The sequence below is a fragment of the Oncorhynchus nerka genome, linkage group LG27 (genome assembly GCF_034236695.1).
Source record: "Oncorhynchus nerka isolate Pitt River linkage group LG27, Oner_Uvic_2.0, whole genome shotgun sequence".
Taxonomy (NCBI): domain Eukaryota; kingdom Metazoa; phylum Chordata; class Actinopteri; order Salmoniformes; family Salmonidae; genus Oncorhynchus; species Oncorhynchus nerka.
In genome coordinates, this window is record NC_088422.1 from 23,030,339 (window position 1) to 23,153,330 (window position 122,992).

General features: G+C 43.7%; 1 protein-coding gene and 1 long non-coding RNA gene across 2 annotated transcripts; both read left to right on the forward strand.

Annotated features, from left to right (window-relative positions):
• Positions 1 to 12,447: 12,447 nt before the first annotated feature.
• Positions 12,448 to 119,156, forward strand: LOC115111379 (transient receptor potential cation channel subfamily M member 3-like). Its single transcript, XM_065011136.1, has 26 exons — positions 12,448 to 12,489; positions 17,430 to 17,509; positions 19,838 to 20,039; positions 20,188 to 20,410; positions 21,214 to 21,338; positions 24,324 to 24,495; positions 48,284 to 48,458; positions 48,677 to 48,800; positions 73,951 to 74,023; positions 76,263 to 76,363; positions 76,657 to 76,791; positions 77,159 to 77,209; positions 83,218 to 83,253; positions 83,420 to 83,560; positions 94,033 to 94,062; positions 98,664 to 98,956; positions 99,855 to 100,083; positions 104,294 to 104,494; positions 106,221 to 106,361; positions 108,785 to 108,913; positions 109,399 to 109,650; positions 110,074 to 110,248; positions 113,402 to 113,552; positions 115,084 to 115,277; positions 115,366 to 115,498; positions 115,651 to 119,156. The coding sequence occupies exons 1-26, from the start codon at positions 12,448 to 12,450 to the stop codon at positions 117,200 to 117,202; spliced, it is 5,160 nt and encodes a 1,719-aa protein (XP_064867208.1). The 3' UTR covers positions 117,203 to 119,156.
• Positions 51,942 to 56,134, forward strand: LOC135565193 (uncharacterized). Its single transcript, XR_010461379.1, has 2 exons — positions 51,942 to 55,548; positions 55,729 to 56,134. It is a non-coding gene; the product is annotated as an uncharacterized LOC135565193 (long non-coding RNA).
• Positions 119,157 to 122,992: the final 3,836 nt, after the last annotated feature.

Below are 122,992 nucleotides of genomic sequence, written 5' to 3' on the forward strand. Positions count from 1 at the left end.
CTTTGATTATGTGATTAGAACAGGTTGAGACATGCATTATTGAGTTAGTGTATGAGTGTGTTCACGGGGCTCTCAGACAGTGTGTGTGAGTGTGTGTGCCTGCGTGTGGGTATCATTGACAGTGTGCCAGAAGAGACCTGTTGGTGTCAGCTGCTCTGCTGTGCCAGAGAGAAGACAGGAAGAGGAATATAGAGGAATACGCATGATAATGAATATCCCAGGGATGTGTACAGTAGGACTGTGTGTGTATGTGTGTGTGTGTGTGTGTGTGTGTGTGTGTGTGTGTGTGTGTGTGTGTGTGTGTGTGTGTGTGTGTGTGTGTGTGTGTGTGTGTGTGTGTGTGTGTATGTGCGCGTGTGTGTATACGTGCTTGTGTGTATATGTGCGTGTGTGTATACGTGTGTGTCTATACGTACGTGTGTATGTGTGTGGTAAATTGATTTAGGCCTAGCTCTTCATCTCTCCTTTTGCTCGGTAACTCCAAATTCTAGTTCCATTAGGTCCACGAAATTGAAACTGCACTTTCACTTTTGTCCCCAAAATGGGACGTGAGATGAAGACCGTTCTGTGTTTTTCCAGGAGAGACCCAGAAATAGAGCTGTTGTTTCAGAAGACAGCGAGTATTTATGATGCACTCTATTTTGTCAGTAATGATTTCCCTATGCTCCAGAAATAGCAATGATTTCCTACATTTTAAATTGACAGATTCTGATTATTCTATTGGACTCAAATGAGTCATAAAGGGCTTTTTGATAAAGGCTATTCCAGTGAGATTCACCTGAGAAATGTGGTGTATAAGGTGTTTGTTTTACCTGTAGCTTCCTGAAGAACATTGGATTTTGTCCCAGTGAGATTTGTGACAGCTGTTCTGCCCAGAGGCTACGGATAATGGCGTCAGATGCGAATCGCTGTGTGTGTCCACGGCTAAATGTGTGATATTTAAAATGAATCACCACCATGTGCAATTGAGCTGCACCAGTACATTCACCACGAGAGAGTGAGAATCAATTTCGCAATTTCGCAGCTCTCACAGCCGTGCCACGTCAACACCTGAAACTAAATTGCACACTGTTCTATAAAGCCATAGAACAGCACATCAGAGCACACAGAGACCCATAACACAGACTGAAGCTACATCAACACACGGCTGTGCAGAATACATGGTGTAGCACAGCCCAGTGGTTAGTGTAGAATCTCTGGTTGTGTGGTGTAATGCTGGGGAACTGTGGTGAACAATTCAATTGAAAGGCCATCAAAGGAGAAAGGAGCATTTATCCAGTGGTGTAAAGTACTTAAGTAAAAATACTTTAAAGTACTACTTAAATTGTTTTTTTAGAGTATCTGTACTTTACTTTACTGTTTATATTTATGGAAACTTTTACTTTTACTTCACTACATTCCCTGACTCCCAAAAGTACATTTTGACAGGAAAATGGTCCAATTCACATACTTGGTCCAATCACTAAACACAAATGCTTTGTTTGTAAATGATGTCTGAGTGTTGGACTCTGCCCCTGGCTATCCATTTTTTTTATTTCAATGGTGATGTCTTGTTTGTTTAATATAAGGAAGTTGAAATTATTTATACTTTTACTTTTTGTACTTGAAGTACATTTGAGCAATTACATTTACTTTTGATACTTAAGTATATTTAAAACAAAATACATGTATACTTTTACTCATGTAGTATTTTACTGGGTGACTTTTACTTTTACTTGAGTCATTTTCTATTGAGATATCTTTACTTTTACTCAGGTATGAAAATGGAGTACTTTTTCCACCACTGCATTTGTCTCATCGACAGGGCTAGTGTTCACAGAGAAAACAGTTTCTCATTGGTAGTCCCTTCCTCTTTCAGTCAGTTTTATTCCATTTGGTACCAAATTAACATGACCCACGGGGAAATATCACTCATGTCATGCTGCAAGGACACTGATTATGCTTTTTTTTGTTAAATGGTGTCTTGGCTATACAGTATAAAGATGCAGGAGTGTGGGTGTGTAGGCTCATGCATTATTATGTTTGATATTACGTTTGATGTGTTCTCTCGTATGTAGGTGTCCACATTGATTCTCTGCATGTCAGTTCAAACACACACACACACACAGCAGGAGGGCTGTTTCCATGGTTATTGCACTGTATTACCTAACAGGATATTCAGCATTTTGATCCTTTTTATCCTTTCCTCTGTTAGCCAACATTGCCTCTCCACCTCCCGCCCCCAAGCTGTTTCATAATGAGGGTTACTTGCACTGACTGGCCGACAGGTGTCCATCAATCTGTTATCACATACACTTTGTGAGGTAATATGATCTTTAGATAAAGAATGATGGGAGTCCAAGGCCCTGTCACTCTCCCTGTCTCTCGATTTCTCTTATATTCACTCAATCATCTCTCTCGTTTTCTTTCTCTCACATCAGCCAGGTCACCCGTGATACAAGTCAGTATTCGACGTCCATCCGTGTCTGAGGACGTCAGGAGATGACGTGCACTAAGGGCAACAGTGAGAACTGTTACCTTCAAGTAGTTTTGGTTTTGCTACAGCATTGGGGATGGCAGATGAGTGGAAGTATCTGCCTCTGATTCCAAAGGTTGCAAGTTTGAATCCAGCAATAGAATGTTTCTGAGACTTTTGTTTTAAGCATATCCCAAACCTTAACCCTTACTTCCGTTCAGAGTTAATGCCTAACCTTAAGATTGAAGAGTTAGTGCCTAAACTTAACACTAACCTTAAACATTTGGAGATCATGCCAAAACTTAACCACTTCTGCATTTTCAGTTTGCAACAACTTAAACATTTGATGTTTGAGAAACATGGATGAACGTCTAATTCTGATGTGAGACTGTGAGAGCTAGTTTATTGCATACTGCACATTGCCTCTTTATCACCACTCCTTTGTTTCTCTCTCGCTCTCTCTATTTCTCCATCTACCCACTCTCTTGTATCTCTCCTTACCTTTTCATTTGTTTCTGGCTCTCTGCCCCACCACCATCTCTCTCTCTCTCCCTCTCTCTCTCTCTTTTTTTCTCTCTCTTTTCTCTCTCTCTGTTTTTCTCTCTGTCTCTCCTGTCTCTCTATTTCCCTCTGTTCTCTGTGAGGGGGTCAGAGTTATCACCTCTCATGTTCTCAGACAGAATGGCCTTGCCACTCCTGATTAGCAGTCGCTCGGGCAAGCGGCTAGGGCGGCTTAGTGAAGGCCTATGGGAAAAAGAGCTGCTTATTCTACCCTCAGGAAATGGATTGGAAACGATGGGGCTAAAACAAGCGCCCTCTATCACACACACACACACACACACACACACACACACACACACACACACACACACACACACACACACACACACACACACACACACACACACACACACACACACACACACACACACACACACACACACACACACAGATGCACACGCACACACACACACACACACCTTCTGCCCTCTTCTTATTTTAAAATGTGATATGGCATGGTACATTCATTGTAAGGGGATTTAAGGGGCTGGCTAATCACACCCTGTTGCCAAGGATTAATGTTTGTTTGTTGTGGTTGGCAAACAGCCTATAGTCAGGGTTTAAGTAAATGCCTTCCCTTCCCCTTTGAAAGACGGGCTTTACGGCCTGTTTGGATTTCTTTATCAAATCAAGCGTTATTTATATAGAAAATGTCAACACAATGTACTTCACAAGAAAATAACAAATAAACAATGAAAATAAAAACTGAAATATTTACTACACAAGAAACAAAAGAGGACAAAAACGATTTAAAACTGAAAGACAAAAGAAAAGCACCCTAAGGAAAAGCAAAGCTAAATAAGTGTGTTTTAAGATCTATTTTAAATATGTCCTCATTTTCGGCCCCTCTCAGGTTCTCTATGACAAGCCAATAAAGTCTGTAACTCAATGTACACTCTAAAGGGGCTGACAAAATGAGCACAGCTCTCTCTCTGTTAGCTCGCCCACTGACAGATGTGTGACTGATTAAAAAGACCCATCCTCCTCTCCTCCATCCATCCCTACCTCAAATCACATTGGATTTGTCACATGCGCCGAATACAACGGGTGACACGAGGAATAAAATACACAAGAACGACGCTACATACAGGGCACAGGAGGACAGGTGATTGGTGAGGACGGGCTGGTGGTAATGGCTGGAGCGGAATGAGTGGAATGGTATCCAATACATCAAACACATGGTTTGATGCCATTCCATTTGCTCAGTTCCAGCCATTGTTATGAGACATCCTCCCCTCAGCAGCCTCCACTGATACAGGGATTACCAGTACCTGATCAATGGGCAGGGGTACGAGCTATTTGAGGTAGATATGTACATGAAAGCAGGTAAAGTGACTAGGTATCACGATAGATAATAAAAGGAGTGAAATAAAGAACAGAGTAGCAGCAGCATATGATGAGTGTAAAGTCAAATCAAATCAAATTGTATTTGTCACACGCCCTGAATACAACAGGTGTAGCCGTGAAATGCTTACTTACAAGCCCTTAAACAAATCAAAATATATCTTAGATTTTAGATTCTTCAAAGTAGCCACCCTTTGCCTTGATGACAGCTTTGCACACTCTTGGTATTCACTCAACCAGCTTCATCAGGAATGCTTTTCCAACAGTCTTGAAGGAGTTCCCACATATGCTAAGCACTTGTTGGCTGCTTTTTCTTCACTCTGCGGTTCATCGCAGCCCAAACCATCTCAATTGGGTTGAGGTCGGGTGATTGTGGAGGCCAGGTCATCTGATGCAGCACTCCATAACTCTCCTTCTTGGTCAAATAGCCCTTAGGTGTGTTGGGACATTGTCCTGTTGAAAATCAAATGATTGTCCCACTAAGCACAAACCAAATGGGATGGGGTATCGCTGCAGAATGCTGTGGTAGTCATGCTGGTTAAGTGTGCCTTGAATTCTAAATAAATTACAGACAGTGTCACCAGCAAAGCACCATCACACCTCCTCCTCCATGCTTCACGGTGGGAACCATACATGTAGAGATCATCCATTCACCTACTCTGCGATTCATAAAGACACGATGGTTGGAACCAAAAATCTCAAATTTGGACTCAAAGGTCAGATTTCCACCGGTCTAATGTCCATTGTTTATGTTTCCTGGCACAATCAAGTCTCTTCTTATTATTGGTGTCCTTCAGTAGTGGCTTCTTTGCAGCAATTTGACCGTGAAGGCCTGATTCAGTCTCCTCTGAACAATTGATGTTGAGATGTGTCTCTTACTTGAAATCTGTGACGCATTTATTTGGCCTGCAATCGTAGGTGCAGTTAATGAACTTATCCTATTCAGCAGAGGTAACTCTGGGTCTTCTTTTCCTGTGGTGGTCCTCATGAGAGCCAGTTTCATCATAGTGCTTGATGGTTTTTGCGACTGCACTTGAAGAAACTTTCAAAGTACTTGAAATTTTCTGCATTGACTGACCTTCTGATATGAGAATTATGTTCTCAAGGTACATAACCCAATTGAATTATATTACTCAGTCTGCAAACCAGAATTTGTAAGATCCTGGTCAAATGAAACAGACGGAGGCCCAGCTAAAATAGTCAAAAAAGGTTTATTCACGGGAACGTTCTAAAGTCAAGAATACAAAGACATCCATTTTATAGCTCCACACAAACAGTAGATATCCTACGCACATACATACACACAAACAGTAGTATCCTACGCACATACTTCCACACAAACAGTAGATATCCTACGCACATACACACACACAAACAGTAGATATCCTACGCACATACATACACACAAACAGAAGATATCCTACGCACATACATACACACAAACAGAAGGTGTCCTACGCACATACATACACACAAACAGAAGATATCCTACGCACATACATACACACAAACAGAAGATATCCTACGCACATACATACACACAAACAGAAGATATCCTACGCACATACTGTCTCACTACCCAGCTGACAGAGATCATGGAGACCTTGACCTTGAGACGTACTCCCCGTTCTCTCCCAAATCTCTAGTCAGGTCGGTGCCGAATTTTGCTCAGACAGTCTATGTTTAAAATACCATAAAGACATAAACATGAGCTATGTTGTTTTACCCTAATTCTGACTAGAACTACACATTTATTGATTATAATTGTATACATTCTAATCAATTCCATACAATTTTATGGTTTCAGGGTGGAATATTCGAATCATTCAATGAACAGATAAATCCCATTAACACCTTCATGTCTTAATGTAATGATGGACTGTTGTTTTATTTAGCTTTATTTTGCATATTTGAAATTCCACAAATGAACTTTTATCAAGGCACACCTGGTAATTGAAATGCATTCCAGGAGACTACCTCATGAAGCTGGTTGAGAGAATGCCAAGAGTGTGCAAAGCTGTCATCAAGGCAAAGGGTGGCTACTTTGAAGAATTTGTTTAACACTTTTTTGGTTACTACATTTACATTTACATTTAAGTCATTTAGCAGACGCTCTTATCCAGAGCGACTTACAAATTGGTGCATTCACCTTATGACATGATTCCAAATGTGTTATTTCTTAGTTTTAATGTCTTCACTACTATTCTACAATATAGAAAATAATAAAACTAAACAAAAAACATGCAATGAGTTGGTGTGTGTCCAAACTTTGGACTGGTACAGTATATATATATATATATATATAAATAATTTAACACAATAAAATAACAATAATGAGGCTATATGCAGGGTTGTACCGGTAGCGAGTCAATGTGCGGGGATTGAGGTAATTGAGGTAATATGTACAGTTGAAGTAGGAAGTTTGCATACACTTAGGTTGGAGTCAATGAAAATAGTTTTTCAACCACTCCACAAACAAACTATAGTTTTGTACTGTATCACAATTCCAGTGGGTCAAAAGTTGACATACACTAAGTTGACTGCCTTTAAACAGTTTGGAAAATTCCAGAAAATGGAGGTCATGGCTTTAGATGCTTCTGATAGGCAAAGAAAAATGTAGACCTCCACAAGTCTGGTTCATCCTTGGGAGCAATTTCCAAATGCCTGAAGGTCCCAAGTTCATCTGTACAAACAATAGTATGCAAGTATAAACACCATGGGACCACGCAGCCGTCATACCGCTCAGGAAGGCATTCAAAAGTATCTATATCCACAGTAAAACGAGTTGTATATCGACATAAAAAAGGTCCGCTCAGCAAGGAAGAATCCACTGCTTCAAAACCGCCGTAAACTGCACATGGGGACAAAGATTGTACTTTTTTGGAGAAATTTCCTCTGGTCTGATGAAACAAAAATATAACTGTTTGGCCATAACTACCATCATTATGTTTGGAGGGAAAAAGAGGGGGGGCTTGCAAGCCGAAGAATACCATCCCAACCGTGAAGCACGGGGGTGGCAGCATCATGTTGTGGGGGTGCTTTGCTGCAGGAGGGACTGGTGCGCTTCACAAAATAGATGGCATCATGGGGTAGGAAAATTATGTGGATATATTGAAGCAACATCTCAAGACATCAGTCAGGAAGTTAAAGCTTGGTTGCAAATGGGTCTTCCAAGTGGACAATGACCCCAAGCATACTTCCAAAGTTGTGGCAAAATAGCTTAAGGACAACAAAGGTATTTTAGTGGCCATCACAAAGCCCTGACCTCAAACCTATAGAAAAGTTGTGGGCAGAAATGGAACAGAATGTGCGAGCAAGTAGGCCCACAAACCTGACTCAGTTACACCAGCTCTGTCAGGAGGAATGGGTCAAAATTCACCCAACTTATTGTGGGAAGCTCGTGGAATGCTACCCGAAACGTTTGACCCAAATTCAACCATTTAAAGGCAATGCTACCAAATACTAATTGAGTGTATGTAAACTTCTGACCCACTGGGAATGTGATGAAAGAAATTAAAGCTGAAATAAATCATTCTCTCTATTATTATTCTGACATTTCACATTCTTAAAATAAAGTGGTGATCCTAACTGACCGAAGACAGGGAATTTTTACTCGGATTAAATGTCAGGAATTGTGAAAAACTGAGTTTAAATGTATTTGGCTAAGGTGTATATAAACTTCCGACTTCAACTGTATATTGATATTTTTCTCATTTGATGGCTCAGCGGAGATCGTAGCAGGACTTCTTGTACTTGTTCTTGTCCTCAACCGTAGCTTCAGGTTTGGCTGAGATAGTGCTGTTCTCTGTGTTAATCCAGGGTTTTGGATTGAGGAAGCAGTGAACCTTCACTGTGGGGACAACGTCGGGGATGCATTTCCTAATGAAGCCGTTGACTGAGGTGGATAGCTCACGAATGCTATCGCCCGAGTCCTGGAACATATTCCAGTCCATGCTAGCAAAGCAGTCCTGCAGCATAGCTTCCAATTCGGATGATGATTTCTCTACGAAGCCTCAGGGTTCTTCCTGTTTTGAGCTTCTGCTTGTAGACAGGAATCAGGACTATAGAGTACCATGATCTGATTTGCCGAACAGGGGATAAGGGAGGGCCTTGTATGCTTGCTTGTGGGTAGAGTAACAGTGGTCTAGGACTTTATCGCCCCTAGTGGAGAAGGAGACATGCTGATGGAAGTTGGGGATCATGTATCTTAATGACGTGGAATTAAAATCACCGGCAACAAGAAAAGCAGGATCTGGGTGCATAAAAGTGCCAGCTTGATGTTTTTCTTGTCCTAAGGTGGAATGTATACAGCAGTCATGATAACAGCTGACAACTCTTGGGAGGTAGAATACTAGGCATTTGAACATTAGGTATTCCAAGAGGAGTGAACAATGGGTCGAGACCTCCACTACGCTAGAGTCACCACACTATTTGCTGTTGATGAAGAGGCATACCCCCCCCCCCCCCCCCTATTGATTTTCCTGAATACATTGTCCTCTCTGCTCGGTGAATGGACAATACATCGAGTTGGATAGCCATGGGGCGTATCTTGTCCAAAACCCATGTTTCAGAAAAGCAGAGAATATTGCAGTTACGATAGTCCCGTTGATAGAAAATCTGCGATCGGAGGTCAACCATCTTATTATCAATTATATTTGCCAATATAATGGAAGGAATAGGTGGCCGGCTTTCCCTTTGCCATTATCTCGCCAGGACTACGCCTCTCCGGCCTCTTTTTTTACTGGCGTTTCCTCGTGGATAGCCCGAAAATTGGGGCAGAATTACACAGAGCCCACGGCAGATGAGTCGAATTTGAAGTTGATGCTGGAATTGAGGTTAGTAACTGACGATTTGATGTTCAAAAGTTGTTGATCATAAGAAATAATAGCGGATACATTTTGAGCAAAAACAAAAAAAGATAAACGTCAAAAGAATCACAGAATAGCAAAGTTGGGTCGGAGCTCGCGAGACAGCAGCCATACTGTATGGCACCATCGTACAGATTGAATAAGCTAGAGGGCCCTCTGAAGTGGCCACGTCCTCTCTAGGCCCAGGGTTGAGGGCAGGTTTAGGTGAAATACATACACATAACTCAGCTCATGAGATGTTGATGACAGGCACCTGGAGGCACGGGTCTAGAACTTTCATTGGGAGAGATGTTTGCAACCCACCCCTCTATTCTATCGCCTTGCAGAGTAACCAGCTTGCATTCTTCCAATGCAATGACCTTGACCAGAGTGGGCCTAGGTTTCCTCAACTCTAATTGGCTCTTTGAAAGTCACTGCTCACAGACTCAGCCTTCCTGACCTCACAAGAGACCTGTCACATTCTGACTGTGGATTCTAACAGGGCCTGTCACAAAATCTGTATAATATTCCCAGTAGAAGTTGTATATAATCTAAATCTGAGTTAACACAGACCATCACACAGAGAACATCTACACTTGTCTCAACTGGACTGGTTCAGATTTGATCAGTTGTGTTCTGATTTTAGAACTTTGAGTATCTCGAAATCTGAGACTAGATAAATTGAACACATTGAATCCTCAAAACTGAGAAAATCTCAACTGGATTTCATTACATGGCAACACTGTTGTTTAACTTGACGGGATCAAGATGCCATCATTACTTTGCAAAATTATACACTAGTAGAATGCTATAAGTATAATACACATTCGATATCTATGGCAAACTCATGATACGTTGCCAAATATACTTTTTTCCCTCCCAGCCATTTCTTTGAGTGGAACGTTTCTCAGAGGGCAGGTCAGTTGGGGGTAGATGCCGAGGTCAAGCTGTAACACTGCTCTTTTGTAGTGCTGGTTTAGAACCTGTCTGTTCTTGGTCTCCTAATCCAGGGATTATACAGATTTAAAGTAATCTGGGCAAGTTTTAATTAGTCTGAACAGTGGGGAGACCAGGAAAATAATACTCTAATCTGCACTAATTTAAATCCTACTCAAACAAACACACGTACACAGGGAATTGAGGGAAATACACCTTTTGTTAGATTTTTTTTACCTAGGCAAGTCAGTTAAGAACAAATTCTTATTTTCAATGACAGCCCAGGAACACTGTGTTAACTGCCTTGTTCAGGGGCAGAACAACAGATGTGTACCTTGTCAAAGAAGCTAGTTAAATAGTTTGTTGTCTTGCAAATCTACCAATATGAAAAACGAATTCAAAAATATCAGTTCCTGAAAACAGCTGGTCAAACTAGAAAAACGTGGGAGGATTTGACAGCTTTAGTGGCAGAGGGGACAGGAGAGGTTTATCACTCACTGTGTTTACAATGTATCCAATTTCATTTTGTGTGGTTGTTGGTTTAGCTTTCTGTAACTTTGTAACAAGTACGGTCTGCGTTTGTAGGCGCATATTATTGGCTCATGATTGCAAGGTGTCCCAAATTATTTTTCAACTGTCCCATTATCTGGTTTTAATGTCCATTCTAGAATGCCCTTCCAGACAATCAGAAATTAGATTTCAACAATGCTGTGGTATAATGTTATAATAATCTGGCTAAACCCAAGAACAATGTCCCCATTACTCAGAAGTGCTTTGTGGTGTCAAGAGCTGTTATATGCTGCTCACACACACCAGGAGCTGCACAGTAGCTGTGGAGGCCGGAGACAGACAGGTGTGATGTGCACTGATAGAGAGGACACACTGCAGTGCATATCTGAGTGACATGGTAGTCGGGCTTAAATGGCCACTCTCCCTGGTGGGCCATCTCCTTGAGGGAAAGATGCCCAACGCCATTACAGGCATACCTAGAAAAAAGACATATTCAAGCATCCATAGTGGAGGGGAGACTTGTAGTGGTTTTACAGTAGAGAAACGTCAGCAGTTGTATTGTTGTTCTACATGTACCAATTGTGCATGTTTGTATGTGACTGTATCTATGTGTGTGTGTGTGTGCACGCATGATGGAAATGAACAGAGTTCCTTCTCTGATACCGTAGTGAGGGATTTGTTTTTTTTGGGGGGGGGGCTTGTGATTGGACATACGGGGGTCTTTCTGATCAGGCTAATCCCCCTACAACACCAGACACACACACACACAGACACACACACACACACACACACACACACACACACACACACACACACACACACACACACACACACACACACACACACACACACACACACACATTCCAGTGGGCTCATAGGGCCACAGTGGCTCTGGTTTAGCCCTAATGTCCTTAGGCTGCGGGGTGGACTGGACAGGCCTGGTGTCAGGATCCAGTGAGGGTGTGAGGTTTAGAGATATAGAGATGCCTTCAGCACTTGCCCTGCTTTTCACAGGATGCTCCCATCAATGCAGCACAGCAACACACTCAGGTAAGTGTCTGGCTCAGGTGTACTGTTTTTGATGTACTTTATTCTAGTCCGACAGAGTCCCTAGTGAAGGTTCTGAAGACAAAACTTACCGTATTCTAATAACAAAGAAATGCTTTTTATTGAATTAAAATTTTCTTTGAAGAGGGTCTGAATAGGCTTATCTCTCACCACTGATGTAGTCTCATAGAGAACAGCACAGAAATAACACATTCTCTGCGCAGAGACATGAGAGGAGAAACTGTTGTGAATTCTCACTGTGGTGCAGATTTTTATTGAATAGTATTTTGAAGTAGCCTAGACTTAACTGCCGCAAGAAACTGAAAATGATTTAAACAGAAGGTTCTATTTGTCTTTGATCCATTGTCTTTGCTCTGTATCCCGGAAATGTTTCTATATTCAGTTCAATTGCTGCAAATTTGTATTCATTGGGAAATTATTATTTATTTTTTTCAAGAGATTCTGTTTGCTAGTTGCCTTCCTTTGAATAATTGATGTACCTTTCTACGAACAGAATTTCGTTTTAAAGACTGTTGTGGACACAGGAGAGTGCATGAATGATTATTATTGTGATTTAAAAAAAAGTGTAGTCCTCTCAAATGAAAAACATACTGTTCTGACTATAACTCAATGTTAAATCATTTAGAAAAAAATATTTTCTCTCAAATAGACAACAGAACATCTTTTTTAATTTAACCCTTTATTTAACTAGGCAAGTCAGTTAAGAACAAATTCTTATTTACAACGATGGCCTACTCCAGCGATGCTGGGCCAATCGTGCGTCGCCCTGTGGGACTCCCAATCACGGCTGGATGTGATACAGCCTGGATTCAAACCAGGGACTTATATGAACCCTGTTGCACTGAGATTCAGTGCCTTAGACCACTGTGCCACTTGGAGCCCACATGTTTACGTGTTTCCCTGTATGCTAAGCTAAAGGGTAAATGTGTGTGGTAAATGGTTCTGATGAGGACATAGCAGTGATGGTGTAAAATATAAAAAGCTCAACACACATCTATTAAGGTTGAAGTTATTTATTTCATAATTTTTTCCCCAATGCTTTTCAAAACACTGAAATGTTTTCGCATGTATCTTCTTCAGTCATGAGTCACCTAACTGGGATAGTCAATTAAAAGAAGACGCTCACCCAAGCAAGCAGTGTGTCTTTTAGTATGGACATCACGAAAGAAGCACAATGGAAATTGTGCTTTGACGTTAATTGGAAACTTCCACTGTTTGCATTTGTTCTAAGATAAAGGAAAAGTCATGGAAAAGACAAAAAAAAGTTTAAAGATACTTTATTTGATATACATGGTAATTAAAAAGTGTGAAGTGCAATTGAGACAAGTAGCTAAGAATCTAATCCTATGGCTCAGTGCTTCCGCCAACGCTCCAATTAGTGTGACAGCAATTCAGTTAGAGAGAATATTTTTGCACAGTAAGAAAACAGATGAAGAGAAATCCATAATTTCAGTGAGATTTCTCCAGAGTTCAGACGTAATTCTATTTTTATTAATATTATTATTTTCATTTTCATGAAGTTAAGTACAAATAGCATTCTATGTCAACCAATGAAGAAAAACATGTTGCATACCTGCTCAATGTATTAATGTTGGTTTATTTTGGAACAGATCAGTTAGACAGTTGGCTGTTCATTTGATGTGGTGTTTGAACAGACTCCCCACTAGTATTAGTAATGAAAAAGAAAGGGAGAAACAAGGAGAGGGAGAGAGAGAGGGGGAGAGGGGGTGGAGAGAGAGATAGAGTCTGTAATGTTGTCTTGACCCATGACAGGTTGTCTGATTTCCCTTACTCACAACCAAGACAACCAAGACACTACCAGCCAGCCAGCCTGACACACACACACAAACAAACACACACACACACACACACACACACACACACACACACACACACACACACACACACACACACACACACACACACACACACACACACACACACACACACACACACACACACACACACACACACACACACACTACATACACACACACACACACACACACACACACACACACACACACACACACACCGTCTTTCCCATGCCTTGGCACTAGTTGGCAGACGTCAGGTGTGCACCCCAGAGACAAATCTTAATTACACAATGGGGTTTGGGCCACCCCATCATACCATGTCAAAACTCATAAACAAAACCAGTGAGACGGAGACAGAGAGAGAAAGCAGGGGGAGACAGAATGTTCAATATACTAGAGAGATACATAGAGAGAGAGACACACACAGAGAGCGAGAGAGAGAGAGAGAGAGAGAGAGAGAGACACAGAGAGAGAGAGAGACACACAGAGAGAGAGAGAGAGAGAGAGACACAAAGAGAGAGCCACAGAGAGAGAACCACAAAGAAGATTGTGGAGGGTCTCCTTTTCTACCCCAGGGGAGGTTTTCTGTTGTTTGAGGCTTTTGCACAGGTTGTGTTGTGTTTTCTGTGTTGTGTGGATTTCTGGTCTTATCTTCTTTTTACTGAGAACACGAGAGCAGCGCCAGTAGGCTCATGCCAGCACTGTCACGCCTAATTTTGTCAAAAACGGGAGGGAGAGATCTACTTTGTGCTTGTGCGCAGCGGCGTATGAATACATTGGTCGCAGCCTGTCGGGGGAGGGGAGGGGGGCTGCTTGCTGAGTCATCGCGGTCAGGTTGACCTGTGTAAAGTGGTCCCCCTACCCCTCCCCTTCCCGTGGCTTGACTTGTTCAGAGTAATGGTTAATCGTGGGAAGTCTGGTGTTAGGGTAAGTGTGCCTGTGTGGAGGGAGGCCTGCCTGGGGGTTGGAGGTCGGTGCCTGAGGGGGTTTTGGCGTGCCGTGGGGGGACAGGGCCAGTCAGGCAGAGAGACAGTGTGTTGTTCTTTTTCTGACGGAGGTTAAAGCCCTGTACAAGCAGAGCAGGCTGGGAACAGGGGACGCAAATTCTCCCGGAATAAAGCAGAGAAAAGTCCTCCTTTTGTTTTGCCTTGTGGTGTTCCTGCCACAGCTGCTGTGGGTTTTGGGAGGCTCGGTTCCCCTCCTCTAGTGTCTTTTAGCTGTCCCGTCCTGCTGTCGGGACGCGACAGAGTGTTCCGGACACTCCTACCATCATACTCATCTCCACAACACCTCATGTCCACTAACACTTCCTGTGTGGATGGGGTCAATGTGCATCTTTGTACAGAAAATGCTTTCACATTATATCCCCCCAGCGGTGTTGTTGGAGTCCAGGCTCTGTTCACCAGGCTCTGTTCACCAGGCTCTAGCAGAGTATAATTGACTCTCTCCTTCAGACCCTGCAGTAGACATGACAGCCGCATGCCCCGACACACACACTTGTTTCCATTGGCTGTCAGTTGTGCTGTAATCCCATGGAAATGAGGAAATATTTCATAGTCATGGACTCCGCAGGGGCAGGATGAAGAACTTCACATTTCTGAGAAACTCAAACAGAATTTACTGCCTGGGTGCACAGACCATCCGCTTACTCTCTGCACTTTATCTCAATGGGGAAGTAAATTATACTGAACAAAAATATAAACGCAACATGTAACAATTTTAACGGTTTTACTCAGTTACAGTACATATAAGGAAATCAGTCAATTGAAATACATTTATTACACCCTAATCTATCATTTCACATGACTGGGAATACAGAGATGCATCTGTTGGTCACAGATACCTTAAAAAAAGGTAGTGGTGTGGATCAGAAAACCAGTCAGTATCTGGTGTTACCACCATTTGCGTCATGCAGTGAAACACATCTCCTAAGTATAGTTGATCAGGCTGTTGATTGTGGCCTGTAGAATGTTGTCCCACTCCTCTTCAATGGCTGTACAAAGTTGCTGGATATTGGCGGGAACTGGAACACGCTGTCGTACAGGTCGATCCAGAGCATCACAACCATTTTCAATGGGTGGTATGTCTGATGAGTATGCAGGCCATGGAAGAACTGGGACATGTTCCAGGAATTGTGTACAGAACCTTGCGTCATGTGGCCGTGCATTATCATGCTGAAACATGAGGGGATGTCGGTGGATGAATGGCATGACAATGGGCTTCAGGATCTCATCACGGTGTCTCCGTGCATTCAAATTGCCATCGATAAAATGCAATTATGTTCGTTGGCCGTAGCTTATGCTTGCTCATACCATAACCTCACCGCCACCACGGGGCACTCAATTCACAATGTTGACATAAGCAAACCACTCGCCCACACGACGCCACATGTCTGCCATCTGCCTGGTACAGTTGAAACCGCTATTCATCTGTGAAGAGCACACTTCTCCAGCATGCCAGTGGCCACCGAAGGTGAGTAAAGACAGATCAAGACCCTGGTGAGGATGACGAGCACGCAGATGAGCTTCCCTGAGACAGTTTCTGACAGTTTTTGCAGAAATTATTTGGTTAATCAAACCCACAGTTTCATCAGCTGTCCGGGTAGCTGGTCTCTGACGATCCCGGAGGTGAATAAGCAGGATGTGGAGGTGGGCTGGTGTGGTTACACGTGGTCTGTGGTTGTGAGGCCAATTGGACGTACTGCCAAAATCTCCAAAATGACGTTGGAGGCGGCTTATAGTAGATGAATGAACATTCAATTATCTGGCAACAGCGCTGATGGACATTCGTGCAGTCAGCATGCCAATTGTACGCTCACTCAAAACTTGAGACATCTGTGGCATTGTGTTTTGTGACAAAACTGTACATTTAAGAGTGGCCTTGTATTGCCCCAGCACAAGGTGCTCCTGTGTAATCAGCATGCTGTTTAATCAGCTTCTTGATATGCCGCACCTTTCAGGTGGATTAATTATCTTGGCAAAAGAGAAATGCTCATTAACAGGGATGTAAACAAATTTGTGCACAACATTTGAGAGAAATGCGCTTTTTGTTCTTATGGAACATTCTGGGATCTTTTATTTCAGCTTATTAAACATGGGACCAACACTTTACATTGCGTTTATGTTTATATTTTTGTTCAATGTATATTAAATATTTGCATTTGAGTGTGTGTTAGTTTGCATGGTTATGATTGCATGCAAATCTTTGATAGTCATTTCCAACACAATTATTTAATTTTTCTTTATTTAACTAGGCAAGTCAGTTAAAAACAAATTCTTACTTACAATGACGGCCTACTGGGACAAAGTGGGTTAACTGCCTTGTTCAGAACAACAGATTTCTACCTTGTCAGCTCGGGGATTCGATCCAGCAACCTTTGGTTACCGAGCTGACAAGGTAAAAATCTGTCGTTCTGCCCCTGAACAAGGCAATTAACCCGCTGTTCCTAGGCCGTCATTGAAAATTATAATTTGTTCTTAACTGACTTGCCTAGTTAAATAAAAGTAAAATTCAACATTTTCAAGACCTCAAATTATGCATCTTAAATAGGCCTAGTCGATATCAGATAGGAAACCTGTGGCTTGTATCTATGCACTTCCAATTCTGCAAGAGCTAACTACCTGGTTCTTGAAGAGAATTGGTCTCTGTAAGAAAAACAAAACCCTTCTTCCCATTCTAATGAATAGTTGTTGTTGTTTGGTAGAGAAAGGCCTCTTATCTTCCCAGGGCCGACTGGGCTCCGACTCAGACTGGGGCTTAGCTGGGTACTAGCTGCCTGCATGCCTCCTGATGTGCCGCCTGTGATTCTCTCGTCTACCTCTCTTAAGTTAAGAGTCCTGTGGTCTGAGTTTGAGTAACTAGCTGACTGAGCATCTTCTCTTCTCTCCGCAGGCACAGAAATCGTGGATTGAGAGAGCCTTCAACAAGAGAGAATGTGTTCATATCATAGTGAGTGCCAAAGACCCCCATAGGTACGTGAAAATACTAATAGACAACTTTGTTGTTCAATGTGAATGGGAAATTCATATTTTTGCTGTCTTACACTATATATACAAAAGTATGTGGTAACCCCTTCAAATTAGTGTATACGGCTATTTCAGCCACTCCCGTTGCTGATGTGTATAAAATTGAGCACACAGCCAGACAAACATTGGCAATAGAGTGGCCTTACTGAAGAGCTCAGTGACATTCAACGTGGCACCGTCATAGGATGCCACTTTCCAACAAGTCAGTTCGTCAAATTTTCGTCAAACTGTAAGTGCTGTTATTGTGAACTGGAAACGTCTAGGAGCAACAATGTCTCAGCCAGAAGTGGTAGGCCACACAAGCTCACAGAACGGGACCGCCGAGTGATGAAGCGCATAGTGCTTAAAAATCATCTGTCCTTTGTTGCAACACTCACTACCGAGTTCCAAACTGCCCCTGGAAGCAATGTCAGCACAAGAACTGTTTGTCGGGGGCATCATGAAATCGGTTTCCATTGCTGAGCAGCCGCACACAAACCTAAGATAACCATGCACAATGCCAAGCGTTGGCTGGAGTGGTGTAAAGCTCATCACCATTGGACGGACAAATCTGGGTTTGGCGTATGCCAGGAGAACGCCACCTGCCCCAATGCATAGTGCCAACTGTAAAGTTTGGTGGTGTAGTAATAATGGTCTGAGGCAGTTTTTCATGGTTCGGGATAGGCCCCCTAGTTCCAGTGAATGGAAATAATAACGCGACAGCATACATCGACATTCTAGATGATTCTGTGCTTCCAACTTTGTGGCAACAGTTTGGCATGACAATGCTCGCGTGCACAAAGCAAGGTCCATACAGAAATGGTTTGTCAAGATCGGTGTGGAAAAACTTGACTGGCCTGCAGAGAGCCCTGACCTCAACCCTTTGGGATGAATTGGAAAGCCGACTGCGAGCCAGGCCATATGGCAAACATCCGTGCCCGACCACACTAATGCTCTTGTGGCTGAATGGAATCAAGTCCCTACAGAAATGTTCCAACATCCAGTGGAAAGCATTCCCAGAAGAGTGGAGGCTGTTATAGCAGCAAAGGAGGGACCAACTCCATATTAATGCTCATGACTTTGGAATGAGATGTTCGACGAGCATTGTATGTTAGTCCCAATCTCCCGGACACCACACAAGGCATAGTGGAAGCAGCATCCAAAGCAGCTGTGTTCAAAATTGACAGCAATGTTAAATATTTCTTAGCCAAATCAACTCAAAGACTTGTTTGAAGTAACATAAAGGTGAATAGCCCCCAAACAATGTACATTACATGGTTGCCCCCAGCTCCCCAATTAATTTGTAGCTAGAGGTGGCTAAAGTTAGCTGTTTAAAGAAATCAGAACTGTGGATTACAGTCTCTCCTGGCCTATATAATACTGCCAGGGTAAGGAACCATATAACTGTAATGTCTAAAACACCAAAAATGCACCACACACACAGTCTCATTCACATTTTATTTTACATTTATTTTAGCAAGGGAGCCCTGCAGATGTTTCATTCTCTAAAAAAAGGAGGTATCTCTAAAGGACCTTATTAAATATATGAATATTTAATGAATCTGCCATATGTTATGCATAAGTGGCCATTCAGAACAAGCATAACAGACGCACAATAAAATGCTGTGAATGACCAAAATCACTCCATTTCTAGGGAGCTACATCACACTGACATAAAGCATGCTATTGGCAGAACGTAACACCTGTCACAGACATATTTCTGCATTAAAGAAACCAAGAATGATGCTTTCAAAAATGACATGTAATGAAGCAGTGAACACAGAATAAGTAAAGCTCTGGAGGGAAAATGAGGGGGCTCCAGGATCAAATAGTTACTCATCTGGAAAAACTGGGTCGACGACATTCAAGTGAAGAGAAATGTGTTTTTTCTTTGATCTCAGGCCGGTGTTTACATCATCTCAGAATAAAGATTCCAGTTGTCTGCCCTCAGGGACTCCTGTCTGGACCTATCGCATTTCAACTCCATTATGTCCAATGTATGTGACTATTGACTACTAGTATGTCTAATGGCTATGATATTATGAGCATAATTCTAGCACATTTACAGAGGCTTTATCAGAGATTTGTACAAATCAGAGAGAGTGGGCTGCATGGGGTTTGTGTGAACGGCCTTTGAACTCCATTCTCTCACAGTAGATGAACGGGAACCTGCCCGACACGTCACTTCCTCCTTCCCAGATCTAGTGCACATCTGGTGTCTGATCAGAAGGATGCAACGTTCAGAATGTTTCACTTCACCTCTGACTACCTGTCCCCTCTCTTGCGCCTCCCCAGGTGCTGCTGTGGCCGTCTGATTGGTCAGCACGTTGGCCTGCCCCCCGGCATCTCCTCCAGTCAGAATGACAAGACGGAGCGTCTGGCTAAGAATGACAGCCTATCAGAGAAATGGTCAATCAGCAAACACACCCAGCTCAGCCCCACCGACGCCTTCGGAACCATTGAGTTCCAGGGAGGTGGCCACTCCAACAAAGCCATGGTGACCACTTTATACCTAGGGTTGAATGATATAACACATAAAGGGTGGATAGACAGATAACAAAATATCTCTCATTGTAATCTATATTACACGTTGATGTTATACCAAACAAATGACAGCTATTGGTTATTTGTATGATCATTTGCAGTATGTGCGTGTGTCCTACGACACCAAGCCAGACCTCCTGCTGCACCTGATGACCAAGGAGTGGCAGCTGGACCTTCCCAAGCTGCTCATCTCGGTGCATGGGGGCCTGCAGAACTTTGAGTTGCAGCCCAAACTCAAACAGGTCTTTGGCAAGGGCCTCATCAAGGCTGCAATGACAACCGGAGCCTGGATCTTCACCGGCGGGGTCAACACAGGTGGGCTGGGTGGGTGGAGGCATGAAAAAGGCCCACTTAGTGGGCTAATAACAACCACGTGCTGTGACGTTGTTACCCATTAACCCTACGCTTCTGTTTATCACTGCTCTTGCGTTGTGTTGTGGATGTGAAAAATCAATACTAGTGTTAGTAAAAAAATAAATAAAAAAATCCTCAGCCTAACCTTGACCCTAGCCACAACATTACATTTGGGTTTAATCTGGTTGGCGGGTGGTAACCTCGAAGGGTTAGGTAACTGTATAGATGTAGGTCATAAACAGAAAGAGAAGAGAGAAACAGAGGGGCAGAGGACAGGAAAAGAGGTGGGGAGATGGGAGGGTGAATAATTGACGGAGAGGAGGATTTCGGGGACAAAAGGAAGTGGACAGTGAGTGTCAGGTAGAGGGATGAAATGAGATTCCCCTCAGGTGTGACTGGGGGAGAGGGAGAGAGATTGAGAGAGGGTGGTGGGGCTGAGATATACCTTTCTGTCGCTCTGTCTCTGGGTGCGGTGTAATTTTTTTAATGTTTTCGTAGTCTGTGTATTATTTATCTAAGATTACTCTATGTATCAATCCTGACAGAATGGCCCTCTTTCTTCATCTCTCTTTCAAACACACGTACAACTCTCACTCACATGCATAATCTATTCTCTCTCTCATCTCACACACACACACACACACACACACACACACACACACACACACACACACACACACACACACACACACACACACACACACACACACACACACACACACACACACACACACACACACACACACACACACACATCACAAACATACACTCAGGGGTGATCCGGCATGTGGGTGATGCGCTAAAGGACCATGCCTCTAAATCTCGGGGGAAGATCTGCACTATTGGCATCGCCCCCTGGGGCATCGTGGAGAACCAGGAGGACCTGGTGGGAAAAGACGTAAGTTACAGTGTGTGTGTGGGCGCGCGTGTGTGTTTGTGAGTTAAATCAAATGTATTTGTCACATGCTTCGTAAACAACAGTGACATGCTTACTTACGGGCCCTTCCCAACAATGCAGAGAGAAATATTTAACACGAGGAATAAATATACAATGAGTAACAATAACTTGGCTATAAACACTTTTAGAAAAAGGGGTTCCAAAAGGGTTCTTCGGCTGTCCCCATAGGAGAACCCTTTTTGGTTCCAAGTAATAATTTAAAAAACAGTTTGGTTCCAGGAGGAACCATCTGTGGAAAGGGTTCTAAACAGACCCCAAAGTGGTTCTACTTGGAACCAAAAGGGTTCTACCTGGAACCAAAAGGGTTCTTCAAAGGGTTCTCCTATGGGTACATCTTGGTGATTTGTATGATTCCCAATTAGAGGCAGCTGGTAATCGTTGTCTCTAATTGGGGATCATATTTAAGGAGCTGTTTTTCCCACCTTTGTTTATGGGATATTGTTTTGAGTTAGTGCATGTAGCAACTCTGTAGTCACGGTTCGTTGTTAGTGTATTGTTTATTTGTTTTTGTCTTTGCTGAGTTTCACTTTCTAATAAAATATGTGGAAATCAACATTCGCTGCGCCTTGGTCCAATATTTATTCCAGCGAACGTGACAGAATATCCCATCAAACCAGGAACAAGCAGCATGTTCACCAGGTGAAGGAGATAATGGAGATGATGGAGGACAGCGACGACGACAGGGTTCGCGGCTACAGAAAGCCCAAGGACAACCCCAAGTTTCCTTGGGGGAGGCACATGGCGCTGGCGACTGAGCAGAGGGAAGAGCCAGAGACTGTTAGGGAGGCAATGGCGAAGTTGGGAGAGAGTGATATGAGAGAGATGTTGTGCAAGTGTGCTCTGCTCAACATCCGACCAGAGGATCCGGTTAGCAGTCTGGTGCAACCTATGCCGGTTGCACGCTTCTGGCCTCAAGTGCGCCTCTCCAGTCCGGTACGTCATGTGTCTCCTCCTCGCACTCTCCCTGAAGTGCGTGTACCCAGTCCGGTATGTCCTGTGTCTGCTCCTCGCACTCTCCCTCAAGTGCGCCTTCCCAGTCCAGTACGTCCTGTGCCTGCTCCTCGCACTCTCCCTGAAGTGCGTGTCCCCAGTCCGGTGCGTCCTGTGCCTGTTCCTCGCACTCTCCCTGTAGTTCGTGTCCCCAGCCCGGTACGTCCTGTGCCTGCTCCTCGCACTCTCCCTGAAGTGCGTGTGCCCAGTCCGGTGCGTCCTGTGCCTGTTCCTCGCACTCTCCCTGAAGTTTGTGTCCCCAGTCCGGTACGTCCTGTGCCTGCTCCTCGTACGATCCCCAGCCCAGAACTTCCAGCGACAGTTCCCAGTCCGGAGTTTCCGGCGACAGTTCCCAGTCCGGAGCTTCCGCCGACAATTCCCAGTCCGGAGCTCCGGCGACAGTTCCCAGTCCGGAGCTGCCGGCGACAGTTCCACGGACCAGAACCTCCGTCGACAGTTCCACGGTCCGGAACCTCCGGCGACAGTCCAGGATCAGCAACCTCCTGAGACGGTCCACGGTCCGGAACCTCCAGCTCCATGGCCGGAGCCTTCCCTTGCGCCGATGCCCAGTCTGAGCAAGGCGTCCAGCTCCAAGGCCAGAGTCTTCTTCTGCACCGATGCCCAGTCCAGACACGGCGTCCAGTCCCTCTCCATTGCAGGAGTCTTCCTCTGCACCGATGTCCAGGCCAGGGCTGGTGTCCAGTCCCGCTCCATGGCAGGAGCCTTCCTCGGCATCGAGATCCAGTCTAGGCACAGTGTTCCGCCTGGGTGGATCCTTGGGATGAGCAGGTTCTTCGGCCTGCACCAGAGCCACCACCAAAGATTGTGGATCTGCGAGTTGAGCGGGTTCTTCGTCCCGCACCAGAGCCGCCCCCGATGCTGGAGGATCCGTGGGATGAGCGGGTATTTTGTCCCGCACCAGAGCCGCCACCGACACCAAATCACCCCCCCTACCCTCCCTATTTGTTTTCAGGTTTTGTGGCCGGAGTGGGGGGGTACTGTCACGCCCTGACCATAGAGAGCCATTGTTTCTCTATGGTGAAGTGGGTCAGGGCGTAACTGGGGGTGATCTAGTTTATTTATTTCTATGTGGTGTTCCAGTTTATTTTCTATGTTGGTGTTTGTATGATTCACAATTAGAGGCAGCTGGTAATCGTTGTCTCTAATTGGGGATCACATTTATTAAGGAGCTGTTTTTCCCACCTGTGTTTATGGGATATTGTTTTGAGTTAGTGCACATAGCAACTCTGTAGTCACGGTTCGTTGTTAGTTTATTGTTTATTTGTTTTTGTCTTTGCTTAGTTTCACTTTCTAATCAAATATGTGGAACTCAACATTCGCTGCGCCTTGGTCCGATATTTATTCCAGCGAACGTGACAATAGGGTACCAGTACCGAGTCGATATGCAGGAGTACGAGGTAATTGAGGTTGATATGTACATATAGGTAGGGGTAAAGTGACTAGGCAACAGGATAGATAGTAAATACTAGCAGCAGACTTGGTGCATCAGTACTGCTTGCCGTTCAGTAGCAGAAAGAACAGTCCAGGACTTTGGTGGCTGGAGTCTTTGACAATCTTTAGGGCCTTCCTCTGACACCGCCTGATATAGAGGTCCTGGATGGCAGGGAGCTCGGCCCCAGTGATGTACTAGGCTGTAAGCACTACCCTCTGTCGCGCCTTGCGGTTGGATGCCAAATCAGTTGCCATATCAAGCGGCGATGCAGCTTTTTGAGGATCTGAGGGCACATGCCAAATCTTTTCAGACTCTTGGGCTGCCTCATCGCTGTCAGTGATCAGGCCAGACACTGTTGTGTCGTCAGCAAACTTAATGATGGTGTTGGAGTCGTGCGCGGCCACGACTCCAACACTAGTTTATTATATTCAACTGCTGAGTAAACAAAATATGTTGATGAAAACTTTGTTGTGGTCCAACAGGTGGTCCGACCGTACCAGACCATGTCCAACCCACTGAGCAAGCTGACCGTGCTCAACAGCCTGCACTCCCACTTCATCCTGGCCGATAATGGGACCACAGGGAAGTACGGTGCTGAGGTCAAACTACGCAGACAGCTGGAGAAACACATCTCCCTGCAGAAGATCAACACACGTAAGTGGGGCTCGCCACTGTCAATCATACCAAAAGCCAATGACTGGCTGTGAAAAGAAAGGGAAATACCTGCACAGTGCACACTGTTCAAATGACAACCTCCCAACATTGCTGTATTTACTTCTGGGAGAGTGGCTAATTAAATAATGTGCAGGTATTTCCCTTCACATCCCTTAAGTCATATACCGGCTGGATGTTGGTCACTGCTAAGAACCAATGACTGTCCAATCCTAGACCTCCATTGCTCTTACAGTGAAATTTGGTCATAGATCTCCAGTGAGATCATGGCATCATGATGAACATAACATTATTTAATGGCCCAATGTAACAGCTAGATTGCAAATGAAGTCAAAACATACTGCGGGTTTACTCTGAATATTTACACTTTATCTGAGGTGTCCAGTGAGCAAGCTGTTCATCGTTGTCATTGTGTATCGACACAAAACCACCCCTGTAAACATGCTGAGTGAACCAACAGTGCCTTTATCTCCAACTGATTGAATTGGGCCCCCGAAGTACTACCATTTTATCAGGTAGGTTAATTGAGTTCACATTTCTGTTTTAACAGAGACAACCTGGCCAATATTCCATGTTCATGGTAGGTAGGCTGTCAGATTTAGCCCAAGGTGATTCTCCTCAAAAGGCTTTGAAACTGTCCCTCTCTCTCTGAGGTTTTTCCCTCAAACAAAGTATTTAACCACCTGACACAGCTCATCATCGCCTCAACTGAAGCCAGTAATCCTCCCCTTCCACTCCCTTGTATGTGTGTGTATGTGTGCATATGTGTGTGCACGTGTGTGCAGGGTGTGTGTGTGTGTGTGTGTGTGTGTGTGTGTGTGTGTGTGTGTGTGTGTGTGTGTGTGTGTGTGTGTGTGAGTGTGTGTGTGTGCACGTTTGTGCAGGTGTGAGTGCGTGTGTGTGCGTGTGTGCGTGTGTGCGTGTGTGTGTGTGTGTGTGTGTGTGTGTGTTTAAGAGAGAAATAGGTCTGAAAGGTTTTTTACTGATGCAGAGCTTATGCATGTAATCAACACAGCCACTGCTGGCGATGAGAGCACAATGAATGATTTCAGATGCTCAGAATATATCTGTGTGTTAGTTATATATTTCACAACGGTATTATTCCTGAAGAAGGATTGTGTGCTCCTCTGTGTGAGGACCTTGTCACATCACATTTATCCTACTTCAATTTCCACTGTATCATGGAGCCTGATAGCCAAATTAATTAGCATAAACATCAAATAAATGATGTGCACATCTCGTTGCCTCCACTCTTGACATAGACTTCTCAATTGTATGATTTCAAATGGAGCAAAGCTAGGAATGAACCTGCATCTGAAAACTGTTTCTTTCAGCTATAATTGATTATATCTGTCTGCTAGTTTTATCAACAAATTGCCTTATTAATTATTTATTTACGGTTTTTTACCCCCTTTTTCGTGGTATACAATTGGTAGTTACAGTCTTGTCTCATCGCTGCAACTCCCTTACGGACTCAGGAGAGGCGAAGGTCGAGAGCCGTGCGTCCTCCGAAACACAACCCAACCAAGCCGCACTGCTTCTTGACATAATGCCCACTTAACCCAGAAGCCAGCTGCACCAATGTGTCAGAGGAAACACAGTACACCTGGCGATCGTGTCAGCATGCACTGCGCCCAGCCTGCCACAGGAGTCGCTAGTGCGCAATGGGACAAGAACATCCCTGACGGCCAAACCCTCCCCTAACCCGGACAATGCTGGGCCAAACCCTCCCCTAACCCGGACAATGCTGGGCCAAACCCTCCCCTAACCCGGACAATGCTGGGCCAAACCCTCCCCTAACCCGGACAATGCTGGGCCAAACCCTCCCCTAACCCGGACAATCCTGGGCCAAACCCTCCCCTAACCCGGACAATGCTGGGGCAATTGTGCACCGCCCCATGGATCTCCCGGTCGCGGCCGGCTGCGACAGAGCCTGGACTCGGAACCAGAATCTCTAGTGGCACAGCTAGTACTGCGATGCAGTGCCTTTGACCACTGCGCCACATGGGAGGCTCTATTCAAGTTTTTAACCTTTATTTAACTAGGCAATTAAGAACAAATTCTTATTTACATTGACGGCCTAAAAGTATTCTATGCTTATGAATAAACTGAAGCAAGAATTTATAGCCAATATTTCCCATTTTGCACAGTATACCTTATGGAAATAGGACTGCTATATCACATTTTATGACTGCATCATCCCCTTTTTTCATGTAATTTCTGTCCATAACAGGGAATTGGTGCCCAGTAGGCCTATCCTGTTTGAGTAAACTGATACAATGGCTGCCTTTTCTAATAATGTTGCACTAACGCTCAGGGCCTGTTTCCCGAAAGTTTCAAAAGGCTAAGTTCATCATGGATCTCACGTTTTTTGGAAACCGGCCCTGTCTGTTTGTACTATCAGTCATCCAAACTCCTTCGTGCCCTCACCTTGCCTAATGACTCCATACATTCCCCTGTGTATAACTTCACATACCATGTCCTGTTACACTACAAACACTTATGCAATGTGATACTGTATTATTGGTATACACATAAATGTCAAAATGTTTCATATGTATATAAAAGAAAATAGAAAATGTTGTGAGCATTCAACCCTGACCTTTTGACTGCATCAGTGTTGTACTTTGTAAATATCCATCAGACACTGTAGAGTTTATATAGCCCCTGTTTTTACCATCCAGTCAAACAGACAAAGCAGTAACCCTAGCCCACAGGCTGAGATTACACTCACAAATGACAACTGTGAAGTCAACAGGAAGCAGGAAGAGATGTGCCTTCTTTGTCCATCCTGTCATGTGACCTATGGGCTTCCCTTTGTCATCCTATGCCTGGGCTCATATAAAGGGGGCTGGGGAGGCAAAGGGACGCCCAGTCGTCATAACAGCATCCCAACCGACCATATATAGCGTAATTAACAACATCCTCAACTAACTCACCATCCCCAAATCAAGCAGTCCACAAACCATTCCAAACCAGAACAGTAACCATCACTACATTAACAGCATCTTTTTCATCCTCATTTAAATCCTGGATGCATTTAATTAATTAAGTTGTTAGAAAAGCTTACTGCTGGTTTGTTGAATGACACTGATAGTGTAGTGCTCAAATCAAATCAACTTATATTTGTCACATGCGCCGGAGCCCTTACCGTGAAATGCTTACTTACATGCCCTTAACCAACAATGCAATTTTAAGATAATATAGTTATGAAAATATTTATTAAATAAACTAAAGTTAAAAAATTATAATAACAATAACGAGGCTAACCACCAGGGTAGTGGTGCGCGGGTCAGCTGTTTGTTCACCCGCACCCACCCGCAATTGCTAATAACCCATCCGCAACCGCCCGACTGTATGTGATAAAGTGAATATCTGAGGCCTGCACACAACCCTAACCTGCAAATATAGAACATGCTCTTTAGGCTACAGTCAAAGACTGCAGAACAAACATTTTGACAGGTTGCACAGAATTTTGTTTTGCCTGATTTTAGATATGTTTCTGCTTGTAATTTCCAACATTTTGGTGGGCTATTTGTTAGCCAGCTTGTTTATAATTAGATACTTGTAGTTTGTCTTTGTTGCCCTCGAAGACAAAAGAAACTCTTGCTCAACAGAATAATGTAATAGATCGATAGAATGAATGCTTCAATCTAGTTGACATCGGTAAAGTTTCTCTGTCATCTTTCGCGGAGCAAAGACGTTTAGGGACTGGGGAGAAAATAAAATAAAGCAAAAATGCCCAAATGACATCAGTTTGACCAGTTGTAAGGAAATAGAAAGTAGTGAAAATGACCCAATGTGTTTCTGACAAGGTTTCAGTTCGGCTTCGATACATATTTTATGTGGTTGAAAAACTTTCAGCTTTTATGATGCTTTTATGATTTTTTATTTTATTTATTTATTTCACCTTTATTTAACCAGGTAGGCTAGTTGAGAACAAGTTCTCATTTTCAACTGCGACCTGGCCAAGATAAAGCGTAGCAATTCGACACATACAACAACACAGAGTTTCACATGGAATAAACAAAACATACAGTCAATAATACAGTAGAACAAAAGAAAACAAAAATTCTATATACAGTGAGTGCAAATGAGGTAAGTTAAGGAAATAAATAGGCCATGGTGGCGAAGTAATTACAATATAGCAATTAAACACTGGAATGGTAGATCGGCAGAAGATGAATGTGCAGGTAGAGATACTGGGGTGCAAAGGAGCAAAATAAATAAATACCAGTATGGGGATGAGGTAGGTAGATAGATGGGCTATTTACAGATAGGCTAAGTACAGGTGCAGTGATCTGTAAACTGCTCTGACAGCTGGTGCTTAAAGCTAGTGAGGGAGATGTGAGTCTCCAGCTTCAGAGATTTTTGCAATTCGTTCCAGTCATGGGCAGCAGAGAACTGGAAGGAAAGACGACCAAAGGAGGAATTGGCTTTGGGGGTGACCAGTGAGAAATACCTGCTGGAGCACGTGCTACGAGTGGGTGCTGCTATGGTGACCAGTGAGCTGAGATAAGGCGGGGCTTTACCTAGCGGAGACTTGTAGATAACCTGTAGCCAGTGGGTTTGGCGACGAGTATGAAGCGAGGGCCAACCAACGAGAGCGTACAGGTCACAATGATGATGATGAAGAAAGCACTTCTGCAGAGGGTATCTAGTTGAGCATTGCATTCTCTCAAGATGCAGAAAGAAATAAACCATATTTCTCTACTTCTGTTCCCAAGTCCAAATTTTGCCTACATTTGGCATATAATTTTACTGCAATAAATGCTTCATTGTACAGGAATTATTATTAAGGCTATGGCCTTAACTTCTTACAAGGCGTGAAGACATTTCAAGAAGTCCAGGCGATAATAGGCAACATTGATAACTCCAGCTTGGTTCCCAAGTTTGTAAACTATACCAAGCTTTCTCTGATATAGTGTCACCATAATATTTGAACTGAGAAACTGTAATCATAATCATTGCGATCTCAGTAGAAGACGTCCTAACAGAAATGCAATGGTTAAATGGATCAGTCTAAAACTTTGCACATACACTGCCTCCATCTAGTGGCCAAAATCTAAATTATGCCTGGGCTGGAATAATACATTATGGCCTTTCTCTTGCATTTCAAAGATGATGGTACAAAAAACGTACAAAAAACGGTTTGTTTTTTCTTTTGTATTTTCTTTTAACAGATCTAATGTGTTATATTCTCCTGCATTAATTTAACATTTCCACAAACGTCAAAGTGTCTCCTTTCAAATGGTATCAAGAATATGCATATCCTTGCTTCAATGCCTGAGCTACAGGCAGTTCGATTTTGGTATGTCATTTTAGGCGAAAATTGGAAAAAAAAGGGGCGGATACTTAAGAGGTTTTTTAGCAAACCTGACGGAACGATTTTCTTGTTATTTTAATATACTGATAGCCAGGGGCACAGTCCAACACTCAGACATCATTTACAAATGAAGCATTTGTGTTTAGTGAGTCTGCCAGATAAGAGGCAGTAGGAATGACCGGGGATGTTCTCTTAATGTGTGTGAATTGGACCATTTTCCACAAGTACTTTTGTGTGCCAGAGAAAATGTAAGGAGTATTAAGTACATTGTTTTGTTTAGGAATGTAGTGAAGTAAAAGTAATAGTTGTCAAAAATATAAATAGTAAAGTAAAGTACAAATACCCCAAAAAATGACTTAAGTAGTACTTTAAAGTATTTTTACTTAAGTACTTTATGCCACTGCACAAAATGTATAAACAAAATGATTCACTGTTGAAGTTGATACATGTAGTCCCTTCATATACTGTATAGGGTATGCGCAGCACTTCATTCAATTTATTGAATCAGTTATTGTTTTCTTGCTCAAACCGCGAGCAACACCTGTCAAACTCAGACGTTTCTCTCAAAACACAAGGATGTCGATTCGTACGGGACTAGGGTTATCAGAGGATTTATTCTGGTTCGTCAATGTCCAGATTTCAGTTTCCATTTAATTCATCTAAACCGGTGGCTTCAGTTCCCTTGACATGCCATAGGCCTATTTGAAGTCCCTTCTTGTGACTGTCAAATTCGTATAGCGCCTCACAATCATCACACATAACATAACACACACTGCTATCATCCTCTTTTACCACCACTTTTATGGCCCTCCATTCTCTTTATTTTCAACTCTTCTTTTGGCATCTTTTATCTTTTTGAATAAACTTCCACAATGTCCTTTTTGCCTTTTTTCTGCCATTCCCAAAAGCATGATTAGATGTGTATGATATTTGGTGTGCATACCTTTAAGCCGTAAAGTTTAGGCTTATGGAGTTATATCAGCCTAAAATAATGAACAAAAAACCTCAATGTAACCTACAGAAATTGCACAATAATTATACATTTATGTTTTTTAAGGTATTATTTTTCTTTATTCAACCCGCCCGCCATCCACCCGCCCTTCAGCCACACAATATTTAATGACCCTAAACCTACCTGCTATGAATCAACCTGCGCATCACTATAGCAGGGTCATATTTATTAGCTCACAACGTAGCAAAACATATTGCGACAGAAAACAAAAATGAGCCTTTATGGGATGGGACAAGCTCCAATGGTACCTCCACGTTTCAGGCAGTTTGCTTCCATTTTGTGCCTAATGAATACCACCCAGGGTTCTATTGACCATTTCTTTATTTGATTATCTGTCCACAGTCAATAAAGATGCACATATTACTGAACAAAAATATAAATGCAACATATGAAGTGTTGGTCCCATGATTCAAAACATGGGTTGGTCCCAGAAAAATCCCAGAACTTTTCCATACTCACAAAAAGCTTATTTCTCTAAAATGTTCTGCACAAATGAGTTTACATCCCTTTTATTCAGCATTTCTCATTTGCCAAGATAGTCCTTCCACCTGACACGTGGGGCATGTCAAGAAGCTGACAACATTATCATTATGAGGTGCACCTTGTGCTGGGGACAATTAAATAAAGGCCACTCTAAAATGTGCAGTTTTGTCACACAACACAATGCCACAGATGTCTCAAGTTTTCATGGAGCATGCAATTGGCATGCTGACTGCAGGAATGTCCACCAGAGCTGTTACCAGAGAATTTAATGTTAATTTCTCTACCATAAATCGCCTCCAACGTCGTTTTAGAGAATTTGGCAGTACGTCCAACTGGCCTCATAGCCGCAGACCACAGATAATAACGCCAGCCCAGGACCTCCACATCTAGCTTCTTCACCTGCGGGATCGTCTGAAACCAGCCACCCGGACAACTGATGAAACTGAAGAGTATTTCCATCTCTAATAAAGCCCCTTTGTGGGGGAAAACTAATTCTGATTGACTGGGCCTGGCTCCCCAGTGGGTGGGCCTATGCCCTCCCAGGCCCACCAATGGTTGCGCTCCTGCCCAGTCATGTGACATCCAAAGATTAGGGCCTAATTTATTTATTTCAATTGACTGATTTCCTTATATGCACTGAAACTCAGTAAAATCGTCCTCTTGGGTTTATATTTTTGTTCAGTATAAATGTCCCTCTCAGTAGGGTCCTCTGGGATGCGTCATGCCCTGAGGATTCTCACAAAAAAAAGAGGATAATGAAATAAGAGGAAAAATCATTTAGTTTGAATGGCCACATGTTGGAATGAAAGTGATACTTAGAAAAATCTGTCCCCAAGGTCCCATTGTATTGTATGTGCAAACCTGTGGTTGGTTACACAATACCTGTCAGGAACATTACTTCAAGACTAATACAATCAATATTTACATTTACATTTAAGTCATTTAGCAGACGCTCTTATCCAGAGCGACTTACAAATTGGTGCATTCACCTTATGACCTCCAGTGGAACAGTAGTGCATCTAAATCTTTTCAGGGGGAGGGGGGGTGAGAGGGATTACTTTATCCTATCCTAGGTATTCCTTAAAGAGGTGGGGTTTCAGGTGTCTCCGGAAGGTGGTGATTGACTCCGCTGTCCTGGCGTCGTGAGGGAGTTTGTTCCACCATTGGGGGGCCAGAGCAGCGAACAGTTTTGACTGGGCTGAGCGGGAACTGTACTTCCTCAGTGGTAGGGAGGCGAGCAGGCCAGAGGTGGATGAACGCAGTGCCCTTGTTTGGGTGTAGGGCCTGATCAGAGCCTGGAGGTACTGAGGTGCCGTTCCCCTCACAGCTCCGTAGGCAAGCACCATGGTCTTGTAGCGGATGCGAGCTTCAACTGGAAGCCAGTGGAGGGAGCGGAGGAGCGGGGTGACGTGAGAGAACTTGGGAAGGTTGAACACCAGACGGGCTGCGGCGTTCTGGATGAGTTGTAGGGGTTTAATGGCACAGGCAGGGAGCCCAGCCAACAGCGAGTTGCAGTAATCCAGACGGGAGATGACAAGTGCCTGGATTAGGACCTGCGCCGCTTCCTGTGTGAGGCAGGGTCGTACTCTGCGGATGTTGTAGAGCATGAACCTACAGGAACGGGCCACCGCCTTGATGTTAGTTGAGAACGACAGGGTGTTGTCCAGGATCACGCCAAGGTTCTTAGCGCTCTGGGAGGAGGACACAATGGAGTTGTCAACCGTGATGGCGAGATCATGGAACGGGCAGTCCTTCCCCGGGAGGAAGAGCAGTTCCGTCTTGCCGAGGTTCAGCTTGAGGTGGTGGTCCGTCATCCACACGGATATGTCTGCCAGACATGCAGAGATGCGATTCGCCACCTGGTCATCAGAAGGGGAAAGGAGAAGATTAATTGTGTGTCGTCTGCATAGCAATGATAGGAGAGACCATGTGAGGTTATGACAGAGCCAAGTGACTTGGTGTATAGCGAGAATAGGAGAGGGCCTAGAACAGAGCCCTGGGGGACACCAGTGGTGAGAGCACGTGGTGTGGAGACGGATTCTCGCCACGCCACCTGGTAGGAGCGACCTGTCAGGTAGGACGCAATCCAAGCGTGGGCCGCGCCGGAGATGCCCAACTCGGAGAGGGTGGAGAGGAGGATCTGATGGTTCACAGTATCGAAGGCAGCCGATAGGTCTAGAAGGATGAGAGCAGAGGAGAGAGAGTTAGCTTTAGCAGTGCGGAGCGCCTCCGTGATACAGAGAAGAGCAGTCTCAGTTGAATGACTAGTCTTGAAACCTGACTGATTTGGATCAAGAAGGTCATTCTGAGAGAGATAGCGGGAGAGCTGGCCAAGGACGGCACGTTCAAGAGTTTTGGAGAGAAAAGAAAGAAGGGATACTGGTCTGTAGTTGTTGACATCGGAGGGATCGAGTGTAGGTTTTTCAGAAGGGGTGCAACTCTCGCTCTCTTGAAGACGGAAGGGACGTAGCCAGCGGTCAGGGATGAGTTGATGAGCGAGGTGAGGTAAGGGAGGAGGTCTCCGGAAATGGTCTGGAGAAGAGAGGAGGGGATAGGGTCAAGCGGGCAGGTTGTAGGGCGGCCGGCCGTCACAAGACGCGAGATTTCATCTGGAGAGAGAGGGGAGAAAGAGGTCAGAGCACAGGGTAGGGCAGTGTGAGCAGAACCAGCGGTGTCGTTTGACTTAGCAAACGAGGATCGGATGTCGTCGACCTTCTTTTCAAAATGGTTGACGAAGTCATCTGCAGAGAGGGAGGAGGGGGGAGGGGAGGAGGATTCAGGAGGGAGGAGAAGGTTGCAAAGAGCTTCCTAGGGTTAGAGGCAGATGCTTGGAATTTAGAGTGGTAGAAAGTGGCTTTAGCAGCAGAGAGAGAAGAGGAAAATGTAGAGAGGAGGGAGTGAAAGGATGTCAGGTCCGCAGGGAGGCGAGTTTTCCTCCATTTCCGCTCGGCTGCCCGGAGCCCTGTTCTGTGAGCTCGCAATGAGTCGTCGAGCCACGGAGCGGGAGGGGAGGACCGAGCCGGCCTGGAGGATAGGGGACATAGAGAGTCAAAGGATGCAGAAAGGGAGGAGAGGAGGGTTGAGGAGGCAGAATCAGGAGATAGGTTGGAGAAGGTTTGAGCAGAGGGAAGAGATGATAGGATGGAAGAGGAGAGAGTAGCGGGGAGAGAGAGCGAAGGTTGGGACGGGCGATACCATCCGAGTAGGGGCAGTGTGGGAAGTGTTGGATGAGAGCGAGAGGGAAAAGGATACAAGGTAGTGGTCGGAGACTTGGAGGGGAGTTGCAACGAGGTTAGTGGAAGAACAGCATCTAGTAAAGATGAGGTCGAGCGTATTTCCTGCCTTGTGAGTAGGGGGAAGGTGAGAGGGTGAGGTCAAAGAGGAGAGGAGTGGAAAGAAGGAGGCAGAGAGGAATGAGTCAAAGGTAGGCGTGGGGAGGTTAAAGTCGCCCAGAACTGTGAGAGGTGAGCCGTCCTCAGGAAAGGAGCTTATCAAGGCATCAAGCTCATTGATGAACTCTCCGAGGGAACCTGGAGGGCGATAAATGATAAGGATGTTAAGCTTGAAAGGGCTGGTAACTGTGACAGCATGGAATTCAAAGGAGGCGATAGACAGATGGGTAAGGGGAGAAAGAGAGAATGACCACTTGGGAGAGATGAGGATCCCGGTGCCACCACCCCGCTGACCAGAAGCTCTCGGGGTGTGCGAGAACACGTGGGCAGACGAAGAGAGAGCAGTAGGAGTAGCAGTGTTGTCTGTGGTGATCCATGTTTCCGTCAGTGCCAAGAAGTCGAGGGACTGGAGGGAGACATAGGCGGAGATGAACTCTGCCTTGTTGGCCGCAGATCGGCAGTTATTGTTCTGGATATTAGTAATTTTTTACATTGTGTTTTGTGGACACAAGCACGAAACTATGTTAGGTCAGATCTAATGAATAAAATATTCTCCTAACATTTCTCCTATAGCTAAAACTAAAAAAGTTATTTTTCAGTGAGTACACCCTCCCACTCCATATTACATGCGGCTGTGTTGCCTCGTGTGCTATTGTGACTGAGGATCGAGGTGACAGCTCGGCTCCAGCTGAGGGTAACAGAATAAATGGATAAAGACAGGGCTTTGGGTGAAGTGCTGTTTATGGTGGCTGTGGCCAACACAGTCACATGCCAGGTTGGATACATTCCTGTCTCCTCCTGGCACGGTCCGGCAGCAGCTGGAGATATGCCTGAGCAGCTTCCTTCAAAACTAACGGTATCCTCCCATCTCAGCCATTGTCCTTCCCTTCTTCCTCTTGTCCTCGGTCTTTGGTCTTTCTCAGTGATAAAGTATGGATTATTCTTTTCAACATTATGTTACGAAACCAACTAGCCAGCCTACGAATAGGTACATGTTGCAGATTGTCCCTTTAAGATTAGAGAAATCCCTGTATAACCATACACAGGAATAGCAGATAGATCTTCTAGCCATAGTCATCCATCCCCCTGTCCTCTAGCCCTCTTAGATCATAGCCATAGTCCTCCATCCCCCTGTCCTCTAGCCCTCTTAGATCATAGCCATGGTCATCCATCCCCCTGTCCTCTAGTCCTCTTAGATCATAGCCATGGTCATCTATCCCCCTGTCCTCTAGTCCTCTTAGATCATAGCCATGGTAATCCATTCCCCTGTCTTCTAGTCCTCTTAGATCATAGCCATGGTCATCCATCTAGTCCTCTAGTCCTCTTAGATCATAGCCATGGTCATCCATGCCCCTGTCCTCTAGTCCTCTTAGATCATAGCCATGGTCATCCATCCCCCTGTCCTCTAGTCCTCTTAGATCATAGCCATGGTCATCCATGCCCCTGTCCTCTAGTCCTCTTAGATCATAGCCATGGTCATCCATCCCCCTGTCCTCTAGTCCTCTTAGATCATAGCCATGGTCATCCATCCCCTTGTCCTCTAGTCCTCTTAGATCATAGCCATGGTCATCCATCCCCCTGTCCTCTAGTCCTCTTAGATCATAGCCATGGTCATCCATCCCCCTGTCCTCTAGTCCTCTTAGATCATAGCCATGGTCATCCATCCCCCTGTCCTCTAGTCCTCTTAGATCATAGCTTGGTCATCCATACCCCTGTCCTATAGTCCTCTTAGATCATAGCCATGGTCATCCATCCCCCTGTCCTCTAGTCCTCTTAGATCATAGCTTGGTCATCCATACCCCTGTCCTATAGTCCTCTTAGATCATAGCTTGGTCATCCATACCCCTGTCCTATATTCCTCTTAGATCATAGCCATGGTCATCCATCCCCCTGTCCTCTAGTCCTCTTAGATCATAGCTTGGTCATCCATACCCCTGTCCTATAGTCCGCTTGTGGACTCATCCCTTATTTGTGCACTTGTCATATCCCCTTGTCCTCCCCTTTAAACCACTCATCCTCACACACCCTCGTTCCCATGTGTCAATGTCAGACGACTACAGGAATCCTTGAAGAACAGTGCTGTCTCTGTTCCCACCAGACTCCCATCTCTCCCCGTGGCAACAATTCAAACAGCCAGGCAGATAGAAGAGTGAGACAGCAGATGGCCTCAGGTGACGGTCATAGCTCTCTGCTGTGTGTGGTAATGCACTAGTCTCAGAGAGGGAAAGGGAATGAGAGACAAAGTGGAAAGAGAGGCGATGAGGTTACCTTGAGAGGTCTCTTCTGAATAGGAGGATGAGAATATACAAGAGGACGGAGAGAGAAAGAGGGATCCTTTTCTCTTCATGTAGCCTTCACCTACTCTCTCGTCAGCACTAAGGTGTGGGTGTGTGTGTGTGTGTGTGTGTGTGGGGGGGGGGGGGGGGGGGTTCTCTGTCTGTTTTTAGGTGTGGGGGGTTATCTATACCATTTTTAATCACAGTCATATGTAAAGGATGAGAAATGGCCCCTGCAGGAATTGGATTCTAATCAAATGCTATGAAGCCCTGACCTCAGCTGGGACCCACAGGACCAGTGTTTCCGCCACACTCATTTTGCTGTGGCGCTGGGCCAAGGGCAAAATCATTGCCACCAGTGAAAAAAATAAGGAAGATTCAAAAATATTTCTGCTGAGACGCACTTTGAAGCTGCTAGAAAAGTCCACAGTTACTTTTCCTCTGCATAATGGCGATTTTAGCATGTAAATCTTGGTGCGGCAACTCAACCAATTTGTTTTAGATGCATGCCAGCAAAAAAACATAACACTAAACTGCCTTTTTAAAAACCACAGCTTATATGGCTGACTTGCTTAAGTAAATGTGGTTTCTACTGACTCTGTCAATTTGTGTAACTTGATAAGAACCACATTCTTCTTCATTAGTAAGGAATGCTGACATAAATTTTGACTTTTGAACCATACACAAACATCATTACATTTATGTTCAGTAAATTCATAATGTTTGTTCTTATATAATCAACACTTAGCTGTAAGTATAAGCAAGTGCAAGCTAACAAGCTGTGATGAGGTGGGACTATTTGTTCAGCACTTTCAAAATGGACACTGACATCAATTCAGATAGATGTTAGTTCAGATCAATTCAGCAAGATGTTGAGGCCATAACTTTACTATTCTTTGAGGAGAGAGAGAGACAGAGACAGGCAGAGAGAGAGAGAGAGTTAGCCTACCATGTGAAGTATTTACTAGGCCGATGTGGTCTAAAAAGGAAGCAAAATTAAATCACGAGGATCCACTTTTATAGACAATATACCGATGCACAGACAGCGCATTGCACAAACAAAACAACTCTCGCAATATCAAGTGGAATTACATGGGTCTATTACCCTACTGCAATTTATAAAATATATCAAAGCGACTGTCACCGGCAAACATGGTTACAGACTCAACAACATTATATAGTATTTCCTCCTCGTGGAGAAAAGCACATGAGCTAACTATAATACACAAAGTAAGCAAAACAATGAAATGCAGAATTCCAACTTTGCCTAAGATGGTGAATAAGATACTAATGAGATAGACCTATATAAGCGATATATTGTAACAATTGAGATTTACAAACTATGGCATAAGGTATCGATGAGCGGATAGAAGGCAAGCCATAATTTTGATTAAGACATTAAGCTACATTTGAAATGTACAGCGACAGACTTACAGCATTCTCCTGTACACCAAGTCAGAACCGTAGGATAAATAACGGGGGCATATAATGAAGTCTCTTACAATATTCAATGATGACATTTCTCTAAAATAGGCTACATGTGCACCTCTAAGTCAGAACAGTAGGCTAAGTTCTGAGGGGGAGAGGGATCAAATTCTTAGGGTGAGACACATGGGCTACTAACAGCTTACTGCACAACATACACTTAGTATTACTTTCTTAGCTAAAGTATACAGTATCTCCCTGGCTTATTACATTTACACTTCCGGCGCCGACATAGATGGCCGCCTCGCTTCAAGTTCATAGGAAACTATGCAGTATTTTTTTTTTTTTATGTGTTATTTCTTACATTGTTACCCCAGGAAATATTAGGTTTCATTACATACAGTCGGGAGGAACTCACCAACATTACGACCAGGAATACGACTTTCCCGAAGCGGATCTCCTGTTTGGTCCACCACCCAAGACAATGGATCGGATCCCAGCCGGCGACCCAAAACCACGGCCGCAGAAGGGGGAAACGGAGCGGTCTTCTGGTCAGGCTCCGTAGACGGGCACATCGAGCAACGCTCCCGAGCATACTACTCGCCAATGTCCAGTCTCTTGACAACAAGGTAGACGAAATCCGAGCAAGGGTTGCCTTCCAGAGAGACATCAGAGATTGTAACGTTCTTTGTTTCACGGAAACATGGCTCACTCGGGATACGTCATCAGACTCGGTACAGCCACCTGGCTTCTTCACGCATCGCGCAGACAGAAACAAACATATTTCTGGTAAGAAGAAGGGCGGGGGTGTATGCCTTATGATTAACGAGACGTGTTGTGATCAGAACAGCATACAGGAACTCAAGTCCTTTTGTTCACCTGACCTAGAATTCCTTAGAATCAAATGCCGACCGCATTATCTACCAAGAGAATTCTCTTTGATCATAATCACAGTCGTGTATACCCCCCCCCAAGCAGACACATCAACGGCCCTGAAAGAACTTCATTTGACTCTATGTAAACTGGAAACTACATATTCTGAGGCTGAATTTATTGTTGCTGGGGATTTTAACAAGGCTAATCTGAAAGCAAAATTTTATCAGCATATCGAATGCACGACCCGGGCTGGCAAAACCCTGCATCATTGTTATTCTAACTTCCGCGAAGCATATAAAGCCCTCACCTGCCCTTCTTTCGGAAAATCTGACCATGACTCCATTATGTTGCTCCCAGCCTATAATCAGAAACTAAAACAGGAAGCGCCCGTGCTCGGGTCTGTTCAACGTGGTCCGACCAATCGAATTCCAACCTTCAAGATTGCTACGATCACGTGGACTGGGATATGTTCGATTAAGCGTTGGACAATAACATTGATGAATACGCTGATTCGGTGAGCGAGTTTATTAGCAAGTTCATCAGTGGTGTTGTACCCACAGCGTCTATTAAAACCTAGCCTAACCAGAAACCATGGATAGATAGCAGCATTCGCGCAAAACTAGTTCAGTTACCTTTGCTTTCTTGGGTACAGGAACAATGGTGGTCATCTTGAAGCATGTGGGGACAGCAGACTTGAATAGGGAGAGATTGAATATGTTGGTAAACAAACCAGCCAGCTGGTCTGCGCATGCTCTGAGGCCGTGGCTAGGGATGTCGTCTGTGCCGGTAGCCTTGCGTGGGTTAACACGTTTAAATGTTTTACTCACGTCGAGAAGGAGAGCCCACAGTTCTTGGTACCGTGTTGCATTCGTGGCACTGTGTTGTCCTCAAAGCAGGCCAATAAGGTGTTTAGCTTCTCTGGAAGCAAGACGTTGGTGTCCGCGACGTGGTTGGTTTTCCTTTTGTAGTCCGTGATTGTCTGTAGACCCTGCCACATACGTCTTGTGTCTGAGCCATTGAATTGTGACTCCACTTTGTCTCTATACTGACATTTTGCCTGTTTGATTGCCTTACAGAGAGAATAACTACACTGCCATATTCCCAGTCACCTTGACATGGTTAAATGCGGTGTTTCGTGCTTTCAGTTTTGCGCGAATGCTGCTATCTATCCACGGTTTCTGGTTAGGGTAGGTTTTAATAGTTATAGTGGGTATAACGTTTCCTATACACTTCCTGATAAACTCAGTCACCGTATCCGTATTTTCGTCAATGTTATTCTCGGAGGCTACCCTGATCAAAACAATCTTGAAGCGTGGATTCCCATTGGTTAGACCAGTATTGAATAGTCCTTAGCACGGGTACTTCCTGTTTGCCTTTCTGCCTATAGGAAGGGAGGAGCAAAATGGAGTCATGAGGGAGGGTGGGCCGAGGAGGGCCATCCCGGAAGTTGGAGTAGCAGTGGTCGAGTGTTTTAGCAGCGCGACTACTGCAGTCAGTATTTGGATAGAACTTTAATAATGTTTTCCTCATTTGCCTTGTTAAAATCCCCAGTTTGCATATAGTCCAGTGAAGTTCTTTGAGGGCCGTCATGGTATCGGCTTGGGGGAATATACACGGCTGTGACTATAACCGAAGAAAATGATCTTGGGAGGTAATACAGTCGGCATTTGATTGTGAGGTATTCTAGGTCGGGGTAACTCGCCCTCAGCTTTTATCCAGAGACGGAACATTAGCGAGTAATATACTCGGAAGCGGTGGGCGGTGTGCAGGTCTCCTGAGTCGGACTAGAAGTCCACTCCGAGTACCTCTTCCCCGCCGGCGATGTTTTGGGTCAGCCTCTGGAATCAGTTCAATTCCCTAGGGGAGTACAAACAAAGGATTCAATTCGGGGAAGTTGTATTCCTGGTTGTAACTAGTCAAAAGATCACATTTGGGATCTGTTTGGTCTCTGGCTAATGATTAGCCCAATAGGGTAAATGTAGATAAGCAACTCCATGCTTCAGCCTATTTATTTGCACTTTGCTGCATCAGTTGGGCTACAGGTGCTAATGTTTATCTGATAATATGGACCATGGCTATGGACCTTGCACAGTCCTTCTACATAAGAAGTCTAGGAGAGACCCCCCATTCAGCCCCCTCCACGACCTTCCCCCCCCCACTGCTACACATTTTTTCCAGAGGAAACACTGCACAGGACTGATTAATTATTAAAAGGGAGGGACAGTAGAGGAAGTGATGATTGGAGTGGTTAGAACAGTGGACTCAAACTCAGTTACTGGAGGGACTGGATATTCAACCCAGCACTAACACAACCCATATAACTAATCAACCAATAATGATCTTTAATAGACAACTTCTTTGATTCGTTCCATGTGGTATGCTAGTGCTGGAACAAAATCATGCGTACTGGCCTGGCAGGTAATTGAGTTTGATAGCACAGGGTTAGTGAGAGGTGAGTGAACTTGAGAGAGAGAGAGAGAGAGAGAGAGAGAGAGAGAGAGAGAGAGAGATACTGTCAACTCTGAGACAGCCAGATAAATCAGTAGGGAAGCTGCTGTGTACCATGTATTGGGGAGTAGTGAACTACATGTAGGTCAACTAGTAATTTAACTGCATTTTGCTTTATCTTGGTGGTAGTTTAAATAAATTCTAATATGGGAAGTATTTTTAGTACTTAATTACTTTTTAAATATGTACAGTAGTTGTGTGGCTAACTATTATAACTTTTTTGCTCAAATAAAACATGGGTGAAGTAGGCAATAATTGGCATCAGACCTGCCTAATTATTACTTCAAACATAGTTTTTGTGTTTAATAGACTAAATACATTTTGCAATTTGTAGTCTATGACATTTCAGATTTACATATGATAATCTTTCACAAAGTAGTTTTTAGTTAAGTACAGTAAACTATATTTTTCTTAAGGGTAGCTTTAGTGAAGTAATTGGTAGCTTGTAAACTATATTTTCAGAGTTGCTTCCCCAATATTTATAATGGGTGTCATTTCCCAGTAGACAATGTCCCACAATCTGGTGTTCTAGCGGTTAGTGCCACCACCTCCACTAACAGCCATACCTGTGTTGGCTTGGGTTCAAATTAATTCTGTAGCCTTTTGACACTCTCACCCATCTTATCCCTATTCCTCTGAAAGTGTCCCCCAACCCAACTAATTATCTTATCTCAACTGCAGCGCCTACCCAACGCAAAAATAGAAACGAATGGATTATATTCAGAAGAGAACAGAAGAACAAGGAAAGTCAAAGTGTGACAGAGACATAACTAATCGAAATGGAGCGGTGGCGTTGTAGAATCGGCCCTTTACATCTGCCTCTGACCTTCTCTTCTCTACCTTTCATGTCTTAATACTTTCACAGCTCCAATTTGCCAGTCCACTCTGGGGAAATAGGTGCTAGCGAGTGCAGTGTGGATGCCGAGGGAAGGCCTAGATGTGTGAAAACGACCCACATAGAGAAACCTCCTCCAGCCTTGCTAATGTTTCTCTGGGTGAGTCAACGGCTCCATAATGAGGTCCGTTTAATCATGTTACATGTGTCCCCCTCACAACCCCCCCCCCCCTCTCTCCCGGACTAAAGATAGATATTGGGGCTGGTGAGGCTCGCACTTTTCCTCTCCTCCTCCCCTCTTCCGGGCTGTCTCTCTCTCTTTCTCTTTCACTCTCTCTCTCTCAAGAGCTGTGAGCAGGGGCCATAGACGTCAGAGAGAGAGAGGGAAGACAGTAGATACATAGAGGTGGGTGTGTGGAGAGTGTTCAAAGAGAGGAAGGGATCGATCTGCTCCAGTTACGAGCTACTCTGACCTATCACTAGTAAAGCCTCCACTAATCTGATACGGAAAACCCCAAAGGGTTTCTCTTATATAAACCGGATGGTAGTGAACATGTGATTTATTATCCATTATTGATGGGGTACTGGCATTTGTAATGGAATCTATTCAATGTCCGGTTCTAAATGCCCTGGTGTTATTTCATCAACATGTCTGTGAGCTGTTGTGGAAACTTGATCAGAGGGGGTAGTGAAATACAGTGTGTGCTGACAATGACTCGTCATGCAAAGCACAACGTTCCACTCCATAGACTCGAGAGTAATCTCGTCCAAAAAATGGATTCCATCTCCCCATACAGCTATGGCAGATTTGTTCTTTTTTGAAATTATTTTGCATTTGGTCCATTTTGTAAGGCTATTTTCAAATATTTTCAACCCTACACAGCAAAGAGCACAAAGCTAACTTTTTATCGGTTTCCAATGTGACGTGAAGAATGAATGCTCAATCTGAGGTCCCCACTCTACCTGAGAGACCATAGATATTCATATAATAACAATATAATATGGTCATTTAGCAGACCGCTTTTATCTAAAACAACTTGCAGAACTGTCAGCATTGCCAGTTACACAAATCTTGCTCTATACCTCAGACATATGAACTGGCTTTAGGACCACACGTACTGTGAGTGCAGTCTACTCCTGCTCTTTGATTGTGTTGTGTAATGTGGCATATGCAGGTACCACGCTCTAGTGATGGGCGGGTTGACTCATATCCCTCAGTCCCCGCAGCTATATCCGCAGTTGGGTTAGGTTCACAAAATATTGTGTGGATGGCGGGTGGGTGTGTTGAATAAAGAGAAAACAATACCTTAAAAAGATCCATAAATGTATAATTCTTGTGCAATTTATATCTATAGGCTACATAGGTTTATCTTTCATTATTTTAGGTTACTTGGCATTGGTGCGTAAGCCTAAGATTCAGGGCCTAAATCTATGTGTGCCAAATAGCCTACACACCAATCACCAAATGCTGGGATCAGGCAGATACGGTTATCGTCGATCCACTGTGGCAGAAAGGACAATGTCGGGGTTTCATTCAAAAAGAGAAAAGCTGTGAAATGGAGAGTTGAAAATAAAGAGAAGGGAGGGCCAGAAAAGTCATTTGGTGAAGTGGTAAAAGAGGATGATGGCTGTGCCGACTATGTTATGTGTGATGATTTGAAGACGGGAACTTCAAATAGGCCTATACCCTCTCACATAGCCTTAAAGTTGCAATATTTTACTTTTAGAGCTACTGACAAAATTCACATAGAAATGGGAGTTATAGATCTATCATTCTCATTGAAAGCAAGTCTAAGATGTGGTAGATCTGTTCTATGTGGCTATTTCTGTGCTTCCCGTTCATACGTTTCGCTTTTGCATCTTTGACTTTTGGTGTTGTACACCAGCATCAAACAGCTGAAATCACAATATTTTGGGTTATTGAAAATATATTTCACAGCGGTTCAGATGGTACAATGATTCTCTACATAAACAGAAATTATGCAAACTATTAGAATGTTAGCAACTAAGAAATGGCATAGCAATTTCTGCATATTGCACCTTCAATATTTACTCCTGCAGAATTTTGCATTTCTTGCTGGTAAATGATACAACAAATTGTAGGCTACTGTACATTTTTGACAGAAGTGGAGAAATATGAGTTATTTCTTTCAGCATCTTGAGGGAATGCGAATGCGCAGTTAGATACCATATGTAGAGGGGCTATATTTATCAGTATCATAAAAGCTGATATTATTTCAACCATATAAATGATGCATCCAAGCCGAACTAAAATTTTATTCGAAACATTTTGGGTCATTTTCTCACTGCTTTCTATTTCCTTACAACTGATGTCATTTGGACATTTTGCACAGAAAATCTTTCCTGTTATCTTTAGAGTTATTGCATTTTCTCCCCGGTCCCTAACATCTTTTCTCCACAAAAGAAGTAGAGATGACAGAAAACTTTCCCGATGTCAACTAGATTGAAGCATTCAATTTTATAACTTGCACTTAATGTGGGAAAAACGAAATATGTTGTTCTGAAATTCTCGCAAAAAAAAAAAAAAATCAGGTGGACTACATATGTATTAATTCAATGGTTGTCCCATCGATCGGGTTCCCGCCGAGAAATATGTGGGCTTTGAGATTGACAAAGATTTAGCATAAATAAAAACATACTGATGAGCTAGTTAAAAGCTATATTAAGATTTAAAATGGGCTTATTATTTTTTTTAAATAGATCTTGCTTCTCCCTAAACAGCAGGAAGCAGATTGTACAGTCAACTTTTCTGCCAGTACTTGACTATGGTGAAACAATTTACCAGAATGCAGCAGCCACTGCTCTTGAACCTTTGGATGCTGTCTACCATAGTGCCCTTCGCTTTATCACATGTGGCAGTTTTAATACTCATCACTGCATCCTGTCTCAAAAGGTTGGCTGGTCCTCATTGAATTCCCGGAGATCACTTCATTATTCCCTTTTTGTTTACAAAGCTCTACTATACAAGCTTCTAACTTCACTTCGTTGTTGAAGTATAAAAACATGATTTACCAAACCCATTCACAGAGTTGGTTAACTCTTGAGGTTCCTTGGGTCTCTACCGAATTAGGTAAATCTGCTTTTAGTTTTAATGCGCCTCACTGCTGGGACAATTTATAGAACTCATTACAATTAGATGTTCTGGTGCCGCTCGGGCAGTTCAGAGTTTTGATTGAGGACCTAGTAGCAGAGGAATGTAACTGTTTTTGTTAAATGTTGTTTTCTATTGATTGCTGTTTTATTTTACATTATATTAGAAGGACACAAGGTGAGACCCAGATGCAGACACAGCAGGCAGATGGTTAGAGTCCAAGATGTTTATTAACAATCCAAAAGGGGTAGCCAAGAGAATGGTCGTGGACAGGCAAAAGTTCAAAACCAGTTCAGAGTTCCAGAGGTACAGAATGGCAGGCAGGCTCGAGGTCAGGGCAGGCAGAATGGTCAGGCAGGCTCGAGGTCAGGGCAGGCAGAATGGTCAGGCAGGCTCGAGGTCAGGGCAGGCAGAATGGTCAGGCAGGCTTGAGGTCAGGGCAGGCAGAATGGTCAGGCAGGCTCGACGTCAGGGCAGGCAGAATGGTCAGGCAGGCTCGAGGTCAGGGCAGGCAGAATGGTCAGGCAGGCGGGAATGGAGTCCAGAAAAACAGGCAAAGGTCAAAACCGGGAGGACTAGTAAAAGAGAATAGAAAAGCAGGAGCATGGGGAAAAACACGCTGGTTGACTTGAACATGCAAGACGAACTGGCACAGAGAGACAGGAAACACAGGGATAAATACACTGGGGAAAATAAGCGACACCTGGAAGGGGTGGAGACAATCAAAAGGACAGGTGAAACAGATCAGGGCATGAAACTATTGGTTGTTGTATTGCTGTGATCAGGGCGCCCTTGGGAATGAGATCCTGGTCTAATTGGGTTTTCCCTAAATAAATAAATAATTATATTGTTTTATGACATTATTCTGGTGAGGAAGGGTTTATTTAGTCTTCTTGGGCCACAAGAACAACAGAAGAGAAGCTGCGTGTATCTAATTATAGACAAGTTGACTTACAAATAGCCTACCAAAAGGTTGGAAATTACAAGCAGAAGCATTCCTAAATCTCTTGACTGTAGCACATCTTCTATATTAGCGGGTTAGGGTCGTGTGCTGGCCTCAGAGTTTCACTTTATCAAGTATATTGGGGTGGTTGCGGATGGGTTATTAGCAATTGCAGACGGGTGCGGGTGAACAAACAGCTGACCCGCACTCACCACTACCATGCGCTCTCTTTCTCTCTGTCTAGCCAATTAGCAACGACACAGCTGTGCTTTCCCTTCCTCATCTGCACGCTGGCGTCTTTCAATTGGAGCGTAATACCTTCAGGTTCTGGAGATGACCGCCAAAGCAAAGCAGCCATTATTGTGACACATGCAGAGGTGAAGACTAACAGAAGAAGTCAAGTAAAACCGATATGAAAAGAGAAGACTATCACTTCTCTGTTCTTATTCTCCTCTGTCTGACAGTGTGCTGGTGTTCTGGGCTTTGAAGTAGACAAGGCCCTAAAATAGGTCATTCTTTATGTAACTGTGCCTGTAGCAAGCGAGACACAATGATGGCACGTGTGTGAGCGGGCCCTGAGTCTTTGGCCCACCTATCCCCAGTGAAATTATGAAGGCTAGGATGGGAGGGAGGATCTGGCAGGACACAGCTTTTAAATTTGAGTCAAAACACTGATGGGTGGCAGCCAAATGAGAGATAGAGAGAGTGAGAGAGAGGGAGAAAGAGAGAGAGGGAGAGAGAGAGAGAGAGTGACAGAGAGCAAGTGAGAGAGAAAGGGGGAGAGAGAGAGAGAGAGAGAGAGAGAGTGAGAGATAGAGAGAGACAGAGGGAGAGAGAGAAGGAAAGAGTGACAGAGAAAGAGAGAGAGAGTAAGAGGGAGTGGGAGAGAGGGAGAGACAGTGACAGAGAGTGGGTTGGAGCGAGAGAAAGAGAGTGGGAGACAGAGACAGAAAGAGAGAAGCAGTGACAAAGGAACTGGGCGTCCTTGTGGGGGTTTGGTACTGTAGGGCTGCATCCTTTCTCTTTCCAGGTCCATTATCCCAGGCAGGCCTGTGTGTGAGCACCAGAACCCACCTGTTAATTACCTCTAATGACTATTAATAGCTTCTGATTAGCCAGCATGAGGCTGTCCCTCTGTGCAGCAGGAGGGTGCTCGCTCCAGGGCTTCTATGCGGCTCAGTGTGGATCTGTGCTTTCGTTAACTTCTCAGAAAAACACAGCGAAATAGGAAACTCTCTCAGAATCAAGACACACCAGTGTGCTGCCGACTGCCGACTATTTTTAACACGTGTGTCCCAGATTTGTCTGTTGGTAGCAGTTCTATTTTAATTGAGAGGTGAGATGTAGGGGCACTTGTTGAATCGGGGAACAGCACGCAACATGGACCCCGTTGAAATGTTGTCAGTCACACCTCTCTCTTCTCCCCTTCCTCCCCTTTCTCTCTCTCTCTTTCTGTCTCTCTCTCTCTCTCTCTCTCTCTCTCTCTCTCTCTCGCTCTCTCTCTCTTGCTCTCTCTCGCTCTCTCTCGCTCTCTCTCTACCTACCCCCCGTCCTCCGCCCTTCCTCTCCCCTCTCTCTGTAGGTATTGGTCAGGGAGTGCCGGTGGTGGCTCTGATAGTGGAGGGGGGTCCTAATGTGATCTCCATCGTGTTGGAGTACCTGAGGGACACTCCGCCTGTCCCCGTGGTGGTGTGTGACGGGAGCGGGCGTGCCTCAGACATCCTGGCATTTGGACACAAGTACTCAGAGGAGGGAGGGTACGTGTCACATATCAGATACACAGGTTTGCTACTGTATTGACGGGGATGCAGAAACCGTTCCAAATATCTGTATAGTAAGATGCATTTTTAGTTTCCCAAATACAGTCCTAATACTTATGCTAAACGTTAATACTTCAATTTTAAAACCTGAATTTAAGTTTTGGCTCCAGGTCTCTTTTACACTTATCCTTCTCCCTATCCCTCCTTCTCATCAGGATCATAAATGAGACTCTGAGGGACCAGTTGCTGGTGACCATACAGAAGACATTCACGTACAGCCGGACCCAAGCCCAACACCTCTTCATCATCCTCATGGAATGCATGAAGAAGAAGGAGTTGGTGAGTGTTCACACTTGCTCACGAGTCACCATGGAAACATACCCCCCCCCCCCCAGTGTGATGGGGATTATTAAGGAGAAAAAAAACTGAGATTTAGAAGTATTAGATGTAAGCAGAAGGAAAACCCATTTAGCTCCTACCCCTTATACCCTACCCCTTACACTGTCCAGAAACAACCCCCTACCCCCTAAACTGTCCAGAAACAACCCCTACCCCTACACTGTGCAGAAACAACCCCCTACACTGTCCAGAAACAACCCCTACCCCCTACACTGTCCAGAAACAACCCCTACCCCTAAACTGTCCAGAAACAACCCCATACTCCCTACACTGTCCAGAAACAACCCCTACCCCTACACTGTCCAGAAACAATCCCCTACACCCTACACTGTCCAGAAACAACCCCTACCCCTACACTGTCTAGAAACAACTCCCTTACCCCCTACACTGTCCAGAAACAACCCCTTACCCCCTACACTGTCCAGAAACAACCCCGTACCCCCTACACTGTCCAGAAACAACCCCCTACCCCTAAGCTGCCCAGAAACCACACCCTACCCCTAAACTGTCCAGAAACAACTCCCTACCCCCTACACTGTCCAGAAACAACCCGCTACCCCTACACTGTCCAGAAACAACCCCCTACACTGTCCATAAACAACCCCTACCCCCTACACTGTCCAGAAACAACCCCTACCCCTACATCCTACCCCTACACTGTCCAGAAACAACCCCCTACACTGTCCAGAAACAACCCCCCTACCCCTACACTGTCCAGAAACAACCCCTACCCCTACACTGTCCAGAAACAACCCCTACCCCCTACACTGTCCAGAAACAACCCCTACACTGTCCAGAAACAACCCCCCTACCCCTACATCCTACCCCCTACACTATCCAGAAACAACCCCTACACTGTCCAGAAACAACCCCCTACCCCTACATCCTACCCCTACACTGTCCAGAAACAACCCCCTACACTGTCCAGAAACAACCCCTACACTGTCCAGAAACAACCCCTACACTGTCCAGAAACAACCCCCCTACCCCTACATCCTACCCCCTACACTGTCCAGAAACAACCCCCTACACTGTCCAGAAACAACCCCTACACTGTCCAGAAACAACCCCTACCCCTACATCCTACCCCCTACACTGTCCAGAAACAACCCCTACACTGTCCAGAAACAACCCCTACCCCTACACTGTCCAGAAACAACCACCTACACTGTCCAGAAACAACCCCTACACTGTCCAGAAACAACCCCTACCCCTACATCCTACCCCCTACACTGTCCAGGTACAACCCCTACCCCTACCCTCTACACTGTCCAGAAACAACCCCTACCCCTACACCCTATACCCTACCCCTACACTGTCCAGAAACAACCCCTTTAACCCCTACCCCTACACTGTCCATGCCCCTACCCCCTACACTTTTCTATTTCTATACCCACCTACAACATTTCCTGTCAAGATAGAACTGCCAAAGGGGGGGGGGGTTGCAATCTACTGCAGAGATAGCTTGCAAAGTTCTGTCATACTTTCCAGGTCTGTTTGCCGTCTGTTATAGACCCCCCTCAGCTCCCAGCTGTGCCCTGGACACCATATGTGAATTGATTGCCCCCAATCTATCTTCAGTGTTCGTTCTGTTAGGTGACCTAAACTGGGATATGCTTAACACCCCAGCAGTCCTACAATCTAAGCTAGATGACCTCAATATCACACAAATTATCAAGAAACCACCAGGTACAACCCTAAAACTGTAAACATGGGCACCCTCATAGATATTATCCTGACCAACTTGCCCTCCGAATACACCTCTGCTGTTTTCAATCAGGATCTCAGCGATCACTGCCTCATTGCCTGCATCCGCTATGGGTCAGCGGTCGAACGACCACCCCTCATCACAAACACTCCCTGAAACACTTCTGTGAGCAGGCCTTTCTAATCGACCTGGCCCGGGTATCCTGGAAGGATATTGACCTCATCCCGTCAGTCGGGGATGCCTGGTCGTTCTTTAAAAGTAATTCCCTCACCATCTTAAATAAGCATGCCCCTTTCAACAAATGTAGAACTAAGAACAGATATAGCCCTTGGTTCACTCCAGACCTGACTGCCCTTGATCAGCACAAAAACATCCTGTGGCGGACTGCAATAGCATCAAATAGTCCCCGCGATATGCAACTGTTCAGGGAAGTCATGAACCAATACACACAGTCTGTCAGGAAAGCAAAGGCTAGATTTTTCAAAGAGACATTTTCATTCTGTATCTCCAAAAAGTTTTGGGACACTGTAAAGTCCATGGAGAATAAGAGCACCTCCTCCCAGCTGCCCACTGCACTGAGGCTAGGTAACACGGTCACCACCGATAAATCCATGATAATTGAACATTTCAATAAGCATTTCTCTACTGCTGGTCATGCTTTCCTCCTGGCTACGCCAACCCCGGCCAACAGCTCCGCAACCCCCGCAGCTACTTGCCCGAGCCTCCCCAGCTTCTCCTTCACCCAAATCCAGATAGTAGATGTTCTGAAAGAGCTGAAAAATCTGGACCCGTACAAATCAGCTGGGCTAGACAATCTGGACCCTCTCTTTCTAAAATTATCCGCCACCATTGTTGCAACCCCTATTACCAGTCTGTTCAACCTCTCCTTCGTATCGTCCGAGATCCCTAAAGATTGGAAAGCTGCCGCGGTCATCCCCTTCTTCAAAGGCGGTGACACTCAAGACCCAAACTGTTATAGACCTGTATCCATCCTGCCCTGCCTTTCTAAAGTCTTTGAGAGCCAAGTTAATAAACAGATCACTGACCATTTCGAATCTCACCGTAACTTCTCCGCTGTGCAATCCGGTTTCCGAGCTGGTCATGGGTGCACCTCGGCCACGCTCAAGGTACTAAACGATATCATAACCTCCATCGATAAAAGACAGTACTGTGCAGCCATCTTCATCGACCTGGCCAAGGCTTTCGACTCTGTCAATCACCGTATTCTTATCGGCACACTCAATAGCCTTGGTTTCTCAAATGACTGCCTCGCCTTGTTCACCAACTACTTCGCAGACAGAGTTCAGTGTGTCAAATCGGTGGGCCTTTTGTCCGGACCTCTGGCAGTCTCTATGGGGTTACCACAGGGTTCAATTCTTGTACCGACTCTTTTCTCTGTATATATCAACAATGTCGCTCTTGCTGCGGATGATTCCCTGATCCACCTCTAGGCAGATGACACCATTCTATATACATCTGGCCCTTATTTGGACACTGTGTTAAATAACCTCCAAACGAGCTATACAACACTCCTTCCGTGGCCTCCAACTGCTCTTAAACACTAACAAAACCAAATGCATGCTTTTCAACCGTTCGCTGCCCGCATCCGCCCAACTAGCATCACTACTCTGGACGGTTCTGACCTAGAATACGTGGACAACTACAAATACCTAGGTGTCTGGCTAGACTGTAAACTCTCCGTTTTGTTAACAAAGCCCCTTAAACCACCCACCACTACGACCTGTATACCCTAGTCGGCTGGCCATCACTACATATTTGTCGCCAGACCCACTGGCTCCAGGTCATCTATAAATCTATGCTAGGTAAAGCTCTGCCTTATCTCAGCTCACTGGTCACGATAACAACACCCACCCATAGTACGGCTCCAGCAGGTATATTTCACTGATCATCCCCAAAGCCAACACACCATTTGGCCGCCTTTCCTTCCATTTCTCCACTGCCAGTGACTGGAACTAATTGCAAAAATCGCTGAAGTTAGAGACTTACATTTCCCTCACTAACTTTAAATATCAGCTATCTGAGCAGCTAACCGATCACTGCAGCTGTACACAGTTCATCTGTAAATAGCCCACCCAATCTATCTACCTCATCCCCATATTGTTTTTATTTACTTTGCTGCTCTTTTGCACACCAGTATCATTACTTACACACCATCTGCTCATCATCTGCTCATCTATCACTCCAGTGTTAATCTGCTAAATTGTAATAACTTTGCAACTATAGCCTATTTATTGCCTTACCTCTCATACCATTTGCACGCACTGTATATAGACTTTTTTTCTGTTGTGTTATTGAGTGTACGCTTGTTTACTCCATGTGTAACTCTGTGTTGTTATTCTGTCGCACTGCTTGGCTTTATCTTGGCCAGGTCGCAGTTGTAAATGAGAACATGTTCTCAACTAGATCCCCTGGTTAAATAAAGGTGGAAAAAAAGACCCCCTACACTGTCCAGAAACAACCCTTTTATCCCCTACACCCTACCCCCTACACTGTCCAGAAACAACCCATTTACTCCCTACACCCTACCCCCTACACTGTCCAGAAACAGCCCCTTTACCCCGTACACTGTCCAAAACAACCCCTTTAGCTCCTACCCCTACCCCCTACAATGTCCAGAAACAACCCCTTTAACCCCTACATTGTCCAGAAACAACCACTTTACCCCCTACACTGTCCAAAACAACCCCTTTACCCCTACACTGTCCAAAACAACCCCTTTAACCCCTACACTGTCCAAAACAACCCCATTAACCCCTACACTGTCCAAAACAACCCATTTAACCCCTACACTGTCCAGAAACAACCTCTTTAACCCCTACATTGTCCAGAAACAACCCCTTTAACCCCTACACTGTCCAGAAACAACCCCCTATAACCCCTACACTGTCCAGAAACAACCCCTTTACCCCATACACTGTCCAGAAACAACCCCTTTCACCCATACACTGTCCAAAACAACCCATTTAACCCCCACACTGTCCAAAACAACCCCTTTAACCCCTACACTGTCCAAAACAACCCCTTTAACCCTTACACCAGTGGTCACCAAACTACGGCCCGCGGGCCGGATACGGCCCGTCAGCACATTTGGCCCGGCCCCCTGAACAATACCAGAGACGCTATCGAATTTTTTTCCTATTTGGCCTCCAGAAAAAAAATCCTAGGCCCGGCCCTGTCAAAGAGAGAACGGAATAATGGCGAAAAGGTTAGGTAAGAGAAAAATTGATTCAGAATGCAGGGTATTTAACCTGCAGTGGACAAACAAATTTTTTTTTGTTCAATGCAAAGAAAAGGCTGTTTGTCTCATCTGTCAAGAGACGGTGGCGGTATTCAAAGAATACAATCTTCGCCGACACTATGAATCCCGTCACAAAGACAAGTACGATAGCTTGCAAGGCCAAATACGAGCAGACAAACTCTCAAAGCTAAAAAGTGGACTACTATCTCAGCAGAATACATTTGTACGCCAAGCTCAGCTGAACCAGGCATCCGTTCGGGCCAGCTTTCGGGTTGCTAAACTGATAGCAAGAAGCGGTAAGCCTTTCACTGACGGAGAGTTTGTTAAGAAATGTATGGATGCTGTCACGGAGGAGGTGTGTCCCGAGAAGAAAGATGCATTTAATGCCGTAAGTCTGTCGGCGAGTACAATCACCAGACGCGTTGAAGAAATCGGGAGTAATGTATATGCCCAGCTGCAGCAGAAGACGAAAGAATTTGACTTTTTTTCATTAGCACTGGATGAGAGCACGGACGTGCAAGACACAGCGCAACTGCTCATTTTTATTCGTGGAGTTAGCGCAAACTTTGAGATATGCGAGGAGCTGGCAGCCCTCCAAAGTCTCAAAGGGACTACAACGGGAGAGGATATTTTTGACAAAGTGTGCCAAACCATGGAGAAGTTGGACCTGGACTGGTCAAAGCTAGCTAGCATCACGACTGACGGGGCTCCTAGCATGGTGGGCGAAACTCGCGGTCTAATAGGACGCATGAACCGGGAGTTTGTGCTGCAAAGTGTTGAAGTGGGATTCTGTAATGAAGGTTGTGGTGTCGTGCATAAACTTCATAAGAGCAAAGGGACTTAAACACAGGCAGTTCCAAGAATTCCTGTCTGAACTGGAGTCTACGCACGGAGATGTGCTGTACTACACAGAGGTCCGATGGCTGAGCCGGGGCAGAGTTTTGAGGCGTTTTTACGAGCTGCTACCCGAAATTAACGCATTTCTTCATTTAAAAGACAAAACGGTCCCAGAGCTGATCGACCCAGAATGGAAATGGCACCTCGCATTTTTAACAGACGTGACAGAAATACTTAACAGCCTTAACTTGCAGCTACAAGGCGAGGGGAAACTCATTTGCGATATGTTTTCACACATAAAAGCATTTGAGGTGAAATTAGCGCTGCTTTTGGAACAAGTGAAAAAGCGCAACTTCGTCCATCTTCCTGCTACCCAAAACCTGTCGACAGAGAACCCAGCGGTCCCGTTCCCAGCTGAAAAGTGCGTGGAAGCACTGGAAATGCTGAAGGCGGAGTTCGGTGTGGATTCAGTGAACTACATGTTCATGCAAAAGAAATCCGTCTTTTTCAGAACCCCTTTGTTGCCTACATTGATGAAGCCCAGCCTTCATATCAGTTTGAGTTGGCTGAGTTACAGAACTGTGATGTTCTGAAAGACGCATTCAAGCCCAACAGTCTCATTGACTTCTATGCCGCCCTCCCAAACGACACATATCCAAACATCAAAAAACACGCAATGAAAATGTCCACAGTTTTTGGCAGCACGTATATCTGCGAGAAAACCTTTTCTCGCATGAAACTGCTGAAAACCCCGATGAGATCAAGATTGACAGATGAACATTTGAATCAGTGCTTGAGACTGGCTGTAACTAGAATGGAACCTGATATTCAACTTCTCACCAGCCAGATGCAGGCCCACAGTTCACACTGATGAACATACATAGGTAAGCTCACTTTTCTGACTTGAATGAGTCATTCTGAGCATAAACAAATATAATCATAATAAAATCTACTGGGATAAAATCCATCTTTACAACCATACTGGTAGTGAAATGTATTGTGCTGTGTAGGTGCTGTATCACTTAGTTCAGTTTCTCAACCTGCTTCTTTTGTGGTTTTCACAGGGAAGTTGATGAGAGAGAGCTGCAAACAGCGGTGTCTACAAGCCTACTGGAACCTACAAAAGGATTATAAGGAAGGAACACAAGAACTTTAAGAGACTGCTCATATGTGTCAGAGAGATTCTGCTCTGACAACTGAGCTGAACTTTTATCTGTTAAGATTGTGCATGGCACGACAGAAAGTTAATGTTCCATGGCTTTTTTTTCTATGAAGAACCCAGAGAGAGTTATTTAGTTATTATTTATTTCCTGTTTTTTCTGTGAAGAACTCAGAGAGGGTTATTTAGTTATTATTTATTTCATTAATAGTGTTATTATTTGTTTCCTGACTTTTTTTCTGTAAAGAACCTGGAAAGGGTTATTTGGTTATGTGTGGCTTTCTGGAAAACAATAAAAATTTTAAGCTCCCCTACGATCGTCACACTTTTTCTGTTACAAACTGACACCGGCCCCCCATCAGAGAAGGGAAAAGTTATGTGGCCCTCACAGGAAAAAGTTTGGGGACCCCTGCCTTACACTGTCCAAAACAACCCCTTTAACCCCTACACTGTCCAGAAACAACCCCTTTAACCCCTACACTGTCCAGAAACAACCCCGTTAACCCCTACACTGTCCAAAACAACCCTGTTAACCCCTACACTGTCCAAAACAACCCCTTTAACCCCTACACTGTCCAGAAACAACCCCTTTAACCCCTACACTGTCCAGAAACAACCTCTTTAACCCCTACACTGTCCAAAACAACCCCTTTAACCCCTACACTGTCCAGAAACAACCCCTTTAACCCCTACACTGTCCAAAACAACCCCGTTAACGCCTACACTGTCCAGAAACAACCCCTTTACCCCATACACTGTCCAAAACAACCCCTTTAACCCCTACACTGTCCAGAAACAACCCCTTTAACCCCTACACTTTCCAAAACAACCCCTTTAACCCCTACACTGTCCAGAAACAACCCCTTTAACCCCTACACTGTCCAAAACAACCCTGTTAACCCCTACACTGTCCAGAAACAACCCCTTTAACCCCTACACTTTCCAAAACAACCCCTTTAACCCCTACACTGTCCAAAACAACCCCTTTAACCCCTACACTGTCCAGAAACAACCCCGTTAACCCCTACACTGTCCAAAACAACCCCTTTAACTCCTACACTGTCCAAAACAACCATTTTACCCCCTACACTGTCCAGAAACAACCCCCTTACCCCCTACACTGTCCAAAACAACCGCTTTAACCCCTAACTCCTACCCCCTTGACACTCATGGAGATCTGAGAGGATGAGACACGGTAATAGCTCCACCCTGCCCCCTAATATGCTTTTTTTTGTCATATTTTTGTCACACACATGTCCAAACCTTTCAGATCTCAACAAGTATCTAGGTGATCAGGGCTGTGAAGGGGCTGGGAATTCAAAGACACTCTGACATAGTCCAGGACCAACTGGTTTGGCTTTAGGTTGTTTTCCTCTCTTTTCCTTTCTATTTTTTCTCTCTGCAAGTGTCACATCCATTCAAAACCATTCAAAATCCATTCAAAACATACCCCACTAGCTGTGTTAAGTGCAAGACACAGCAGTGGCTGTCAGTCACATGAATGAACTTCCCCTCAGGTGGTGACAGGGTCTCTTCAGGTCAGGGTCTCTTCAGATCAGGGTCTCTTCAGATCAGGGTCTCTTCAGATCAGGGTCTCTTCAGATCAGGGTCTCTTCAGGTCAGGATCTCTTCAGGTCAGGATCTCTTCAGATCAGGGTCTCTTCAGGTCAGGGTCTCTTCAGATCAGGGTCTCTTCAGGACAGGGTCTCTTCAGGACAGGGTCTCTTCAGGTCAGGATCTCTTCAGATCAGGGTCTCTTCAGGTCAGGGTCTCTTCAGATCAGGGTCTCTTCAGGACAGGGTCTCTTCAGGACAGGATCTCTTCAGGTCAGGATCTCTTTAGATCAGGGTCTCTCCAGGTCAGGGTCTCTTCAGGTCAGGGTCTCTTCAGGTCAGGATCTCTTCAGATCAGGGTCTCTTCAGGTCAGGGTCTCTTCAGGACAGGATCTCTTCAGGACAGGGTCTCTTCAGGACAGGATCTCTTCAGGTCAGGATCTCTTTAGATCAGGGTCTCTCCAGGTCAGGGTCTCTTCAGGTCAGGGTCTCTTCAGATCAGGGTCTCCAGGTCAGGGTCTCTTCATGTCAGGGTCTCTTCAGGTCAGGGTCTCTTCAGGTCAGGATCTCTTCAGGTCAGGATCTCTTCAGGTCAGGGTCTCTTCAGATCAGGGTCTCTTCAGGTCAGGGTCTCTTCATGTCAGGGTCTCTTCAGGTCAGGGTCTCTTCAGGTCTGGATCTCTTCAGGTCAGGGTCTCTTCAGGTCAGGGTCTCTTCAGGTCAGGGTCTCTTCAGATCAGGGTCTCCAGGTCAGGGTCTCTTCATGTCAGGGTCTCTTTAGATCAGGATCTCTTCAGATCAGGGTCTCTTCAGGTCAGGATCTCTTTAGATCAGGGTCTCTTCAGGTCAGGGTCTCTTCAGATCAGGGTCTCTTCAGATCAGGGTCTCTTCAGGTCAGGGTCTCTTCAGGTCAGGGTCTCTTCAGGTCAGGGTCTCTTCAGGACAGGGTCTCTTCAGATCAGGGTCTCTTCAGGTCAGGGTCTCTTCAGATCAGGGTCTCTTCAGGACAGGGTCTCTTCAGATCAGGGTCTCTTCAAGTCAGGATCTCTTCAGGTCAGGGTCTCTTTAGATCAGGGTCTCTTCAGATCAGGGTCTCTTCAGGTCAGGATCTCTTCAGGTCAGGGTCTCTTTAGATCAGGGTCTCTTCAGGACAGGGTCTCTTCAGATCAGGGTCTCTTCAGGTCAGGATCTCTTCAGGTCAGGGTCTCTTTAGATCAGGGTCTCTTCAGGTCAGGGTCTCTTCAGATCAGGGTCTCTTCAGATCAGGGTCTCTTCAGGTCAGGATCTCTTCAGGTCAGGATCTCTTTAGATCAGGGTCTCTTCAGGTCAGGGTCTCTTCAGGTCAGGGTCTCTTCAGGTCAGGGTCTCTTCAGGTCAGGGTCTCTTCAGATCAGGGTCTCTTCAGGTCAGGGTCTCTTCAGGTCAGGGTCTCTTCAGATCAGGGTCTCTTCAGATCAGGGTCTCTTCAGATCAGGGTCTCTTCAGGTCAGGGTCTCTTCAGATCAGGGTCTCCAGGTCAGGGTCTCTTCATGTCAGGGTCTCTTCAGGTCAGGGTATCTTCAGGTCAGGGTCTCTTCAGGTCAGGGTCTCTTCAGGTCAGGGTCTCTTCAGGTCAGGGTCTCTTCAGATCAGGGACTCTTCAGGTCAGGGTCTCTTCAGGTCAGGGTCTCTTCAGATCAGGGTCTCTTCAGATCAGGGTCTCTTCAGGTCAGGGTCTCTTCAGATCAGGGTCTCCAGGTCAGGGTCTCTTCATGTCAGGGTCTCTTCAGATCAGGGTCTCTTCAGATCAGGGTCTCTTCAGGTCAGGGTCTCTTCATGTCAGGGTCTCCAGGTCAGGGTCTCTTCATGTCAGGGTCTCCAGGTCAGGGTCTCTTCAGGTCAGGGTCTCTTCAGATCAGGGTCTCTTCAGGTCAGGGTCTCTTCATGTCAGGGTCTCCAGGTCAGGGTCTCTTCATGTCAGGGTCTCTTGTGGAGAGAAACTGCACGTTTATTATATTTATTTTAGAGCTCATCCTCAATGTTTAGTAGACAGTCCCGCTACACACACAACGATACATATGATCACAACACTTTCCCTGGCACAGAGTGACATTTCACAGGGCATGCCACACGCTCTATGGTAAGTGTATGATGATGGTAATCACATCATATTGTCCTCATACATAGTGAAATGAAATAGTCACTGGATCTCTTCAGCCTCGATTAGCCCACATGCACTGAACAAACACATCTTTGCTTTGCAATAGCTAATTTACCAGTTCAGTGCACAAGCACAAGTATAATGTCATGTGCATGGAATATCGGCCACAGTAAGCAAATGCACACTCTGGTACATGTAAATGCACACTCTGGTACATGTAAATGCACACTCTGGTACATGTAAATGCACACTCTGGTACATGTAAATGCACACTCTGGTACATGTAAATGCACACTCTGGTACATTTCCAAGCCCAACATGCTTGGAAAGTCGATTACATCACAATCGTTGAATCATAACCACAAGTGGAGACACCTTGTCAAATTGAGGACTTGTATTTTACCAAACAGCATTACAGTAGCTAGCAAAACAGTGTAGGAGCACAATTTTACGTAAAAGGCAGGTAGCCTAGCGGTTAAGAGCGTGGGGCCAATATCTGAAAAGTCTCTGGTTTGAATCCCCGAGCTGACTCGGTGAAAAATCTGTTGATGTGCAAGGCACTTAAACCTAGTTGCTCCTTTGTTTTTACTAACTGCAAAGAATAAAATTGCTAGTTAGCTAACTTTGAAAACTGTGGGGCAAAACAATTGACTTATTTGCAGTTGCTACTGCACCATACTTTGCAAGCAAACGTTGAGATTGAAATCATGCTTGCATGTGTTGTTGTCCTACTTTTTTTGTAATTGTAAATCTCTTTAAATTAAACTATACATATATTTTGGAATGTTTTGTGTCATTTTGTTGTGTGTTCTTTTGTCTCTCCTTTGTTCCTTTTCCATAAAATATTCACATTTTTATGTGATGATTAGGAACCTTTTTGTGTCTGTGTTGGTGTTTCTCCTTTTCACTGTGCATCCCCTGTTTCTTCCTACCATACAGACAAACACGCACACAGATAGGGAACTGCATATTCCCACACAGAGGGAGGGGGAGGGAGGAAGAGAGATGCTGGTCACAGATGTGGGTGTGTAAGTGGATTGATTTGAGCTCTGTGGGGTTTACAATGTGATTGATGCTCACTCAGATGCATCTCCAGAACACCCAGTTGAATGGAGTCGCTGGAGAACTTAGAGCCAAGAAAATCTGATAGACAAAAGAGTCTACCTCTTCCTTAGCTACTGGCACCACTACCTACGCTGCTACTACTTTACTATAGTACGTCCTCTATGAAATGGATCATACTGAGGAGGTTTGTATGTGCTGCCACCTTGGTCTTGCTTGACTTAGGCTGATGCAGGGTAATGCCAAGCACAGTAGTGTGGCGTTGGCTGTATAAAGCTAGAGCAAGAAAATCCTGTAAGATTTCTGATGACTTGGGACTAACGAGTTTGCATGAAGGAATATAATTGGGAATCCCTTGGATTTGTAGCCTACCGTGTCATCATGACATTCTAATCTACGCTGTTTCACACAGCAGGTTCGGTGCTCGTTCGTTTAGTCAGTGTTTCGATTAAGATACATATTAGTAGCCTTCTACCATGTAGACATCCATAAAGAGTCATGTTGAGAACAGGGTAATTACTGATTGCTGGCCCACTGCCAGCACTGCCCTATAATGCTATCCCTGAATTATTCTTCTGGCAAGCCGAGAGGTTTCAATCTCTCTCTCCGTGTTTTCCAGCATGAGCGACGCCGTTCCTATTAATCAAACTGACAGGCCTCGGAGTGTTCGTTCCTGAATCCCGTTTGTAAACACATGGTTCCTACCAGGAATACCTCGTTCCTTTTCCTTATAAAGACTCATGGTGGTGAGGGTGTCTTCCAAAAAGCATGTACTCATCAGCGAGCTGAGCAGTGGGCTTCCGCTGTGCATTGAATCCTTTCAAACTTTTGCTGTTCCCCGTGCAGTAGGGAAATCACCCGACCATCTCTCTCGGCTGGAGGTGTCAGACCTGCTCTGCGTCAGGTCTCTGGCTCTCTGCTTGACAGTCTTCCTCCCCTGTTGCACATGCTAATGCCCTCACAGGCCCTACACCGCTCCCATATCTTCATTTAGCAGCCGTCTCTTTCGTATCCATGTCAGTGATGGTAAATCCACCGCAGTGACACTGCTGAAAGAACCACTGTTGGAAAACGATATGAATTCAAGTCATCCACAGTGCGTAAGAAAGAGTCTTTGTTCGTTAAAATAAGTCTCTATGACGATAACACCACTATGATGCCTTTGTAAGAATGGCATGTCCTTTATATCTCAGTAGATTACTCCTCTGTTATATTTAAGTCTCAAAGGGGTTATCATACCCCCACAACACAGTCTTCATTATGGGCTTGGCTATGGCAGAATCCTTTTCTAAGATGTTTCTCCTCTTTCCTGTGTCACTGGCATCTCTCTCAGATGAATAATTAAATACAGGATAGGCTTTATATGTTTATATACCCATTAATGACTGAGTATGAACCACCAGCCCTCAATGTTCCTCCGCCTCTCTGGCAATGAGAGGATTCATCCGGCCTTTACTTGATTATGTTGAGGCTGGTTTATCACATTAACATTTCATGAAGACAGTTTCAGCCACAAGACAGTTGTTTCCGTCTCTCTGTTGCTTTGTGTGTCATATTGATTGAGGGGTGTGTGTTTTAAACCAAACACACTCCTCAGCCCTGATACAGACTGACTGACTGACTGACTGATTGAAGTGATCAGGGTGAAAATGGATACAGTTAAATATCAGGATATAATTGTTTACAATATCAAAATCAAAATGTTGCGCTAGTCAGCTGTACCTACACCAAAACAACAGTATTTTCCTTCATAGCTTGTTCTTCATCTTCTATTAAATAGTGAGACAGTTCATTTTCTCATGGCCCTCTATTGTCCCTCTGCAGCCGACATAGTCCAGCAAACCGGGAACATTCCCAGAACATTAGCTAAGATTCCCATCAAGTTCTAGTTAGGGTTTTATCTAACATTAGGATGATAACATCCCAAAAACATTCAAAGAATGTTTTGATGACAAAATTCATTTTTTATTCTTGGAACGTTCTATCATTCACTAAAATGTTGTGCACAACATCTGTAAGAACCACCACAGAACATTCCTCAAAGGTTCTCATTAAGTTTCCACGTAATGTAATAACTCAATGTGCCAGTAGTGTTTTCCCAGTAAACCAAAATTGGTTCTGTGAATGTTCCCAGAACATTCGGTAGGTACCGGAAAATGTTCACATAACACAAAAACTGTCCAGTCGTGCTGATGATGATAAAACAGTCACCTAATGTTGCAAGAACATTCCCAGAACACATTTGGTCTGTTCTTTAAAGGTTCCTAGAATGTTTCATTAGGTTGTGGGAATAGTCTGGTGAGAACATTGTGGGGACATCACAAAAGACATGTTCCCAAAACATAAAAACTGTCCAGTTGTGCGAATGGTTCTACAATGTTTCTTTTAGGGTGTAAAAAACATTCACCTGAAAACATTTCATCTGTTCTTTAATGGTTCCCAGAATGTTTCTATAGGTTGTGGAAACATGGGGATATGAGAAGCGATAGGTTCCCAAAACACTAAAACTGTCCAGTTCAGATAATGTTTGTATTAGGTTGCAAAAAACATTCCTTTGATGTTGCAAGAATGTTGACAGAACCGCCTTTCTAAGTTCTTTAAAGGTTCCCAGAACATTAAATTAGGTTATGAGAACAGTGTGGATACATTACAAGAGATAGGTTTCCAAAACATAAAATATGCTCAGTTGTGATGACAGTCATACAATGTTTGTTAGGTTGCACAGGAAATTCCCTTAATGTTGCAAGAATATTCTTGTGATATTCACGAAGGTTGCACAGAACATTCCCACAATGTTCATAAACAATATTCTTGTAATATTCATGAAGGTTGCACAGAAAATTCCCGAAATGTTGCATAATGTTCCACAATTTCCAAATATATATATTTTTATGACGGTCATGGCATATTTGTTTTAGGTTTAGCATAATATTCCATTGATTTTCATGTAATACACATGTCTACCTTGTTTTGGAGGTCCTCAGAACATTTCAAGAACATTTAGAAAGGTGTATTTTTAAGTTTGACTTAATATTACCACAACATTCTCAACGTGCAAATTTGTATTTCCTTAATGCAGATTGGATAACATTCCCATCATGTTTCTCACCAGATGAAATGGCCGTTTGCATTTGAGGAGTGCATTGTAGGCCCCCCTACAAGGTGGTATAGACACACAGCACTTTCATTTCATCCATAGGACTTTTGAACAGCATTCAAACATAAAAACATCTTTCTCACAATTTCTATGTTGACAATCTGCACATATGGGGTTTGAACCTGAGATGGTTGGTTCCTAAGATTGATCTTTTACCCTTTTTGCCACCAGGGAATGACACTTACATCTTCTTTTTTCAGTATATAGCACATGGCTGTATGGGCATTCAGGAATTCCATGCTTCCTTTTTAGCCTTCTTAGACATAATTAACCTGAGTTATTCAACATCCCTTCACCCATCCTCTTTATATGCAGCATATATTTACAAGGTATCCAAGACTGTGCTGATCTAGGATCACTTTTGCTTTTCAAATCATTAAAAATCAAAGGGGGGTCGATGTCAAGTGTCTCAAAGTGGGAATTATATTGTTTGATTTTTTACAGTTAGTCTTAATTCTGCATTTCATTTAAAGAAATCCTCTCTTTTAGAAGAATGTATTTGAGCCTCAATTTCAAAGGAACACGGTTGAAGAATATGTGGGATTGAACCTACAATCTTTGGATCTGCAACCAGATTGTTAACCCTCTATAATCATCAGAATATGTGGGATTGAACCTACAATCTTTGGATCTGCAACCAGATTGTTAACCCTCTATAATCATCAGAATATGTGGGATTGAACCTACAATCTTTGGATCTGCAACCAGATTGTTAACCCTCTATAATCATCAGAATATGTGGGATTGAACCTACAATCTTTGGATCTGCAACCAGATTGTTAACCCTCTATAATCATCAGAATATGTGGGATTGAACCTACAATCTTTGGATCTGAAACCAGATTGTTAACCCTCTATAATCATCAGAATATGTGGGATTGAACCTACAATCTTTGGATCTGCAACCAGATTGTTAACCCTCTATAATCATCAGAATATGTGGGATTGAACCTACAATCTTTGGATCTGCAACCAGATTGTTAACCCTCTATAATCATCAGAATATGTGGGATTGAACCTACAATCTTTGGATCTGCAACCAGATTGTTAACCCTCTATAATCATCAGAATATGTGGGATTGAACCTACAATCTTTGGATCTGCAACCAGATTGTTAACCCTCTATAATCATCAGAATATGTGGGATTGAACCTACAATCTTTGGATCTGCAACCAGATTGTTAACCCTCTATAATCATCAGAATATGTGGGATTGAACCTACAATCTTTGGATCTGCAACCAGATTGTTAACCCTCTATAATCATCAGAATATGTGGGATTGAACCTACAATCTTTGGATCTGCAACCAGATTGTTAACCCTCTATAGTCATCAGAATATGTGGGATTGAACCTACAATCTTTGGATCTGCAACCAGATTGTTAACCCTCTATAATCATCAGAATATGTGGGATTGAACCTACAATCTTTGGATCTGAAACCAGATTGTTAACCCTCTATAATCATCAGAATATGTGGGATTGAACCTACAATCTTTGGATCTGCAACCAGATTGTTAACCCTCTATAATCATCAGAATATGTGGGATTGAACCTACAATCTTTGGATCTGCAACCAGATTGTTAACCCTCTATAATCATCAGAATATGTGGGATTGAACCTACAATCTTTGGATCTGCAATCAGATTGTTAACCCTCTATAATCATCAGAATATGTGGGATTGAACCTACAATCTTTGGATCTGCAACCAGATTGTTAACCCTCTATAGTCATCAGAATATGTGGGATTGAACCTACAATCTTTGGATCTGCAACCAGATTGTTAACCCTCTATAATCATCAGAATATGTGGGATTGAACCTACAATCTTTGGATCTGCAACCAGATTGTTAACCCTCTATAATCATCAGAATACGTGGGATTGAACCTACAATCTTTGGATCTGAAACCAGATTGTTAACCCTCTATAATCATCAGAATATGTGGGATTGAACCTACAATCTTTGGATCTGCAACCAGATTGTTAACCCTCTATAATCATCAGAATATGTGGGATTGAACCTACAATCTTTGGATCTGCAACCAGATTGTTAACCCTCTATAATCATCAGAATATGTGGGATTGAACCTACAATCTTTGGATCTGCAATCAGATTGTTAACCCTCTATAATCATCAGAATATGTGGGATTGAACCTACAATCTTTGGATCTGCAACCAGATTGTTAACCCTCTATAATTATCAGAATATGTGGGATTGAACCTACAATCTTTGGATCTGCAACCAGATTGTTAACTCTCTATAATCATCAGAATATGTGGGATTGAACCTACAATCTTTGGATCTGCAACCAGATTGTCAACCCTCTATAATCATCAGCACAACTGGTCAACTTTTGTGTTATGAGAACATTTGCCGCGACCTAACAAATGTTCTGAGAACTTTCACGGAAACAATTTTGGTTTCCTGGGATTGACCAATAAGTTTGTAACATCGAATCGTAATAAAATTGCAGTATCAAATATTAATACATATAGAATCTTGAGAATCATAATACATATCATATTTCCGCCTAAGTATCGTGATAATATCATATCTTGAGGTCCCTGGCAATTCCAATCCCTAATAGAAAGAAAGAGAGACAGAGAGACAGATGGATAGAGAGGCACCATAATTAGGTTAAGCAGTAGGAGCAGTGAAGTGGGTCACAGGGCTTGTGTTGAGACTGGTGGAGGGGAGAGAAGAGGAGGCCACCTACAGGCAGGGTCGGCAGGGGGCTGGTGTGATGGGAGGGTTGGCGGGGGGCTGGTGTGAGGGGAGAGTTGGCAGTGGGCTGGTGTGAGGGGAAATATTTCCCTGCTAAATTAAGAGGAATGTCTTCCTATCAGCCTGAGCCATTTGGCTGTGAAGAGCATTCTCTTGATTCCTAGTCATGTTGAGTGTTTAAATATGCACTAGCACCATGATCAAAAAGCATCCAATCTCACTTAAAAGGGGTGCTTCTTTCTAGTTTATCTCTTCTTCCTCTGCCCTCTCCTCAACGCTTTAGTGTGATGGACGGCTGTCAATGGCCTGTCTTCTTCATCAGTCCTAGTCGAGCGACACTTGTCAATCAATAGGCATGAAAGTGCTATCTGCATTTTTGTCCAAATGGAGTTATTGACATATCCTTGTTCTCTACCTATACAGTACTCTAAATACTCCAATTCATGTTCTTATTGACATATCCTTGTTCTCTACCTATACAGCACTCTAAATACTCCAATTCATGTTGTTATTGACATATCCTTGTTCTCTACCTATACAGTACTCTAAATACTCCAATTCATGTTCTTATTGACATATCCTTGTTCTCTACCTATACAGTACTCTAAATACTCCAATTCATGTTGTTATTGACATATCCTTGTTCTCTACCTATACAGTACTCTAAATACTCCAATTCATGTTCTTATTGACATATCCTTGTTCTCTACCTATACAGCACTCTAAATACTCCAATTCATGTTGTTATTGACATATCCTTGTTCTCTACCTATACAGCACTCTAAATACTCCAATTCATGTTGTTATTGACATATCCTTGTTCTCTACCTATACAGTACTCTAAATACTCCAATTCATGTTGTTATTGACATAGCCTTGTTCTCTACCCAAACAGCACTCTAAATACTCCAATTCATGTTGTTATTGACATATCCTTGTTCTCTACCTATACAGCACTCTAAATACTCCAATTCATGTTGTTATTGACATATCATTGACCATACAGCACTCTAAATACTCCAATTCATGCTCTACTATACAGTACTCTAAATACTCCAATTCATGTTGTTATTGACATATCCTTGTTCTCTACCTAAATAAATACTCCAATTCATGTTGTTATTGACATATCCTTGTTCTCTACCTATACAGTACTCTAAATACTCCAATTCATGTTGTTATTGACATAGCCTTGTTCTCTACCCAAACAGCACTCTAAATACTCCAATTCATGTTGTTATTGACATATCCTTGTTCTCTACCTATACAGCACTCTAAATACTCCAATTCATGTTGTTATTGACATATCATTGTTCTCTACCTATACAGCACTCTAAATACTCCAATTCATGCTGTTATTGACATAGCCTTGTTCTCTACCTATACAGTACTCTAAATACTCCAATTCATGTTGTTATTGACATAGTACTCTAAATACTCCAATTCATGTTGTTATTGACATATCCTTGTTCTCTACCCAAACAGCACTCTAAATACTCCAATTCATGCTGTTATTGACATATCCTTGTTCTCTACCCAAACAGCACTCTAAATACTCCAATTCATGCTGTTATTGACATATCCTTGTTCTCTACCTATACAGTACCCTAAATACTCCAATTCATGTTGTTATTGACATATCCTTGTTCTCTACCTATGACTAAATATCCAATTTGTTGTTATTGACATATCTACCTATACAGCACTCTAAATACTCCAATTCATGTTGTTATTGACATATCCTTGTTCTCTACCTATACAGTACTCTAAATACTCCAATTCATGTTGTTATTGACATATCCTTGTTCTCTACCTATAAAGTACTTTAAATACTCCAATTCATGTTCTTAAGCTCAAAAGAATACAAGATAGAAATTGATTACACCATTCAAACAAATGAGTGTTCAGAACATAAAAGACACTTATCTCAGAATCATCTTTTTGCAGAAATAACCTTATCAAGCTCTTCAAGTGTCAAAATATGCCAATCATCTACTGAATGAGATATAAATACTTGCTTCACAAAGACTGTTGACCAATCAACATTAAAGGTTGGAGCATTTCTGAAAAACATGTATGGTGGCCTGTGCACGCACACATCACTACTAAATATATAGAGTTAAAGTCAGAAGTTACCATACACTTAGGTTGGAGTCATTAAAACTAATTTTTCAACCACTACACAAATTTCTTGTTAACAAACTATAGTATTGAGAAGTCGGCTAGGACATCTTCTTCGTTTATGACACAAGTAATTTTTCCAACAATTGCTTACAGACAGTTTCTTTAACTTATAATTCACTTTATCACAATTCCAGTGGGTCAGCAGTTGACATACACCAAGTTGACTGTGCCTTTAAAAAGCTTGGAAAATTCCAGAAAATTATGTCATGGATTTAGAAGCTTCTGATAGGCTAATTGACATCATTTGAGTCAATTGGAGGTGTATCTGTGGACATATTTCAAGGCCTACCTTCAAACTCAGTGCCTCTTTCCTTAACATCATGGGAAAATTAAAGGAAATCAGCTAATACCAAATGCCTGAAGGTACCACGTTTATCTGTACAAACAATAGCACGCAAGTATAAACACCGTGGGACCATGCAGTCGTCATACTGCTCAGGAAGAAGATGCTTTCTGTCTCCGAGAGATGAACGTACATTGGTGCGAAAAGTGCAAATCAATCCCAGAACAACAGCAAAGGACCTTGTGAAGATGCTGGAGGAAACAGGTACAAAAGTATCTATACCCACAGTAAAACGAGTCCTATATCGACATAACCTGAAAGGCTGCCCAGCAAGGAAGAAGCCACTGCCCCAAAACCGCCATAAAAAAAGCCAGACTACGGTTTGCAACAGCACATGGGGACAAACATCGTACTTTTTGAAGAAATGTCCTCTGGTCTGATGAAATAAAAATAGAACTGTTTGGCCATAATGACCATCGTAATGTTTGGAGGAAAAAGGGGAAGGCTTGCAAGCCGAAGAACACCATCCCAACCGTGAAGCACGGGGGTGGCAGCATCATGTTGTGGGGTGCTTTGCTGCAGGAGGGACTGTTGCACTTTACAAAATAGATGGCATCATGAGGTAGTAAAATTATGTGGATATATTGAAGCAACATCTCAAGACATCAGTCAGGAAGTTAAAGCTTGGTCTTCCAAATGGACAATGGCCACAAGCATACTTCCAAAGTTGTGGCAAAATGGCTTAAGGACAACAAAGTCAAGGTATTGGAGTGGCCATCACAAAGCCCTGACCTCAATCCTAAAGAAAATTTGTGGGCAGAATTGAAAAAGCGTGTGTGAGCAAGGAGGCCTATAAACCTGACTCAGTTACACCAGTTCTGTCAGGAGGAATGAGCCAAAATTCACCCAACTTATTGTGAGAAGCTTGTGTAAGGCTACCCGAAACATTTGACCCAAGTTAAACAATTTAAAGGCAATGCTACCAAATACGAATTGAGTGCATGTTAACTTCTGACCCACTGGGAATATGATGAATTAAATAAAAGCTGAAATAAATCATTCTCTCTACTATTATTCTGGCGTTTCACATTCTTAAAATAAAGTGGTGATCCTAACTGACCTAAGACAGGGACTTTTTACTGGGATTAAATGTCAGGAATTGTGAATAACTGAGTTTAAATGTATTTGGCTAAGGTGTATGTAAACTTGCACTCAAGCAAACATTTCCCTGTAGGATACAAATGGAGAAGGGGAGGGGTGGGTTTCTTATTTCTGCATTAGAGGGAAATCTAAGCCCCTAGTGATGGACACTGATTGTGTGGCATTATGGTCACAAACACAGACATTCAGTGATACAGTGCACGCCTGGCACACACACACATCCTTGATTACAATGTTTTGGTTGAGCAGATGGCTTGCAGGGTTGCTTGTTAGTGTCTCCCATAGTGAAATTGCCATAGTCACTTGGACATAGATGGTCCAGTCCAGTCCTGACTCCACAGTTCATCAATAACCTTCACTGGAATAATCTCTCCCTGACCACACACTGGCCTTCACTCATTCCCTCATTCCCCTCACTCACTCCACCCCCCCAAACACACACACACACACACACACACACACACACACACACAAAGACAACATACACACAACATTAACACACACATTCCAATAATCTGTTCTAATACAGGCAATGAAGACTTGGATCGATACCATCACATCTAATTTACTCTCCAATTTCACCTGGAGAAAGGCCTTTCAATTACACACCATGCACTCTCTCACAGATTGACAGATTCATCCATGTAATCTCAGCAGAAAAAGAAACGTCCCTTTTTCAGGACCCTGTCTTTCAAAGATAATTCGTAAAAATCCAAATAACATCACAGATCTTCATTGTAAAGGGTTTAAACACTATTTCCCATGTTTGTTCAATGAACCATAAACAATTAATGAACATGCACCTGTGGAATGGTCGTTAAGACACTAACAGCTTACAGATGTTAGGCAATTCAGGTCACAGTTATGAAAACTTAGGACACTAAAGAGGCCTTTAAACTGACTTTGACAAACACCAAAAGAAAGATTCCCAGGGTCCCTGCTCATCTGCGTGAACATACCTTAGGCATGCTGCAAGGAGGCATGAGGACTGCAGATGTGGCCAGGGCAATAAATTGCAATGTCCGTACTGTGAGACACCTAAGACAGCGCTACAGGGAGACAGGACAGACAGACCACGTGTAACATCACCTGCACAGGATCTGTACATCTGAACATCACACCTGCAGGACAGGTACAGGATGGCAACAAGAACTGCCCGAGTTACACCAGGAACACACAATCCCTCCATCAGTGCTCAGACTGTCCGCAATAGGCTGAGAGAGGCTGGACTGAGAGCTTGTAGGCCTGTTGTAAGGCAGGTCCTCACCAGACATCACCTATGGGTACAAACCCACCGTCGCTGAACCAGACAGGACTGGCAAAAAGTGCTCTTCACTAACGAGTAGCGGTTTTGTCTCACTAGGGGTGATGGTCGGATCCGCGTTTATCGTCGAAGGAATGAGTGTTACAACGAGGACTGTACTCTGGAGCAGGATCAATTTGGAGGTGGCGGGTCCGTCATGGTCTGGGGCGGTGTGTCACAGCATCATTGGACTGAGCTTGTTGTCATTGCAGGTAATCTCAACGCTGTGCGTTACATGGAATACCTCCTCCTCCCTCATGTGGCACCCTTCCTGCAGGCTCATCCTGACACGACCCTCCAGCATGACAATGCCACCAGCCGTACAGCTCATTCTGTGCGTGATTTCCTGCAAGACAGGAATGTCAGTGTTTTTCCATGGCCAGCGATGAGCCCAGATCTCAATCCCATTGAGCACCTCTGGGACCTGTTGGATCAGAGGGTGAGGGCAGGGCCATTCCTCCCAGAAATGTCCGGGAACTTGCAGGTGCCTTGGTGGAAGAGTGGGGTAACATCTCACAGCAAGAACTGGCAAATCTGGTGCAGTCCATGAGGAGGAGATGCACTGCAATACTTAATGCAGCTGGTGGCCACACCAGATACTGACTGTTACTTTTGATTTTGACCCCACCCCCCCACCCCTTTTGTTCAGGGACACATTATTCCATTTCTGTTAGTCAAATGTCTGTGGAACTTGTTCAGTTTATGTCCCAGTTGTTGAATCTTGTTATGTTCATACAAATAAGTTTGCTGAAAATAAATGCAGTTGACAGTGAGAGGAGGTTTCTTTTTTTGCTGTGTTTATATCATGCAGATGATATAGTATGCAGATACTTACATTATTCACACATTAAACACAATAATTAATATTCATACACAGACTCATGTAGAGACCGTAGAGATAGATAGAGATTACTGTTTGCAAAATAACCTGTTTTTGCATTGACATTGCCATTGAGGACTTCAATGGATTAAGGACAGATCACAAAATTATATCCAGGTCATCAGGAGGGATCAACCAATGAATTATACTTGTGAGAAAACATTCCATAACTGCAGGTGGCAGTAAACCACCAACCTTTATACCTGTTCAAACAACACACCTCAGGTAGCAGTTTGTTTATCAACTCATAGACTTAGTAGAAGAAGAACATTCACTACTTTAAAATGGAGATGCCTCAATGGCGCTGCTCACACACACCATGATGGGGCAGATACAAAGATGTGTCATCTAACAAAGTTTATGGTAGAGGTACACAGGACAAGAGATAACCCTAACACACACATACAGTATGCCCATTTCTCTCGCTCCAGGAGATCACACAGTCCATTCCAAGGGGACAATGTGTGTCATCTCAGTAGCGGAAAAATAATGAACGAGCTAGCGTCTAAATAAATAATCATGTTTGAGTTCAATTATTTGCCATTTCTCTCGCATCTTTGGTGTCTGAAGGGCTTTTTAAAAAATAGAGAGAAAGAAAGGGAGAGAAGGAGAGAGAGAGATACTATATTGCATCATCGCCTGAGGGGAGCCGGGAGTGAAAGCCAGCTGAAATCCTGGTGCTCCACCAAATGAAGCCATGTACAGGGGGAGATGGGTTTGGCGATGTGATGGAGGGGAAAGGGAGAAGGATAGAGGGATTAGAGGAATAGATTTATGACCATGTGGCGGGGTTTCATAGTGCGTTCTGGCATTGTGAACACGCAGCTCATACATGGAGCTGCAAGGTGCCCTTCACACACATGTCATCATGCGACAAAATCTGGAGGAACTGCCGCATTCCCTCTCTCTTTTACCCTCCCTCTGCTTTCCCTCCCTCCTTCCCGGTCTCCTACTCCCTCTCTCCCACTGTCTTGCTTTGTGCCCTTCTTTTTTCTCTTGCCTAGTGTACGGTACTATACTGTACTATACTGTACTATACTATACTGTACTCCACAAAAGGGTCTCCAGTCACTATAGAGCTCACTCACTCACTCACTCACTCACTCACTCACTCACTCACTCACTCACTCACTCACTCACTCACTCACTCACCTCCCTTTTCTCTCTCTCTCTCTCTCTCTCTCTCTCTCTCTCTCTCTCTCTCTCTCTCTATCCATTCCATTTTATCTCTCCCCTTCTTTTCTACTGGGACCACACTTCATACAAGCTACATTACACTGTTTGTAATAAAGTGAGTCAGCTAGGAAGCATATTGTACAATCCTCTGTTCAGAACTTCATGAAACATCTTAGTCATTTACAGACGCTTTCTAATCCCATGTATCAAAATCACTGCGCTATGACGTGACTGGTTTACTTACAGCGCTAATTATCTCTATGGGTAAAAACACTTCATTCATTCATTCAGCAAGAAAGAAATAGACTCGTGATGAATAATGATGTACAGATTACATACATATTATATTCATATCTCCCTCCCTCCCTCCCTCTCACTCTCTCTCTCTCTCTCTCTCTCCCTCCCTCTCTCTCTCTCTCTCTCTCTCTCGCTCTCTCTCTCTCTCTCTCTCTCTCTCTCTCTCTCTCTTCCACTTTATTTTCTCTCTCTGTATGTCTCAGATAACAGTTTTTCGGATGGGGTCTGAAGGACACCAGGACATTGACCTGGCCATTCTCACTGCTCTGCTTAAAGGTAATTGTCTGCGTGTGTGTGCATGTGAATGTGTTCGTATTCCATGAGTTCCCTTCAGTGATAACCTTAGGGAATTCTCTCTGTTTCTCTGTGTATCCTGGGAAGTTAAAAGGAGGATATTAATTAATTTCAGAAAGCTTTCCTCCTGCTGAGGCCCCAATTACAGTTTCATCTACCAAAGCATACCTCCATGGTCCTTTACAAGGTCCTTTGCAAGGCACGAGGAGGAGATAACCCACACAAGAATACATGAACACAAACACAGGTAACACACACTATGATACACAAACACCACACAGAAAACACACACTACAATCTAAGAAAAAAGAGCTGTCCCCATTTTTTCGGCTGTCCCCATAGGAGAACCCTTTTTGGTTCCATGTAGAACTCTTTTGGGTTCCATGTAGAAACGTCTGTGGAAATTGTTCGACGTTGAACCCAAAAGGGTTCTACCTGGAACCAAAAAGGGTTCTTTAAAGGGTTCAACTATGGGGACAACCAAAGAACCCTTTTAGGTTCTAGATAGCACCTTTTTTCTTAGAGTTTAGGATACACAAACACAGTTTCTTGTTCTTAGCTCAGGACTATCTTTCAATAGTGGAGGTGCATAAAAATATCGTCCCCTATGCACTTACCACAAATTCCTTGTTTTCTTCACCATGTTGAACATTGCTCTCCATTACTATGTTTTAATTCAACCGAAGAGGTAGATTGTGCAGATTTTTTGCCACATTGAAACATATGACACGCCGTAGTTTAAAAACTCAGGGGATAGTGCTAAAACAAGGACGTCATATCTACATTTTGCCATCTTTAAACTTTTGCCATTGCCCAAATCCAGTTCGAAAACACTCTGACTAGAACCATTTCAACAATACAGCAATTTTAGGAAATCGTTTTCTACAGTGATTTTCCATACATGCACACTATATAAACAGAGGCCCCTTAAGTCAGACAGTTGGCTTCAGAAGGTAATGAAACAAAAGCCTCATGTCTCCTACACGCTGCCAAGAAATAATGCATTTTTGGCAGCCTGTAAGAGACATGATTAACTCTATGCATCTATCTCACTCACACTCGTTCTTTTTTGCATCTTCTATTCATATCTCTCTGTCCATCTCCCTCTCTGTGAGAGATCTTTCTATCTGACATGGACTGTCACAAGCATGACCAGTAAAGAGTACAGACGTCATTATGCATACTGTGTCTTTTTAGAGCGAGAGTGAGAGAAAGATTATGATTGTGTGAGAGATAGTGACACAGGGAAACAGAGAGGGAGAGAGAGGGAAAGAGAGACAGTAATTGATGAACTATGTCGGAAGGAGTCCATAAACTCCAGCGACTACAGAACTGTGGAGAGCTAAGCTATTTAAGTGCTAAACGCCAGCAGTCCCTTTTAAAAATACTTATTTATTAAACTCCTATTACACTAGTCTGCATCTCATTTCCAAGCTCTGTTAAAGCATCTCATTACCAAGCTCTGTTAAAGCAGCTCATTACCAAGCTCTGTTAAAGCATCTCATTACCAAGCTCTGTTAAAGCATCTCATTACTAAGCTCTGTTAAGCATCTCAACCACTAGGGGTGGCAGGTAGCCTAGTGGTTAGAGTGTTGCTCCAGTAACTGAAAGGTTGCAAGATCAAATCCCCTAGCTGACAAGGTGAACATCTCTCATTCTGCCCCTGAACAAGGCAGTTAACCCACTGTTCCTAGGCTGTCATTGAAAATAAGAGTTTGTTCTTAACTGACTTGTCTAGTTAAAGGTAAAATGACTTAGCTCTGTTATTAAAGCATCTCATTTCCAAGCTCTGTTAAAGCTCCCATTCTTAAGCCTGTGCAGTAGCTCTGCTGACCTGCTGAGTAAAACTGTCAGTCGTCATAAAAGGTGTGCAGACGCAACCTTTCCTCCTGTTTGAGTTTGCAAACTACTGGTTAAAGTGCTTTTCGCAAAACAATTTGTAGGTGGTAGGTGTCGGAGGACAAGAACAAGCTGTCCTTTAAGAACAACCGCACAAATACAGCAATCTCCTTTTTGCTTGCTGAACAATGATGTTTTGCCCTTCCAATAAAAAATAAGTAAATACCTCCATCCACCTCCAGCAAGAGAAGTATAAATGTATGAGTTTGAGATTGTAGTCGGCGACATCAGACTGACTGATCTAAAAATCACCTTGCATCCTAAAAAACAACAATATGTAGATCAAGTGAAAACAAGTGATGCTCTCTGTTCGTCCTCCTAGGAGCCAACGCATCGGCTCCTGACCAGCTCAGCCTGGCCCTGGCCTGGAACCGAGTAGACATCGCTCGCAGTCAGATCTTCATCTATGGACAACAGTGGCCTGTAAGACTCAGCCTCACTTCCTACTTTACAGTATAGACTACAGCACTGTGCAATGGATCATGAAGTTATTGTACTTAGAGTTTAAGGAGCGTTTAGTTCTATATTACCCACAGCAGTGGCCTGAAAGATCCAGCCTGTAACTTATCACTTCCTTGTTTACAATATAGACTACAGACAGCACTCTCCAAGTGAAAATGTGAACGTATCCTCTATCAATCAGGATTTAGGTTGCATTTCTCGATGGTTAACCCTGAGTTGACTGACTGGCTGTGCCTTCCCTGTTGGTACGGTAGGTGGGTTCTCTGGAGCAGTCTATGCTGGATGCCCTGGTGCTGGACAGAGTGGACTTCGTCAAGCTGCTGATCGAGAACGGAGTGAGCATGCATCGCTTCCTCACTCTCTCCAGATTGGAGGAGCTCTACAACACGGTACTACACTGCACGGCGGACAGCGTTGAACTCTCTGTATTTCAATCCAGTGTTTTTATAACTGCTCCAACCCCTGGTGGGTGTAGAACACAAGTTGTATGTCACTATTACTTCTATACTCTCTCCTGGTGAGTCTGTTAGAATAATGAAATGGTAACTCTGCGCTGTATGTACAATTATGCATTCATTCCTAAAGCCTTTAAAACAGCTACATAAGACATTGTAGCATCCGTCGTAGGTGGTTATTATCAACAATGACATAATACTATGCCTACAGTGTGGTACTTTATTCAAGTGAGCCGTCTGTCATAGCTCTACAACGTGCTGGAGGCCGTGGACTAAACTCTGCTTCTGTTTGCTTTGTCAGAGACATGGACCATCCAACACTCTATACCACCTGGTCAGAGACGTCAAAAAGGTACGCTTATCGTGTACAGTAAGTGTGTGTGACTGCGTAGGCGTTTGTGGGAATGTTTGCTTGTGTGTGAATGCAAGTCCAGCAAATGCCTTATTTGTCTAGACTTGTCTTGCTTTTGTTTGCAGAGTGTGTGTAGCTCTGTAGATTGCTATTGTTGCTAACGGCGCATCTAGGAGACGGCTTTTCTCCTTTTCAGCTGGGGTTACAGCAGTGGCTGCTTAGAGCTGTCTCTGTATTTTGTCTGTCTCTACCAGTGGAGGCTGGTGGGAGGAGCTATAGGCGGACTGGCTCATTGTAATGTCTGGAATGGAATGAATGTAATGGAGTCAAACGTGGTTTTCATATGTTTGGTGTGTTTGATAACGTTCCATTTATGACCATTCCAGCCATTACAATGAGCCTGTCCTCCTATAGCTCCTCCCACCAGCCTTCACTGGTCTCTACCCCTCCCATCACTCTTTCTTTTGCTCTGTACACACTCACTCCCATACAAATCCAATCCATTATTACTCCATTTGGGTCCAATGTGTATTATGTATCCGTATGCACACTAACCCTGCACTGTTGGAACGTATAGTAGTCTTGCATCTCTGACATTAAACCGGGGAAAAACACTCCTGAAAGCAAATGTGCACAGTATTCCAGGCTACTTCCAATTGTAGCTGTCACAGTTCACTTAGCCTTGACACAATTATTTAAAATGAGCTACCATTATGTATTGCTATCTCTCTGCAATTGACACCAAATTGGGTGTCTCATTGAGGAGTGAGTGTGTACAACATGCCATTCATTATGGAGAGTTAGTCTGAGATTAGACTGTTGACTGTATATGAGGCATTACTTTTTCTACTCCTCTCTACCTGTGTCTGTCTTGCTTGTTCCTTAGCCCTCTAATACTGATACCTCATTCTATTCTATAATATACAAAAGCCACTAATATTTTACAATAACTTTCATGAACAAGCCTTTATGCTTGTAATTGCTTGCATTATAAATGTTATACATGTTTATGATTTGTAAGGCTAATAATGCTAATGGCTTATAAATGCATATAAATGTGTATAATGTTTACAAATAGTGGACTGCTATTAATAGTTTATAAACATTTTATAAATTTTATGTCATACAAATTATGCCAATGTTACCCAAAATCCTTTAGATAATTCTATGACAGAACTACAGTACCATGTAACAAAACAAATGTACAAAAATGTTCTTCCTTAACTTGAGATGATGACCCATTACGCTCTTGATCTTCCTTTAGTGAAAGCTCAAAGAAGGTCATAGGTCAGCAGCATCTGTATTTAGTTCTGATGAATAGAATCATAGTTGATTACAGTAACATGTGCTCCTATGGGAGAGCTGTAGAGGTTACTGGAGGTCATGGTGTAATCATCCCTCATTTGACAGTTCCCATAACCCCCTTAGCTCTGTAGGCAGGGTGAGGACCATACAGGCACTTCGGAGGATTGGACTAATGAGTCTTGTGCACCCACACATGCTCAACACACATAACCAAGCAACACGCACACACACGCACGCATACACACATATACCAATAAATGGATATTGGAATATACAGTACCAATCAAAAGTTTGGACACACCTACTCATTCAAGGGTCTTTCTTTTTTTAAACTATTTTCTACATTGTAGAATAATAGTGAAGACATCAAAACTATGAAATAACACATATGGAATCATGTAATAACCAAAAAGGTTTTAAACAAATTAAAATATATTTTATATTTGAGATTCTTCAAAGTAGACACCCTTTGCCTTGATGACAGATTTGCACATGGCTGGCATTCTCTCAGCCAGCTTCACCTGGAATGCTTTCCAACAGTCTTGAAGGAGTTCCCACATATCCTGAGCACTTGTTGGCTGCTTTTCCTTCACTCTGCGGTCCAACTCATCCCAAACCATCTCAATTGGGTGGAGGTCAGGTGATTGTGGAGGCCAGGCAATCTGATCCAGCACTCCATCACTCTCCTTCTTGGTCAAATAGCCCTTACACAGCCTGGAGGTGAGTTTCGGGCACAAACCAGATGGGATGGCGTATCGCTGCAGAATGCTGTGGTAGCCATGCTGGTTAAGTGTGCCTTGAATTCTAAATAAATCACAGACATTGTCACCAGCAAAGCACCTCCACACCATCACACCTCCTCCTCCATGCTTCACGGTGGGAACCACATATGCGGAGATCCTCCTTCCACCTACTCTGCGTCTCACAAAGACATGGCGGTTGGAACCAAAAATCTCAAATTTGGAATCATCAGACCACAGATTTCTAATGTCCATTGCTCATGTTTCTTGGCCCAAGCAAGTCTCTTATTATTATTGATGTCCTTTAGCAGTGTTCTTATTTTGCAGCAATTCAACCATGAAGGCCTGATTAAAGCAGTCTCCTCTGAACAGTTGATGTTGAGATGTGTCTGTTACTTGAACTCTGTGAAGCATTTATTTGGGCTTTAATTTCTGAGGCTGGTAACTCTAATGAACTTATCCTCTGCAGCAGAGGTAACTCTGGGTCTTCCATTCCTGTGGCGGTCCTCATGAGAGCCAGTTTCATCCTAGCGCTTGATGATTTTTGTGACTGCACTTGAAGAAACTTTCAAAGTTCTTGACATTTTCCGGATTGACGGACCTTAATATCTTAAAGTAATGATGGACTGTCGATTCTCTTTGCTTATTTGAGCTGTTCTTGCCATGATATGGACTTGGTCTTTTACCAAATAGGGCTATCTTTTGTATACCACCCTTACCTTGTCACAACACAAGCGATTGGCTCAAACGCATTAAGAAGGAAAGAAATTCCACAAATGTACTTTTAACAAGGCACACCTGTTATTTGAAATGCATTCAAGGTGACTACCACATGAAGATTGTTGAGAGAATGCCAAGGGTGTACAAAGGTGTCATCAAGGCAAAGGGTGGCTACTTTGAAGAATCTCAAATATTAAATATATATTTTTTAAATGACACTTTTTTGGTTAATAGATGATTCCATATGTGTTATTTCATAGTTTTGATGTCTTCACTATTATTCTATAATGTAGAAAATAGTACAAAATAAAGAAAAACCCTGGAATGAGTAGGTGTGTCCAAACTTTTGACTGGTACTGTATATACTATCTATTAGTTATTTATATTTTATCAAATTAAAACGTATGATAAAGCTCACACAAACCATAGAGCATGGCGGTTTAGGCTTTTGCCCAATATCTGTGTTTTTATTCTCTTCCTCTTGTCTTGCTGTGTGAAGGTGTGGTATTGAGTGTGTGGAATTGCTGTGCAGTATAGTAGGATGCATTGCTTTAATCAGGATGGCCCAAACATCCTGTCCTCTTCCCCTGTTCTCTCTCTGGAGGAAATCTTAGACTATCATTGGCTATGTCATGATTCTCCACACATTATGGATTTAAAAGCATTGAATTTATGTAAGAATCGGATGAAGGGACACCATCTTTAAGTCCACGAGAGGGAGTGTGCAACTGCTATTGGCTTTAGTGTGTAACTTTGGCCCCTGAACTCTAACCCTTGGATCCTCTGGTGCTGGAATAAGTCAACATGACATTACTTGGAGTGATGAAACTAGCTGACATCTCTTGGCTTACTGCATGACTGCAGTTGTGTACAGGCTTTCGTACCTAGCATCATAAAAGCAAGTTGAGGTGTTACAGCTTTTTACAATAAAAGTTCATCAGTTAGTTGACATATATAGCGTGGTTCCAAATAAAATATATAACATTTTACTTGTTAAACAAAATCTCTTTCCCTGAGCAACTGTATTAGTATAAAATAATACTATATATTTTTTGTTGTTGCATACAAAATAGTTTATAAAGTAATTTTTGCTCATCTTTATCAAGGGTATCAATCATTTCGGACCCACTGTACAATGGCCCCAATGCAAACAACTGAAGATAAAGGAGAAGGGCACTGCAATTATTATGCAGTATGGGAGGTGTTAACCTTGTTAAAACTGACACACCCAGGGTGACATTTTGTGAAGAAACTACACCTTCCTACAAAATGCATGTCACGGCTGGCTGAAGGACTGGACCAAGGTGCAGCATGGTAAGTTCTGTCACGGCTGGCTGAAGGACTGGACCAAGGTGCAGCATGGTAAGTTCTGTCACGGCTGGCTGAAGGACTGGACCAAGGTGCAGCATGGTAAGTTCTGTCACGGCTGGCTGAAGGACTGGACCAAGGTGCAGCATGGTAAGCGTACATTTGAACTTGATTTAAAAATGACGCCGACAAAACGAAGAACAAAACACCAACCGTGAAGCTTTGGGCTCTGTGCCCTGAACGAAGACAAACCGTGAAGCTTTGGGCTATGTGCCCTGAACAACTACAAAGTTAACTTCCCACAAAACAGGTGGGAGAAAAGGGTACCTAAGTATGGTTCTCAATCAGAGACAACGATAGACAGCTGTCCCTGATTGAGAACCATACCAGGCCAAGACAGAAATACAAAACATAGATAAAAAAAGGACATAGAATGCCCACCCTAGTCACACCCTGGCCTAACCAAAATAGAGATTAAAAAGCCTCTCTATGGCCAGGGCGTGACAATGCAGAGTTAAACATTCTGAGTAAACCTGTAGTGTGCTTTTCCTTTATCTGCAATTGATTGACTTGGGGGCCTATACCTAATCAATGTGATTGCCGCTACTGTGTACAACCGTATGAGCGTGTAAGCAGACACGGTAAACAAATATCATTTATTTTGCTTCAACTACTTTAGGTGTGTTTGACTGAGCTTGTTTGGTGCACTGGAACCAATACAATAGCTAGTTCCATACGGGCAAACCCTGCCCATATGGAATTTCAGACATGCTTGATTTAACGCTCAAAATATTTGACAGGAAATAAATACTATTTGTATTCAGGTCTCGGCATCATAAGACTGTGTAAGTGCACCTCTAGAACCCCAGAGTGATGGTGAGGTAAGCTCACTCATTGTAGGGATAGTTTGTTTGAAGGGAGCAGCAGGGCAGTGCTCTGACATGGTAATAGATGTAGCCAATAATGTAGCCAACATGGGATAGAGTATGTTCACCCAGCAAGGTTTAGAACGTTCTATGTAGAGGACGGGGAACAGCATAGTGCTGCGTTTAATCGGAACTTGTGTGAAAAAACACAAGCGCATCCTCCTTGGGAGTTCTCCCACTTCAAAGGGTTGCCTCTGAGCTTTGGCTGGATAACTGAGGCTTTACTGGGATAACAGAAACAAAATAGAGTACGTTTTGATGGGGCATATAGGGAGCTTCCCACTAAAGTAACCAGGGGCAGTGGATGAGATGGTCCGTAGATGTATGATAATTGGCCCAGCTCTAAGGAGCAGCGGGAGCCCAACTTCCCTATTTTTCCCACTCACCGGCCTCCACTGGTTTGGACCTAATGGCCTCCTGGTAAATTACAGTGGGCTCATAGAGTTCTGCCTACTAGCTGAAGTGGATGATGAAGGCCTATTTCTAACAAGAAACGTCTCTCATTTGTTCTCCTTTTATCCTCATCTTCAGACTTCTGGTTGTCTCTCTCTTCCAGCACTGAACCCCTGATAAGATCTGGTCATATATTACATATGCAAATTAGTACATAGTAATCAGACAAATTAAGTAAGGATTGATCTGATTTTTAGATTTTTCCATTTCCTCAAGATTAGTATATTTCCATCTTCTCCTTAACCTTTTCCCTATTTTCATGGTCTCCCTCTTCCTCCTACCTCCTTGACTCCTCCACCCCTCTCCTCTCAGAGTACAGTATACTGACGTCGATCTCAGTCCTGTTGAAATAACCTAAGTTAAACTGAGCTAAGTTATGATAAATTAAGCTAAGCTAAACTGCTAAATTAAGCTAAGCTAACTTCATTTAAATTAAGCTAAGGTCATTTAAATTAGGTTAGGTTATAAACTCTGTGATCTTATCTGGGGGTCTGTGTCTCCCATCTCTCCTTGGCCTTGTGCTGTATACTCACTGACCTTGTGTGCTCTTTCCAAGCAAGAATATCCAGGGTTCAGTTGGATCTACTTCAAGGTGAATCAACTAATCACCTATTCTTTTTAGCACAAAACAAATGTGTGTGAATGTGTGACGTGAAGTGTGTATGATTTGTGTGTGTTGTTTTCTCTTCCTTTCACCTTCTTATGCTCAACTGTCGTGGGAGTGTGCGGCGTGGTCTCATCAATTTCTCGGTCCCCAGGGTAACCTCCCACCAGATTACCGCATTAGTCTCATTGACATTGGATTGGTCATCGAGTACTTGATGGGCGGAGCTTACCGATGCAACTACACCAGGAAGAGGTTTAGAACGCTGTATCATAACCTTTTTGGACCCAAACGAGTGAGTGGCAGACCAGCTTTACACTTTCCTATTCTGCAAATGAAACAGTGCCTTCAGAAAGTATTCACACCCCTATACTTTTTCCACATGTAGTTGTGCTACAGCCTGGGTTTAAAATGTATTAAATCAATTAATTAAATTAAGATTATTACACTGGCCTACAACCCATGATGTTAAAGTGGAATTAATTAAAATAATAGATCATGAAAAGCTCAAATGTCTTGAGTCAGTAGAGTTAAAGATAAGATAAAAATGTAATAAAAAATAGAAATAGTAACACAAGGAATAAATAAACAGTGAATAACGAGTAAAAATAGCATGGCTATATACAGGAAGTAGAAAATAACATGGCTATATATAGGGAATAAAAAATAACATGGCTATATACAGGAAGTAGAAAATAACATGGCTACATATAGGGAATAAAAAATAACATGGCTATATACAGGAAGTAGAAAATAACATGGCTATATATAGGGAATAAAAAATAACATGGCTATATACAGAGAGTACCAGTACCAAGTCGATGTGCAGGTGTACGAGGTAATTGAGGTAGCTATGTACTGTACATATAGGTAGGGGTAAAGTGACTAGGCAACCGGATAGATAATAGACAGTAGCAGCAGCGTATGTCATGAGTGTGAATATGTGTGTGCATGGAGTCAATGCAAGGGAGTTAGTGCAAAAAAGGGTCAATGCAGGTAGTCCAGGTAGCCATTTGATTAGCTATTTATGTCCTGAATACAAAGCGTTATGTTTGGGGCCAATAATCCAACACAGCACATCACTGAGTACCACTCTTCATATTTTCAAGCATGGTGGTGGCTGCATCATGTTATGGGTATGATTGTCATTGGCAAGGACTAGGGAGTTTTTTATGATAAAAATAAACGGAATTGAGCTAAGCACAGGCAAAATCCTGGAGGAAAACCTAGTCCAGTCTTCTTTCTAACAGACAATGGGAGAAAAAATATATATTTTTCAGCAGGACAATAACCTAAAATACAAGGCCAAATATACACTGGAGTTGCTTACTAATACAACACTGAATGCTCCTGAGTGGCCGGCCTATCTAAGGTCTTCGAAAGCCAAGTCAACAAACAGGTCACTGACCATCTCGAATCCCACCGTACCTTCTCCGCTGTGCAATCTGGTTTCCGAGCCGGTCACGGGTGCACCTCAGCCACGCTCAAGGTACTAAACGATATCATAACCGCCATCGATAAAAGACAGTACTGTGCAGCCGTCTTCATCGACCTCGCCAAGGCTTTCGACTCTGTCAATCACCATATTCTGATCGGCAGACTAAATAGCCTCGGTTTCTCGGATGACTGCCTTGCCTGGTTCACCAATTACTTTGCAGACAGAGTTCAGTGTGTCAAATCGGAGGGCATGCTGTCCGGTCCTCTGGCAGTCTCTATGGGGGTGCCACAGGGTTCAATTCTCGGGCCGACTCTTTTCTCTGTATATATCAATGATGTTGCTCTTGCTGCGGGCGATTCCCTGATCCACCTCTACGCAGACGACACCATTCTATATACTTTCGGCCCGTCATTGGACACTGTGCTATCTAACCTCCAAACGAGCTTCAATGCCATACAGCACTCCTTCCGTGGCCTCCAACTGCTCTTAAACGCGAGTAAAACCAAATGCATGCTTTTCAACCGATCGCTGCCTGCACCCGCATGCCCGACTAGCATCACCACCCTGGATGGTTCCGACCTTGAATATGTGGACATTTATAAGTACCTAGGTGTCTGGCTAGACTGCAAACTCTCCTTCCAGACTCACATCAAACATCTCCAATCGAAAATCAAATCAAGAGTCGGCTTTCTATTCCGCAACAAAGCCTCCTTCACTCACGCCGCCAAGCTTACCCTAGTAAAACTGACTATCCTACCGATCCTCGATTTCGGCGATGTCATCTACAAAATGGCTTCCAACACTCTACTCAGCAAACTGGATGCAGTCTATCATAGTGCCATCCGTTTTGTCACCAAAGCACCTTATACCACCCACCACTGCGACTTGTATGCTCTAGTCGGCTGGCCCTCGCTACATATTCGTCGCCAGACCCACTGGCTCCAGGTCATCTACAAGTCCATGCTAGGTAAAGCTCCACCTTATCTCAGTTCACTGGTCACGATGGCAACACCCATCCGTAGCACACGCTCCAGCAGGTGTATCTCACTGATCATCCCTAAAGCCAACACCTAATTTGGCCGCCTTTCGTTCCAGTACTCTGCTGCCTGTGACTGGAACGAACTGCAAAAATCGCTGAAGTTGGAGACTTTTATCTCCCTCACCAACTTCAAACATCAGCTATCCGAGCAGCTAACCGATCGCTGCAGCTGTACATAGTCTATTGGTAAATAGCCCACCCATTTTCACCTACCTCATTCCCATACTGTTTTTATACTGTTTTTTAAATTTTTTTATTTACTTTTCTGCTCTTTTGCACACCAATATCTCTACCTGTACATGACCATCTGATCATTTATCACCCCAGTGTTAATCTGCAAAATTGTATTATTCGCCTACCTCCTCATGCCTTTTGCACACATTGTATATAGACTGCCCATTTTTTTCTACTGTGTTATTGACATGTTAATTGTTTACTCCATGTGTAACTCTGTGTTGTCTGTTCACACTGCTATGCTTTATCTTGGCCAGGTCGCAGTTGCAAATGAGAACTTGTTCTCAACTAGCCTACCTGGTTAAATAAAGGTGAAATAAAATAAAAATAAATAAAATACAGTTTTGACTTAAATCGGCTTGAAAATCTATGGCGAGACCTAAAATGTCTGTCTAGCAATCATCAACAACAGACTTAAAGAATAGTGTGCAATTATTGTTCAATCCAAGTGTGCAAAGCTCTTAGACTTACCCAGAAAGACACTTTTGTAAATGCTGCCAAAGGGGATTCTAACATGTTTTGACTCAGGGGGTCGAATATTTATCTAATCAAGACATATTAGTGTTTTATTTTACATGTATTTTTTCTTCCACTTTGACATTACAGAGTATTTTGTGTAAATCGTTGACAAAAGAAATCACAATGAAATCCATTTTAATCCCATTTTTTCTAACACAACAAAATGTGGAAAAAGTCAAGGGGAGTGAATACTTATTGAAGGCACAGTCTGTGCATAAATGTCAATGACTGTATACATAGTAAGTGGAAAAAGCCATCGATCACGTGACACCATTCATATGTGGGGACTCAATAGCGCATTGAAGCCAAATGAAGTGGGTTAAGATAGCATGGAGACATAACATACACAGTTTGACCTACTCCAGGAAGTGACCTTGCAGGCTAGCTCAGTGCTGCTCCCTCTCATTGGTTAACTCAAGTTGAAGGCTGACCGGGGTACTGAAAGGTGCCATTAGCAACTCAATTATCCTTATCACCTCTTCTGTGTGAGATTGTCAAATAATCGGTTAAAGGACATACAGTATATCTGGTGAATTGGAAGCAATTATTGGCATCATGATTGTCTTCAAAAAAGAATAATATTTACACGAAGTTTGACCACGAAGATTAAACTTTTTCCATTCACTATAATTAAGGATCCTGTTTTCTGCTAACAATGTCTGCAGTACCGCGGTCGGCCTTGAACTTTCGTAGCTTCAATGAGTGGGGACAGTCGTTGTCCCCGATGTTTACCATGTCTACTTGTCTCTGTGTGCTCAATTGAATCAAACCTGCATTGCAGTATTTATGCAGTAGCTCTTTTTCCCATGTTCAAATAAACTAACTGACTGGTCTTAGGTACTATATACAAACCTACAACTACTAATCTGGTGGACTCACCTCAGGTAGGCTTTCAGTTTTCAGAAGAAGAAGAGAAGCATGTGTCCATGTGGGATGACGTTTGTAAAGAAATACACTGTATTGATTTTGCTATGGCAGGTTTAATTCCAGCCCATGTGTCTGTGTCTTTGTGTATGTGTGATGGATATGAGGCTGAACTGAATGCTTGTGTGTGTGAGCTGTGAGGGTATGATACGCAATGTGTGGGATTCAGTTTTGACTAACGGTAGTGGGTTGTGTGGTGCTTTTTGTCAGTTTATTCGGGGCTGAATGCAGGTGATGGGATGGTTTGTCGCCTGTTCAGACTGAACAGTTAAAGAAGGTACTGCTGTGTGGACAGGTGCTCTGTAGTAACAGTAACACAAACTGACAAGCCAACTGAAAGCCAACCCGAGCCTCACTTTTGGAGTGATGGAAATGTGGTACTTAATGAACCTGTTTTTTGTATGATCAAAGGTTCTGTAAATGAATATGAATAACTATGCAGTCCCTCTGAATGCAGGACGTACATGCATGTCACTCTAACTGGAACCTGCACTAGGGATACGGCCTCATTTTCACACTCTGCATCTCTCACACACTGCTAATAGAAAGCAGTGCTGAACTGCACTACATTATACTGTAAGGAACAATGGCTGTGAGATGGAAAGGAGATATTTTATTGTTTATTGTGCTGTTTCAAGGCCTCCTTCAAGACAAGGCTCCTTAAAGAACAGTGGAACAGTCCACGATAGAAGGACTATTGTGTAGAGCAGGATTTTCCAACCCTGTTCCTGGAGAGCTACCATCCTATAGGTTTTCACTCCGACCCTGTTCCTGGAGAGCTACCATCCTATAGGTTTTCACTCCGACCCTGTTCCTGGAGAGCTACCGTCCTATAGGTTTTCACTCCGACCCTGTTCCTGGAGAGCTACCGTCCTATAGGTTTTCACTCCGACCCTGTTCCTGGAGAGCTACCGTCCTATAGGTTTTCACTCCGACCCTGTTCCTGGAGAGCTACCGTCCTATAGGTTTTCACTCCGACCCTGTTCCTGGAGAGCTACCGTCCTATAGGTTTTCACTCCGACCCTGTTCCTGGAGAGCTACCGTCTATAGGTTTTCACTCCGACCATGTTCCTGGAGAGCTACCGTCCTATAGGTTTTCACTCCGACCCTGTTCCTGGAGAGCTACCGTCTATAGGTTTTCACTCCGACCATGTTCCTGGAGAGCTACCGTCCTATAGGTTTTCACTCCGACCCTGTTCCTGGAGAGCTACCATCCAATAGGTTTTCACTCCGACCCTGTTCCTGGAGAGCTACCGTCTATAGGTTTTCACTCCGACCCTGTTCCTGGAGAGCTACCGTCCTATAGGTTTTCACTCCTACCCTGTTCCTGGAGAGCTACCATCCTATAGGTTTTTACTCCGACCCTGTTCCTGGAGAGATACCGTCTATAGGTTTTCACTCCGACCCTGTTCCTGGAGAGCTACCGTCCTATAGGTTTTCACTCCGACCCTGTTCCTGGAGAGCTACCGTCTATAGGTTTTCACTCCGACCATGTTCCTGGAGAGCTACCGTCCTATAGGTTTTCACTCCTACCCTGTTCCTGGAGAGCTACCGTCTATAGGTTTTCACTCCGACCCAAGTCTAGCGCACCTGATTCACATAATTAGCTGGTTGATAAACTGAATCAGGTCAGTTAAATCTGGGGTTAGAGCAAAAACGTACAGAAGGGTAGCTCTCCAGGAATAGGGTTGGAGAGCCCTGGTGTAGAGCAATGACTATTCCAGCAGTGTGTGTGTGTGTGTGTGTGTGTGTGTGTGTGTGTGTGTGTGTGTGTGTGTGTGTGTGTGTGTGTGTGTGTGTGTGTGTGTGTGTGTGTGTGTGTGCGATAGACTAAAAACAGATGGCAAAAGTGAAGGATAGAAAAAGAGAGGCAGAGGATGCAAGAAGAAGAGGTAGCCATCTAGCTTATCTTTGATCTGTTTTGAAAAGATTTGGGCACACTGACAGTCTCATGTTAGATAAAACAGCAGTGGGAAAGCTGGCACGCACACACACAAACACAGACACACACAGACACACACAGTGGTAGGAACACAGCCTTGAAATAGATGCAGATATCAACATCCCCACAGGAGGCCTGAGTTATTTTACCAGCAGTTGGGGAAGTAGATCACATGATGGCTGATGAATACATAATTCATACACGGCCTGCTTTAATACGCCTTAGAGGGCCTTCCGCTGCATGGAACTCCACTTAGCCAGCCTTGCCCTCACACACAAACACACACCGATGAAAGAGAGCAGGTTACGGTAACAGGTTACTTCACTGAAGAAAAATAGAAATGCAACATGTAAATGTTGGTCCCATGTTTCATGAGCTGAAATTTAAAAAATCCCCAAAATGTATGTACAAAAAGCAGATTTTTTCTCAAATATTGTGTACACATGTGTTTACATCCCTGTTAGTGAGCATTTCTCCTTTGCCAAGATAGTCCTTTCACCTAACAGGTGTGGCATATCAAGAAACTGATTAAACATTATGATCATTACACAGGTGCACCTTGTGCTGGGGACAATTAAAGGTATTTAAAAAATGTGCAGTTTAGTTATATAACACCATTCCACAGATGTCTCAAGTTTTAAGGCAATGTTAATTTCTCTACCATTAGCTGCTTACAATATTGTTTTAGAGAAATTGGAAGTACGTCCAACTGGCCTTACAACTACAGACCACGTGTAACCACGCCAGCCCAGGACCTCCACATCTGGATTCTTCACCTTTGGGATCGTCTGAAGGGGGGTGCACTGAGGAGTATTTCTGTCTGTAATGAAGCCATTTTGTGGCGACAAACTCATTTGGATTGGCTGGGCCTGGCTCCCCAGTGGATGCCATCCAAGGCCCACCCATGGTTGCACCCCTGCTCAGTCATGTGAAATCCATAAATTAGGGCCATAAAAAAATTACTTAAACTGTAACTCAGTACAATCTTTGAAATTGCTGCTTGTTGCGTTTATATTTTTGTTCAGTATATCTAAAGTCAACTGTTAATCTAGGTTAATGGTTCAAATCTATCTGGAACAGGTTACTGTCTGGTCTAGAACAAGTTACTGTTAATCTAGAACAGGTTACTGTCTGGTCTAGAACAAGTTACTGTTAATCTAGAACAGGTTACTGTCTGGTCTACAACAGGTTACTGTTAATCTAGAACAGGTTACTGTTAATCTAGAACAGGTTACTGTCTGGTCTAGAACAAGTTACTGTTAATATGGAACAGGTTACTGTTCATTTAGAACAGGTTACTGTCTGGTCTACAACAGGATACAGTTAATCTAGAACAGGTTACTGTTCATCTAGAACAGGTTACTGTCTGGTCTAGAACAAGTTACTGTTAATCTGGAACAGGTTACTGTTCATTTAGAACAGGTTACTGTCTGGTCTAGAACAAGTTATTGTTAATCTAGAACAGGTTACTGTCTGGTCTAGAACAAGTTATTGTTAATCTAGAACAGGTTACTGTCTGGTCTAGAACAAGTTACTGTTAATCTAGAACAGGTTACTGTCTGGTCTACAACAGGTTACTGTTAATCTAGAACAGGTTACTGTTAATCTGGAACAGGTTACTGTCTGGTCTAGAACAGGTTACTGTTAATCTAGAACAGGTTACTGTCTGGTCTAGAACAGGTTACTGTCTGGTCTAGAACAGGTTACCGTCTGGTCTAGAACAGGTTACTGTTAATCTAGAACAGGTTACTGTTAATCTAGCACAGGTTACTCTCTGGTCTACAACAGGTTACTGTCTGGTTTACAACAGGTTACTGTTAATCTAGAACAGGTTACTGTTAATCTAGAACAGGTTACTCTCTGGTCTACAACAGGTTACTGTCTGGTTTACAACAGGTTACTGGTGATCTAGAACAGGTTACTGTCTGGTCTACAACAGGTTACTGTCTGGTTTACAACAGGTTACTGTTGATCTGGAACAGGTTACTGTTAATCTAGAACAGGTTAATGGTGATCTGGAACAGGTTACTCTCTGGTCTACAACAGGTTACTGTTAATCTAGAACAGGTTACTGTCTGGTTTACAACAGGTTACTGTTAATCTAGAACAGGTTACTGTTGATCTGGAACAGGTTACTGTCTGGTTTACAACAGGTTACTGGTGATCTGGAACAGGTTACTGTTAATCTAGAACAGGTTACTGTCTGGTTTACAACAGGTTACTGTTGATCTGGAACAGGTTACTGTTAATCTAGAACAGGTTAATGGTGATCTGGAACAGGTTACTCTCTGGTCTACAACAGGTTACTGTTAATCTAGAACAAGTTACTGGTGATCTGGAACAGGTTACTCTCTGGTCTACAACAGGTTACTGTTAATCTAGAACAGGTTACTGTCTGGTTTACAACAGGTTACTGTTAATCTAGAACAGGTTACTGTTGATCTGGAACAGGTTACTGTCTGGTTTACAACAGGTTACTGGTGATCTGGAACAGGTTACTGTTAATCTAGAACAGGTTACTGTTAATCTAGAACAGGTTACTGGTGATCTGGAACAGGTTACTGTTAATCTAGAACAGGTTACTGTCTGGTTTACAACAGGTTACTGTTGATCTGGAACAGGTTACTGTTAATCTAGAACAGGTTAATGGTGATCTGGAACAGGTTACTCTCTGGTCTACAACAGGTTACTGTTAATCTAGAACAAGTTACTGGTGATCTGGAACAGGTTACTCTCTGGTCTACAACAGGTTACTGTTAATCTAGAACAGGTTACTGTCTGGTTTACAACAGGTTACTGTTAATCTAGAACAGGTTACTGTTGATCTGGAACAGGTTACTGTCTGGTTTACAACAGGTTACTGGTGATCTGGAACAGGTTACTGTTAATCTAGAACAGGTTACTGTTAATCTAGAACAGGTTACTGGTGATCTGGAACAGGTTACTGTTAATCTAGAACAGGTTACTGTCTGGTTTACAACAGGTTACTGGTGATCTGGAACAGGTTACTCTCTGGTCTACAACAGGTTACTGTCTGGTTTACAACAGGTCACTGGTGATCTAGAACAGGTTACTGTTAATCTAGAACAGGTTACTGTCTGGTTTACAACAGGTTACTGGTGATCTGGAACAGGTTACTGTTAATCTAGAACATGTTACTGTCTGGTTTACAACAGGTTACTGTTGATCTGGAACAGGTTACTGTTAATCTAGAACAGGTTACTGTCTGGTTTACAACAGGTTACTGGTGATCTGGAACAGGTTACTGTTAATCTAGAACAGGTTACTGTCTGGTTTACAACAGGTTACTGGTGATCTGGAACAGGTTACTGTTAATCTAGAACAGGTTACTGTCTGGTTTACAACAGGTTACTGGTGATCTGGAACAGGTTACTGTCTGGTTTACAACAGGTTACTGGTGATCTAGAACAGGTTACTGTCTGGTTTACAACAGGTTACTGTTAATCTAGAACAGGTTACTGTTAATCTAGAACAGGTTACTGTTAATCTAGAACATGTTACTGTTAATCTAGAACAGGTTACTGTCTGGTTTACAACAGGTTACTGGTGATCTGGAACAGGTTACTGTTAATCTAGAACAGGTTACTGTCTGGTTTACAACAGGTTACTGGTGATCTGGAACAGGTTACTGTTAATCTAGAACAGGTTACTGTCTGGTTTACAACAGGTTACTGGTGATCTAGAACAGGTTACTGTCTGGTTTACAACAGGTTACTGTTAATCTAGAACAGGTTACTGTTAATCTAGAACAGGTTACTGTCTGGTTTACAACATGTTACTGGTGATCTGGAACAGGTTACTGTTAATCTAGAACAGGTTACTGTCTGGTTTACAACAGGTTACTGTTAATCTAGAACAGGTTACTGTTAATCTAGAACAGGTTACTGTCTGGTTTACAACAGGTTACTGGTGATCTGGAACAGGTTACTGTTAATCTAGAACAGGTTACTGTCTGGTTTACAACAGGTTACTGTTGATCTGGAACAGGTTACTGTTAATCTAGAACAGGTTACTGTCTGGTTTACAACAGGTTACTGGTGATCTGGAACAGGTTACTGTCTGGTTTACAACAGGTTACTGTCTGGTTTACAACAGGTTACTGGTGATCTGGAACAGGTCACTGTTAATCTAGAACAGGTTACTGTCTGGTTTACAACAGGTTACTGTTGATCTGGAACAGGTTACTGTTAATCTAGAACAGGTTACTGGTGTTCTGGAACAGGTTACTGGTGATCTGGAACAGGTTACTGGTGATCTGGAACAGGTTACTGGTGATCTGGAACAGGTTACTGGTGATCTGGAACAGGTTACTGTTAATCTAGAACAGGTTACTGTCTGGTTTACAACAGGTTACTGTTGATCTGGAACAGGTTACTGTTAATCTAGAACAGGTTACTGGTGATCTGGAACAGGTTACTGTTAATCGAGAACAGGTTACTGTCTGGTTTACAACAGGTTACTGTTGATCTGGAACAGGACAGCTGTATTATTTAGTTAATGCATATATTTCTGTATTTGAACATCTGGCTTATTGAGTGTGTGTACATTTGTTCCTTTTGTGTCACTTTATGTGTGTGCATATTTTAAATGTGAAACATTTCCCTTGAGGGTGTTGATTTCTCTATAACCATGTTTTTGTTACCTTTCCAGCCCAAAGCCCTGAAACTGCTGGGGATGGAGGTGAGTTCCGGGTCACAGTGTCGTTATGATTCATTTACAGTTCAGCCTGGTCTCATAGACTAGATGTAACATAGTAAAAGTAAATCCAGGACACTCAAATTAGTGTATTAGTGTAATTAGTGTATGATATGTTACGCTTGGTGTGGTTACATAAACCGAAAGGAGGGTGGTTGGTCAGGGTGGATGGGTGGGCGTATAACACAAATGTCTAGCAACCCAAATGTTGCAAGTTTGAATCTCATCACAGACAACATTAGCATTTTAGCTAAACCTTCCCCTATAACCCTAACCCTATCTCTTTAACCTAACTCATAACCTTAACCCTTAACCCTAACCCCTAGCCTAGCTAACGTTAGCCACTTAGCTAATGTTAGCATTAACCACCTAGCAACCTAGCTAATGTTAGGCACAACAAATTGGAATTCAGAACATATCATACATATTGCAAAATTGTAACATGAATTGCATTTCGTAAAATATACAAAATGGATGATGGACATACACAAATTAATACATACCATACAAAACGTAACATATCAAACTAAATGGTTGGAGACAGATTTACAATTACTATGTCAAATCAAATCAAATTGTATTTGTCACATAAACATGGTTAGCAGATGTTAATGCGAATGTAGCGAAATGCTTGTGCTTCTAGTTCCGACAATGCAGTAATAACCAACGAGTAATCTAGCTAACAATTCCAAAACTACTACCTTATACACACAAGTGTAAAGGGATAAAGAATATGTACATAAAGATATATGAATGAGTGATGGTACAGAGCGGCATAGGCAAGATGCAGTAGATGGTATCGAGTACAGTATATACATATGAGATGAGTATGTAAACAAAGTGGCATAGTTTAAAGTGGCTAGTGATACATGTATTACATAAAGATGCAGTAGATGATATAGAGTACAGTATATACGTATACATATGAGATAAATAATCTAGGGTATGTAAACATTATATTAAGTAGCATTGTTTAAAGTGGCTAGTGATATATTTTACATCAATTCCCATCAATTCCCATTATTAAAGTGGCTGGAGTTGAGTCAGTGTGTTGGCAGCAGCCACTCAATGTTAGTGGTGGCTGTTTAACAGTCTGATGGCCTTGAGATAGAAGCTGTTTTTCAGTCTCTCGGTCCCAGCTTTGATGCACCTGTACTGATCTCGCCTTCTGGATGATAGCGGGGTGAACAGGCAGTGGCTCGGGTGGTTGTTGTCCTTGATGATCTTTATGGCCTTCCTGTGACATCGGGTGGTGTAGGTGTCCTGGAGGGCAGGTAGTTTGCCCCCGGTGATGCGTTGTGCAGACCTCACTACCCTCTGGAGAGCCTTACGGTTGTGGGCGGAGCAGTTGCCGTACCAGGCGGTGATACAGCCCGCCAGGATGCTCTCGATTGTGCATCTGTAGAAGTTTGTGAGTGCTTTTGGTGACAAGCCGAATTTCTTCAGCCTCCTGAGGTTGAAGAGGCGCTGCTGTGCCTTCTTCACGATGCTGTCTGTGTGGGTGGACCAATTCAGTTTGTCTGTGATGTGTACGCCGAGGAACTTAAAACTTACTACCCTCTCCACTACTGTTCCATCGATGTGGATAGGGGGGTGTTCCCTCTGCTGTTTCCTGAAGTCCACAATCATCTCCTTGGTTTTGTTGACATTGAGTGTGAGGTTATTTTCCTGACACCACACTCCGAGGGCCCTCACCTCCTCCCTGTAGGCCGTCTCGTCGTTGTTGGTAATCAAGCCTACCACTGTTGTGTCGTCCGCAAACTTGATGATTGAGTTGGAGGCGTGCGTGGCCACGCAGTCGTGGGTGAACAGGGAGTACAGGAGAGGGCTCAGAACGCACCCTTGTGGGGCCCCAGTGTTGAGGAGAGGATCAGCGGGGTGGAGATGTTGTTACCTACCCTCACCACCTGGGGGCGGCCCGTCAGGAAGTCCAGTACCCAGTTGCACAGGGCGGGGTCGAGACCCAGGGTCTCCAGCTTGATGACGAGCTTGGAGGGTACTATGGTGTTCAATGCTGAGCTGTAGTCGATGAACAGCATTCTCACATAGGTATTCCTCTTGTCCAGATGGGTTAGGGCAGTGTGCAGTGTGGTTGAGATTGCATCGTCTGTGGACCTATTTGGGCGGTAAGCAAATTGGAGTGGGTCTAGGGTGTCAGGTAGGGTGGAGGTGATATGGTCCTTGACTAGTCTCTCAATGCACTTCATGATGACGGTAGTCGTTTAGCTCAGTTACCTTAGCTTTCTTGGGAACAGGAACAATGGTGGCCCTCTTGAAGCATGTGGGAACAGCAGACTGGGATAAGGATTGATTGAATATGTCCGTAAACACACCAGCCAGCTGGAGGGCGCGGCTGGGGATGCCGTCTGGGCCTGCAGCCTTGCGAGGGTTAACACGTATAAATGTTTTACTCACCCCGGCTGCAGTGAAGGAGAGTCCGCATGTTTTGGTTGCGGGCCGTGTCAGTGGCACTGTATTGTCCTCAAAGCGGGCAAAAAAGTGATTTAGTCTGCCTGGGAGCAAGGCATCCTGGTCCGTGACTGGGCTGGTTTTCTTTTTGTAATCCGTGATTGACTGTAGACCCTGCCACATACCTCTTGTGTCTGAGCCGTTGAATTGCGATTCTACTTTGTCTCTATACTGACGCTTAGCTTGTTTGATTGCCTTGCGGAGGGAATAGTTACACTGTTTGTATTCGGTCATGTTTCCGGTCACCTTGCCCTGATTAAAAGCAGTGGTTTGCGCTTTCAGTTTCACACGAATGCTGCCATCAATCCACGGTTTCTGGTTTGGGAATGTTTTAATCGTTGCTATGGGAACGGCATCTTCAACGCAAGTTCTAATGAACTCGCTCACCGGATCAGCGTATTCGTCAATGTTGTTGTTTGACGCAATACGAAACATATCCCAGTCCACGTGATGGAAGCAGTCTTGGAGCGTGGAATCAGATTGGTCGGACCAGCGTTGAACAGACCTCAGCGTGGGAGCTTCTTGTTTTAGCTTCTGTCTGTAGGCAGGGAGCAACAAAATGGAGTCGTGGTCAGCTTTTCCCGAAAGGAGGGCGGGGGAGGGCGTTATATGCATCGCGGAAGTTAGAATAGCAATGATCCAAGGTTTTACCAGCACTGGTTGCGCAATCGATATGCTGATACAATTTAGGGAGTCTTGTTTTCAGATTAGCCTTGTTAAAATCCCCAGCTACAATGAATGCAGCCTCAGGATGTGTGGATTCCAGTTTGCAAAGAGTCAAATAAAGTTTGTTCAGAGCCATCGATGTGTCTGCTTGGGGGCAATATATGTGATTATAATCGAAGAGAATTCCCTTGGTAGATAATGCGGTCGACATTTGATTGTGAGAAATTCTAAATCAGGTGAACAGCTCTCACAGTCTCGCATCAGAATTAGACGTTGTTCCATGTTCCTCAAACGTAACATTTCTAAATTGTTCCAAACGTTATATTTCAGAGTGTTTAAGGTTAATTTTAGGCAATAACTCTGAATTTTTAAGGTTAGGGTTAAGTTCAGGCATTAACTCCAAATTCTTAAGGTTAGGCATTAACTGTGAATGGTTAAGGTTAGGCATTAACTCTGAATGGTTAAGGTAAGGGTTAAGGTTTGGGATAGGCTTAAAACAAAAGTATCAAAAACAACTTTCTATCGCTGGATTCGAACTTGCAACCATCCGCCATCCCGGTCCACAACGCCCTAGGAAAACTAAAACCTACATGAAGGTAACAGAGCTCATTGTTGCCCCAAGTGAACAGTTTCCACGTCATCTCCCGACGTCCTCAGACATAGCTGGACATCGAATACTGACTTGTAATCACAGGTGACTTGGCTAGTTACGTCCAGGTTTTACAGTTTGGTGTTTTCCCCTGGTTAGAATAACAGAATGCCCCGATATGACATCTTGTCTGTGTACAGGGTTTATGACAATGTAAATACTTTGTGTGACTTGTGTTATTATTTCTTATACAGCATTCTGATACCTTGCATGTTTGTGTGTTTGTCAGTGAAGCAGGCATTACCATGGTGATACCATTACCATGGAGATCTCTAAGTAGAAGTCTTTAGTCGATGGGGATACTTAAGGCAATCTGTGAGCAAATCAAAATTGAATATATTATTCAATCTAAACTAATCTTCCTCATTTTCACACAGTTTAGCTGAGATCAGTTAAATTCACTCCTTTATCCAAAAATCGAAAATTAATTAATCTTGACTCAGCTGAAGTCTCACCTGTTTAATGAGATATGGAAGTAGTAGGGAAATATCAGAATAAATATTGGAATAAATGTCAGAATATCCTAAGCAGACAGACATAAAACACCAAGGCCTTTCTCAGTTCTCAATTGTCAGTACTTTCCACCTTCACTCTGACATGAGTGTAAACCAATAGGCCTTTATCAATACATGGCCATGGTACTACATCCATCTCTCCAAGACCATAGCCAGTGTGAATAATATTACTTGATCACATTCTCTCTTAATGTCCATCTCTCTCCCTCAATGTGCCAAGGCTGAGCATCACATTCAAAAACCCATGAATCCATTTCTCTGCTCTCATCCTGTGTGCCATGCGTAAGGATGACATGCCGATCCGAAGGGGTCGTCAGAAGACTACACGGAAGCGGGAGGAGGAGGTGGACATTGACCTGGACGACCCTGAGATAAACCACTTCCACTTCCCCTTCCATGAGTTGATGGTGTGGGCCGTGCTGATGAAGAGACAGAAGATGGCACTGTTCTTCTGGCAGCACGGGGAGGAGGCCATGGCTAAAGCCCTGGTGGCTTGTAAGCTGTGTAAGGCCATGGCCCACGAGGCCTCCGAGAACGACATGGTGGACGACATCTCACAGGAGCTCAACCATAACTCCAGGTACTATAGACCACAAGACAGGCACGCATAGAGTTCAAAACAAACACAGATACTCACACAGAGTTAGACAAGCAATCACAAACATGTAAGCATTTGTAGAGTTTGCCACACGTGTGCATACCCTCAAATTAACCCCTCGCACACACCTTCTCAGCATGCTGAGATAGATGCTAACCAAGTGGTCAGAGTCTATTTTCTAGGCTGAGCGCCACCTATTTCAAGGAAAGTTTTCTTCTAAATGATTAATGTGGAGTTGAGCTGGGAGTCTGGACTGGAGCGGCATCCACACTCCTCCTCTCAGCCTGACCTGCTTTAGATAACACACACATCTCATAGGACTGCCGTACATTTATAGAGCTAATGATAACACATATAGGGTACTCTAGCCAATGACACACATAGTTTAATTAATGGTATGTGTGTGGGATGGACCTTCGTGTTAGTTCTTCGTGTGTTCTTGCTCAAGTAAAAATACTGTAATGAAAATGTTGGAAGTTGATTAGAGGGAAGAACTGCCAGGTGGCGCACACACACACACACACACACACACACACACACACACACACACACACACACACACACACACACACACACACACACACACATTCTCTTCAAAGCCCTGACACCTCTCTTTCTGTCAAGTACAGACCATATTGGTATGTTTGTTCCTCAGAGTTTGGCTGTTGAAGTCTTATCCTAATCCTCTGACTAGTGTGTGTGTGTGTGTGTGTGTGTGTGTGTGTGTGTGTGTGTGTGTGTGTGTGTGTGTGTGTGTGTGTGTGTGTGCGTAGCAGTGCATTTATCTGTACGTTATGTTGATATGTCCAACTGCAATGTAGCAATGTAGCCTAGTCCACCTCAAACATTCACTGTGTGACATCCTACATGTGTGTTTCAGTGAGTTTGGCCAGCTAGCCGTTGAGCTGCTGGATCAGTCTTACAAGCAGGATGAGCAGATGGCCATGAAGCTGCTAACCTACGAGCTGAAGAACTGGAGTAACGCCACCTGCCTTCAGCTGGCTGTGGCCGCCAAGCACCGCGACTTCATCGCCCACACTTGCAGCCAGATGCTGCTCACCGACATGTGGATGGGACGGCTGCGCATGCGCAAGAACTCTGGACTTAAGGTCAGAGGGTTAGGGGTCACACGGTGCATTGTCTAAATGGAGTTGACCAGCTGGCAGACAGACAGATAGACGAAGAGAGACAGACAGACGAAGAGAGAGAGAGAGAGAGAGCGAGAGAGAGAGAGCGAGAGAGAGAGGGACGGACGGACGGAGACAGAAAGACAGACAGATGGAGACAGAGAGAGAGAGAGAGAGAGAGAGAGAGAAAGCGAGACAGACAGACAGACAGACAGACAGACAGACAGACAGACAGACAGACAGACAGACAGACAGACAGACAGACAGACAGACAGATGGATGGAGAGGTGAAAGTGTATACTGAAATAGATGCTACAATTACCCCGCTAGGCCTGATGGGAATAATGGCTAATGATATCCCATATCTGAGCTATTGCTTGACCGTCCCTAACGCTTTCAATGTTGATTTACGACATCGCACCTAAAATTACACTGTAAAGGCTTGTGCTATTATTCAGCCCAGTAAAGTAGGTTAGCCAGTGAGTTGGCTATGGTTTGATAGCATTCAGCTGCTTAGATCATGAAAGGCCACAGTCATGTATTATTATGAGTAGCTGTGCTTGGAGACCGGTGGGTGGTTGTGTAGTGTAAGGAGGATGAATTCAGGTGCAGTATAGAACTGGTTGGCAAACAGATTCAATGGAGCAGAAACCAAAGGAGAGCAAACAGGATGGTATACCATGAGTAGTAGATCGCACAACAAATAGCATTACACACGCACTCATCATGACCCATAAAGCCCCACCACACACACACCTTTCTGTCTGGGTTGTATTCACCAGGCACCAAATGGTAGAAAACGGACTGAAACAGGAAGGCAATACCTAAACTTTTCCAATGAGAAACACTTGTTTTCGTACTTTAGTTGCAAATCTGTTTTTCCACGGTGTGCACTAATGAATACGACTGGCCTGCTGCCACAGGTCTGAAACAGAAAGTCAGGTAGAAAGTGGTGAGAAGATGGATTGGGTCTATATCCATTGATGCAGCTTCCTTATACAGCTTCCTTGACACTACATGTCCTTTCCTTCACTCATCTGAAACATTTTAAAGTTTTACATTTCAGTCCTTTATCATCGCTCTTATCCAGAGCGACTTACAGTTAATGCATTAATCTTAAGGTAGTTAATAGAGACTGGACCCGTACAAATCAGCTGGGCTAGACAATCTGGACCCTCTCTTTCTAAAACTATTCGCCGCCATTGTTGCAAGTGTAACGGATGTGAAACACTAGCTTAGTTAGCGGTGGTGCGCGCTAAATAGTGTTTCAATCGGTGACGTCACATGCTCTGAAACCTTGAAGTAGTGGTTCCCCTTGCTCTGCAAGGGCCACAGCTTTTGTGGAGCGATGGGTAACGATGCTTCGTGGGTGTCAGTTGTTGATGTGTGCAGAGGGTCCCTGGTTCGCGCCCGGGTGTGGGCGAGGGGATGGTCTAAAGTTATACTGTTACATTGATGCTGTTGACCCGGATCACTGGTTGCTGCGGAAAAGGAGGAGGTCAAAAGGGGGGTGAGTGTAACGGATGTGAAACGCTAGCTTAGTTAGCGGTGGTGCTCTTCAAAGGGGGTGACACCCTAGACCCAAACTGTTATAGACCTATATCCATCCTGCCCTGCCTACCTAACGTCTTCGAAAGCCAAGTTAATAAACAGATCACTGACCATTTCGAATCCCACCGTACCTTCTCCGCTGTGCAATCCGGCTTCTGAGCCGGTCACGGGTGCACCTCAGCCACGCTCAAGGTACTAAACGATATCATAACCACCATCGATAAAAGACATATTAAACATCTCCAATCAAAAATCAAATCTAGAATCGGCTTTCTATTTTGCAACAAAGCCTCCTTCACTCACGCCGCCAAACTTACCCTAGTAAAACTGACTATCCTACCAACCCTCGACTTTGGCGATGTCATCTACTAAATAGCTTCCAACACTCTACAAAGCAAACTGGATGCAGTCTATCACAGTGCCATCTGTTTTGTTACCAAATCACCTTATACCACCCACCACTGCGACCTGTATGCTCTAGTCGGCTGGCCCTCGCTACATATTCGTAGCCAGACCCACTGGCTCCAGGTCATCTATAAGTATATGCTAGGTAAAGCTCCGCCTTATCTCAGTTCACCGGTCACGATAACAACACCCACCCGTAGCACACGTTCCAGCAGGTATATCTCACTAATCATCCCCAAAGCCAACACCTCATTTGGCCGCCTTTCCTTCCAGTTCTCTGCTGTCAGTGACTGGAAGGAATTGCAAAGATCGCTGAAGTTGGAGCCTTTTATTTCCCTCACCAACTTTAAACATCAACTATCTGAGCAGCTAACCGATCGCTGCAGCTGTACATAGTTCATCTGTAAATAGCCCACCCAATCTATCTACCTCATCCCCATACTGTTTTTATTTTATTTACTTTTCTGTCCTTTTGCCAGTATCTCTACTTGCACATCATCATCTGCTCATTTATCACTCCAGTGTTCATCTGGTAAATTGTAATTATTTGCTCCTATGGCCTATTTATTGCCTACCTCCTCATGCCTTTTGCACACACTGTATATAGACTTTCTTTTTTCCACTGTGTCATTGATTAGTTTATTGTGTTATTGGCTTGTTTATTGTTTATTCAATGTGTAACTCTGTGTTGTTGTCTGTGTCACACTGCTTTGCTTTATCTTGGCCAGGTTGCAGTTGCAAATGAGAACTTGTTCTCAACTGGCCTACCTGGTTAAATAAAGGTGTTCTCAACTAGCCTACCTGGTTAAATAAAGGTTAAATAAATCAAATTAAAATAAAAGACAACCGCATATCACAGTCATAGTAAGACATGTTTAAGGAATCAAGGTGCTTACCCAGGTCTAAGCCATTGACGGGTCTGTTGTGAAGTGGGTTGAGAGCTTCAGGCTCCTTGGTGTCCACATCCCCAAGGGCCTAACATGGTTCACACACACCTGCACAGTCGTGACGAGGGCAAGGCAGCGCCTCTTCCCCCCTCAGGAGGCTGAAAATATTCGACATGTGCCCTCAGATCCTCAAAACTTTACAGCTGCACCATCGAGAGCATCTTGACTGGGTGCATCACTGCTTGGTATGGTAAAGTAACCACCCTTGACCGCAAAGCGCTATAAAGGGTGGTGCGGACAGCCCAGTACATCACTGGGGCCGAGCTCCCTGCCATCTAGGACCTCTATATCAGGTGGTACCAGAGGCGGGCCCAAAAAATTGCCAAAGACTCCAGCCACCCAAGTCATAGACTGTTCACTATGCTACCGTCCGGCAAATGGTACCGGAGCATCGGCTCTTGGACCAACAGGCTCCAAAGCAGCTTCTACCCCCAAGCCATAACACTGCTATACAGCCAGACTGCTAAATAGTCAATTCATGGTACCCAAACTATCTGCACATCAGACATAGAATTATGCAATTTCAGAGTGTGTGTGTGTGTGTGTGTGTGTGTGTGTGTGTGTGTGTGTGTGTGTGTGTGTGTGTGTGTGTGTGTGTGTGTGTGTGTGTGTGTGTGTGTGTGTGTGTGTGTGTGTGTGTGTGCGTGTGTGTGTGTGTGTGTCTCTCTTTATACAGATCCACTGGTTCAAGAAGACAGTTGAGCAACTTTTAAACCTTTACTGCAGGATGCTAAATCAGGGTCACCCAGAGTGTTTCTTGGTAGTCTTTAACAAATCTACCTTGAAACAACAGAATACATGTCACACACATGGTTGTGGGCTTAAAAAAACAAGACACCTGTTCCATGTCAGATATAGAGTTGGAATGTATTCAATTTTGAGTTTGCATCCAAATATGACACTTTATACACATCACAGAAGTCTGAAATATACAAAAACCGTTTGACATAGAAACACTGGATTTTTCATGTCATTTTTTTATCGTGTTTATTAATTTAGAGATTATGAAAAATATGAATAACATTCCACCCGTGAGGCCACTAGAGGGCGAGTTTGTCATTTGACTGCAGGAAAGAAAGTTGCAAGGTGAGGAATTTACTGCAGTACGTCAGGTATGTATTACATTTGCTTTGGGAGCAATGAAAAAATCTATATGTTTGACACTTTAACGGACCCACGCCTTACGACCATAGCTCTCCCGACGCCGTGCCACGTGACAACTGTTGAAGAAGCGTCTCTGCTGTGTGTATTGCCTGTGTGCAGGTGTTTAACTCCACACTCCTGTACAGGTGATCTTGGGCCTGCTGCTGCCTCCGTCCATCCTGAGTCTGGAGTTCAAGAACAAGGATGAGATGTCATATATGCCCCAGGACCAGGACACTTACCTGCAGGAGAAGGAGGAGGAGCCTGAGAAGCCTGCCAATGAGAAGGAAGAAGAGGACATGGAGTTCACAGTAAGATCCTACTGTGAGACGCAGTACAACTCCGTGGTGAGAACACCCACCTCAGCCCCGCCTTCAGACTATACACACGCAGGCTGTGTCTCAAATGGAAGCCTATTATTATTCCCTATAGGAAACAGGGCGCCATTTCGGATGCACCCTTAGCCAGCGATATAGGCCCACAGTTAACAAACACACACCGTTGTTATTGTCCCTACACACCCATCCAAGCCTTGTCCCTATTCTGACCAACCGGAGGCGTAGTAAGAATGCCCCTCCCCAAAACCTACCTGTCATCCTGCTTCTCGTTTCCTGTCGTGTTGGCGAAGACGTGGTTGTGGAGTTGTAACGTCTCAGTCTGTTTGCCTCGCTCGGCTCCTTGTGGATGTCCCTCTTCCACCTCTCTCGCTTTCCCTTCTCTTTCACTCTCTCTATCTCTCCCCTCCCCCATCTCTCTCTTCCTCTGTTCTGTTTCTTTCCTAGTTAAGGTCTTACTAGAGGTACAGTATCGTATGCGACTGCTGCCCCTCACTCTCCCCTGTGGCTCTGGCAACAGCGCATCACTCCGCATGCTGCTGACAGAGGGTGTCTCATCTGATCTATGGCAGCAGCTTCATCTGCTCAGGTTACATAACTGTGCCTGCCTGCCTATCTGCCTGGTCTATGCAGATGCACATTCTGTGGCTGTGTCCGAAATGGACCCCTATCCCCTGTATAGTGCACTACGTTTGACCACGGCCCATAGAGCTTAAGTCAAAAAATCGTGCACAATATAGGAGGTAGGGTTCCATTTCAAACACTGCCTGACTGTTTGAACACTCTCTCTCAATACAGAACAGGCAATTGGTGACTCGGTCCATCTACATAGACATTGCGATACATATTGTCATCTGCATTCAGTCAGCCAGCCGGCACCAAAACTCACTGGCATCAGGAGCTTATGAGAATGCTGATGAGAGTCTTCCCAAAACACTCAAAGGATTACATCTGTCATGAGCTCTTCCGCTTGTCATTGTGGGCTGCTGGTTTCTGATTGTTCAAATGCAGCCCAGAACACAAACTATATGAATCAGACAGATTCATACAAATATATACTAGGCTACAATACACCCAGGGGGGATTGTATTGCAAGTCAGCCTCAGATGCCTCAAAAAACACACTGTAATCGCCAACTCTCCCAGTCCATATGCAGTTAAAATAAGGACGTAGGCATGGCAGTGTGATTTTCACACTGCAGGGTGTCTCTCCCTTATCCCTTGACATGCAATACAATACAATACAATACCATTCACTGACTCCCCAACTGTGTGGTGTAGTTTGGGCATCCATGATCATAACCTCTGGGATTTGACTCCCCCATTATGGATGGCAAACTGTGTTAGAGTCCTAGAAATGGACCTCAGACATATTTCTTTTTCCTATCTGTCCTCTCTCTCTCTCTCCTTTTCTCTCTTCTTTTCTATCTCTCTCTCTCTTTCGATCTCTCTTCTTTTCTATCTCTCTCTCTCTACTGTCCGTCACTGTCATCTGAGACTCAATCCATAAGTGTTTGTCTGCGACATGTGTGTCATCATCCCCACCAGCACTTAATGCCGCTAACATGACACATTCAGAATGAGTTTGTCTCTGCTTGCTACTGCTCATGCAACTATGTATATGAACAGCTCTAATGCTCTTTCATGATTTTCTCCCTCTCTCCTGTATTTTTGTATCTCTCTCCCTCCCTCCATCCCTATCTCTCTCTCTCTCTGTCTCTCTGGGTGTGATGCACCAGGCCATGCTGGGTAAGGTAAGCACGGAGGCGTCTCGTAAGAAGGGTGTGGGGGAGGTCCAGAATAGACACCGGCTCATCCCCATGGGCCGAAAGATCTACGAGTTTTACAACGCCCCCATCGTCAAGTTCTGGTTTCACACAGTGAGTCTGCTGTCAGGGCTTGTTCCTACCTAGAACCATAACATTTTAGGGGGGATTAGAATGTTTTTTTAACAGAGAACCCAGTAGATAGATGCAGTGTGTGACAGTCTGTCTCTTTCTGTGTCTGTGTCTGTGTCCCGTGTATGTGTCTGTGCCAGTGTTTGTGTCTGTGTCAGTGGCTGTGTGCAGTGTCTTTGTATGATGTTTGTGCCTGTGTATGTGTTCAGTGTCTGTGTCAGTGTCTGTGTGCAGTGTATGTGTCAGTGTCTGTGTGAAGTGTCTGTGTCTGTCTGTGTGCAGTGTCTGTGTGTAGTGTCTATGTCTGAGTGCAGTGTATGTGTCTGTGTGCAGCATCTGTGTGCAGTGTCTGTGTCTGTGTCTGAGTGCAGTGTATGTGTGCAGTGTCTGTGTGTAGTGTCTGTGTCTGTGTGCATTGTCTGTGTCTGTGTTCGGTGTCTGTGTGCAGTGTCTGTGTGTAGTGTCTGTGTCTGTGTCTGTGTCTGTATCTGTGTCTGTGTCTGTGTCTGTGTCTGTGTCTGTATCTGTATCTATGTCAATGTCCAATGAAAACATCACAAGCCCTCCCCAATAGGGAGCATCATCTCTTATTCGTGGAGATAAAAAACACTCAAAGGAAAGCCGTTCTCTCCCTCCCTATCACAGAATGGATTTATTTTAGGAACAGATATACGGAAGTGGTCAGATGACGCGGATGCTTCACTACAGGACTGTTTTGCTAGCACAGACTGGAATATGTTCCGGGATTCATCCAATGGCATTGAAGAGTACACCACCTCAGTCATTGGCTTCATCAATAAGTGCATCGATGAAGTCGTCCCCACAGTGACTGTACGTACATACCCCAACCAGAAGCCATGAATTACAGGCAACATCCGCATCGAGTTAAAGGCTAGAGCTGCTGCTTTCAAGGAGCGGGAGACTAATCCGGACACTTATAAGAAATCCCGCTATGCCCTCAGACAAACCATCAAACAAGCAAAGCATCAATACAGGATTAAGATTGAAACCTACTACACCGGCTCTGACGCTCGTCGGATGTGGCAGGGCTTGAAAACTATTATGGACTACAAAGGGAAACCCAGACGCGAGCTGCCCAGTGATGCGAGCCTAACAGACGAGCTAAATGCCTTTTATGCTCGCTTTGAGGCAAGCAACACTGATTTACCCACGAAAGCACCAGCTGTTCTGGATGACCTTTAAACAGGTCAACATTCACAAAGCCGCTGGGCCAGATGGATTACCAGGACATGTACTCAAAGCATGCGCGGACCAACTGTTACAGTATGTGTCTTCCTTCACTGACATTTTCAGCCTCTCTCTGACTGAGTCTGTAATAACTACGTTTCAAGCAGACCACCATAGTCCCTGTGCTCAAGGAAGCGAAGGTAAACAGCCTCACTGGGGCAAGCTTTCTGCCATCCAGGACCTATATAATAGGCGGTGTCAGTGGAAAGGCCAGTGTCAGAGACAAGAGACAGTCAACCAAGACTGTTTTCTCTGCTACCACACAGCAAGCGGTACCGGAGAGCCAAGTCTAGGACCAAAAGGCTCCTCAACAGCTTCTACCCCCAAGCCATAAGACTGCTGCACAATTAATAAAATCGCCACAGGACAATTAACGTTGACCCCCCCTCCCTCTTGTACACTGCTGCTACTCGCTGTATGTTTGTTACCTATGCATAGTCACTTCGCCCCCACCTACATGTACAGATTACCTGAACTAGCCTGTACCTCTGCACACTGACTCGGTACCGGTGCCTCGTTATTCTTATTCTTATTATGTTACTTTTTATTATTATTTTTTATTTTAGTCTACTTGGTAAATATTTTCTTAACTGTTCTTAAGCATTCCACGGTCAAGTCTACACTTGTTGTAATCGGCGCATGTGACAAATAAAGTTTGATTTGATTTGATACTTGGTCAGGGAATCATCATGATCTGCTTTGCATTCAAAACCATCCTCTGTGATATTACCTCTTCTGTAGTAGTTGTCTTATCTACAAAGCAGCCATGAAAATGAACATGAACACAGTCTTGTCACACTGCATTGTACTTTTTACCTCTGACATATATAATAGTACATTTTTTAGGCTGGGGAAAGGGATTCAAACTAGCTTAGTTCAAAATCAGGCTTCATGAGGTCACTACATTACGTGAATCGACTCTAGATTTTGATGAGACCCTGAAGTTTTGCTGCGATTCTGTGCAGTTAGTTTTTTGACAAACTATCACTTGTTTTGCCTGTACCTAACTTGTCTGTGCTAAAACCATTTGAATGCCCTCTAAGACTACTTAAGACCCACTTATGACCCACACCTTATGTCGTCTGTAAGACCCTCTGCGTGCACTGAAGACACTTCACATGCTCCGGGAGGCCCTGACACTGTGTGTTTGTCCCCAGATGGCCTATGTGGCGTACCTGATGCTGTTCAACTATATTGTGCTGGTGAAGATGGACCTGTGGCCCTCACCGCAGGAGTGGATAGTCATCGCTTACATCTTCACCAATGGCATCGAGAAGATGAGAGAGGTAGGGCAGGACACACATATACAAAGAGATGGTTCAACTCCAGGATTTCTCAATACAACTCCAGGATTTCTCAATACAACTCCAGGATTTCTCAATACAACTCCAGGATTTCTCATGGATATTTCAATACAGTCAAGCATGCGCAGGTCTATAACACAGACACATGTTAGAGAGGTGGGTGGGTTGCATGTTATGAAGTGTGTCATTCTAGTAAATCAACACAGATTTTCCAATGCAAGAGCAAATAAAGTACAGGAGCTAAATACCAGTGACCATATGAAATGATCCAACTAAGAGCCCTGCACTCTATGTCATCCTCCTAAAACAACATACATTTGCATTCGTCATCAGTTCCAAACCTGTACCTATTTATGTAGAACAAATTCTTCAGTGACCTTTTATAGGCCAGCACGGCTCTCTTTCTCTTTCCCTCTCTCTCCCGCTCTCTCTCCCTCCATCCCTCCCTCCTTGTCTACCTCCCCCAGATTCTGATGTCGGAGCCGGGGAAGCTGTTGCAGAAGGTAAAGGTGTGGCTTCAGGAGTACTGGAACATCACGGACCTCATGGCCATCCTCATCTTCTCTGTGGGCATGGTGCTCCGCCTCCAGGAGCCGCCCCTCATGAGTTACGGCCGGGTCATCTACTGCGTTAACATCATCTATTGGTACATCCGGCTGCTCGACATCTTTGGCGTCAACAAATACCTGGGCCCCTATGTCATGATGATCGGCAAGATGGTGAGGGGGGCGGAGTCTGTCACTGGCAGGGTGCACTTGCACACTCCCAGTCATGGATTTAACAATAGCGGAAAATCCCTCCAACTAATGCTTACACCAGTCCAATGCTTTGAATTCCATGGTGTGGAGTGTGCAAATGCAGCCTTCGGGAGAAGGGTAGAGAATCTGGTTGCAACCTATCTTTTGGTTTGCCTGTCTGTCTTTCTCTCTGTCTGTATGTCTGCATGTCTGTCCATCTGTTTTTCTCTCTGTCTGTATGTCTGCATGTCTGTCTGTCTGTTGGTTGGTGTCTAATGTTCTACTTAATTGCTCACTTAATGAGAATTCTATGAAGATGAATGAGTATTATCAGCTTCCAACATTCTCCCTGTCTCCCTTTTTGTCACACTCTGTCTCCTCCCTCCCACTCCTTCTCTCTCTCAGATGATTGACATGATGTACTTTGTGATCATCATGCTGGTAGTGTTGATGAGTTTCGGAGTGGCCAGGCAGGCCATCCTGAATCCCAATGAGGACCCGTCCTGGATGCTGGCTCGGAACATCTTCTTCATGCCTTACTGGATGATCTATGGAGAGGTGTTCGCTGATCAGATCGACCGTAAGCCCACAAGGGGTGGTGGATGTGGGGGGAGGGAGTGAGGGGGAAAGGGTGGTGGAGTGGTGTAGAGTCGAGCTCGGAGTGTAAGGCTGCCCACCCCTCCAACACATACACACACACTCGGCAGACTAGCTGAAGTCATCCAGGTGCTGAAATGCCATGCACTTGGAACCTCTCAGTTCCTCTTGGTTTCAGGGGGAACTATATTAGTGCAACGAAAGACATTGGTGGCCGGATTGGTTCTTATTCACACTGGTCATGCAAATTTTAAATTGCTGTAAAAAATACCCATATGATATTTTCTGACAACAGCAGAGGACAGATCACTAACAGCTCACCTTATCTTAGTGATGAGGTCAGGTGATGTCTAACAGCAGGTAACATTTCTTAGTAATTTAGTAATCGACTCAAATAAGGAACATGACTGCTCTCTGAATGCACCATCTGTTTTGAGGGAGTGCGTGTGTGTGCGTGTGTGAGAGTGTATAGAATGGAAGGACTAGCCCAAAGCTGGAGATCTGAAATAATGCTGTCATTCTTTGTTTCAGATGTACATAGTAGGAAGCTAAAGCACAGGCTGAATTCAAAACTCTGGATGATCGAAAATCAGTTTCGAGCTCATGGAACCTGGCGTAATAATGGTCCATACCAACATTGCTATGTTCAATCAGAATGCCAGTAAATCGATAATTAGACCCACCCCCGTCCCGTCCCCTCCCTACACCATTCCAGCCTCACTGCCATACCATCACTGCACCCTCATCTAGGGGCTGCTATTGAGTCAGATATGCACATAGAGATGGATAGAGGGAACACGTTCCACAAAGCCTGTTTTAGCATGGGCAGCGTCATTGAAGGTTTTCACCATTTTAATGTAGTCAACTGGGTGGGACTTTCTATGGGTTGTGGAGGGAAGAATTCCATACCGGTCAGCAGGAGGGATCAGGCAATGAATTATAGCAAATATTTCAGCACTTCAGCTGGCAGTAAATCCCCAACCTTCGCTTTATGCTTGTTCAGATTATATACACTGCTGCACAGTAGGTGGCAGTATGCAGCTTTTCGGTTTTTTATGGACCGCCAATGAACTCATAGAAGTAGAAGAGATGGAGATAGCCCTCAGTGGCGATGCCCATGCTGTCACAGATGCTATAATGGCCCAGATATAAAGATGAGTCCTCTATCTATCTCTATGAGATAACCCTCAGTGGTGATGCCCATGCTGTCACGGATGCTATAATGGTGCAGATATAAAGATGAGTCCTCTATCTATCTCTACGAGATAGCCCTCAGTGGCAATGCCCATGCTGTCACAGATGCTAAAATGGCCCAGATATAAAGATGAGTCCTCTATCTATCTCTATGAGATATCCCTCAGTGGTGATGCCCATGCTGTCACGGATGCTATAATGGTGCAGATATAAAGATGAGTCCTCTATCTATCTCTACGAGATAGCCCTCAGTGGCAATGCCCATGCTGTCACAGATGCTAAAATGGCCCAGATATAAAGATGAGTCCTCTATCTATCTCTATGAGATATCCCTCAGTGGTGATGCCCATGCTGTCACAGAAGCTATCAATGGCAAAGATAGGAGGCGTGTCCTCTTTACCATCTCTATGGTTAAGCATGCAGCACGACATAGTGACAGGTCAATAACTGTGTTTCATGGCAGTAGCACTCTTGTTTGGTTTATTTTTGTTTATTAATTTGTTTATTTTGATGACATTACTAAATCTGAAAGGGAACTAGGATTGTTACAGACATGCTACTTTGACATTTTCACTATTTTGTTTGATTTTGGAAAAGTAAGCCTGCCAGGTAAACCCAGTCATTATTGCCATCCCCCAACGCCAGCTCTGCTATCACTAAAACATAATTGTAACATCACTACAATGTCATCTAGACACACAAACTCACAATAATGCACTCTCAACAATACTCTCATGGATGTGCAAATACTTGTGCACACTTGCAAATACAGCCAAACATACACAAACACACACACACAAACATGTGCAGATTCGTATACACACACACACACACATACACACACAGACACACACACACACACATTTAAAGCGCACCTACACATTTCAAAAGCACACCTTAACTCATATGCACTTAGACACAGAAAATTATTCTGCATTTACACACACACACACACACACACACACAGACAAGAACATATCATACCCTGTCATCATCTGCAATCTGTTTTTTCACGTGGTTCAGTTGTCAGAGTTTTTAACCCAATTTATTTGAGTGTAAAATTGTGAGATAGAGAGATAGCAAATGACTTCAGTTCTCTACCTTTGGGCTGCCTTGTGTGATCAATTGAAATCCAGAGATGAGTATGAATATAATGATTCATAGGCAAACAAACGAATGAGCATCCAAAGTGAAAGTGCTGAGTGTCCCCATTATAAGCCACAGCAACTGAACCATCACTGATGGAAAAAACATATGATGTATCTTAAATACATGTCAATGTATCTTAAATACATTTCAATTGATCTGTAGTATAGTCATTATTCAGCTAGGCTATGGCACGCATATGTGACAATATATTTTAAACATCATGCCATGTTTAAATATATTGGGAATGCAAGTTATTGACAATATATTTTAGAATATATTGTGAGATACACATTTCAGCACATAACACCTTTCCATTCTAGAGCTCACTCCTTCCTATCCCCTACAAAAAAAGATGCATATATTCAGTATATTATGCCTCTTGCTTGTTTGCTAAACTTGAAGTATTTGTTGTTCTGTTTATTTGTTGGTTTGTTTATTTTAGATGTCAGCGTAGTGATTGTCTGTTTGGTGAGAATGCCTGGGTTTGCTTGTATGTACCTTGTTTGTGTTGTATGTTGACATCTTTCTTTCATTTGATTTTATGTTCGTTTTATGTTGGCTTGCTTGTCTAGTCGTTGTCTGTATGTGAATTTGTTTTGACACACAACTGGCTTTTACAATATGTGTGTCTTTATTAATAATGTTTGTCGGAGAAACTCTCTTTAGGCTGGCTATTCTTTTGTTTTGTCATATGACAAAATAAATGGGGTAGCTTTAAGAGAATTTGTCTTGTGACACAATCTGTGACACCTTGTGTGTCATCCTGACCCTGTGGTTGTGTCATTGTGCTTAGCTCCATGTGGCCAGAATATCACCACAGAGGACGGGCATGTTGTGGCTCTGCCGCCCTGTAAGACAGGAGCCTGGATCGTTCCTGCCATCATGGCCTGCTACCTTCTGGTGGCCAACATCCTGCTGGTCAACCTGCTCATCGCTGTTTTCAAGTACGTTCTCTCTCTCACTCACCCTGTAGACCTACACTCTCCTTACGCCCACTCAGTTATACATACCATTCATTGCCTTGTCCAGAGACCACCCCAAGCCCTTACCCTCCAGACACTTGAGGAGATCTGAGAGGATTCGATAGGTTTAAGCAAATTGATAGGTTTAGGCCAGGAGGAATTTTCCCCATATTGCTTACACCTGCCCAATCCTGTCAGACCTCCACAATTGCGGGGAGGTAGGGTCTCTCAAAGTTGTTCTTTCTGGACACGGCCACAAATGTGCATAGGATGGGTTTATTTTACTCTCCCACGCCCACTCTGTTTACTGATGTGTTTACCAGGGCCCATGCACAGCATACTTGTATATCACCAGGGTTAGTTAGCTACCTAACTTATTTCCATCTGTGATCCTTGTTTGTTTATATAGCTTAACAAGTGATTACTTTACTAATTACAAAACATTGCGTATGAGAGGAAAGTTCCAGTACAGATAGAGATTAAGTGTAAGAATCATACTGTTAATACACCTCTGTTTTACTGGCATTTTCTTTAAACTGTAAATGTAGGAAGATTTTAGTGATTTTAGTAGTAGAAGTAGTAGCAGGCATAGTCGTAGTAGTGGCTGTAGTGGTAGAAGTTGTGGTGACGGTAGTAGCACTAGCAGATAGGTGGACAGAAGGATGAATGAATGAACATTTGGGTTAGATGAGTGGATGGGTGATTAAAGGGTAAGTGTTTCAAAACTATACTGAACAAAATTATAAACTCAACATGCTAAAATGTTTCAGATTTTACTGAGTTACAGTTCATATCAGGAAATCAGTCAATGGAAATAAATTAATTAGGATCTCATCACAGTATCTCTTGCCACCGATAAAATGCAATTGTGTTCATTGTCCGTAGCTTATGCCTGCTCATACCATAACCCCACCGCCACCATGGGGCACTCTGTTCACAACGTTGACATCAGCAAACCGCTGGCCCACACGACTCCATACACGTGGTCTGTGGTTGTGAGGCCAGTTGGAGTTACTGCCAAAGTCTCTAAAACAATGTTGGAGGGGGCTTATGGTAGAGAAATGAACATTAAATTATCTGGCAACAGCTCTGGTGGACATTCCTGCAGTCAGCATGCCAATTGCACAGTCCCTCAAAACTTGAGACATCTGTGGCATTGTGTTGTGTGACAAAACTGTACATTTTAGAGAAGTATTTTATTGTCCCCAGCACAAGGTGCTCCTGTGTAATGACCATGCTGTTTAATCAGCTTCTTGATATGGCACACCAGGCAAGTGGATGTACTATCTTGGCAAATGAGAAATGCTCACTAACAGGGATGTAAACAAATGTGTGCAAAACATTTGAGAGAAATAAGCTTTTTGTGCGTATAGAACATTTCTGTGATCTTTTATTTCAGCTCATTAAACATGGGACCAATGTTTTACATGTTGAGTTTATATTTTTGTTCAGTGGATATTCCATCTGCATAGGGTTGGTTTGACATTTTGGTTGTTACTGTCTGTTGTCATAGCAACACCTTCTTTGAGGTGAAGTCCATCTCCAACCAGGTGTGGAAGTTCCAGAGGTACCAGCTCATCATGACCTTCTACGAGCGGCCCATCCTCCCCCCTCCCCTTATCATTTTCAGTCACATGACCATGGTCCTCAAGCACCTGTGCTGTCGCTGGCGTAAGCACGACGATGACGAGAGAGACTATGGGCTGAGTGAGTACATGGCCTAGGTCTTTAGAAATGTATCCTTCCTTCTTTCCTTTTACACTTCATGTTGCTTTTCTTCATCTTTCCATCACAGAGCTCTTCATCACTGAAGACGAGCTGAAGAAAGTGCATGACTTTGAGGAGCAGTGCATCGAGGAGTACTTCCGCGAGAAGGATGACCGCTTCAACTCCTCAAATGACGAGAGGATCCGAGTGACATCAGAGAGGTTGGGCATGGGCAAACATAATCCTGTCATAATTAAGTGCAACATATCTCCTCACTCTCTATCTCTCTGCGTGTGTCTCTCTCTCTCTCTCCCTCTCCCTTATTTTCCATCCATCTCTCTCTCTTTATCTCCTTTTTCTCTGTCCGTTTCAGAGTGGAGAACATGGCCATGCGCCTGGAGGAGGTGAATGAGAGAGAACACTTCATGAAGTCATCTCTGCAGACCGTGGACATACGGCTGGCCCAGATGGAGGAGCTGATTGGTCGGATCGCTGTGGCTCTTGAGCGAGTCACGGGGGTGGAGCGGGGGGAGGTCAACAAGGCCCGCTCACGCACCTCCTCGGACTGCACAGACTCGGCCTACATGCTGCGTCAGGGTGAGTGCCCAGATGCGGCTTACATCCTGCGCCAAAGCAGCTTCAACAGCCAAGAGGGGAACTCCTACCGGCTCAATGAGGGTGCAGAGGGCTCCATGTCTCCGCCCTCCCCCACCGGCCTGGCCACTCGCACACGCAGTCACTCCTTCTACGTGGGCGGAGGTCTTGAGCGAGCTGGGGCCGACAGGGCCGAAAGGGCCGACCGTTTCCTCAAGGAGCGCTCCTTCAGCCTGCACCGAGCCAATAGCTCACAGTCGGTGGCCTCGGGTACCGCCCCCAAGGAGTCTAAGCCCCTCCCACTGGCCACGCTGTCCATCTCCCAGCAGCACCGCCCCTCTTCCTGCATCGACATCTATGTGTCGGCATCCGAGGAGGCGGGGCCAGCTGAGGTCTTCTCGGACCCGCTGAGGATGGGCCCTCCCCTCCGGCACGACTCTTCGCTCCACTCTGAGATTATGGAGGCGGTGCTGTCGAGCGGGAGGGACTACAGCGGAGGCAGCGGATTGGGCGACAGACACTCGGAGGGTGGTGCAGTGTTCGAGGACAGCGCGGCTGCAGACCTGTCACTATGCTCCGCCCACCTTCTCCCAGATAACACCATGCCGACCTGGGACCTGGACCCCTCCCCACCCCCGTCAGCGGGGCCACTGGAGCGCTCCAAGAGCAGCCGCTACCTGTCCACTGGCGGCAGGGGCTACCTAGAAGAGACTCAGCTGGTCAAATCTCACAGCCTCATGTTTACACCGCGAGGCTGCTACGGAGGCCTAGGGGCAGGTGTTCAGGTCAAAGCGGCTGAGTACACCAGCATCACTGACTGCATAGACACCAGGTGTGTCTCCGCCCCTTACTCCACCGCAGAGCGCTCCCACTCCCCCGGAGGCTCCGCCTCATTCCCCTTCAATAAGCCCCCGGACTTGGGCTCCTCCCACCCAGAGCGCGAGGCCGAGCTCAGCCACACAGAGTCAGACCCTGAAGACCCAGAGGACCTGGCCCCGGCCCCCGAGCCCCATCGCATGGGGAGGGGCTTAAGAGGGGCGAGTGGGACCCCATTCTGCTCACCCTTCTCCAGAATGGAACGAGCCAACAGCTGCTCCTCAGATGACTCCTCCCACCCATCATTGGCCCCTCCTTCACACAGAAAAAGCCTGTCGGTCAGTGAGAGGATGGAGAGGGGTGCAGACCGTGGGGTTCTGGGGGGACCCAGGAACCCCTTCCTGAGGAGCAAGTCAGGGGCACGGCCCGACACTAAGACAGACAGCCTTTCCATGAGAAAGCTGACCACCCCCTCTGCGTTCAGCAGCTTCGACAGTAGACACAACTACACGTGACAATGATGAAGAAAACAGGACCGGGACAGGGCACACTCTGTTACTATACAGGACCATAGGGCCAGCCAGGGGTAAAGGCAAGGGTCATGGGGAGGGCTCCTACCAGTGTAAAACAAAGTGCTATGAAGCTAGGGTAGTTCTTACCTCCTCCTGAAGCTGACTCTTGTTGTATGTTTGGTGATGGAGGGTATGTGCCGTGTCTGTCTACCATCTTTTTAGTCAAGTCAACACATTGTTACTGTAATGCATCATGTCACAGAACACTGGTGTAGCCCAAATAGAAAGTATAAAAATGAAATATCTGATAGGACAGTTTAGTCAGTCTTTAGAAAATAATAAACTTGGCCACCTGACAATATAAGACTGGAGGTCAGAATTGACACCTCAACCCAAATTTCCTCAGGTTCCCTAGTTTCCTCTTTGCCCTTAAACTGCCCATACTCATGGATATTACTCTATACTTCTGTGCTTCCACCACTGAAATAGTACTCTGTCTTTCCACCACTGAAATAGTACACTGTCTTTCCACCACTGAAATAGCACTCTGTCTTTCCACCACTGAAATAGCACTCTGTCTTTCCACCACTGAAATAGCACTCTGTCTTTCCACCACTGAAATAGCACTCTGTCTTTCCACCACTGAAATAGCACTCTGTCTTTCCACCACTGAAATAGCACTCTGTCTTTCCACCACTGAAATAGCACTCTGTCTTTCCACCACTGAAATAGCACTCTGTCTTTCCACCACTGAAATAGCACTCTGTCTTTCCACCACTGAAATAGCACTCTGTCTTTCCACCACTGAAATAGCACTCTGTCTTTCCACCACTGAAATAGCACTGTCTTTCCACCACTGAAATAGCACTCTGTCTTTCCACCACTGAAATAGCACTCTGTCTTTCCACCACTGAAGTAGCGTTCAGTCTTTTCACCACAGACATAGCACTGCATGCTACAACAGTAGCAGCAGTAGTAACCTCATCCCCAGGGTAATTGTACATACTGCATATAAGCCTGAAACACCACCGACTCAAATCTGGCCTATGTGGTAGTAAAAAATAAAAACTACAAAAACATTTTTTTTATCTTAACGAATCACACGACTGGGCGTTGTGTCTCCTATTCAAAAAACTTGTGCGACGCTAGCAAGACGGAGGTGGAAGTGCTCAGAGGGAGGTGATTGATCACAAATAAAGCCAATGGCTATGGATTATAACTTTTTCCTGATCTTTCTGTTGGGATAATGAAGGCCACGTTTGAAGTTTTGGTCCACCAGACTGTCCAAGCATGCATAAGCGACATAAGCGGTCGCTTCCGGGGGGCCCCCGACCCCCCAACAAAACTCAGTCTGGGAACTCAGTTGGGGTCTCAACTTACTGTTGAGAGATAGAATAGAAGAATACACAAGGTGAAAGTTCGAAATTTGGTTGTGCATCAGCAGTTTTTTTTTTCTTGTTTTGTCATTCACTGACAGTCATTCAATTAGCCATGTCAGCTAACAATTTTTAGATTGATAAGTTAGTCTAGCCAGTTATCTAAACAGAGCCCAGGGGCCCAAATTGATTTTGTTAGTCACGCTCACTCAGATATCATTAACATTTCATAAATCATGGCAAAATGGGTAGAATTGCAGGAAATTAGATTTAAATTGCAAAAATGTCTCTCTGCCCCATGGCAAAATGAGTAGAATTGTATGAAATATAAAGTTGCAACATTTTATCTCCGTCCCATGCCAAAATGTGTAGAACGCCAGAAAACGTACTTAAAAACTGCAAAAAGTTATTGCTGCCCCATGGCAAAATCAGTAGAATGCATGAAATGTGTTATAAATGTGCTACATTTTCTCTCCGCCCCATGGCAAACTTTGTAGAAAATTAAATGTAAAAGTACTAAAATGATCTCCACCATCAAGAGGGGGGCCACTAAACATCTTGCCCTGTGTCAGAGCATTGGGGGGGGGACTAAATTACAGCAGTAGTGACTATAGTAAAACACATGGACACCAGTCAGCTGGGGATGACTTTATCAATGGATAGAGACAATGAGCATTGTGCAGGTTGAATTTCTAGACATAATAGGGCTCTATTATGTATAATGCATGTCCCTGGTTTAAAATCCATGCACATTGACAGTCAAGTAACATTGACTCAGTATATTTCAGGGGTCAAAATCAGGGCAGTAAAATCGATTACCTACAGGGCCTGAGTAACAGGGAAGATGGGAAATTTGATTAAATGTAGACTCATCATGTGCCTATCTATTTACTTGTTGTCCTATCCCCAGTCATCCGGGCTTAGTGTCATTGTGGCCTACAGTGTAAAGGTATGAACAAAGTGTTAACGCATACACATAGTCATACATGCACTCTAATGCCAGCAAGGTGTGTGGAATGGCTGAAGGAAAGCCAAAACAATTATTATTATTTCCCTTGGATTAAATCTGCTCAGTGCAAAACTCAAAACTGGGCACTAGAGGGGGCTGTGACCCTGTTTAAGGAGTCCTTCATCCCAAGCAGTAAACCAATGTTGAAATTAGAACACATCAAGATCAGCCTTTTCAGCAAGAAAACATCAAGCATGTCTGGTAATGGCATTGCCCGTTCCTTTCATTCCTCTGGCAGCAGCATTTTGTTGTTTGGATCTGACACCTGCTAGTCTCGGGTAGCCAGATATGGTAAACTACGATCATTGGATCCATACTTCCTACATTGTTTGGACGTTCATTCTTGATTAATTCTATTCAAATCGAAGCACCAGACTAACCAGAGTAATCGTTTAGAATGATCATCTGAAAACAGCAGAGAATAGTCTGCACAACATGTAAGAATACATAATACTGTACATTGTATGTGTAGGCTAGAAGAGAATGGTTAGAGAACTGAATTCCACAAGATGGAGTTATTTGAAACATTTGCAAAAGAGTCAACTCTATGAATCATATGCATTTTAAGAGACATAGAGGCACCTTTCAAGTTGATGTAAATGGCAGAGAACCAGTTTTTTTTCATCTCTTAATTTATTACAACTAAAAATATCTGACAGGAGTGGAATACCTGTTACAACATGTTTGTAATAATGGAACATGATGAGTAACATTTACATCACAGGTTCTCAAATTAGTTCTTTTTTTATATTTGATCATTATTAAATCACTTCAATTTAATTGCACTGCAATTGTTTTGATTGATTATATTTGACTATTTTGTTGCTTACAATGAATAATTGAATGGCTGTTTGAAATACAAACGGAATATTTATATCTTTTCAGTGCTATTTTGTCTAATTGAAAGTATTTTGAATTATTACAAGGTTTTATCATTAATAAAAGGTGTCACCTATAAGCACTAAAAACGTATGTATTATATGATTCACTTAATATATTATGTGATAAATTACTATATTGTACATCACAATCATATTTAAAGTATTTAATAATTTGCTATATTGTATGTTCATGAGCATCTGTCAAAAATAAATACAAATATATATATTTTTAATGTAGGTTGAATATTTCAATGCAATACTCCACTGCAAGCATTACCAAACTGAGGGTGTCTTTCAGGCCTGGAGTAACTATTTGAAATTCACAGTAACTTAAACATCTACATATATCTGCACATTTCTTTTGTTAGTAATTCTTCTCACAAATCTACTTAACCCATGGTATCCTTTTCCTGTATTTCGCAACTGTTGGGATAATGCATTTCTGAAGTGTTTACAACATCTTTTCTTACACTGGAGAAAGGCATTGATTTCATGGCTAAGAACATGCGTAAGAACTAAGAGAGAGAACTAGGAGAGATAACTAGGAGAGATAACTAGGAGAGAGAACTAGGAGAGAGAACTAGGAGAGATAACTACTTGATGCCTTTTGAGGGGGAGGGCTAGCGGCTCTCTGTGTATCTTCATTATTGATCTGAATGTTTAATTTTCCTTATCAATGTCCAATACCATTGCAGGGTGTTTTCACACATTTCCTAAGCTGCTTCTTTGTCTTGTAAGGTTGTAGATTCGCGAGTGACGCTCAGCAAATGAAGGAAATGTGTTGTATGAGCTGAAAACCAAAAAATAAGGAATATTTCAATCTCTCTTAAGCAGACAGGCCTCCACTAATCACTGTGCTTATGCATTCAACCCACATTTTCATGGGACTCCCACATCAGTTGTGTTCCATGAAACCCAACCCTCCCATCCATTTTGTGGGCACAGGAGTCAAAGTTGAAACCAACTATGAGCTTTAATACGATCACAAAGTGTGAAGAATAGTTTGCTGGGCTTGGAGTTTTGTTGAAAACTAGTGTAAGCACATCCAACTTTCAGGTGCAGGGGTGCGTAAAGTATAGAATGAAAAATAAATAAATACCCGCACAATGTTGGACACTGCTGTTGTTAGTTGTCGGTGGGGTTTTGTCTCACAATACATGGGATAGATCACTTTTTCAAATTTGTAGTCGAAAAATAAGCTTTAAAATAAGTTAACAAACTTTTTAAAAGATGTCTGAACATCTCATTGAACACGCTCATTGAAGGAACATTAGGTGACAATAGAGGAGAGATAAGGTGATAGTTTGGTTACTCCTTGGCTTTTTGTCCAGGCACTGGTTTGGGTCCTGGGTCCTTTAACTAACCTCAGTGAATGGGCTGTCAGCCCTCCAGGGGACATAAGAGATATTTTTATTTTCATTATGGAGAGGGACATGCAAGGACAAACATGTCCATAGCACTTCTAACTCATGTGTAAATGCTCTGTAAATGTTTTGTATATGTTGCTGTGGCTGTTGTACAATATATCAATATATAAAATAAAAGGGAGGTCTATGTATGTCTGAGGATTCTGACACAGAAATGACAGTAGCCTAATACTGAGAATTGTGCCAATGTGATCCAACAAAACCTAATGTACAGTATTTTTTAAATATTTTCCTATACTGTAGCATACAGCTTTGTGAATCATAGACTATGGTTATAATTCAAATAGGTTTTTATTTCCCCTCAATCTGTTGGTGAGTAGGCTACTCGTATGCTAAAGAGGAGTCCAAGCACATGTTTTCTGCAATAATGCTGATATTGTAGTTTTACTTGAGGGGACTTATCTTCCAGCAGTCTCACTTTATTTAGTGTCCTTTAATGCATGCAGCTCTTCCACTGATGATGTACAAAAATACATTCTGTGAAATTGATGAAAGAGAGAGAGTGCGAGATAGAGAGATTATAAATTGTGTCACAGTGGTGAGTATTTGGATGCAAATGCAAATCTGTATTCTTCAATATGAATAGGATCATGTCTGGCATGCATTATTAAATAAACGCATGAATGCATAACCATGGTGTCCCCGTTGTAGGCTATTTTTCAATGTGTTATGAAATGGATGCATCATGTTTACCAGGAACACAGAGAAAAAATAATGTTATAACGAACTTTCGTTAACACCAGAGCAACCATGCTCAGTCAATGGAGGAAAATTCTCTGCAGTCTTAGGGCATTTTCACACATAGTTCTGAGCTATAGTTTGAATCAGAATTAGATTATTTGTTACACTGTATTTTATTTTTTTGGGGGGGGGTCTGGTTGGTTTCACAATGCCAAATGTCAAACAAACTAAAATGCCTTAACAAAACCACATGTTCATGCAAGTAATTTGTTTATTGGAGAAAAATGCTCACATTAAATCCATCTATGATTATCAAGGAGTATAAGCTTGTGTCCCAAACTTCATATTAGGCTACTTTTGCTTTGGTCTTTCAACAACATGTGGGAGGAAACAATAGCAGCTTTAAGTGCAATGTGAAC

Bases quoted from the DNA above. Each gene is read 5' to 3' on its own strand.
- LOC115111379 (XM_065011136.1), top strand. From the start codon at position 12,448: ATGGCCTACTCCAGCGATGCTGGGCCAATCGTGCGTCGCCCT. The intron at 74,024-76,262 runs GTAATTGTCTGC...TCGTCCTCCTAG, and splicing joins TCTCACTGCTCTGCTTAAAG to GAGCCAACGCATCGGCTCCT. The intron at 94,063-98,663 runs GTGAGTTCCGGG...GCCATGCGTAAG, and splicing joins TGAAACTGCTGGGGATGGAG to GATGACATGCCGATCCGAAG.